Source organism: Pinus tabuliformis, chromosome 7 (assembly GCF_031772625.1).
Source record: "Pinus tabuliformis cultivar Carrire ecotype Pingquan chromosome 7, CPIR1, whole genome shotgun sequence".
NCBI lineage: Eukaryota > Viridiplantae > Streptophyta > Pinopsida > Pinales > Pinaceae > Pinus > Pinus tabuliformis.
Genome location: NC_142293.1, coordinates 110,863,881 through 111,008,059, shown reverse-complemented (window position 1 = coordinate 111,008,059; position 144,179 = coordinate 110,863,881). Strand labels below are relative to the sequence as shown.

Here is a 144,179-nt window from a genome sequence, read left to right as displayed (position 1 = left end):
AAAGAAGAGGATATTTCCAAAACTGCTTTTCGAACTCATTTTGGTCATTATGAGTTCGTGGTTGTTCCTTTTGGGTTATCTAATGCCCTAGGAGTGTTTATGAGTCTGATGAATGGTGTATTTAGGAATTACTTGGACAAATTTGTATAAGTGTTCCTCGATGACATCCTAATCTATTCAAAGTCCCCAGAAGAGCATGAGCAACACCTGAGATTGGTGTTACAATGCTTAAGAGAAAATAAACTTTATGCAAAAATGTCCAAATGTTCTTTTTTCCAACAAAAAATCATTATCTTGGACACATTATCTCGAGTGAAGGCATTGTTGTTGACTCAGCAAAGATCGATGCAATTTCAGAATGGCCAACACCCTCTAATGTGCATGAAGTGCATAGCTTCATGGGTATGGCAGGATACTATTGGAGATTTGTGGAGGGGTTTTCAAAAATAGCCAGCCCTATCACTTCATTTCTTAAGAAGGGAGTATGATTTAATTGGACAAATGAGTGTGAGCAAGCATTTTCCAAGCTCAAACAATGTTTGATTACAACTCCGATACTTAAGGTTCCAGATATGGATAAACCATTCATAGCATGTACTAATGCATCAAAAGATGGATTGGGTGCGTTATTATCGCAAGATCGTAGGGTGATTGCATATGCCTCTAGGAAGTTAAGGACGCATGAGGAAAACTATGCAACCCATGATCTAGAACTAGCAACTATAGTTCATGCCTTACGACTTTGGCAACATTATTTGGTGGGAAAGAAATTTGAATTGAGAACAGATCACAGAGGTTTGCAACATATATTTACTCAAAGTGATCTAAACGCTAGGCAAAGAAGGTGGTCAGAACTCCTAAGTGAATATGATTTTGACACAACTTACATCAAGGGTACATTGAACAAAGTAGCTAATGCACTCAGTCGCAGACCACGAATATTTTCAGTAATTCCATTGAAGATTGATTTACAGGGGTGCATCTTAAGGGCACAAGATGTAGATGAATGGTGCAAGGAAGTTAAAGTTTCTCTTTATGGGGAGGGGGCTAAGAAAAACAAGGTAGAAGGGTATTCTTGTGATGACAACGGTATGGTGAGATTCATGCAAAAGATTGTAGTTCTAGATCAAGATGGGCTTCGTGAGTTCATTTTGAAAGAAGCTCACCATGCAACATATATGGCTCACCCGGGAGTCCAAAAGATGTATGCTTATTTAAAGCAAATTTTCTTTTGGGTAGGCATGAAGAAGGATGTAGCAAATTTTGTGGCAAAATGTTTGGAATGTCAGCTAGTTAAAGCAGAACATGGTCATCCAGCAGGATTGTTGCAGCCGCATAACATTCCTAAGTCCAAATGGGAAGAAATATCTATGGACTTTATTGTTGAATTACCTGAAACAACCAAAAGGCATAACTCCATTTTGGTGGTGGTAGATAAAATTACTAAGAGTGCCCATTTTATACCTGTTAAAGATACTTACAAAGCATCTGAAATAGCACAAGTATTTATCAAGGAGGTGGTTAGACTTCATGGTTTTCCTAAGAAAATCATATCAGATAGGGTCTCTATATTTACAGGAAAATTTTGGACCAGTTTTCAGGGAGCCCTTCAGACACAATTAAATTTCAGTACAACTTATCATCTGGAGACTGATGGCCAAACTAAAAGAGTAAATCAAGTGTTAGAGGACATGCTTAGAATGTATGTAATGGATCAACAATATAAGTGGGAAGATTATCTTCCTCTAGTGGAGTTTGCTTACAATAACAGTTATCACCGCTCCCTTGGTATGGAACCTTATGAGTTATTGTATGGAAGACCATGCAGAACACCTTTAAGTTGGGATAGATTAGAGGACAGAATCTCAGTAGGTCCTGAAATTCTTCAAGAAATGGAAGAACAAGTGTGTCGTATAAGGCAAAGATTAAAGCAGGCACAAGATAGACAGAAGAGCTATGTTGATATGAATAGAGTGGATCGTAGTTTTAAAGAAGGGGAATTTGTTTTTCTTCGAGTAAAACCTCAGAAAATCTCTATTAGGTTTGGGAAAGGATCTAAGCTCTCTCCTTGATTTGTTGGGCCTTTTGAGATCATCGAAAGGGTTGGACCTGTGGCATATCGTCTTGCTTTACCACTAGTTTTTCATCGTATGCATGATGTATTTCATATTTTGGTACTACGTAAGTATGTTCATGATCCTTCTCACATTTTAGATTGGCATCAATTACAGGTAACGGACGAAGGAACTCTTAAGGCAGAGCTAGTTTGCATTTTGGACCATCACACTCGACAACTCAGATGTCACATGGTGGACCAAGTAAAGGTCCAATGGGACCCGTACAGTCCTAGTTCCGCCACTTGGGAAGATGCATCTTCTATGCGTCTTGAGTTTCCTTTTTTGTTTAGTTAAACTTCGGGCCAAGTTTACTCCAAGAGGGGGAGTATGTAGTGTCCTATTTTTCTAGTATAGTTTTGTCACTCCTATCAAGGGTTATATATATATGATAGGTTGATCACTTGATTGAGGAATAATGTTTTACATACATAGTTATATTTCCTTTTATGTTTATGTATGACATATTGATCACTGGATTGGGGAACAATGTTTTATATAGTTATATTTCCTCTTATATGTGGCATCATTGATTATCTATATTAGATGGTTTTGGTTAAGTAAAATGTTATACATATGTTTTTCTGTTTGTATTTGATTTATGAAGCAGGTGTATGACATGGATGGTGATCCAAGATTGAGACACATATACCCATGGATTCTCATGGTTATGAGGAATATATGGTTAATTATGATTTATGGATGATACATGATTTTTGTGATTATATATGTCTAATATTGTACTAAGCAGGATGTGGTAGGGTACCTGGTCATTTTCCAACAAGGATGTTCAATTATGAATGACTGTGGAAGTTATTTTTTCAAAACCAAAATGACTATTGAAGCCATGCACCATTCTGGGTAAAATGTGACTAAGTTGATTTCATTATGAAATTCATTTGATTCCTTTGATCTATGAGATTGTAATGTGTGCAGGCCTTTGAACAAGGCCTTACCAGTGAACCATCAGATGGGTAAAAGCTCACAATCAGTACCATAAGGAGAAACACAAAGTTTCAAAACACAGTAGATGAGAGGGCATGGAAATTAGGGCGTGGAGTCCTAAATCAAAGAAAGATAAAGACGTGGAGACTTGTATATTTAGGGTGCAGAGTCTTGAATATTCAAAAAGATCAAGTTGTGGAATCTTGTATCTTTGGAGTAGATCAGGGCGTGAAGTCCTAAATCTACTAAGGCACAGAGATGCATGAAATAGGGGTGCGGAATCCCTATTCTCCAGAATAAAAATACCACTCATGGATGGAATTCCTTAAATAAAATTTCATTCTCACAATTCTGGAATGACTTTCTAAAAATAGAAAGTCATGTCCAGCATCTCAAGCACAACTTTCCAAAAATAGTAAATCACTTTACATAAATTGGTAATCAAGCAGAGTTGAAGAAAAACAAATTAACTTATCATTAATCAATCCTAATAGTTCAATTTTGATTGAATCCTCAATATTATTAATATTATTATTTTCTTTTACGAGACTATGATATTATTATAAAAAGGAATTACAAGTCAATTTTATCTCCTCAATCAATTCACACATCTCCTTCATGACTCTCTCTCTCTCTCTCTCTCTTTTAAATAATTCATTATACTCTATTTTATGCACTCATCAAAGAATGGAAATTCCTTTTCACTCATTAAAAATATGTCATAAAATATTCCTCTTACGCTCTCTTTAATGCATATGTTACAATCTCCTTAACTAACGCATGCATACCTCCCCTTAATGGCATAAGTTATACTCCTCTAAATGGAATCCAATGCATGCACATTACTCCTTCTTTGTGACAAGAATTCGTTGCTCCTCCTATATATGAGTCTCATGTATTCTCACTTGGGGATTATGAGGCCAAGAGTGGAAGAGACTTGAGGAAAATAGTGAGAGGGAGAGATATGGAGAGTAGCCATTTGCTTCCATTAGAAATATGAAATTATTGTTAAAATCCTAAGATCTCTAGCTATTGAGGTTGGCCATGAGTGGTATTGAGAGGAAGTGAAAATTTGCTTCCTTAGTTTGCCTTGCAAATCTCTCTACTATTGTCTTTTGGTACTGCTTGTGAGCTTTTGCAGCTCGGGGGTTCCAGGGGGAGAAGTTCTTCCTAGATATGGTTGGGAGGAAAACTGGGTGGTTCACAATGAGTTGGTAAGGATATTGGAGCTGGAGCATACTCCCATTTCTTGAGTTGTATAAATTCACTGCTGGGTATGTTGACAACATTATATTGTGTTTCATTTTGTAGTTCATTACATGGTTTTGCTTATTTGGTTGTTGACTGAAACTTAGATGTATATCAAATGTTGCACACTAAATGTTGAAGGAATTTTGCAATAACTATAGTTTATTTTATGTAAGTTTTTTTTGTACAGTTTCATTGCAAGTTGATTTACACCATGTCTTAATGGTTGAAGCATTCAGGCTGCATGAGTTTTATGAAAACATGTTAATAGCATAAATTTGGTTTTTCCTTCTCTTTTTACAGTTGTAGATAAGTTTGCACAATATATGTTTGACAAAAGGGATAAATGAGATAGTATGAATTTGTTTTTGGTTGTGGTTTTAAATAATCACATTTCTGGGTGTTTCTATTTTGATTTATTTTTACTTCAGGGGGTATCTGTGCCTTATGGCCATGTCACCCCAACTTTAATTTCAAAAAGCAGAGTTTCAAAATCCGGTTCTGTAATCTTCTATATTTTACAGATTTGTTGTTGTTGCCTCGTGGTTTGTCTTGCTGCTTTTTTTTTGTAGCTGTGATTTACCTGGTAATCTCTTTTTATGAAACCAGTCTGTTATATAAACTTGGAATTATTATTTTAAAGTATCAATGGTTAATACATTGATAGTTTAATAAACTTGTGACTGCTTGTTTGATAGTTTAATAGTTAGCAGCTTGTTTTGTGACTGCTAACCGTTGTTCAAAATTCCCAATGGCTGTAGCTACATCGCTGCGAGCTATTTGTAAAAATTCTTAAATATTTATAGTCATTATGTGCCTAAATTTTTGTATATGCAGCAATCAAGATGGATGACAGTTCTACTTATGTATTAGGTTCACTTCTTGGCATTACTGATAAAGAAAAAGAAATCATATAATCTTAGATTCATGTTAGTTAATTTTGGTAAAATCGCCTTAAAGTGTTATGGTTGTAAGTGTTGGACAAAATGCCTCAATGGCTGTACATTTCATGCTTGAAAACTGTTTGACATAATGCTTCAATGGTTGTAGCTAATTACATCTATGAATTGCCTATAAAAATGCCTAAGTAAATTTAGGATTTGCAACCAAGGTGTTTCTGGAAATATCTCAAAGAATAAGCATGATGATTCCAATGAAGTAAAAATCCATGGAAAGCAAATTGGTTAGGTGAAATGTTGTAATTGTTAGCTCACATATGAATTCATAATAATTGGAAACCACTCCTCTAGAAGTTGAATTATCTTGTTTTTATTCCCTTTGTTTTACCAAAGAATTCATAGGCATATTATCTCGAACAAAATCAAATTAGTCACTCTTAATTGCAATAGAATGAACAATTAGCTTATTGGAAATTGTGGTTTGTAAATATTGATATTATTTATCCCACTAAAGACTCTATCATTTAAATGTGATTTTAAGACTTATGGTTGTAAGTTTTGGATCTTGAGGAACCATGACCTTGTAGCCTTAATGAGAAGTTTAATATTACCATGGGTTAGTTAGTTAGTAGAAATTAGTATGTAGTGTAAAGAATACCAATAAAAATAAAAATAAAAATATAGATATATAACCTTGCATTAACTTTTACGTCTTAAAAACTTAAACTTAAATCGCATTTTGAGTCAACCTTAGTATAATACTGATGGTTGGTAAGGTGGGACCTTACAATGCACAGGTGGTGTTGTGTGCATGTTGAACATGTGGCGCTATGTACATATGTTGTTGTGTGCATGATTGTACAAGTGGTGTTGTGTGCATGTGGTGTTGTGTACATGTTGTACAAGTGGCGTTGTGTGTAGGTGGTGTTGTTTACATGTTGTACAAATGGCGTACTGTGCAGGTGGTGTTGTGTACATGTCGTGCATGTGGCGTCGTGTACATGTGGTGTCGCGTACCTGACATACGCGTGGCACTGTGTACATGTGGTTTTATGTACACTTTGTGCAGTGGCGCAGTGTACATGTGGCGTTTTGTACACGTTGTGCAGGTGGTGTCGTGTACATGTGATGTTGTGCACACATTGTGCATGTGGCACTTTGTACATGTGGTACTGGTGTACATGTGGGATTGAGTGCATGTCGTACATGTTGTGTTGCGAGCATGCGATACTATGTATGTGCATTGTGTAGTTATGGTATCGTGACATATGAATTCATTGTGTTGCACTCTATATATGTATTTGCGTTGTGTTGTACACCGGGTGTAGGTGTCTGTGTTGCATGTCAGGTGTAGGTGCATGTATTGCGTGGCGATTGTATGTAGTGTGTGATTGTATGTGTATGATGCACACTATGTGTACGTGCACATGGTTTAGAAGAAGGCATTGGGTATTTGTCTGGTGTGGCAATTGATCTGGAGTGCGTACGGAATAAAGACAAAGGTAGAAATTAAGGAGTGATGAAAGGATAAGTATCAACATTTTATTTAGTTTTGTTATGCATGTGATTTATGATTATGGTATATGATGATTATATGTGGTCTATGATTCTGGTTTATGATGGTTACATGTGATTTATGATGTTGATCTATGATGGTTTTGTTTGAGCTAACCTAATGTGATATGTTTATACATGATGATTTGGTCAAAGATGATAGTTTGACTTGTTGTGACAAGAAGTAAACAAGATTGCAAGTATACCTTATTGACAAACTACCAATTAGGTATGATTTGAAGTTATTTCAATTTATTTTGAATCGAATGGAAGTTATGTGCTTGGTATAGGAAGCATGGAAATGCTTAGTTGTATGGTTGAAATCGACTGCAAGAATTAGCAGCAACAGTGAAAGGAATTGGAACATGCAACAATATGTTGGTAAAGCACTTCAGGAACAGGGCTATTGTGGGACAGTGGTACCCAATAGTGTCCACTGGTTTCCATGAGCATGCTATGACCAGTATGATGGTTTTTTAGGTAGGTATATGTCTTGGTTTTGTATTTTCCAATGCGAGGAATCCTTGCCAAGGGATAGATCGCCCAGGATAGGGGATGTCGAGGAACTTGGAAGGTGAGTGACTGCACGAAAGGGGTGACTGGATTTCCCGAGGGACTATGTAGCAGAGAAGGGAAAGTCGGGGATGTTGATTAGTGGTTGTCATTGATGTCAACCCAAGCAGCACCAGGGGCTACCCCGATCTTGCATGGGAATTTTGACCTAACAAATCATTATGTATTGAGTCAAGGATCTTCTAGATGAATTATACTCGTCGAGATGTTTCCACTCATATATGGCATGCCATGTAGTTCTTCACGTTTTGGGAGTTATTCGTGTTTGAAGTTAGTAACCCCAGTTAGTGGGCTAAAACCCCATCAGGTTGTGGCATGGCACTCATCATTGGTTGTGGTCATTTAATAGTAAATAATTAATAATGTTTTATGCTCCTAAAATCCCTCCAATGTTCACTTGTTCAGGACTCTCTCAACTCAAGACATTTCTATAAATAGTGACCCTCATATCCTCCTCTAGCAAGCACTTTTCAACGAACTATCTTGTGAGAAGACCTCTGTAATTTTTTGGCCCTCATGAGCTTCTAATGTAGGATATGTTGCAGGGAGTTTAAGGTTTCATCGAGGTCTGGTTATGGCACAAATTATGGTCAAGTTTTAAGGTCTGTTTTGAAGCAAGTTTAGAGCCATGGATTCTAGGATTTCGTTGCTTCAAACAGGTCATTGTGACATTTTCGCTATAACTTTTTTTCTACGAAGATTCAGAAGCCGAAATTAAAACCCATTTGCAATTAAATCTTGATGAACCTTGTGTCTAAATTTAAGATCTTTGTTCGCTATAGTTTCAAAGATATGATCTAAGAAAGTTAGATTTTTGTTTGCTCCTGAATTCCATGTCAAACAGGTGACCTCAGGAAAATCATCATAACTTTCTCTCTGAGCATTGGATTCAAATTTCATAAATAGTGATAGAAAGAGGACGGACTGTGGTTTGTTGGGTAGTTTTCAAGGCCAAAGGTATAAATAGTGACACGTGGCACTTCATACAAGCTCGTTCTACTGAACTAGTCTATAATCAGGTCATCGTGGGAGATTGGGCATAACTCCTCCTTGAAGAATCCAATCTCGATCAGACCTGTGGGGTTGGAAAGAGTACTCAAAGGGCTACCATAGGATGAAATTTCAAACCTTGGAGATCCTAAATTACATATATACAACATGTTCAATATCGAACTCCTAGAAGGCAAGAAAAAGTATGTATTCAAGGATCACTACAACAAGGACCACACATCAACAGTTAAGGGTAAGTCTGCTACAACAAGGTATGTATAATTAGTGTTTGCATTTGAATTTTGAATATCATCTCTGACATGTGTTTTTGCAGGACAACGTAAGTATATTGTTTTGTAGTTGTTTGGGTCTTTCTTGTTAATGCATGTGCAAGAAGGAGAACACTTTAGGACAACTCGAACACATACTAGAAGGACGTGTAGTGCCAAAGTACCATTACTTGAAGAAAGCAAGATAGTACCTTAGAAACTGCAAGTGATCCAAGAAGATGTGTCAAGTCAAGTGTCAGTTCTTGTCAAGATTCAGTCTTGTAAAAGATCATCATTGTAAAATTGTAAAAGAGTTATTATTGTAAAAGAGTCAATCTACCTAGAGTTGAAGAGGCATTGTTGGGAGGTATAGGAGTCATTGTTGGGATGATGTCATGGTTAGGTTGCAGGTCATAGTGTGATTGGGTGTTCAGTCAAGTACAAGAAAATCATTGTAAATCATATTGTATCATGGATCATTGTCCCTGGTACGGGAGTCCACACTCTTGTCTCATTTATAATCATTATAGGGTGGCAGGGAGGTACTAGGCAAGGGCATGAAGTCGCCTACAAGTTGGAGCCTGCGAACACTTCAAGGTGGTAGGTTGGTCTAGGATGTTGGGGCATCCATTTAGTTGATTATTGAAGAAACCAGGGCATTGGGGTGTCCTTCCAATGGGAGCTAGAGAAGAATGCTTTTCTAGAATTCTAGGAAGTTGTAACTTTGATTTCAGTTCGAGCTGAAGATTAAAGAATTTATTAGAAAAGCGTTCGGTGGTTTTTGACCCGGAGCGGGTTTTCCACCTAAAATTGTTGTGCCTACTGTGTTTTATTGTTTACTTTTGTTACTGGATAAACATTAATAATAATTGAAGATTAACTAATGCTCTGAAAAGATTTAAAAGTGTTAATTACTAAGGAATATGGATTCACCCCCCCTCTTAGTAATTCAAACAAGGGATATATATATATATTTTTTTGTCATGAGCATTGCCATATGGAATCAGATGCACATTGGGAGTGCGCCCCAAAAGAATGAGCAGGTAACTATTCGCTGAGAGGACAAGTGGCGCAAGATTGCAGCATTGGACATTGGATGCAGCTTTGACTGTGACAGTGGATTATGGACTTCCAAGGAAGGAGGTGAATCCTGGTATTACTTTGCCGGTGAAAGTGTGAGCCTCTAGGTTCCCTTATTGCGGACGCAAACATCATATCCTTTTATTTGTTGGTTGAGAATGTGCACATGTGTAGATGTGTGAGGAGGGTGTTACACAATATATGTTTTTATTATTGTATATACTGTAATGAGTTGTTATAAAGCTCTAGTATGTGGTATATTGTCATGTCATCTTGATGTTTTGCTTTTGAGTAGGTCATTCATTGTAAATATTGCATAGAGCTATGTTATAAAGCTCCATGGGCAGTATGTTTGATTTTCAACAGTTTTATTGAGGTGTTGGTGTGGTTTAACACCGACGACAGTGTTCCCCCAAGCGGGAGGGTTCTATAACAACCTTAGTAAAAATTCCATGTAAAAATATATAAGACCACGGTTTATGGGACACTTATTGCAAGCTGAATGTTGGGCAAGACATCCTTGGGGGTGTTCATTTGGTTGTTTATGGCTAAGGAAATTGGAAAAGGCAATGACAAAGGCTTTGGAAAGGCATGAGGCATTTATTTATAAAAATAATGGAAAATAAGAGAAAAGGAAGGTGAAAGGTCACAGGTTACATGTGAGGAGGAAAATACAGGAATAATGGGAAATGAAGAAAATAGAGACCTCATTGATAAAAAGGCTTAAGAGGATCGATTGGCAAGTTCTTAGTCAGTGTAAGATCTTGGCTCAAGATTTTTCTATGGCTATGCATGGGATAAATAAAGGCAAATAAGGTAAGAAGAAGGAAGGAGTACGCAAGGAAGAGCATGATTAAGCAGCTACAACATGGTTCTCTGCAGGTATCGATTTACATGTGTATTTTCCTTGCTAGATTTCGCATGCATGGTATTGCATGTGGTTCTTTTTCTGTTGTGGCATGGGTTTTTCCAGGTGTAACAGTGTCTTTAGCCTAGCCTTGCCATTTTTCGATAGCCATGGTGTGATGGGGTTCTCATGTCTTGGTTAAGCTAGATTGTCAGATGGATTCGAAGCTGAGTGGGGTGGATCTCCGAATGATAGAGCACATAGCTTAGTGGTCCCTGAATTGGACTATGGATCACGGTAAAACCATTGGCCTAGTGACCCTTGAGCCAGATTGTGGGTTGTGATAAATCCAGGATTGTGTTGCCTCGGTGGGCCTAGGAATCCTTATCGGTGAATGACAAGATATACATTAAAGCCAAGAGGTGGTTTTCTCTCCATTGGGTCTAGTAATCCCAGGTTTGGGATATGCGGTAAACACTGGAGAGTGGGTCTTGGTTTAGGGCCTAGTGATCTGGGTTTGCCAATTACGGTAAAGCCTGAGAGACTAGGAGACAAAAAAATTCCTCATGGTGTAGGTGGAGAAATCCAATGGAATCCATGCTTGTTTGGTCTAGTGGTCGGGTGGAGATCATGGTAAAGCCTGTTATTATGTGTTTATTGTGTTGGCCTAGTGATCTGGGAAGGATTACGGTAAAACCTGATTTCTATTGATGAGAGTGAGGTGGTTTAGCCTTGGTATGCCCTGGTTGGTTCTTTTGGTTTGAGTCCCACATTCATGCTAGGAATATGGCACAAGGGTGAATCGCTGAAGAGATATTTGGCTCAGCCATTTTATGGTCGGGTGGAATGTGGAAGTCCCATCCCTGGTTTGGTTTTTGCATCATTAATGAAAGGTTATTTCTCCTTGTATTTATATGAGCATTTTGATGGATTATATGTGGTCTATATGGTTGTACTTTCATCAGTATTTTTGTTGTTATTATGTTGATTATATGTGATGTTTTATGACAACAATTATGTATGGCTCTCAACATGTTTTTACTTGTAAAGGAATGGATAATGTATCTATGGCCTAATACATGGTAATGTAGCAAATGACATGAGGGAACAATGGTTCTTAGCGATTCTCAAATAAGTACAAGATCCCTATGTTTAATTATGTTGGTTACACCTATAGATTACATGCTTGCGACATGTTTGACGAAATGTTCGTCATGGCTAGTATGGGTCTTATTTAACTTATTGATTTTGCATCATTGTTTCCGTGTTCTTTTACTGCTCCTAAGTTATCATTCCATTCTAGGCAGTGACTTGGGCTCTGGGCCTGAAAAAGTGTCTCAAATACTGGAGACGTTGGCATAACACACGTAAATTGCATCTTTGGACGCTGGCTAGCAAACCTGTGAGAGTGACTTTGGGTTTCTGGATGTTTTCATGCCTATAGCATGAGAGCAACTGAGGCTTAATATGTCTACAACATCAGTGGGACCCAGGGACAAGATGTCTGAGTGGCTAACATGTCTCCTGAGAGTTCTGTCGTTGATGTGGATAGGTTGGTTGATGTGTTTCGTCGATTCCACTTCCTAAAGGTTACATAGTAGGTCAAATCCAATCATAGTAGCCTCTTGTCGAATGTTTACCCTGGTTGGATGGTTACTTGGGTAGATTTGTGAGGAGGGTGTTACACTCACTATAACTATGAGGTTTCATGTAGGATTTGATCCCATTGGTTGGAGGAAGCACCAAGTTAGAGGAAATTGAGAGAGTTTTTTCCCCATTCCTCCAATGTTAAAGGAGTTGGGCACGTCACATAGTGGTATCAGAGCATCCAAGTTCAATACTTGGACTAGATGGGCTTTGTCATAGGCAAGTGATGATTTTTTGAAAAAAAATATATATAATACTAATAATTCTTACAGAGTGAATGTTTAGGTGTTAAAAGTTAGTCTGAACTATTGATTGTTGCTTGCTAATAAACTTGTGCTAATGTGAGTTGTCTAGTGGATAACAGCTCGATGAGAGCAGGATTATGGTTGTGACTAAGTATTTATTATTAATTATGTACTCATTGCGAATGACCGATGCATGTGATTGGTAAATGGGCTTGCACATTAACATGGTTGTTTTGTTACAACAGGAATCCCCATGGAAAATCCATGAATGCAAGTTCATGATCCTGATTTTGTGTTTATTTATTATTTTGAAATGCCTAACAATGTGTGTGATTGACAAAACATCACAAGTAGCATAGGACAAAGAAGTTATAGTTTTGAGGATCGAAATGGTTGAATACAGTTCCGACCAGTCACAACATGGAAGTGATGGGGTCAGAGCTAGTGAAGAGGAGAGGTCAGTTGGCCAAGGGGGAGGGAATCACTCCCCACACTGGATTGACACTTTGAGAAGCCTAAGAGATGAGGTGAGGAATTGTAGTATACCTAGGGGGGATATTATGGGGTACAGAGGGAGGTACCCAAGGGAATAATGTAATAATGTGATGGGCCATAGTTAATAAATAAAGTGGTTAACCTGCATCATGTAAGGGACCACAAGTAGTTAGGAATAATGTGATAAGCCCATGGTAATGTATGTATGGTGTTGAGAGACCCATGGTATTGCATGTATGAAGCCTATATAGAGGCTAGAGACTCCCCATTGAGGATGTCAAGGATTATTGTATTGGAAAGCATATGACTTGTGGAGTGTTCTTCTTCTTTAAGGAGTGATTGTATGGTGTTACCCTACCTCAAGGGTTTTGATTAATAAAGAGAAGCATTTTTATATTTCGATCTTGTTATTTTTGGGCATATTTTCTATTTTCATATATTTGCAGGTCAGATCTACTACAAGCATTACCATGGGTCTCTCAACACCATACATACATTACCACGGGCTTATCATATTATTCCTAACTACTTGTGGTCCCTCACATGATGCGCGTTAACCACTTTATTTATTAAATATGGCCCATCACATTATTACTTTATTCCATTGGGTGCCTCCCTTTGTACCCCATAATATCCCCCTAGGTATACTACAGAAGCTTTAAGGCCGACAATGAGAGGATGGTAAGAGCCCAAGAAAGGAAATCTAAGATCAATGTAGTCATTCTGCAAAGTCTCTCGGATTGGCAAAGGCAAAGGCAATTGGAAAGGAGGGCTAGACATATATATAGGAAAAGCCTTCATGAACCAAAGGAGAACACTAATAGAGTAGATGGTGGCAAATCCAGAAAGAGTCATAGGTAGAGAAGTTAGGACATTGTGCTAGGAAGTGAACCTTTGAGCACTCCAAGAAGAGGAACTAGCACGCAGATGCATTGTTCAATCAAACCATCTAGTTCTGTTGCCCGAAGATATTACCATTCTTGCCATCACCATCAATCAGAAAACAAAGAAAATGAGAATATGCCTGAAGAATTTAAGAAGGAAAAGCCACCTACATTTGATGGGGATATGAAGAAAGCAAAGGACGCAGAAGCATGGCTGCTAGGGATGAAGAAAATTTTCAAAATACATGACTATTATGAGAATATGAAGGGTAGAGTTGCCTCTTATAGCTTAAAAGGAAAATTTGACATATCGTGGGAGGACTTCAAGAATGTTAGAACCATTAATGAGAAAGAGGTGACCTGGGAGGAGTTTGATAAGCTCTTCGGAGAGTAATACATGTCTGAACGCTACTATGATAATAAAGAAAAAGAGTTTTATGAAATCAAAATGGGTCAGTTAACCAGTGATGAGTATGTCACCAAGTTTTTGGAACTGTTGAGGTATGTACCATATCTCAAGGATGAGAAAGCCAAAATTCAGAGGTTCATCAGCGGGCTGCCTATGGCATTCAGAGATAAAATCGAATTGTTGGAACCCCAAACCCTGAAGGATGCTATCAAGAAATTAGAACACTGATATGAGAAAGAAAATCACATGCCTAATATTAAAAGTAATTGGCATGCCAAAAGCAACACTGGACATAAGAGGAATTGGCCCAAGAAAAACCCAGAAAGGAAAGAGGGGAAACACCTAACTCAAACAAGTCATTTTCAACAAAGAACCAATGTTGTTGTTAAGAAAATTTTGCAGCAACTAGCATCAACGCAACCCAAGTTTGAAGGTCAAGAACCACTCAAGTGTTGGACATGTGGTGGGAACCATAGGAGGAGAGACTGTCCACATCATCAAGATGTCGAACCAAAAGTTTACAGCACCCAGGTCGTGAGCACGGTGGGTGAAGTAGCTTGGAGTATGCCAATAATTTACGCAGCAATGGACAACCACCAAGCCGATCACCATGCATCCATAATTGAGATGGAAGGTAAGCTATAAGAGAAATTCATTTCTATTTTAATTGATCTAGGTTCTGATGATAGCTACTTCAGCCCAAATCTTGTTAAGAAGTGCGGATTAGGTAAGGAATTGCATCAAGAACCTTGGTTGGTTCAATTAGCAATGTGGTCAAGGAGGAGAATCAACCATTGGGTAAAGTCATGTGCATTTGAACTCACTGCCATGCCCACAAAAACCCACTTGAATGCGTTATCATTGGGTGGGTATGGCATATTATTGTGGATGGACTAGTTGTACTTACACCAGACTAAGGAAGATTGCTATGAGAAAGCAATAGAATGCTTGGATGAGTAGGGAACAAAAAGAGTGTTGAAAGGAAGGAAGAAGCCCATATCAGTGAGGCCGATCAATGCTATGCAAGCCAAACAAAGTAGTAACAAAAAAGGATGCATGTTGTTGCAGTACAAGTTTCCAAGAATGAGGAGCCTGATGAAGAAATAAAAGATAAGGAAAATGAATTGCTTCAAAAATAACTTGTTTTGCAACAGTATGCAGATGTCTTTCCAGTGGAAGTTCTTGGATTGCCTCCTCATAAAGAGAGATTTTTCTATCGAGTTGGTACTTGGAGCAACACCAACATCTAAGGCTCCATATAGGATGAGCACCCCATAATTGATTGAGTTAAAACTGTAGCTGAAGGAAATGCTTGACGAGGGTTACATAAGGCCAAATGTGTACCCCTAGGGAGCATCGATATTATTCGTAAAGAAGAATGATGCAACCCTTAGATTATGCATTGATTACAGATAGCTAAATAAAGTAACCATCAAGAACAGGTACCCATTACCAAGGATTGATGATCTCTTTGACCAGTTAAGGGGAGCAACAATTTTCTCCAAAATTCACTTGAGGTTAGGCTACCATCAAGTAATAATCAAGGAGGAAGACATTCATAAAATTGCTTTCAGAACAAGATATGGGCACTATGAATTCGTAGTGGTACCCTTTGGGCTTACTAACGCCCCTACCACGTTCATGTGCCTAATGAATGGAGTGTTACGTCCTTACTTGGACAAGTTCATCATTGTGTTTGTTGATGACATATTGGTTTATTAAAAAACGGAAGAAGAACATGAGAATCATTTGGCTGTGGTGTTACAATTTTTGAGTCAACATAAGATTTATGAAAATCTTAGTAGAAGAATCCAAGTAAATCACTTGGCAACCGAAAGTTCATACACAATAGATCTGGAAGAAAGAATCAAAAGCTTTGGACATCGGGATGAAAAATACCAACAAGTAAAAGAAAGGTTGTAGCAAAGCGGTGAGGATGAAGGATATCACCTCACTGAGGACAAATTAGTCATATTCAAAGGCAGAATTTTTGTGCCTAACAGTGATGAAATGAAAAGAATCATAATGAAAGAGTTCCATGTTAAGCCTTATTCGGGCCACCCAGGGTATCCAAATACACTTACAACCATTAAAAAGTACTATCATTGGTCGAATTTGAAGAAGCAGTGGTAGATTTTGTAGCAAAATGCATGGAATGCTAGTAGGTAAAGGACAAATGCAAACATCCGACAAGATTGTTGCAACATATCCCTATTTTGGAATGGAAGTGGGAGGCAATTTCTATGGATTTCATTATAGGATTGCCCAAAACATCTAAGCAGCATGATGCAATCATGTTAGTGGTGGGTAAGCTTAGCAAGGTATCTCATTTTGTGGCATTCAAATCCACCAATTCCGTTAGTGACATAGCTCAAATCTTCATAAAGGCTGTGAGGCTACATGGCATCCCCATGAAGATTGTGTTGGACAAGGATGCTAGGTTAATGTCCAAGTTTTGGAAGAAACTGTTTGTAGAATTGGGAAAAAAATTAGAATTTAGTATAGCTTATCATCCACAAACAGATGGGAAAGCAAAGAGGATCAATCAGATCCTTGAGGACATGTTAAGGATGTATGTGATGCATTAGCCCAAGAAATGGGGAGAATATCTTCCACTTATGGAATTTGCATATAATAATGGACACCAAGATTCCATAAAGATGAGCTCTTTTGAGGCATTGTATGGCAGGAGCTGTAATACTCCTATTAGTTGGAGTGATATAGTTAACTAGGTTTATGTAGGACCTAATATGCTTAAGGATATGCAACAACAAGTTCAGATCATAAAGCAAAATTTGAAAGTGTCATAGGATAGACATAAAATCTATGTAGATAAGCATAGGGTACACAAAGAGTTCCAAGTTGGAGAACATGTTTACCTAAGAATTAAACCCAAGAAAAGTTCCCTAAGGATGGGGACATGTGCCAAGTTGGCACCACAGTATTATGGGCCATTTGAAATCCTTGAACGGATTGGACCAATAGCATATAAGCTAGCTTTACCTCCATCAGTTAGAGTTCATGATGTTTTCCATGTTTCTTTACTTAAAAGGTATGTACAAGATTCTAATCATGTGATTGATTGGTCTGTGCTACAGGTGGAACCAGAGGGAGAGTTCCAACCAGAGCCAATGTGCCTTCTAGACCAGAGGAGTCTCATGCTCTGGAATCGAGCCATAGAGCAAGTTAAGGTGTAGTGGAAGAATTTTGGGCCAGAGGAGGCCACATGGGAAATGGATGATGCCATGAAAGTTAATTATCCCTTCTTGTTTTATGGTTAAAGCAAGTGTGTATAATTGTAAATAATGTATAGAGTTGTGTGTATAAAGCTCCACAAAACAATATGTTTGGTATTTTAATTATGGTATTGCATATGGGTAATCGAACACCGAGGGTGGAATTCCCTCAAGGTGGAGGGGACTTTCACAGCCCTACCCAAGGTCCTTGCATAATTTGTATTGTAATATTATGCAATATTTGAAATCAAGAAAAGGGGACTGAGTCGAAGGGACATGGATTCTAGAGCTGGGGAGGAGGATTGCTTGTTTGGGATGTTATGGTTTCTTGTGCAGAGAAAGAAACCTAATTTGCAGGACAACCATTAAAGGTTGGTTGTTGCATGAAATAATGAATTATCTCTTGAAAAAAAATGGCTTGTATGAGAGAGTACTCAGACCCATGCTGCTTGAGAAGCAACCAAAAGAAAAGAGGATAGATATTTATGAAGAGAGACTATGCATTGTAGAGAAAAAAGGATGCAACAGTAATTATAGTTGGAAAGAGAGCAAGGCAACGAGCACGAGGGGGGAGAACCCCTGAAAACAAGAAAGACAACAACATGGATTTATGGGGGAGAGGAAGAGGTAGAGAGGGGAGACACCCATTCGAACCTATGCAGGTTAGAGGAAAACAAAGGAGAGATTGAATCAAGCATACAACGAGAGTTTTCAGCATGCAATGTTGAAGAGAAGAGAAGTGGATCAGTTCTCTGTACCTGGAGGTTGTGGGTTGAGATGCTAGTCTCTGGAGCCTTGTAACAGCTTAGGGTCCCTAGAGCCTGTGGGTTGAGACAGAGGTCTCTGGAGCCCTGTAACAACTTGGGTCCCTAGAGGTTGTGGGTTGGGATGGAATCTCTGGATCCCTGTAACAGCTTGGGAAGACTCCATCCTGAAGCAGAAGTAGAGGAAGACCTGAAAGAAGACTTGTGGCCATTTTCCTTTTGTCACAGTGGATTCTAGACTCCCTCGAAGGGGGGTGAATCACTATGTGTGCACTTGGGGGTGAGGTGGGGCACCTCTGGACCCCTCATGTTGACAAGAAAGTATCATTCGACTGGTGGGATTGAGGAAGGAGGTCCTATCGAGTCCTTGTTTTAATTGGAAACTGGTGTTTTAATCAATTGAGCAAGCATCCCCTCCAGGCTCTGGAATTTGGCTCGAGGGTGACAATTGTGAGTAAACATGGATACAATTGTTTATGGTAGGGTGGAGAATCCTTGTCTCAAACTCATTTTCCCTGCAAGTTCAAAGATAAGTATCTACGTATGCTTGTTTACCTTTTATGAATCATGTTGCATTGTTGTTGGTAATGCCTTTGGATTCAGGGACTTCATTTGTGTTGTTAATGCTTTCATATGTGGTACATCTTCGTGAGGATATTCCACTTATATATGTGTTGATCATATTTATGTGTGTATGTTGAATCTAAAAGAAAAATGTTGTGTGATAATTGTTGATAGTAAATGCATAACATCCAATGCTTAAATGTGCAAATGAACCCCACGATAATAAATACTAAGCCATAATGTTGAGCTTAATCTTAATTTACATACATGTTTAACAGTCTGGAAGGCAACACATAAATAACTTAATAGAGAAATAATAGACCACGTTACAGGTTGTAGCCAAAGCCATGAGAGATTGGAATAGAACTTGAAAACAGTGAGTTCTGAGGCCCTTTATTAATATAAAGATTACATGGAAGATACTCTGCTTAGCAGGGTCTGTTTTCACTTACAAGTCATTCGTTTTCCAAGTTACAAGTTGTTATGCCTATGCAAAGCAATGCATTAATGTTGAGGGAAGCTTCCCCTAGGGCAAGTCGAGTCCATCATATTTACCTAAATGGCCTTCAACCTTGCATTCTCAGCAGGTTGGATGTGTGTCGTTATCATCTTAGTGTTGTTGGTGAGGCACTAGAATTCTTTGTGCGGTTCCATAGGGCTCCTTACAGGCTCAACATGGATTCGAGTGTTGTTGGCATGTGGAAGGAGAGGTGGGAACCTCTCAGGAGCCTGTGCCAAGCTCATGGTAAACAATAGATGTTGGAGCGCATACACCACCATGCGTGGAATTCCCTACCCGAGGGCAGGGAAGACCCACATACTAGGAATAAATTGAACAATCTACCATCCAAGCTTAGGAGGGGTAGCACCGCAAAATTTCTTAATCAACTCTAGTTATCGACACAGAATGTTGATGCAGATATGGAAGTCTACCAGACCTCTGAGACAAAGCCATGGTTGAGAAGGTTGACTTGAGGAATTATGCACAGTGGCAAAGCTTATCCTTGGGGTGATTGTAGAGATCCCCATTTGAGACACTACATGAGGAAGAGCCAAAGCCCCTTGACTGAGTAATGACAGAAAAATGACAAGGAAGGTTAAGCGAAGCCTGAATTTATAGGAAGGATCAGATATCCTTATCCCTTGATGATCAAAACCCTAACTGGAAAAGCTTCCTATTGGCAGAGCTGAATTTCCCCTATTCACGATTGTTCAGGAGGGTTATGACGTGGTCAAGAAGGTCGAAAGGCCCAGATCCTGCAAGTTGTTTTAATTGAGTTCCAAGGAGTCAAATTTAACAGTGTCGGGGTCGACAATTTTCAAAAGACAGTGATAGGAATTTCCTCGTTGGTCGGGATTGTTAAGTCAGAAGGTTGGAAAGTCGGAATTTTTGAAAGCGTAAGATCTCATAAGTTGTTTAAAATCAACGTCAAGAAGTCTGTCAAGTGTTGGAGTGGGAACAGTCTACTGACAGAATATCAAGACAGAGATTCAAGCAGTGGTCGAGAACCCAGAAGCTCAGAATCTCGTAAGTGTTTTTAATTACAATTCTATGGAGCCTCGAGGACTAGGGGACCAGGGATCGTCAAGAGATAATGAAGAATTGACTCTTCGTTACTTGGATTCGTCATACCAGAAGGAGTTGCCCAGAGGTGGTTTAGCCAAGAGACCAAGATAGCCCGGATCCCATAAGATATTTAAATAAAGTGTCAGGGTGCCTAGAACGTTAGTTGACAACGCACAGGTTGACATAGAATTTCTCTGTTACTCAAGACAGTTAGCTCGGAAGTATTTTAATAAAGTGTCGGGGTTGTGGGGCCCACAAGGGAGTGATCGCATGACAAGGTTTATTCGTAAAGGATATGTGTGCCATCCTAGAAGACCAAAAGGTCGTAGCTATTTCTAATTGAATTTTAAGAATAGTTGGGACCTGGGGCCGCAGGATTGGATGGAGGGCACCCACAACAGTTGCAATTGTATCCATTCATAATCCTCACTGTAATTCTGAGGTTTCTACTGGGATTTGATCCCGTTGGTTGGAGGAAGCGTTGAGTTAAAGGCAGTTGAGAGAAAAAAAATTACCCCATTCCTCTAATGTAAAAGAGGGGTTGGGCACGTCACAAACTCGAACTGTGAACTAAGGATATGGGAAAAGTTTCAAGGTCTTGTGAATAAGGAAATAAATTGTATAAGAAAGAAATGCAAATTTGTAAGTTATTGCCTTTTAGTCTTGAAATTCCCCAAAAATCTTCTTGCTTCATCAAAAGCATATGGGCATTAAACCATATAAGTAACTCCCCATTGTTTCAAAATACTACCAAATCATACTTGTATGTACAATCCAACATTCGACATTTTCCTATAAATTTTAAAAATTTCTAATTCAACCTCACGCATGTGCCTGTTTTGATGGATATGGACATATTTTCATTCATGCACCTAAAATTCATTCCCATGCCTACTCATGAACAAGATAACAAATTGTAAATGAAAAAAATGCAAAAGTAACTTTTTTGGCATGAACAACTAAAATAATTGAAACTATGCTTTTCTTGTCTATTTGTGTTAGCACTTCGTAATTCCTCCAAACTGAGGAGAGGAACCCAAAGGTAACCGCAAACCACTTTAAAACTATAATCTAACCCTTCCAACTTCAGTGAGGGCTCTCTCTATATGATTCTTCAGTCACTTAGGTCTTAGGATAGGTATTAAGATCAGAGAGGAAAAAATTTAACAACTCGATGACAAGGAAGAGAGAAAATCCATTGGGCATGGAGTCATATGGAGTTAATGATTTTCAGTGATATGATGGGGAAAATGAGGAAAGTTTAGACAGGGCCAAGGTAGGCAATCCTTCTGGTGTTTTTTTATAAAATTTTGTTGTAGAGGGGTGAGTAGAGGAATTGTGGAATTGACAATATCTAAATCATCTAGTTGAGGATGAATTCTAGATATCTCAATAGAAGAAAACATTAAAATGTTCATTAAGCCATAACAGAGCACTTTAAAAGTGAATTCTAAAACAAATTTTGCTTAATTAAACATGAATACCTAACATTCAAGCATGATTGTAACAAGATAGAAACTTACAACATAGGAGAACACATCACCATAAAAAACTGACACATGAATCCTTGAGAAAACAGACCTCAACCTTGATCATTCACTAAAAAATTTAAAATGGAAAAGTATAATGCATAATGTTTTTCTTTCTCTAACCCTGACCAACCAACCTTTTGCACATTGAAATTCATGAAATATACGAAATTGTCTCATCCTTGTACTTAGGAGGTTGAGCTCAACCATTTTCCAAAAGATAGAGTTAGTTACGTTAGATTTAGAAACTACTTGCTAGGAAATAGGGACTGAATTTCTGAAAATAGGAGTCTAAGATGAGATCATATCTCTCGAATAATGAAAATTGTTACAAAACTGAAGGAAGTTTTTGTGGATGAGCTTGTTCTTGAGAAAAATTCTCTCAGTTTTTGAAAATTCTTCCCCATCTCCTAGTAATCCACACCCAAATATCATGACTAAAACAGGAAATGATGAAATCTGAAAAATAGGTTGTAAATATTTATTTGAATCTTCCAATTTATGAAACCTATTACAAAACTGAAGGAGGTTATTATAATTTAGCTCATGTTTGACAAAAATTATTCACTTTTTCAAAATGCATCTCCATTTGGTCATAAACCGATTTTGAAGTTAATTGCTAAAACATTAATAAATGCAGCAAAAGCATAACGAGCTTCCTTTTCATATTATATGATCAATGCTTGAATGATGAACCTGCAATACACTTAAGGACACTTGTCATAATCATGAGATTCAATTACATGAGGTCTAGATACGAATTTCATGGTCAAACTATTGACTGTGTGGAAGTGCAACACATTTGTTGCGCTACTTCAGAAGCGCAACGAATTCATGATTTGCATGCTTCTGATCACCTCCTAGGCTTCTGAATGTATCACACATGTGAAAGATAGCCTGAAAAATCAGCATATACCCTTTGAATAACCTCTTTTCATATTGTAAACCCTCCATCCTTAAAAAAAATATCACCTACAACAGAAGCACAACGAATTTCATTTGTATACTTTTGATCATCCCCTGTACCTATGAATGTGCCAAATAGGTGGAAAATGACTCCTAAATCATCAAATACCTATTAAGAAACACCTAACCAAACTACAAACCTCCCTTCTTTGAAAATCATTATTTACAGCAAAAGTGCAACGAATTTCATTGGAGTGAATCTGACCAGGTGTTGAAGTTTTTCACTGAGAAAAATGGTTTATTGATGATATTTACATTCACAAATATCTCCTTGAACCTCCATACATAAGAAATAATACCAAAACCTGATCTTCTATCAAAACTTCATGCCTTTGACAGTAGTGCAACAAGAAAGCGTAATGCATTCAAGTTTATGAGGGTTGCGAGCTTTTCTGGGCGTTCTTCTCAATTACTAAAGATGAAACTAACAACATACAATGTGAATTATCTTAGAGAAGAGAAATTTGGAACCTGAGAATGATCGTGGCACAAGAAAGCCTCCAATTTGCAGAAGTGCGGTGAACCCCTGCAGACAAAGTGAAAAAACTCTCTTTGGCTTTTGAGAACATCTGAGGAGGAGGAGAAACTGTTGCGGTGAACTTTTGAGAACCAAATGCATGTTGTCACCTTCCATGCGTTCCAAGCCTCCTTTGTTTACAATTATTAGTTGCAAATTCAAATATCAAAGCGCAAGACCAACTTGTAATGATGATGATTTGACCTTGCAATTGACTTGAAAAGACACTGCTTGATTCCATTCAATGATGAAAAACCCAAATCCATTATTATTTTCTCTCAAAAGACTAATAACTTGATCTCTAAGAGATCATAACAAAACTTTTTACAAATTGACTAGAATGATGAAAAGACTAAGCCTGACTTTGATTACTATAACATAGGACACTAACACTTTGAAATGTTGCTTTTGTTCTTCTTCCTTTGACTTTTTACTACTAGTGTGGAGAATGACATGACATTCTTGAAAAAACATTAAGGTCTTTTGGCTTCAACAATAGAATGAGGTTTACTAAATACATTAGTAAAACTTCCTATCCTTCCTATCTTCTCTCCAAACCTACCCTGCATTCAAATATACCCATTCCATAATAGAACCACGCTTATTGTTTTGTTTGTTTTGACAATAATCATTTTTCTTTCCACTTAAATTTGCAAGAATGAAAAACATATGTGTCTAGCAATCTCTACGTTGCCAATATCACCTTCATTCTTGTTCATTTTATTTTCTCATAATTCTATATATTCCACGCTCTTTGCTTCAAAAAATTCTTCCTTCATGTCTTTGAAGTTTGGTATTGTAGCCCTTATCTTCAATTTTCTACCAAGTCTACTTATGTTCCTATACACTTACATTTGAAATATGCTTGTGGTTCCCCTCTTCCAACAAAAAGTCGCAATACAATGGATCCAACTTTGACTAGCAATGCACTTTTGTTGTTGATGGTTGGTTCTACCGAGATATAACCAATCCTCCAAGTCATTTCCATCGAGTTGATTTGCCTAGGTAGGGTTGCAAGCCCCCGCTACCATCTCTCTCTTTTTGATGGAACTCATAAGCATGTGGTCTTGTTGCCTTCAACACACAATGCCCTTTAAACATCTGGGGATTTTCAACTAGGCTCCATTGTGCTCCTCATAAAAAAGTGTTTGCATATCCTTCCATCGATATTTGTATGTTGCAACTTCATCTCTTACCTTCCTCACCTTCCTCTCCATTTAAGTCCCTTTTTTGCATCTATTATATTTGCTCTCTTTTCCTATTCTTCTTTCTTGCAGGTCACTTCGCGTCATTCAACTTGAAATTCTCCACTGTGCAACACCTCTAATTGGTGAGCCAACCCCTCTTGTTGTTTCCATTGAACAATTTCTCCATGTCACCTCATTCTCGACAAATTCCTCCGCATTGCCATCAAATTCCTTGATAGGGGCCCAACCTGCAAATTCCAATATGAATAACGTTGCTGCTCCAACAACTCCCCCTTTCAACGCACTCAAACCATCATAGAAATATTGCTACATACAAGGCAGGGTCCTCGTAAAGACACCCCTCCGTCAATACAACAACGCACATGGCACTGGGAAATCTCTCAGGTTTGACCTTCTAGACCATGACGGTGACGAGATCAACATATATGCCTTCAACAACTTGGCAGAATCTTTGAATGCTTTCGTACAAGTCGGTCAGATCTACACAATATCAAATGGCACCATAAAGGTTGCAAATCCTAGCTACAATCATCTTAACCACCCATTCGAAATCCCCCTTTTCTCAGCATGAGTTGTGTCTAAGTGCATACATGAGGATCAATCAATACCTCCCCATAACTTTCATTTCATCCCAATAACTTCACTCAACATTGCAACTATCAACTCAATCATTGATTTTATTGGTCTTGTTAGCACGACTTCTCCTGCCTCCATCATACGTCGGCACGATGGTTCAGAAACTCCTAGGAAAATTATCACTTTGCGTGACATATCAGGTTGCAACATCGATGTCACCTTATGAGGTGCACAGTTCCATGCTGAAGGTCGTGAACTCTCTAACCATTGTGCCTCAGAGGCCACTCTAGTCCTTGCAATCAAAGGGGGTCGTGTCGTCGAGTTCAATGGAAAGACTGTTGGAGATATCCCCACCACTTCCCTTCTAATAAACCCAGATATTACCAAAACACGACAGCTCCAACAATGGTTTCAAGAAACAGGCGTCAATGCATCGTCACCTTCACTAAGTTGGAAATACACAGGCGCCCCTAGCAGGCCCCTAAAAAACAATCTTTGAAGTTGTTGAACTACCCTGCTCTAAAAAATCTCTATGGGTTGTTGTTCGTGTTACTGCTACAACAATTGACATGGAATATTTTTACTTCCTTACATTCCCACTTAACATTAATGGCATGTAATGCATGAAGAAATTTTTCCAACAATCTGACAACATGTGGCACTGCACGAAATGCAACATGCTTTCCTTGAATGTAACTACTGTTATGTGCTTTGTCTTGAATTGCATGATCACACTTGCCATCTAGGAATTGCCATTGCATTTGATGATGTTGCAACTGAACTCTTGGGCATATCAACAAAGGACCTTAGGCTTCTTTCAAGTGATCTAGAATCTGTCAAAGACATTGCCACCAAGATCAAATGTTGGCACTTCCTATTCACACTTTCTATTAAAATAGACACTTTCAATGGCATTGAACACCTTTTCCCAACCCTTATGCACTCTGGAGAGCTCTGTTATGCCTATGCATCTACCCTTGTCCTGCATGAAATGAAATGCAATTTTGTCCCTTCCAAGAGAGTTGTTCGCCAACTTTAAACATTGTTGTTGCCCCTCCATTTTGTTGAAGTTGTGCTTTCCTTTTGCACACCCTTTCCATGAAACACTTGTGGACTCTAGTTTTTACCCCTCACCTAATCTTAGACTCATCTTTCATTTTTTAAACCCTCTCCCTATATCACCACTCCCTTTCCCTGTGGTCGACTTCTTTCTCCCTCTACACTGGCATATACACACAATACCCTTGTAAAACTTTGTTTTCCTTCTCAAAGTTATCTTCCTACACCTCTATCTCTACTACTTTTGTAAAAATCAGCCATGGAAATACTTGTTACTCTTGTAAAGTTTCCTAATAAATACATGGGCGTTAACTCACTTGCATTCCTCTAGCTTTCTTCATTCCTTCATGTGCTTTGGAACACATTAACATATTTCAAGTACACATATGGAAATGGATATGCTCTAATATGGAAAACATACATAACTATTGCTTTTATTATTGTTGTAATACAAAAGTAGCCTTTCTTAGATCCAAAACAAACTTGCATAATGATATAACTTCTAATACTATTAATGGTCATTTCAGCATCCCACCGTCCAATGTTATAATTCAAGATGTAACGATTCAACACTTATCTATATTGCGCCTACATTTGATTTTCAACGGCTTATTTATTACTCGAAATTCCCTTCAACGAAATAAACACACAAATTACTTGCTATTATACTTTGCAATAATCTTGCATTCAATTTTTTTCATGTAAAAAACGAACAAAAACACTTGCACCAAATGTTTCATATCTTCCTTCCCGTACAAAAAAATATAAAGTAAAGAAACTGGACAAACAAAGGGGAAAAGACATCCTTCTCTCTCAACATATCAAATAGTTTGTATACATGCTCGCTTTCCCCATCATACATTTTGAATATTTCTTTACAAAGGTACATGTTTCATGTTTCATTTACATTTACTATTTTTCTATTCATGTTATGTATCTTCCAAATTAGAACAAATATACGTGTCTTTTACTTCGTCACACCAACATTGTGTTTTCTATATACATTATTTTTCCCTTGACATGCATCATTTACTTGTCTTTGTTCACAATTCACTTATACTCTCGTATTTGACACTACTTTCCTTGCTTGAATAACTATGCAATCTACTCACGAGAATGGTGGAAGGAAGGAATGCTAACAAAGGCGCTACACACTTAATAAGGATAGAATAAACACACATTGTCATCTACTCTACAACAATTGACAACACAACCTTCCTTCTCAAACCAACCCCATTGGAACTTCCCTGCCTAGCCAAATCCATCTTCCTCCCCTTCCATCCACCCTCCTCTTTCGTTCTCCCCTCCATTTCCATCTGCCATCCAAACTTCTCCCAACCCTTCACTTTCCTCGCCTCCCACCTCTTGTATACAACCATCTCCCCAAGTTGCTTCCACTTCAACTCCCCAATATTGCTTGAACAACCCTCTCCAACCAATACACCTTCATTTTTGTGAAAGGATTGACGCACTTAGCCCCCTACAAGTCTGCTCCATTTGTAATGAATCTTACCCATTCATGAAAACAAAGTTCCATTGTGGTGTCATCACCTACTGTCATTGTGCTTTAGAACAATCTATCCATCACTTTTCCTTATCGAACAACATGGATCCGGGTAAACAACCATATGTCCTCTCTTGCCTGACTCAAGTTGAAGAGATGTTAATTGCACCTGTCAACCCAATTCTTCAAGTGGCCCATGCATGTGGAGGGTAATACAAATACTCTGGGCATGCCATTAGCTTCCCTCAAGATATAACTAATATTGCCAACTCTCTTCCACTCATGCTCTTAGATATAAATATCCTTTCCTTACTAAATGCAACCCTAAGCACATGGCTTATGAATTTTTCGTCAGCAAATCATGAGTTTTATTAGCGTTGCAATACACAATAGCAAATGATTCCTATTATAAGGATGTCCATCTAAACCCATGTGCACTATCTGCCTTACCTGAACTTGTTTTCGATGTCTCCCCCTTTCTACGTCATGTCACCACCACTTCCTCTGAACCCCAAGAAAGCCTTCCTGAACTTCCCGAGCTTCCCAATCCTAACCTTCTCCACCCTTGCCCATCTGACCTTCATCCATCCTCTTTTGTATCAACATTTCCAAATACCCATATTAAGGTTGATGAATTATTTGCCTACGTAGAATCTTCCAATTCCACACCCACCCATTCGCTTCAATGGCTCATTGTTGGAATCTCTCCAGTCAATGAATACAACACTAAGGGCCTCCTCTCCATGGCCTTCCCCACCCTCTTCCCCACAGGTTCTACCATTTTAACCCAACCAAGAGTCATAAAAGTTGAAATGCAAGAATACACTTTGCACCTAATGCGCTACCATGACAATAGATTTAGAAAAAATCTTCGGTTCCACTATTACGTGTACAACCTTATCATGCACCGTTGTAGCCAAACAACAACTTATGTCTTCATTAAAAGGGACCTCGCAAACACCTTGCTAGCAACCGTTGCAAACCTTTCCAACCACCTTCAACAACTTCCACCTTCGACAATTCCATACCAGATTATGCGAATCAGCGCTTCCCCTCGAGGGAGTCATTATTTTTGGACTAAGACTCAAGGGGAACTCAATGACATGATCATTCAAATAGGAAACCCTACTTTTTTCTTCACACTAAGTGAAACTGATACTAAATTGCGTGACTTGCACATGGCCATGCCTTCTGGTCCTCCATCCAATGCACATGATCATCGTCGTTGGAGAATCCAAAAAAATGTTGCAAACCCACATCGTGCATCTCATTACATCCACTATAGATTCACAATATTCTTGGAAGAGGTTATACTGAAAGGGTTCCATGTAAAGGACTATTGGTGCAAGTATTAATCTACCATTAATTGTTTTTTAGTTTCTATTTACAATGTTTTCATGTAATACTCTTACTTTCTCTCTTTTATTTCGCTCATGTATGAATGGAAGTATAAAGGATCTGCGCATATACATGGTTTCCTATGGCTGGAAAATGCACCTGATTTGGACAACCTCGATTGGACCAACTAATCCAATGTTGCTAATGCCAAGTCTTTCTTTGATGCATAAGTTACTGCTTGGAACCCTCGTTCCCTCCAACACAAAAATCCAAGAATACATTGGTTGACTCTTTGTGATTCTTGTATTCCTACAACAAATGATATCCTTGCCTCCAACAAGCTCCAAGACTACGAGGAGCTTGTCAACTATGTCCAACACCACACAAATTATAATTCCTCTACATGCCTTCACAAAAAAACACTACTACAACTTGTCGCTATGGAGTTCCTTGAGAACTACGCCAATCCTCTTCTATGCACATCGATGCTTCCAGTCGGAAAACATATAGTCCTGCTAAGAATGATGATAGGCTTAATGTCCACAACCTTCACATGCTTGCTATTTGGAGGACCAACATTGACTGCTAACTTGTCCTCTTGCGTCATGTTGTCTTAAACTACATATCCAAATATGCAACAAAAGCAGAGGCAACGTCTGAAAGCTACCACCAAATGCTCTCACGACTTGCACAAACTTCTCCTCTCGATGTCGCTACGGTTTTTGTCCTCCACAAACTCCTAAACAAAATAGTTGTTGATAGGGACATTGTTGCACAAGAAAAAGGCCACATGCTCCAAAAGCTCCCCCTAACAAAATGTAGTTGTTCTTTTGTCTCCCTTAATGTTAAGAAAATAGTTTTCAGATGTGTTGCAAATAACTTAAATGACCAACTTCCAACAACACCCTTCATAATTTCATACATGCAAAAACCTCCTTCGCTTGAATCATTATCTTTTATTAAAGTCACATGGTCCTGGTTGTTCTCCTCTTGTTGAAAAACAACATCGTGGAAATGTATCTTCCCTACCATGGTCGTACGCATCCTACCTCAGTACACTTCCATCCCATCTCAAGATGCATACTACAATGTAGAATTTTGTTGGAGTGAACTACTCTTGTACTGCCCTTTTCACAAACTGCATGATGATATTGGTGGAAGTGACGAGGAAATTATTGCACATTGGCAACAAGTTAAACACACATATCATGCATGGCATGTCCATCATGCACCTCGAGAACCACCTCTTGTTGACTCTAATGATGTCACTATTATTGAAATGCAACACCACCACTCCATGAAAATTCCTTTCTCAACTCCACCTCGGTAACAACATCCTCCTTCACGACCTTGACTTGCTTGGCCACTATCACTTTGATGCAAAACATAATTATGCCCATTCTTTTTTTCCTTCAAACTTGCAAGAGATCATCATTCACTTCATAGAATTCAACCGCTCCTCCACACAACTCTGCCATCTCCCCTCTCCAAATCCATACTCCATTACCTTCTTGTCCCCAAGCCAAAGCATGGCTTTCAATACCCACTTTTAGGCAATGCCTCCACTGCACCGTTAAAGATGATCATCCAAGGTACTGTTGGGACTAGCAAATCTTTCCTGATTAGCTGCCTCAAGGATATGTTCCTAACCATATCTACCAATAGAGAAAGCATTTTACTCTTGCTTGCTCCAATCGGCATTGCAACCTTCCACATAAATTCACTAACAATACACTCTACCCTTCACATCCCTATCTCCTTTATGCAGCCTTCAGAAGGTCAGTCTCTTCTAAATATCCAAGAACAACTTTAGTATGTCAAATACATTCTCATTTATGAGAAGAGGTTCATTGGCCTTAAAATTCTTGCTCAAATTGGTGAACGCTTGCGCGAGGCTTTCCTATCCAATAGAAACACCCCATTTGGTGGATGCTTTGTAATCCTTGTTGGTGACCTTAGGAAATTTCCACCAGTAAAAAATACATCGATGTATGTGGGCACGTCTCATGGCAATCCTCTCTGGTAAAGTTTCAATACATTGTCACACTCTTAACTGTCTTTCGCCAACAAGGCACAAGCCCTAAACAAGTTGCATTTCGCCAGCTCCTCTCCAACCTTCAAAATGCAATGCCTACAATGGACGATTGGAAACTTCTCATGACAAGTACAAAATCCATCCTTTCGTAGGACGAGAAACAAACATTTCACAATTATATGCACCTTTATGCAACAAATGAATCTGTTGTGTTGCACAATAAAAACATGCTTAAAAATTTGAACATGCCAATTGCATGTTGCTATGTCGAGTAAAGGAAACAACAGACCTCCACTATTCAAGAGGATGAACAACTTGATGCAAAAGTGCTCCTATGCATTGGACAACAAGTCATTTTAACAAGCAACTTATGGGTCCAAGCAGGCCTTGTTAATGGAGCACTTGGAAAAGTTGTTGCTATTTTCTATGCAACTAATTCTAGGCCCCCCAACCTACCATCATTTGTTGTTGTTGATTTCATTCACTATAAAGGTCCACCATGGGATGCTTTAAATCCAAAGTATGTGCCAATCACCTCTGTAACAAGGGGTTCTTGTACACAAATACCCCTTCGCATGGCATGGGGCTTAACAATCCATAAGTCACAAGGCATGACCCTACAAAAGGCAACAATCGACATTGGCAACATTGATCACCAAGGGCTAACCTTCACAGTTGTATCTAGAGTTAGGTCATTATGCGATATGTGCATCTCTCCAACTTTTACCTTCTCTCGCTACTCACGCATGTAAGAAAATCCTTATGTCATCCGTAGAAAGAACGAAGGAGCATACCTTGCCACAAGATCTATGCAACAAATTCAATGAAGACTTTCACTTACTGGTAATTCAACTACCTTTTCATTGCACTTACAAATGTTTCATATGTTCTCTTAAAAAAAAAAAAAAAAAATTACTTTGTATACTTATTGACATGCTTTTATTCTACATTACTTTTAGTTTCAATGGTTGCTACTACTTCTCTTTTATTTTTCCCATTCACTTCATCAACAAAAGGTTGCTCTTCTAGATATACAAGCAATATTTCTATGCCCTCATAATTTACTTATATATTGCATGCAACCAACTCTTTGTCTACTTGCCAGGATAAACGCTTTCATGTGTATCACCATCCATATACAAGAAAGGGATGCAGTGAGACATTTTTCGAATAGATTGGCAAACACACAATCTTAATCGTATCATACAACTAGATCTCAAATGGTGTTGTAGATGCCACTCATCACCTTGTATTTGCGATTGACTTGGGTTGCCTTGTCAAAATTTTGTACCTAAAATGCAAATGCAAACTTGCATGTCCTATTTCCCTTCATTGGACATAAAGTTGTAATTCATGGCTTTGACCCAAAAAATTGCATTCCACTACGTAGTTCGACTTTGGTAGCAATCAATATGCTTTTTCAATAACTTTCTGCTCAATTATTTATGTCTTATAAATAAAGTTGTCATATTTACATGTTCACTGCTTTTCACTTCATTTTGCTATGTTTCTTTAATTTTATGTCTTGGTATCTTATCACATTTTCTTCAAGTTGTACAATAAATGTTGTTATTCAAATGATCCACACAATCTTATCACATGGCAAACATTAAAAAGAAAGACAATCAACATCGCAACAATGTTTTAACAACAAATCAAACTGTCACTGACATAGTATACATAAAAAGTAACACATTATCATTGTGCATTCTACTTTTACAAAGCATTTGTGGGAATTATCAAAATATCTGGAATTGCACAAGTTCATCCCAAAATTTCGAATTTTAAGACAAACATTTGTTAATATCCCACATTGTAAGAACATCATTCATAAGAATGTCATGGTCCATTACTGCAACATCACCATCGATTAAGCCAACTATTGTCACGACAACAGGCACACCAACCATTGTTGAAGGAACCCAATACAATACAATAAGAGTTGTAAAGCCTTCGCAAAAAAATGTGGTTTATTGCAGCACCAGAAACATAACTCTATTGAGTAACACTAACATCTATTCTAGTAGGGAGGATTGTCAAAGCCCTCTTTAAGTAAACTCCACTAACCTATTTCATTCATTTATCCTTTACAAGCATTAAAATATCATGTTTCACTTGGCTTCTGATATTTGTCCTCGTCCTCTTCTTTTGTATATTAAGTATCAGATGTGCTTTCTAACAAGGAAGAGGTAGACAATATGACATCAACTTAGAAAACAAGTCCTCATGCTCAAGCAAAACTTTCCCTAGTACTTATAAAACAACTGTCAACAAGAAAATATCTCTAATTTTTTCATAGTTGTTCAAAATACTAGAAAAATACACGCAATTTCTCCTACACTTAGCATTATCTTCTAGTGTTCCTTATTTTGTTTTGAACTTCAAATTGCAATCTTGACAGGGACCTTGTTGAATTGAATCCCAAATAATTGCACTCCTGTACCAATGGAGACATAGATGTCCCAAGTCACAAAAGCTCTTGACTTCAGGGATAGAACTTTATTGAATTAAATTGAATTTAAAATTACCTAGAAACTCGCACTGGCGAAATGCAGTGGATTTACTATATGGTCCATTTCATACATTATCTATCCACTATTTCATAATTTTTTAAAAATTTTGTGGCCATACTAAGCTAAGGATATGCGAGGTTTCATTCATCAATTCCCTTCCAAACTTAATATTATAAGAATGTATTAGAATAATATAAAGAGATTCCCATTTTTTTCACATCAAACTCTCTCTCCCTACCATCTTTCTGCTTCTTGCTTGTATCAAATACCCAACATATCATTTAATAATGGTAACATAATTTTTCTTATTAAAAAACACTTGCTTCTAATGCTTACAATAGCAATAAGATACCAATCCTTACAATAACATTTGCATCTTGAATCTGAATGGCATGTCATTAAACTAGATGTTATCATACTTCTGAGACAATGACCATTTTTTTTGTGGGCATGATGCAGTAAATTGATCGATGTGGTTGTTCCTGGGCCCATTGATGGTCGAGCAATAAATACAAAACCAAAGCTTCATCCATAGGAAATAGATTAAATTCATACACTTTGTCTAAATTCATCAAAAGGCTATTAGATGCACAATAATAAATATTGTAACACGAGACTTAGTTAGTTGAAGGACAAGTAAGTGAAATAAGTTGTAGAGTTGTATATGGGTTGTTAAATTACATATTGGTATGTAGGACTTACTTGAATGAAGGGTAAGTTAATTAAGTTGTATAGTTATATCTATGTTGTTAAATTAGACATTTAAACACAAGATTTGGTTGAAACGGTGTCAACTGAAATTAACTATTTAGTTATGATGAATTTCAGTCTTTTGTTACTTTGTTTGATCCCTCCTTTACATATTTGCATTGCCATAGTGTATTAGCTCAATTGCAAGAGTTTACCTCTTTGACTTACTTGTTCTAATATTGAAAGACTTAGAACTACTTTAATTGGCATATATATGCTACACATCTGCCTCTCTATGTTTGGCTTTGCCTTTTACTTGATGTTTTAATGGCTTACATCATTAAACTACTTGGTTCATAACTCATAGACTAGGCGAAGTGTATTCATAATAATGCATTGTTAACTTTGAATAAAATAAGGGCTCTTTTCACCTATTTGTGGTCTCTCAATGGATGCAGTTTATAAAGATTCATTCAACTGAGGAAGTAGGCTGTGAACATTATTAATTTATGTTATTTTAGAAAGTAGGTCCACTCTGGTTATCTTTCTAAGATGGCACTCTTAAATTTGGCAGATTACCACTCCTTGCTTATCCTACTTGTTATATTTTCAAAGAGAAGGTTAAACCACATATGATTGTTGACTTGCAGATTTAACTTCTAACGATCTTCAATTTGAAGAAAACATCGATGCTTGTAGAGCTAGTTGATGACAGGAAGGTCTAGAACAACGAACTTATTATTCCTCTTTCTGCGCTATTGGTTTGCCTAATTATTATCTTATGCTATTGCTAGCTTAATGCTTTTCTACTGTTAGGCAGGGCAATAATTCTTGTAATGGTTTATTGATGTATTTAATGAATTAATCTAACAGGACATTGATAAGCTCATCAATTTACCACCTCATAAGGTTATGCTTGGATGGATGATCTTTATTCTTAAAAAAACTTTAGAAGAAAAAACGTTATCCATTTCTATTCAAACATGAAGGTAAATGAATATTTATTTTTCAAAGCTTTGTACTTGGAGTTTTTGATTTATTCCATATATTCTATTTTACGTTGCAATCAAACCTGCCTTGTTGTTATCCACAAGCTTGTTTGGTAATCAGAGTCAAGGACATGTTTCTTCTACCAACAAATTCGTAAGCTTTTTAAGATTTAACTAATTTTCAAAAGCATGTTTACATATGTTTATTTTCCTATAATTTATTTTAGGAATTCTAATCTCGACACATTGTTTCGTGGCCCTGCCAAATGTTTCTTGGGTTGCCGATTGTTTTTCAATTGTGCAACTTCTTAGCCACATTACATCCACATGTGGGACATTGTCACCAAAAAATTCACATTTGAAGAATACATCAATAGGGGATGATGGATTGAATACTTAGTCTTTTTATTACAAACCATCATTTTCTCAAAAAATTAATATTCATTCACTACATCTTGTGTCTCTGTGTGGGGATCTGACTTTGCGAGGGCTTGTTGTACTCCATAACACATCTAGCCTCGTCCATAAAGTTCACATGTTCAATTACTTGGATATATGCACACTTGTATGCTAAAAGTCAGCGCACCTCTTCTCCTGGGTTTCTACATAATTGTAGATAATTGACTTCTTTGATGCTAGTTTTTGTATGGGATGTCTATGTTAAACTTAACATTGTTGAAGGAGATTCACTGGCATTTTTCGTCCTTTCTCCAACTAATTAGTTAAATTTTCCTTGTTTTCCTTTGACATAGGATGTAGAGGCCTATGTTGTCATGTTGGGTGTCCTTGCACCAAAGTATTGTTGTTTGGACACTATGAATACAACGAACCCTATGGAAAGTGCAAAGTTGGTTCTTGCACAAGTAAAAAAAATGAATTGTATAAGATATTTCTCTCGAAAGGATATCTTGGAAGGCTCTCCAAATCTCAACTCCAAGGTGATTTAGCATCATTGTTTCGAATAACAAGCTTCCATGATGCTTAAGTGTTGTTGCTATCATTGTGAGACACAACATGATAAATGATACTCATACTCTCCCTTCACAACCTGCTCAAAAACAATTTTAGGTCAAATTTCAAAAGAAAAATGCATATGAAAATAATTTCTTATCTTATATTCTTTGCCTGAATTTTTTTCTTACATAACATGTGAAACAACCTCTATGCCATTTTCTCTTTTCATGCATGTCAATTGTGCACTACTCAATAGTCAAATTCATTTTGTGACCTGCTGAGGTTGAATTGGTTTATGGGATCACATATTTTGATATTGATATACACATATCCAACATCATAAATTCTTACTAACTCCACCGAAAACTTGTACACAGGTATTGTCAAGGAGCTTATGAACCAAAACCCTCATTTGAGCAAAATTATGGAAGTCAATTCACTCGGATTGCCAAAAGTAATGGCAACAATGCACTACTTATGCCTGCATGAAGTGGTTAGACAATTATTGTGAGAGCTTTACTAGCAAAGGATCCACAAATGCCTACTAGAACAAACAAAAAAGGGTTAGACAATATTGAACATGGCAACCAATTAAGCCATCTTCGTGGATGTGGTGAAAGAACTACTTCAGGTTGACCCAACTACAATTATCCTACCTGATAAAAATGGCAACACACCACTGCATGTAGCTACGAGGGAGAAGCATGAGGAAGTATTGTCTCTTGCTACGACCCACTAGGGTTTCCTCTAACAATAGGTCACTCTAACTACATGACCTGGTTTAGAGTTGTAACTTTTAAATTAGTATGAGAATGAAGCTGTTGCTTCAACCAAGAAACACAAAGGCACATGAAGATTATGTGGCGAGGAATATTAAGGATTATTTATGCCACACTGGGGATTTTTCCATGGGAGAAAACCCCATGAAGATATTGTAAACACTGAAAGTTCATATGTAATTTTTCCTTTTGTGTTAGTCTGCTAAAATAAAGAGCTGTTGGGAATAGTCTCTGTTTTTTCAACTCTCTTCAGTTTTTCCTAGTTTTACTGTAGTTCACATGACAATATGACTCATATGCCTTGTCTTGGGGGAGTTCACGACTATGTTTTCCAGCTTGGGACTCTATTCATTGGACACAAAGGTCCATGAATATTTTGCAAGCACTCCAACCACATATGTGATTCATGTTCAAACTATTTTACTAATTATTATGGGTTCTTTTATACAACCTTAAGGTAGCATTTACAATTTTAGTATTATTACATGCCTTTGTTATGCAAATTGTGTACAACCCCTTAATCATGGTACTCCCCCAAAATAACTTTTCAAATATTGATGGTAGTTTCATAATAATTTTACTTAGTTTTGTTGAAATATAGCTGCATAGATGTATCTGCTGTAGATGTAATTAAGGTCATTCTACTTTGTAGAAAAACCTCCTTAATAGTATAAATTTAAAAAATTGGTATTTTTCTCAACTTTTAGAGAAAACGATTCTCAATAGAATGAATTTACAAATATGGCACTTTCAAAATGATACAATTGTTCAAATATTTGAAAATATGCTTTCATATGGAAATAAACATAATATTTTTAAAAATTTGGATTGAAATTATAGAGAGAAAAAAATTACTTAGTTTACACATCTAACTTAAGAAATAAATTATAAATGGTGGCGAGCATTTATTTTATCAATATTGAAACATTTTATACATAAATATATATTTATAATATGTTATGCATTTATTTAAAAAGGAGCAGATTGTAGATGCTAACACAACTTCTTTACAAAAAAGATTGAAAAATAAAACATTTTTGCGAAATTTGGAAATGTTCAGAAATGAACAAATTCATCCCAACTTTTGGGAATTTAAGACAAAACCATTTCTTATAATGCTATTATGCCACATGCTAAAACACAACATTCAAAAGAATGACATGCTCTAAATCTACAACTCCACCATCAATTCAAACATATACAAACAAGAAAACAATGTTCACAACATCACCTTCGACAACAACATCATGCTCTTAATTATGCATTCTGCATTCTCCCGACTCTTAATATTGCCATACACATTCTCCCCACTCTTCCTATCGACGTTGCTTTGCACCTCTCTGTTAAATTGCTCGTACATTGGTAGAAGTTAATTAATGGAGCAATGAAATACGCAAAATATTACGGAAACACAAATACAAAAGTGAAACAACTAGTCCTTCCTTTTATATTATCTAGCAAGATGAAGAGATACAACTTACAGCAGATCTGCTATAATTTCCTCTTTGCTCTCACATAATCTCCTCTCTCTTTCTCGCTCAAAATAAGAATACACATCCGCAATGCAATTACCTCATATAAATCGAGGGGTTGCCTTATAGGGCAAAAAACCCTAAATTAAACCTAACTTATACCATCAAGTCATCAACCTAATGAACGTCCCAAATTGCCCACAAGATTACAATATTTTACAAGGTAAATTTTCATCTATTTTTAGCTTTGGGGGCGTTGTCCCTGAAATCCTCCTAGGGGGCTCCAAAGATGTAACCACCCCCTAGACACCCTAGGCAACAATACGGGGATTGAGATCCAAATTCGGCTGAAACAAGACCTCTAAATCAAGAAGATAATCGAGCTCCACATCCGACAATACACAATCTATCTAATAGACGAAATGATCTTTTCCAATAATTTTTTTTGACCAATTTTGTCCAAAATTCTATAAATTTTTTTAAAAACCATAAATTTAAGTGGTTTATTTTATAAAATTCAATGCCTCAATTTTTTAAGTTGCTAATTCCATTTATACATTAAAAAGAAACCAACTACAATTTTCTTTCTCCAACACATTGACCACTTAAAACCATAGCACTTATATAATGTATTTAAATTTATAAACAATAAATATATTAACATGGAGCAAAATGGTCGGGCCACGATGGGCTTTAACCTATTTTCAACGCCCACGCCACATTTTCCCCTAATCGATGCATCAACCTGGCGACCAGTGTATCCGGTGCCCAAACTGATGTTTATCAGTAATACTCGCAGTAGCCGGTTTTAAACCACCGCGAAACCGGTGACTGGTGTATCCGGTTCCTGGTCTTATGTCTCCCAGGAATACCTGCTGTAGCAAGTTTCAAACCCTAGCTCAGTAAGATAAGAACAATTAGACTAAACAATGAATGTTATTCGAAAGAGAATATACGCGAGCGCGGGCTGGGGCATTCGAATACGAAGGAACTACAGTGTGAAATCCAGGCTCGAAGACCATTTTGTTCAACCACTTACACAGTCTTCACAGACAATAACATTTCAGCTGGTTAGTCCTTTTTCTGGAATATTTTATTTTCGTAAGCTTCGCTGCATGCTTTTATTTCGATAAAGTGTTTTACCTTCCAGGGAAATCATTATTCTGAGCCAGTAGCATTTGAGGTTTAGCGGAAAATCGTTAAATTCTCGAAAGAAAAAAAGGTCCAGTAAGTTTCTCCAAAACATTGCTGTCGATTTTGATAAAAAAAGTCCCTTAGGTCGAGCAAGGAATTTTATAATTTGAGCAAGAAATGTCTGTCTTAGTAGGGCGAACATAATTTTCCCCGGACGGAAAGATTATGATAGAATTCACCGTACACTGGAGCAGTGGCATTCATTTTAAGGACTTGGCTTTCCATCGAGTCTCTTAAAGTGAAGGCTGTTAAATTTGATATGAACCAGACCAGCTTGAATCAAGCGTGACTTATCCAAATGAAGATCGTAAAACGTAATAGCCTTTGCTGTGAAGAAAATGTTAAAATATTTTATAAAACCCTTTCAATTTAGAGCATATCATCGAATTTGAGCAAAAATAACTCAAACAGGGAAGTTCGAGGAGTTGCGAAGGAGAAGAAATATGTAACAAACTAGGGAATCCTTTTGTATTTTGCATGGAAATACCGTCTTCTAATTCTAAAAATTTTATCCATCAAAGAAAAATATCTTAATTGGATAAAAGCATCAGTCGGGCTATTTTTGTTGGTAAACTTTTATCCATTTGAGTCATATATAATGTTTTAATATGATTTTGGTGATAAAAGAACGCTTGTTTTGTTGATTGTTTCAACTTTGAATATATGATGTTATAACAAAATTAGCTTAATGCTTTTTGGCGATCGAGTTAATCAGTGTTTTAAGTAAATTTTTCCTATAGGTAAAGATTATTCCTCTTCGAACTTTTTTACTAATGTGAAATTTCTCCACGAAGCTAGAAATTTAAAGTTCAATAGTGCCTGGACCGTTACAATTTCAAAAATAAATCATTGGATTCTTTCGCTGTTAATTTGCTGAAAAGAACTCGCATTTGTGCTTTTTGCTGTCTTTTGCCTTTAAGCATGAAATAATTTCACAAAAAAACTGTTTAGGTTTAGCATGAAAAAATCTGCAAGTATCTTGAAAGAAAGTTCTTCATCCTTGTTTTACTCAATGCGTTTTGCAGGTGGTTTTGGCATTATCAAAGCATTTTCATGCCTGATTGGGGGAAAGAAGGATTTGCAGGGAAACACGTGGAAAACTGTTTGTTACACGTGTTACTGGTGAGAAAGTTGAGTATAAATGTCTATTGCTATGAGGAAAGACCTTTTTTATAAGAGATGGGGTCTGTATCACAGCTTTGGATAAATTAAGGAGGATGTTTTACAGTACTGTGAATTTTCTGACAAGGAATGCAGAATCAGTAAGGTGTGCTCACAGTGATTAATCCTGAAAATAAATGGCCGAATTTCGATTTCTATCTGATCGTTGTTGATTCAATTTTTACCCCAAACCCATATTGCAAATGCAAGACTGGGTTTAATTGCTGCAAATGATTGATTCCTTGAATTGGGGAAATAGATGTGCTGGGAAAGGCCAGAAGAACAGTTTTCAAACTGGCCCATCAATAGGACTGACTAGTGGTTGGTGATCTCATAAATCCTTCAAGCTTAGAGGAGGAAGTTCCAATGCTGTTTGCTATCTTATATTCTGCCATGTTAATATATTATTGAATCCATGTAGTTTTGATAGTCACATCAGCGGGATTGTTAAGCTTCAATGATTAAGTTTTCTTGCAAATTTCAACAAACAGCGTCAGCCTTGAAAAGACAAATCTGTTGTTAGAACCTGCACAGCTTTTCCAAGAGTCTCAGGGATGGAACCCGTGAGTACCTGTTAAAGTTTTCAAAGGAGCTTCAGCTGCTTGTGTTTGGCTATTGACGACATCGCTTGGTTTTTCATCTTCTGGACTACCGTTACAGCTTAGCTTGTCAAATAGTTTTCTTTGCTATTTTCCCTATTGACCCTAGCCTTTTTGTTTTCCTGTCTGAATGTTATATTAGTTGCAGTTGCCCACTGAATTGCTCTTTTCCTTTTTGTATTCCTGATCTAGCTTAGTTGTAAGTTTTGGTGCAGACAGAGGGATGTCGGCTCCTCGGATTCGCACTCCAGGACAGCTTAAAGTACCAGAGCTGAAAGAGGAGCTGAGAAAACGAGGAATCACTCCTAAAGGGCTAAAGAAAGATCTAGTAGAGAAACTCGAAGAAGTTCTTCGAAATGAAGGGCAGGAGCATATTGACAATTCACCCAATTGTGATTTAGATCAATCGGGTCCTGTTGGTCACACCTCACCTCAGCAGGATTACACACCTCTGCCTCTTGCAGATTCTGAAACCCATGGCTATGGCGATGATTCACTGCAGTCTGATTCTGCTGACTATACGTCAAGTCAGCCGATTTCAACTAATAACAATTCACCTCCGCCTGACCTGGGCTATACGCCACAGCCAGATATGTCAGATTTACCTCCACAGGGTGCGGATACTCAGAACATGCATTTTAATTCACCTCGGCAAGTTGCAGACCTTAGGACCCATGGTGATTTTGCGAGGAAAACTGCAGAAGGCAATGCATCGGAGTGGGATTCTTCAGCAGCAAATGTGCACGGTGCTGCTTCAATGGTTATACCATCTGCTTCTGAACCAGCAAGCACGGAAGTTGTCATCCAAAAGAGAGAAATGATGCACCAATTGGACTTCACCACAAAAGGTCCTTCTGGATTGGGGCATGATTTTCCAAGTGCATACAATGATGAGAAGGAAGATGCATTTTGTGCTGATGACTCTGTGATCACAGGTACTGTTGATAAGTATAATGAGAGTGGTGTATATGAAAGTGAACCAAAAGTCCTCGGAGTTGCTGTATGTCATGTAAATCAACCTACAGATAACAAGGCAGAAGTAAGTCCAACAAAGGCATTGTTAACAGATGAAAGGAATATACCTAGTCACTTGAGTGCAAATGTTGTGGAAAAACATTCCAATATAGTGAGTTCAGTTAGTGAAGTGCTCACTGAATCTGAGGATATGCACGTTCAATGTACAACTCTGGGTCGTGTCTCTGATGGATTTGAAGTTGAAGTCAACATTAATTCTGAAACTGCAAAAGTTGTTCACATTACAGAGGATAATGCAGATCAGAGTCATCCACAGAGAATGGAGGAACAGAAATCTGAGGAACAGGAAGACAAAGGAAATTGTTTAACATCCCAGAGAGATAATATCTTTAAACTGACCAAGATTGGTCCAGCTTCTGCTGAGGAGACAAGCTGTAAAGTAATCACAGTTCCTGAAGAGCCTATGGAACATGAAGCTGTGCAGACAAACTGTAAAGTAATCAGAGTTCCTGAAGAGATTATGGAATGTGAAGTTGCAGGGACAAACTGTAAAGTAACCACAGTCCATGAAGAGCCTACAGAGCATGAAGCTGTGCAGAATCAATCTATAAATACCCATCTCAATGCCCTTGAGTTTAAATATGAGCCCAGAGACAGTTGTCGGGGCTCAGGATCTGTACACCTGGGATCAGGAGAGTGTTCAGTCACTGAAGTTCTTGCTGAATCTGAGGATGTGCATGATCAATGTAGGGCTTTGGGTCCTCTCTCTGACGGATTTGAATCTGAAGGTAAAATCGATTCTGAAAAACCAGTTGTTCACATTGCAGAGGAAAATGCAGATTACAGGCAGCCACAGAGAATGAAGGAACAAGAATTTGAGCAGGAAGACAAAGGAAATATTTTGACGACTGATAGAGAGAATATCATTAAACTGAACAAGATTGGTCCTGGTCCTGCTGAGAAGGCAAACTGTAAGGTAATCACAGACCTTGAAGAGCCTATGGAACATGAAGCAGTGCAGACAAACCTTAAACTTATCACAGTCCCTGAAGAGCCTATGGAACATGAAGCCGCGCAGACAATCTGTAAAGTAATCACAGTCCCTGAGGAGCCTATGGAACATGAAGATGTGCAGACAAACTTTAAAGCAACCACAGTGCCTGAAGAGCCTATTGAGCAGGAAGCTGTGCAGAATCAATCTATAAATACCCATCTCAATTCCCTTGAGCTTAATTACGAACCTGGAGACAGTTGTAAGGAATCAGGAGCTGCACATCAAGAACAGAATATGATGGACTATGCCCCCTCAATGAGGGCAGACAGAAAGGAATGCATAAATGATGGAAATAACAGGGATAAAGAGCCTAAAATGAGTGAGATAGACCCACAATATGATTGCGAGCAAACGTTTAATCCTAATTCAGTAAGCGAACATACAGAACCTGAGTATATGCAGAATCAGTATAGTAGTTTAAGTCGTCCAGTGAATGTTTTTGCATCTAAACCCACAGTCAATCTTGAAGAATTAGAAGCTGACCAACTCAAACATAATACAAGAACAGATTATCATGACATGGGTTCAAGTGGACAGGAGTCAGAAGAGGCAGAGATCAAAGAACATGCTCCAGCATCTCAGACTGATCAAATTTCTAAATTGAATAAGACTGATTTAAATTTAGATGACCGGCAGATGGTGAATGAATACTTTTTAGGACCTGAAAATGTGCAGAGTCAGTATATTAGTTCATGTTCTATTTCCAAAGACGTTAAATCTGAACACACAACTAATTCTGAATTATTAGAAGCTGCTCAGTGTAAACAGAATACAGCATCAGCTGATTATACCATGGGAGAGAGTGAGCCAAAATATGAAGAGCAGGAAGACAAAGGAAATGCTATGCAAATTCAACATGATGAAGGGTCTATATCAATTATGTCAAACACACCATTGGAGGAGAAACAGCAATTTACAATAATGCCAGAAACCAAGGAGCAAGTGAATCCTGTAGCCAGAAAGAGTCATGAAAGTAGTCTCAATCCAATCCCCATTAGATTTGAATTGATGCCTAGAGGTAACTGTGAAGAACAAGAAGCTGAAGGCCCCGAACAAAAAGGGGAAGAATATCATCTGCCTATCCAAATGGTGGGTGATCAGGAACCTGAGGAACAGGTTAAAGAAGGGGCCCCTTTTGCTTCCCATAGGGAGGGAGTGCTTCAATCAAGTGAGACTGATCCAAGTATTTCAGAGAAGGGAAATCATATAGTAATCTCACTTCCTGAAGTGTCCATGAAGCCTGAGGATTTGCAGAAGAAAAGCATTCTTGATAGTTCTGTCTCCTGTGATGTCAAATCCAAGCCTACAGCAAATATAGCAGACATAGAAGATGACCATGAACATACGTTGAGAATGGGAAAACAGGGAAATGAAGGGCAAAATAACAGTGCAAATGAGTCTAGAGTAGAGGGTGGAAGTTGTTCATGGGAGTCTTTTACCGATGAATGGAAACAAAAATCCCAGCTTCCCATGTCACAGTCCAAAATGGATTTGGCAAGGGAAGGATCAGTGAGGTCCAAGACTCTGAAGTTGAGTAGTCAAAAGACTGAAGAAATGGTCCCAATGGGTGTAGACTCTGAAGTACAAACCGGGAGGAAACAAAAAGATCAAGGTACCGATGCAGGTTCTGTCTCCTTGCCTTTATATTTTTTGCCTAATTGGTTTTATTCTGTTTTTATTCCAAATGGTTAAATTATTTGTTAGTGTGTGGCTTCCCATGTTACATTTTTTGTTTCCAACTGTCAGAGCCAACTAACTGAGACAAATAATGAGCTTCCAGTGAGATCTCAGCATGGTAAAGTGGTCTATATATGAAATTTGCTTCATGAACCTGTGGCTTCCACCAAAGATTGCATCTTGGAGTTAACAATAAAGTTCAGGCAGGCAAATAATTCAAATAAATCCCTTATGTCCAAAATTTATGAGTGTATACACACACACACACATACACGCGCGCGCGCACACACATACACGCGCAGATATACACACGCGCGCGCACACACACATACACGCGCAGATATACACACGCGCGCGCACACACACATATTTATGAGAGTATGTGTGTATATATTTAATGTTATACTAATGGTTAACTCTAGTGATCTGTTTGACCTTGAAGTTGTGGATACTCTTGTGTGTATAAAGTTTAAACACACACACACACACACAACATAGTCAAGTGGTCTAGATATGAAATTTGCTTCATGAACCAGTGACTTCCACCACAGATCGCATCTTAGAGTTAACAATAAAGTTTAGGGAGGAAATTATTTAAAATAAATTCCAAATGTCCAAAATTTATGAGTGTGTATATACGTACACACACACATTTATAATTATAAGTGTCTCTGTGTGCGTATATAAATTGAATGTTTTGAAAAATGTCTTCAGGATCCATCACATGAAATTATTATTTGACCTGATGGATAACTCTAGTGATCTGTTTGACCTTGAAGTTTTGAACACTCGTGTATACAGACACACACACACACACACAGATACATACATACATATATATATATATATATATATATATATATATATATATATATTTATAAATGTATGTGTGCATTTAATGCTATACTAATCGATAACTATAGTGATCTGTTTGACCTTGAAGTTGTGAATACCCATGCGTGTACACACACTCAGACACACTAGTATTCAAAGCTTCAATACACACGCACACACACACACCTGCGTGTGAGTCTGAGTATTCACAACACCAAGGTCAAACAGATCCCATATGTCCAAATGATCTGAAATGCTATCTTTTCACCACATATGATCATGCCTTTTTCTCTTTTAAGTTTTTTCGAGCATCCATACAATCAATAGCTAGCCCTATCCATTGCGATATCATAATTTCCCCTACCTATGTAGCTGAGTTATGTCATGTGGTTATCATACCTATATGGAATTCATATGTGCTTGTACAAATCACACCCATAGCTTCCAATCTCATACCCTGCTTACCTCCATTGCTTCTTCCTCCACCATCACTCCCTATACTTTTGCCTTTACTGTTGTTAGTATGTAGTTTTTTTTCCTTACATTTTAGGAAAAGATAGTATTTCACCACCATGCTAAACCCACCCACCCACCCACACCCACACACACACACACACACACAAATATATGGTTAGCATGATAGCTAGCACTATCCATTGTGATATCATTATTTCCTCTACCTATGTAGCTGAGTTATGTCTTGTGGCGATGATACCTATACGGAATTCATATGTACTTGTACGAACCACACCCATAGATTCCAATCTCATACCCTTCTTTCCTCCATTACTTCTTCCTCTGCCATCACTCCCTGTAGTTTTGCCTTTATTGTTGTTAGTATGTAGTTTTTTTTCCTTTTTAGGAAAAGATAGTATTTCACCACCATGCTAAACTTTTTAAGGAAAAGATAGCATTTCACCACCATGCTAACCATATATATATGGTTAGCATGGTGGTGAAATACACACACACACACCACCACCACCATGCTAGTGAAATACTAGCTTTTCCCCTCATATGATCGTGCCTTTTCTCTCTATCCTAGCATCCAAATGATGACCAACTAATCTCAACTGTTGTAAACTTTATAATTGAGGAATGCCTTTTTGTCCATTGTTTCTCCCAAATTCTTATCATTCACTTATGGTCTAGAACTCTTGATCATTCATAACTTGTCCTTAACCTTTGCTGAAAAAACTTTTGCTAGCTTGCCTCTTAACCATCCTAATAACAAGAGTATTTAGTTAAACATGCATCTTGCAAGTGCTTTATACATTGATATTTTTTTTCAAGGGAGGAACTTTTCCACACAAGTTGACTTATAATTTGTTGTTACTATCTGATACGGACATGATATTTTATTAGTGTAATTTGTTGTTACTATCTGATGTCTACATGATCAACTTTGTCCTTGATCACTCACACAACATATGGTTGGTCATTTTAGTGAGCAGTTGGTTTTTTGAACACTTGTAGCTTATTATATCTTCCTAGTGAAGACACCATTATACTTTTATGCAAGCTAGTTTTGGCATTGTTATACGTGTTAGAATTTGTTTTTCTCGACATTGATAGAATTTCCCCACCATGCTTTAGTTTTATACTATATAGTATAAAAATAAAAACTAAAGCATGGTGGTGAAATACTATCATTGTTGAAAAAAGTGAATTCTAAAACTTGTAACAATATGCCAAAACTAGCTTGCATAAAAGTATAATGGTGTCTTCACTGGGAAGATACAATAAGCTACAAATTACAATTGTTCAAAAAAAACAACTGTTCACTAAAATAACCAACCATGTGTTGTGCGAGTGATCAGGGATGAAATTGATCACATTTGTATCAGATGGTAATTACAAATCAACTTGTTGTGGACAAGCTCCTCCCTTGAAAAAAATCAATGCCCTCTCCTAAACAACACATCATACCCTCTATCCTCAAGTGCTGAGACGGATATCAGGTTCTTCTTCATTCCAGGCACATATAGAACATCTGACACTTTCAAGGGAGGTTTGTGTCCCCTATTAAATGTCAATGTTCCCACACCGACTGCTCTAACAATGCTGTCATCACCAAGTACTACCTCCATATCAGTATCACCCTCTGAAAGCTCTGAGAAGTACTCTCTGACTCCTGTCATGTGGCGGGAAGCGCTACTGTCAACATACCAAATGCTAGAAGATGCTCTGCTAGTAGCAGGGAAGGCACACTCCCACTGAACTTGTATGGTAGGTGATCCTGCACTCGTGGCCTCACAAGCTATGAACCCAAACTCCCGATCAAATCTCTCTGAGAAGGTCTCTATCTCTGCAGAAGTTGCCATGGGTTTGTCTTTCCCTTTCTTGTTCTTCTTCTTTGGACACACAACAACATAGTGTCCCAACTTTTGACAATTCCAACATTTGACTTTGGAATAGTCCTTCTCCTTGTTCAACTGCTTGCCTTTACCTTTGCTTTTGCCTCCACTGTTGGACGCTTGCTTCTTTGCTTTGCCCTTCTTGCCTCTTGCTAACAATGTCACATTGTCATCTTCCTCCACTTGTTTGGCTGCCCCAAGATGGTTCTTTCTTATCTCATTTTGAATGCAATCATCCCACAATCTCTTCCAATCGGGAAGGTTTTCCTGTGCAACAATGCCATCCACAAAATTCTCCCAAGTCTTGGGAAGACCATTCAAAGCAATTCTCACCAACTCAGTGGGTGCAATGATCTCACCTACGACTGCCAACTCATCTCTCACTAAAGTGATCTTTGTGAGGTATGTTGTAGCACTGTCAGTCTTAGCCATTTTAATGGCCTTCAGTTTCTCCTTTAGGACCATTTTTCTGTTTTCATTTGAGCTCTGGTAAAGACTGGTCAAGGCTGTCCACATCTCATGTGCATAAGTCTTTCCTCTCACATGAGGAATGACATGGTCTTTGATTCCTTCCAGAATCAATCTTTTTGCCTTAGCATTCTTTTTGTTAAACTTTGCCAACTGTACAAGGTCAGCAGGTACTGCTACTGGGTTCTGTGTGGTATTTACCATAATGCCCCAAACTTCTGCTTCTTCAAAGATGCTCTGGATTCTCTCCTTCCATGCACTGTAGTTGTTCTGCCCATCCAACTTGTCTTCAACTCTCAAACCCAAAGACATGTTTCACTGCCCTATCAAACTGAAATTTTCAAATCTGTGGTAAAGGTTTCTGTTTTCTGTGTAAAAATCAGCGTGCTGTAATTTTCACTTTGCTGTCCCAAACTGCACTTTTCAGCCAACCAAGCTCTGATACCATGAAGAAATTTCAACCCCCACTCCGGTTATCAGTTTTCCTTATCACTCCATGCATTTAGTTTTAAATCCAAGCATGATAAAAATTCTAAAATCTGGAAATGATAATATTTTTCTGAAAACACAAATTTAGAGATTTTACAACTGCTGAAATTGCAGAAATAAAACACAACAAAATTATGACAGCCACACATAGAAAATAACACAATGATTTTTGGTCAATGTGACCCTGGAAAAACCCCCTACAACACTTGGGGAAAACCAGTGTGAGAGCTCTTCTTTATTTCTGAAAATGCTTTTACAGAGAAACTGAAATACACATTAAAAATTTTAGCAACCACAAATTACAACTTATCTCGATTTTCGTGCTTGAACTCTGCCTCGAGAATCGTGCCAATCAACAAATAGCCAAAACATAAATTTTTACAGCAATAAAACAACATTAAATGCTGTATGGCCAGCCTCGAAAAATGTGCCCAGAACTTGCTATCCCTCTTCTTCGATTTCTGTGCCTTTCTCCTATTGTACGATTTTTCCTTGGGATGCGTGCCAATAAATGCTGCTGCCCAGATTCGCTGAAATGTCTTCTTGCTGCTCTCCTTCACTTCCTCACTGTTCAGAAATTTTCTCCTTGCTCTCTTTTCTCTTTCTCTCAAATGCTCATGAAAGAATGAATGATCTTTTCCTCTTCTCCTCCTTTTATTCTCTAAATGACCTTTTGGGTTACCTTAAGATCTAATGGCTGAGATTCATTTAAATCTAGGGATGAGAATAAATGTGCATTTAATTCTCACTTTCTATTTTTTAACTCACCCACTTAAATAAAGACCCACTTAGCCTTTTATTTCCAGTCACTTTTTCACTTTCTAATTTTTCATTCACTTTAATAAAGTCACCTTTAAATTAGAATGTAACTTTACCACTTATAAAGTCACTTTTAAATTAAAATGTAACTTTACCACTTATAAAGTCACTTTTAAATTAGAATGTAACTTTTGTAGAAAATTCTGCTTTCCCACCCCAGTTTTCAGTTTCACCTTATTTCTCCCATGTAGTTAAATGTCCTTTCCCATAACCATACATTTAACAAGTTGAAAAATAAATATTGTGGAAAACACAAATTCTGGAAATTTTACAGAATGTTGGAAATTGCAGAAATAAAAATCAGCAGTAATAAACAGCCATTAAAACACATTTAAACACTGAGATTTTTGGTCAACTTGACCCTCGAAAAACCCCATACAACTCTCGGAGAAAATCAGTTTGAGAGCTCTTCTTTATTTCTGAAAATTGTCTTTTTACAGTGAGAAATATTCAGCAAAAAATCAACAAGCAAATTTACAACTTATCTCTTTTCCCATGTCTCATAGCAAACTAGAAATTACAGCAAACAGGACAACAATAAATGTTGTACGGCCTCTTCGATTTTTGTGCCCACTTTCAGCATTAAATGCTGTTGTACGTCCAACATTAAATGCACTGTACGGACTGCAATAAATGCACTGTACGACCATCGTTTTGCGTGTAGAAAAAAATCAGCAAACTGCTCCTCGATTTTTGTGCAAACCACTCCTTGAAAATCGTGCCAAAATCTGCCTTTCACTGTGTGCTGAATCAGCTGTACAAATCTGCTCAACTGCTGCCTTGGAATGTGTGCCAAGTTGCTGTCTCCTTCTCCTCCCTGCTCAGAAATCTCTCTTGCTCTCCTTCTCCCAATCTGCTCATGAAAGAATGAATGACCTTTTCCTCCTTTAAATGCTCATTTAAATCTCACTTTTTATTTTTTAATTCACCCCACTTTAATAAAGACCCACTTAGTCATTTATTCCCAAGTCACTTTTCCTTTCTAATTTTTCATTGACTTTATAAAAGTCACTTTAAAATCAGACTTAATAACTTTATCACTTAAAGTTACTTTTAAATTAGATTTAGCTTTATAAAAATTATAAAGTTACTTTATGAGAAAAATTAAATTCTTATGGACACTTTTCCCTAGGCCAAAGATCAAAGTCTTAAGGAACCACTTGTCCTCCGGTACCAAATTTCAACACTCCCTCTTACCGAGGAAGGTGTTTCTCACCACACCCATCTTGTCTCTGAAGTAGACATGCTTGCCTCGTGGTAAGGCTTTGGTAAGAAGATCTGCAACTTGCTCATCAGTGGAAATATACTCAAGTTTCACAGCTCCCTTCTGAACATAGTCTCTGATGAAATGATATCTGATCCCGATATGCTTTGACCTGTCATGAAAAACTGGATTCTCCGTGAGTTTAATGCAACTCTGGTTATCACAGTAAATCACTGAAGGTCTCAACGGCTGACCAAATAAGCCAAACAACATCTTGCGAAGCCAGATAACCTCACAACTAGCTAGACTGGCTGCCATATACTCTGCTTTCGCTGAACTCAGTGTTATTGACTGCTGCTTCCGGCTAAACCATGACACTATTGCTGAAACCAACCCAAAACAACACCCTGAAGTGCTCTTCCTATCAGAAGCACAACCTGCCCAATCAGAATTAGTGTATCCTGCCAATCTCACTCCATCTCCCTGCCTATAGTCCAGACCATAATCCACTGTCCCCTGCAAGTATCGCAAAATGTGTTTTGCAGCCACCCAGTGAACCTTCCTAGGCTCACACATAAACTGACTCATCGTGTTGATTGCAAAACAGATATCTGGTCTAGTGTTGACCAAATACATCAAGGAACCAATCAGCTGTCTGTACAATGTGGGATCCACCAACTCGGAATCCGAAGCATGAAGCTTCTTCCAGTTGGTGATCATCGGTGTCGACATGGGTCTACAATCCTCCATGTGGAATCTGCTAAGGATGTCCACAATATACTTCCCCTGCCCCAGGAAGAAATGCCCCTCCTCTTGCCACACCTCCAAGCCCAAAAAGTAATGCATCAAGCCGATGTCCTTCATCTCAAACTCCGTCGCAAGATCTCTCTTGCAGTGCTCTATGAGTCTCTCTGCATCTCTAATGACCAAGTCATCCAGATACAACACCAGAATGAGAGGCCCCTCACCAATCACAATAAAGTAAAGGTTCGGATCTGCCTCTCTTTGTGAAACCCATCCCCTGCAAATATGTATCTATCTTGGAGTACCAAGCTGTGGGAGCTTGCTTCAGGCCATAAAGGGCCTTCTTCAGTTTGCACACATGGGACTCCTTCCCATCCACCTCAAAGCCCTGTGGCTGCTCAATGTACACCTCCTCCTGTATGAAGCCATTGAGAAATGCAGTTTTCACATCCATCTGGTGGATCTTCCAACCCATCTCTGCTGCTATCGATATAATGGAGCGGATCGAAGTATATCAAGCCACGGGAGCGAAGGTCTCCTCATAATCAACTCCCTCTACCTGGGAGAACCCTCTAGCCACAAACCTTGCTTTGAATTTCTCAATGCTGCCATCTGCAGCATGCTTTACCTTGTAAAGCCATCTGGAAGCAACCACGGATTTGCCCTCAAGCCTTGACACCACCTCCCAAGCATCATTCTTCATGATAGAAGAATACTCTTCCTGCATGGCCTCTCTCCAGACCTACTGGCTAGCTGCCTCCTCATAGCTAGAAGGCTCAGAGTCAAGGATGCTGGTAACCATCGCCATATAGCTACAAAACCTCTCAGGTGGTCTACTCTCTCTGACCGGCCTCTTCGACTCAGCAACAGATGTGGCATCTCTCAAGGTGTCCTGAAGCCACTTGGGCTTTCTCTTCCCTGAGCATGCTTCTCTCGAAGGAGAATGAAACTCCTCCTCCTCATCACCATCAGTAGCCTGAACTCCTGACTGTCTGTCTGCTGTCCTCCTGCATGCACCTGAACCTGTAGAAGCTGAGGCACCGTGTGAACTGTCCATCAGTGGACTCCCTAGTGAACTGCTTTGTGAACTGCTCTGCATGCTGCCCGGAGCACCACCCCTCTGGCTCGGCGAGCCACTGCTCACTGATGGACCTGACATCCTCATAGATGTACCTCCGGATCCTCCTGATCCCTGCCCACTGGATCCCTGCGACTGACTCAACTGCTGCTGAGGGTCTGGCTGATCCAGATATTCTAACTCCCGTGACCTCCTAAAGGCCCTGTCCTCCTCGAACTTCACATCCCGTCTGACAACAACTCTCCTCTGTGCAGGAATGTAAATCCGAAAGGCCTTTGAGGTCTCACTGTAGCCCACAAAGATACCCTTCTCTGCGGTGGGCTCTAGTTTGGTCCTTTTCTCCTTGGGTATATAGGAGTATGTAATGCATCCAAAGATATGAAGATGAACAATATTAGGCTTCTTCCCAGAGAAAGCCTCCTCCGAAGTCATGTGCCCCAAGGCACGATGCAGACTCCTGTTCTGCAAGTAAACAGCTGTGTTGCAGGCCTCTGCCCACAAGAACAATGGCAACCCTTGATCATGTAACATGGCTTTGGCAACCCCTATGATGGATCTGTTCTTCCTCTCTGCAACCCCGTTCTGCTGGGGGTTGTAAGGAACAGTGAACTCCCTCCTAATGCCTGCCTCCGCACAATAATCAACAAACTCTCCAAGGGTGTACTCTCCTCCATTGTCCGACCTCAGGGACTTGATCTTCCGACTTTTCTGTGTCTCCACAAGAGCTCTGAACTCCTGAAACCGCTTGAAGACCTCACTCTTGGTCTTCAAGAAATAAATCAAGGTCCTCCTGGAGTGATTATCAATGAATAAAACATAGTACTCATATCCACTCAAGGAAACATGAGACATCCGACCGCTCACATCAGAATGAATCAAATCAAGTATCCTAGTCACTCTGCTGTCACTGCTGGGAAAAGGGGATTTGGCAAACTTGCCCATCGCACAACCTCTGCAAGTATCAAAGTGATCAGTACTGAAATCTGACACACCTGTAGTGATCTCCCGCAATGTCCTCAAGGCTCCATGATAAATATGTCCCATCCTGCGGTGCCAAATCTCACATAGCTCAGAACTGCTAGCTCTGCTGTCGGTACTACTGCTCAATGCCAAAAGGGGCTGGAATGCAAACTTGTATACCTTTGCATGGCGTACACCTATCACTCTAGCTGAATTAGCTAGAGTGCCCCTGGGATACATCAACACTTGTCCTCCCCTGAACAATACCTCATATCCTCTGTCCTCCAAAGCTGAGACGGATATGAGGTTCTTCCTCATCCTTGGCACATAAAGAACATCTGACACTTTCAAGGGAGGTTTGGACTCCCTCTGAAATGTCAGTGTCCCCACCCCGACTGCTCTAACAACTCTGTCATCACCGAGTACTACCTCAATATCAGTGCCACTCTCTGAAAGCTCCGAGAAGTACTCACGGACTCCTGTCATATGACGTGAAGCCCCACTGTTCACATACCAGATACCTGAAGATGCTCCGCTAATCGAGGGAAAAGCATGCTCCCTCTGAACCTGTGTGGCAGGTGATCCTGCACTAGAGGACTCACACACAGTGAACGCAAACTCCCGGTCAAAACGACCTGCAAAGTCCTCAATCTCTGCTGAAGCTGCCACGTCCTGGTTCTTCCCCTTCTTCTTCTTCTTCTCCGGACACACAACTGCATAGTGTCCCATCTTTTGACAATTCCAACACTTCACCTTGGAATAGTCCTTCTGTGTGTTCCCCTGTTTACCTTTACCTTTGCCTTTGCCCCCACCACTGCTTGTGGAAGCCTGCTTCTTCCCTTTGCCTTTCTTGCTTCTTGCCACCAGTGCTACATCCTCATCCTGCTCAACTGGCTTGGCTGCCCCAAGCTGACCTTTCCTGATCTCTGTCTGAATGCAATCATCCCAAAACCTCTCCCATGTGGGAAGGGTCTCACGTGCACAAACCCCATCAACGAAGTTCAACCATGAATGGGGGAGGCCATTCACTGCAATCCGCACCAACTTAGTGGGTGGAATGGCCTCTCCAATCGCTACCAACTCATTTCTCACATTAGTAATCTTTGTGAGATATCCAACCGCACTATCATTACCCATCTTAATGTTCTTCAGCTTCTCCTTCATGACCATCTTTCGGTTCTCATTGGTACTCATGGTACTCATGGTCTAGAACCCTTGATCATTTGTAACATGCCTTCGACTTTTGCTGAAAACACTTTTGCTAGCTTGCTTCTTAAACATCCTAATAAAGAGAGTATTTAGTTAAAACATGCATCTTGCAAGTGCTTTATGTTAAAATTTGGGTACCAGAGGACAAGTGGTTCCCTAAGGCTTTGATCTTTGGCCTAGGGAAAAGTGTCCAAATTTATTTTTTACTTTTCTCCTAATATGAGCATTTTGAAATAAAATTTCTTCTCACATATACAGACAGAAATAGGAGCAGAAATAAAATCAGTCACGCAATTCAACAACACAGAATTGTCTAGGGAACCCAACTGGGAAAACCCTCTACTTGTTATTGAGAATTTTATTGATAGAAAAAATTGAGCATTTGATCTCTTACAAAATAATTGTTTCAATATGAAAACAACCTAGTTTTGCTGCCTTGAACCAGGTTTGAAACCCTTGCACTGTTGCCCCCTACTAATCTGTGCACAATCTTCTCCTGCACGTTCTTCCTCTCACAAGCTCCACGCACAAACTTGTGCTTCCTATTGCTTGGTCTCACCAACTCGTGCTCACCAAAACAATGATTTAACTTGTGCCTTCGTTCCTCCTTTTAAAGGCAATTCGAATGGTTAAAATTAGTGAGTTTCTAATTAAGGAGGATGCTTTTGTGATTAATTGAGTTAGCATGAGTTAACTGTTCATGCAACTCGTCTTATATCAAGTCAACCACTTGAAAATTAATCACTTGTGCTTTTCCTCAATCAACTCACACTAGAAAATCAAAAATTCGACTCTCAATTTCAACACATTAGTTAACTGCAACCTAACTCGTCCTAATTTTTAAGGACATTCAAGTACTCATCCTAATTTATAGGGAATCCCCTAATTTTTAGGAACTCGAGCATGCACAAGAAGGAACTTGAATTTGACTCCTTGAATTGAGGCACAAATCAAGGAATCACTTTCTTGCTACTATTTTCAACAATATTTAGTAAAGTGGTTATTTTTCTTGAAAATTTGCTACCAATATATCAATGTTGCATGAGTCTCTGGAACGTGGGAACGTTGGGCACTTGGGTACGGGTGTCAAGAACGGCTAGAGGTTTCCCCAAAATTTATAGGAAACGGCTAATCGGGAGCGGTAATATTATATAATAAAAAAATTAAAAATATATTTTTAATTTTTTAATTTATATAATAATCAAAATTAATATTAAATCAAAATATTCAAAATTTAAAATCACTTTAAATACATAATTTCCTTTATATATAAATATGTTCTCTGGGTGTCTCTCTCCCTTTCATATATAAAATATTAAAACGTCAAGTTCATTATCGGTTCTCTGACACATGACTAGTCTTTGAAACAATCTGCCTTAAAAATACAAAAGAACAATTTTACCTATGTTTCTCTAGTTATTCTTAAGAGAAAAAATAAAGTAACTCTCATGGTTAAGCATTGACTGCCACATACAATATGCAAACAATCTTCTGCGATATATATACATAAATACTCATCAACATGACATATCAGATATCGCCCTTACATTGAGGTGCCACACGCTTCCTTAACCCATCAAGAGATTGCTCCAGTTTCTCAATTAAGGATACTAGTTTTAAGGATGTCTTTGGCCTTTTTTCCTGCGAAGGTTTCAATAAAGGCTCATGTTTTGTGGGTAGTTCAACATATATGTCTACAGGCTTTGTATTCCCCAACCCCTGGGAACACTGGAACTCCAAAAAAACAGTCTTCAAAGCTCCCGGAACTTTCCCAAGCTCTAATTGCAGCTCCCACTGAAAAGGGAACGTTCCCATACAGTTCCAAAGCTTCCAGGAGTGTGGGAACCATTGGAACGGGTTTCCCACCTCTAGGGAGCGGTTCCAGTGTAACAAAGAAATATATACATTTTCAGTCAGGTTTGTAAAGCTTTGCCCAACCATTGATTTATAAACTACTACTCCTTTGAGCTACTATAGCAAAAAAACCATTCATGGAGGAGCATAGCGTATTGATTGGACTGTGATGGCTACAGTGAAATAGAGGCATTGATGGATGATGTTTTTTTTAACATAAACAAAATTCATATAATACAACCAATATTACAATGTTTAAACCATACTTGTTGGTTGATAAAGTGAAAAAACATAGCTGGCATTGTGCTTTGTCAAGTTGCATGCCTTTAGGTTCCAACCAATCCTCAGAAAACATGGAAAAACTAAAATTGGATTTGTGAGCTTGTTGAGTTTCATGGACGACACTAGAGCATGTAGTGCACTTTTTAGAAAAACTAGTTGTTAGATGCATGGGAGGTTTAGGTCTGACTTCTTCTAGACTATACTTTACTCTCTTCTTAAAGGTTGTTTTCTCTGCTTTGGAATTAGTTGGATAGTCTTCAAAATCACTGCCCTCGATGTGCGCAATGCTCTCTTGGAAATCCCTGGTTTCTTGTTCCAACTCCTTTATTGTATCATTCGCTCCTTGTGCTTCTTGACCTTCTAGTTAAGCAGGTCTACTTTATCTTTGAGAGAGGCCCTTCCTTTCTTGTATTTTTTTTGCTAATTCCAGAAGTTTCAATAGGTTAAATTAAGGTTTTCCAAGTGTATTCAAAGGTTTGCAAGGTCCTCCATGATCCTTAGGCCTTTCAAGCTTCTTTATGGGGGTATTTTGTTCGGCTCAAAGTCCTTTGCTGAGCCTTGAAAGCCTTCACTGACAAAGATGAGCTTGAAAGGAAAAATAAAGTATATCAATAAGATGAGAATCATGAAGAGTATAATGGGACAACATCATTTAAAATGATAGATGACAAAATTGCCTGCATTCAAGTAGGCTATACTTTTTGTGAATTTTCAGTTGTGTAAATTCTGCTTCGAGGTTTGAGAGAGTTAGACTCTATTTGGCTAATTGTGATTGAATTTGCACATGATTTATCATGAAAATATTGATGATGGCGTTGGAGTCACTAATAATATTTCCTTTAAGGAGTGCATGATTGTTCGAGGTTGACATGAGCACAATACCCACAGTGGTAGAAAAGATACCCAACACACAAGAAAACACAAAACGCAAGTGTGCAAGCTTGAGAGAAGATTGTCGAGACTATACACATGTTATACACTCATCTGTATTAATTTTATGTAGAGTATCAAATTGTGGGGAGAGTGATCAACATTGACCAATTCTCCAACAAAATATAATAAAGTGGGTGTGTGATACGAATAAAATCAATGGAGGGACAAAGATAAAGTTCAAAAGTATACTACATTACAAATATAAGAAATGTTTATACATTTCCTAGACTAAGTCTCATTAGTTCCTTATTGTGTAGTAGAAATTGTCCTTGATTTTTGTTGGATATGGGGAAGCACTGTGGAAATACTAACACGGACAACCTCTTGGCTTGAGTGGGCATATTGCCTTTGTGACCTACTAAGTAACTAGAGATTTAACAATGCCTAGTAGCTTTGGTGTAGACATCAAGAAAAATAATCTCAAGAAGAGGGGGAAGAAAATTTGGAATGTTTGCCTCTAGACGTGTTATTAGAATGGATCATGATGGCTCATATGGATTCAATTAGATGACAATTACCAATCATGGATGCAAAACTGAGGTGGGAGATCCAACATCAAGGCATTAGGGCCCATTTTGCTATGTGATCGTGTAAGGACCATATCAAATGGGTCTGGGCTTGTGACGTTGTTGATCTTTGAAGCATTGCTTGCTCAAATATAGCCAAAATTAGTGACCAATATGAAAATGTGGAGCAACTCTATGTTACTTGTGTAGTGCTTTTATTCACTTGTGTTTGTTGGAGGACGTCATGAACCCTACTGTGGATCTTTGCCAAGTTTTGCACAAAATAAGAAGTTTTGTCTTGCTTCATCTGTTGGTGGAATGTGGAGGGATCTAGAAAAGGAAAGAGAATCTGGTAAGGGGTAGGAGATTGGAAATCAAAATAGAGGTCCAAATGGAAGTGCTTGGTAAAGATATGTGTGGCCTTGTTGTAGCTATGCATGCATGTAAGACATGTAGGTCATGATCGTATTATTTATATATGCTAATGACATATAGAGAGAGCTAAGTCACTTAGTTCATGGTTGTGTTTGAATTTGCGAATAATGAAGTTAAAAAAAGATTCATTAATGTAAATTAATATGATAAAAGTGTTAGTATCACAAAATAAGAAGTCTTCTCTTGCTTCTTCTCTTGGTGGAATGTGGAGAGTGTTGAAAATTGTAACCAGGTTCAATCTTCATAAGGAGCTAATTGTAATCATGACATTGTATATTCTTTATAAAAAAAGAAAAAGAAAGAAAAAGGAATTATATTTTATTTTGGAGTATGGATTTCATACTCAAGTTTGAGTTAAAAGCATGTTTTTCGTGCTTTAAGGTTTTCTAGGATAAAGAATAATATTGGTCATGTATCATAGTCCCATTTTGACTCATTGTAATAAAGAAAGATATTTATTTTATCAAGAAAAAACCATTTTGTATCCCAAGACCAAGTCAGCCTAAGAGCAGATCAAGTCGGCCTAAGGGAGGGCTATTCGACCCCTCAAGAATGCATACAAGGAGCTTGACCTCATTTGGAGTACCCACTCATCACAAGTTCGCTCTGCAAAAGCGAAGAAGAAGGAGAGCTAGAAGGACGAAAGAAGCAAGGAAGAATCAAGTTTCTTGGGCTATCTCTCTCTCTCTCTGTTCACATGTATGAAGCTAGGGTTTTTATGTTGCTGTAGTTGCAGGAGGCCGAAATTGCAGGGCTGAAATTTTGAGGAGCAGTTGCAGGGCCAAAATTTTGGTATGAAGTTGCAGTAGGTCGAAGTTTGGAAGCTGTTTTAAAGAAGATCTTGTTGGGGCTAACTTGGTGCTTGGTAGGGTTGTTGGCTTTGGTCTTTGGGTCTTGGAACTTTCTTTGTAAGCAGATTCTATATAAGAAGAGAAGCATATTTTTGCGTTTTTTCCTTGGAGGGGTTTTGCCCTGGCTTGGAGCTTATATCTTGTGTACTGTTTTGTTCTGATCTTCATTGTTTTGGTAATTGCTTGATGAACAAGATCTAATAAAGTAATAAAAGGCCAACACATATCATAAGTAATTATCAAGTTAAGGAAAATCATTTATAATACATAAGTCCCCTAATATTCCATCAAAGGGATATGGAAAAGGAATGAAAATCTTGTAAGGGGTAGGAGACTTGAAATCAAAATAGAGCTCAAAAAAAGGTTAAGGAAAATCATTTATAATACATAAGTCCCCTGATATTCCATCAAAGGGATATGGAAAAGGAATGAAAATCTTGTAAGGGGTAGGAGACTTGAAATCAAAATAGAGTTCAAAAAGGGAAGTGCTTGGTAAAGATATGTGTGGCCGTGTTATAACTATGCTGTAAGACATGTAGGTCATGATCCTATTCTTTATATATGCTAATGGCATATAGAGAGAGCTAAGTTCATGGTTGTGTTTGAATTTGCGAATACTGAAGTTCAAAAAAAGGTTCGTTAATATAAATTAATATGATAAAAGTCAATTTCAAGTTCGATAAAGAGAATCAAGTAAATTTTGTTATAAGTAAATTAATATGATAAAATTTGCCATCAAGTTTAGCATAGAGAATTAAATAATTTTTATTGTAACTTTGAAACAACTTTTCTTGAATTTTAAACTCCAAAGTTGACTTAAAATTATGTCAAAATTAAATGTCAAGGGTGAAGAAATGTTAAAAGATCTAATATTTTTCAAAAGCATGCTATATATGTGTTTTTGCTTTGGCTAGACCAAAGGAAGATGTTGGTTGGGGCTTGAAGAATATTCATCTATTTGGATTAGCTTTTGGAGCTTCAATTTGTTAGATTCGTGTGGATTTGGGTGAGTGGCGTAGCCCTTCTCCCTAGAGACATCTACATTGCAAGTTGCTACTACCTTTTAGCATCATCCACTTTGGCATATTCATTTTGATTTGAATAGGTATTCTTACTTGGGTTCGTATGTTGACATCATTCAATACTTAATGATGGGTAAGGTCATCCTCGCAAGTGATTTCAATGCTTAGACCTAAGCTTGCGAGATCCCTCTCCACGATTGGTCCAAGGACGTGCTATGTATCTAGGAGATTGAACTAGATTCCGAAGGACTATATTTGTTTTTTTCAATTTTGACATTGCTTTGGAGTTTCTTCTAGGCAAGGATTTTAGGGTAATTTTTGACGAGTTTGCTAAGTACATGTGGATTCAAGTGAGCGGCCTAGCCCCTCTCCCTAGAGACATCTAGATTGCAAGTTGCAACTACATTTTAGCATCATCTCGCTTTGACATTAATTGTGATTCAAATAGGTAGCCTTACTTGGATTTGTATGTTGACATAATTTAGTACCCAATGATATGCAAGGTTGTCCTCTTAGGTGATTTCAATGCTTAGACCTAAGCTTGCTATATTTATTTCTACAACTGCTCTGAGGACATTCTATTGCCAAGAGATTTATTCATATTCCATAGGACATAATTGGACTTTTGACAATTCTTTGGGGTTTCTTCTAGGATAGCTTTTGAGATGCTTGCTAGGTTCATGTGGATTTGAATGAGTGGCCTAGCTCTTCTCCTTAGAGACATCTACGTTGCAATTTGCCACTACCTTTTAGCATCATCCTTTTTGACATTTATTGTGATTCGAATAGATATCCTTATTTGCATTTGCATGTTGGCATTATTCAATACTCAATGATGGGCAAGGTCATCCTACCAGGTGATTTCAATGCTTAGACTTAAGCTTGCTAGATCCCTCTCCACAATTGGTTCGAGGACATGCTATATATCTAGGGGATTGATCCAGATTCCATAAGACTTCATTGGGCTTTAGACAATGCTTTGGGGTTTCTCGTAGTGTTGTAGACACCTTCTTTTGATTCTAAATGACCTCCCTTGCTTCTGGGACACTAGCCACTTCAAATGCCTTCTCCATGGTGGATTTGTCACTGTAGTGGGTTATGTCATGACTAGTCATGACTTCCTTCTCTTTATATGCCACTCACTGGTTATCCCCATCATAGTTTAAAAAATCAGAACCAAGTTTCGAACCAGTTGCCTATATAACCAGGATTTGAACCATAACTAGATCAAACCGGATTTAATAAACCCATAATTAAAAAAAATACAAACATTAATTATTTTTTATTGTAAAAGGTTATTTTTAAGATTACAAACCATGATTCCAAACCACAAGAGACAAAACATGGTAAGTCTTCTCATCTATATACTATGTGAGGGTGCACATATCAAAATGGCATTAAGTGTAATACATATTGATGATATCATCAACTTAATACATAACCAATGAGGCTCTAAATGGTATCTAGAGTTCAAAAACAATGCTACACGGTTACAAATAAAGCTACTAGGCCACTAGAGTTCTACGAATCACTGATCAACATGATCACTCATCAAAAGCATAACCACTACCACACATGTGACCATCACCAGGAGCTACATAAACATCATCAACTTCCTCTCTAGCATCAATAGCAATAGCAGGAGCAACAACACTAGGCCTAACATAACTAGAAGAATGAGTTCGTCGCGCTGCACAACTATCGCCCCCCTCACCATGTGCCATGGTTGGTCTTGGTGGTTCACTTCCTTAAGCTCTTGGTTCAACTACCAAATTTGTAGTGGGATCAACACCCCAACACCATGGCATCAATATTAAAACCAGGATCAAACTCAGCTGGTTGAGTCTCCTCCACCCATTCTGAAGTTGTATCAATATCATCGAATACAATGGGATCTGTATCGAGTCTTCTGTTCAACCACTGGTTGCACCTTAGTTGAAGGTTGTACTGCATGAAGACAAGATATTTGACAATTTTTGTTCTAAACAAATTCTCTTCTTCATGGGAATTTGTTCAAAAACAGACCATTTGCGCTCACACCCAAAAGAACTGCAAGTTTGGCTAAGAACTCTAATTTTGAAACTTTTGCAATTAAGGACATTGGTTGCCAAATGTATCCCACCAATGTGCTACAAAGACAAAGACTATAGTTAGTTCATTATTCAACAATTTAGATGGTAAGTTTGAACAATTTACAACTTGAATTTTAAACAATTGAACTTAAAAAAAAAACAAAAAAAATGGATTTGCTTACTTGGTTGATCCATATCTCTTGCAATCTTTGCTATATTTTTGCCAAATGTGCCTATGGCCCTAGTGAAACTAGTGGGTTGTCCATGTATTTCCAACTGTTGCAACTCTTCAGATACCATGCGCTCCAAGCACTCGTACAAGTCGTCTTTGATTCCCCTACTTTGATCTTCTCCTAGCTGAGCTTTCTAAAGATACTTTGGGTTCAAGAAATACCCAATTGCATGTATAGGACAATGGAGTTGATTGTTCCATCTGTTATTAATAATCTCCCAAATAGGCTCATATTTACCTACTCTATCTTTGTAGGTTGTCTGTATTTGCTCCTTTGCTTGATCCATAGCCTCATAGATATAGCCCATGGGCAATTTTTCCCCATCCACCAACCATAACACCTTAACAAGTGACCCACCAATGTTATCAAGCTCTATTGCTTTTTCCAAAAAATGTTTTCGAAAACTCTTTTTGGTGTCTTTTCCACTTGCTCTACGAGTCCATCGAGATGAGTTCCTTGCTTGAAAAGATTTTTTGCAAGTTTTGTTATTGGGAAGTGAGGGATTGCAACACGAGGAAGTGAGTTGGAAATCTCGTGATGGTAGGCCTAACAAGTTCCTTGCCCTAAGTGTTTTTCCTCACTAGGCTCAATACACATGAGTGGTTGTAAATGTATTTTGTGATACATTTGACATGCTTTATAGTGTTCTTTACCCACTCAATTTTTCCTATGTTGTAAAGCATGAGATCTATGCAATGTACAACACATGGGGTCCAAAATATGGTCTTATATTTGGAATCTAGCTTCTTTCGAGCAAGAACATAGTTTGAGGCATTATCTATGATGACCCACACAACTTTATGCTCCCCCATTGTCATAACCATCTCATTCAAAAGCTCAAAGAATAGGTTGGCATCTTTCACCCTATTAGATGTATCAACCGATCTCAAAAACATCATTCCTTGAGGGTAAGAGACAAGGAAATTTATGATAGTGTGTTTTTTTTTCCATCAGTCCATCCATCTAACATGATGGAACAACCTATTTTGGTCCACGACTCTTTAAACTCAATCAAATATTCTCCAATGGATGAAACCTCTCTTTGTAGCCCCCCTCAAGTCATGCATAGTGAGGCCTTTGAAGCCCATTCCTGCAACAGAAGTAACATCCCACATAGCTTGGTAATTAGGTGAGCGGGAAACATTAAAGGGGATATCTGCATCATACCACTATCTGGCAATGTGTTCAAAAGCAACATGTTTGCATTGCTTTTTCCAGTGAGCATCCAAGGTGGGTTGACTTGGTTGGGAGGTAGTGGCACTAACAAAGGCAAGGTTTAAGGAAGGTGTGAAATATCAAATAACTCTTAATGCTCATCCTCTTTTTACCTTTGGCTTAAGAGTGAGATCCAAGAGGGGGAGGAACATAACATAAGGGGTCATGAAGATTGGTCGAAGGGATAGAGGATGAGTCTTCAAGGTCAAAATCATCAACCCCACTTGCTTCTTTTCTAGCCATAACTTCTCCAAGTTTCTTCCTTATTTCAATTTCTTCTTGTATAGCCTTTTCCCTAGCCTTTGCCTCTTGAAACTTCTCAAACTTTTCAAGGTATCCTGCCCTAATAGGCCCTATCACTTTATCTAGTGTTATCACAAGGGGTTACTTGGTGTCATATGCCAACAAAGTATTGTTTCAACCTAAAAATACCTACTCCTTCCATTGGGTGTTTGTAATTTTTGCACCCATTCTACATCTTTAGCTTTTGGGGCCATGGTGGATGATGAAATATCAAATTTGAAAGGAAAGAGATCTGCAAATAAAAAATAAAAATGCAAAACCTGTGATTAATTACTAGTCTACTACATGGGTTGTTTTTTTACTTGAAAGTGGGGGGAAAATTAAAAATAGGGACAACAATGAAATTTGGAAAATTTTAAGAGAAAAATCATATTGGGGAATGAAACAAGTTGATAAAGCCTCCTCCCAAAGATGCCAACTCCTCTAGACAACTCCAATGAACCTCTAAACTTACTGTTGTTGCTCCAAAACTCAATGTTGTTGCAAAACTGTCCGAGCTCTCATATGCTCACAAACACTAGAATCAAATGTTTGAGGCAAATAGTAGCTTAGGCATACTTTTATAGCCTAGGGTGAGATATTTAGGAGAAAACCTGCCCATGGTTTGCAAAAAACCACCCCTAAGAACCACTTGCATGCTATGTCACAGGGTTCGCCGAATTTGAAACTTGAGGTTCGAAATTTGGCGAACTAAAAAAAACTCAAATTCGTTCAGGTTCGGCAAACCTGATAGTCGAACCTCAAATTCAAACCTCAACGAATTCGAACCTGAAGGCGAACATAAAGACGAACCTGAAGTCGAATTTTTTAATTTTTTTTGGGGTTCGAGGTTAGAGTTCGGGCGGTTTTTGTCAGTTGTTTTAAGATTTATGAGAAAATCCATGGGAAACACATGGTTTTCTCTTGTTTCGCTTCCCGCCAGTTAGTTTCCCGCGGTGGCCACTGGTTTGGCTTTATTTACCATGGTTGTCGATAGATTTTCACATGCCAACTTCAGTCTGAGTGTACTCGCTCTAGTGTGCTTTCGTGAATTCAAGTTCCAAATGTTTCTTGTCCCCACTGCCCAGAGCATGAAGTGAATAGTGGTCGTGATTTGTGGCTCGTGGTTGCTCATTGCTACTCATATAGCTTTATTGATTGATTTTTATTTTTTATTATTTTGTCATATATATATATATATATATATATATTGAAAAATATGTATATTAAAACTTACTGCTGAACCTCATTGAAAAATTCGAATTCGAATCGAACTTAATTGTTTCCGAACTTGAATTCGAACCCGAACCGTGTGACATAGCCTGCATGTCCCATCAACACAACCAACCACACGACATCTAAACTAGCTGGTTTTTGATGGACTCGATTGATCAGGACTAATTAGGTACCAAACTGACTAGTGAATCAGATTCGTTGGGCCGGTTTGATAGCCCAGGCAACTAACTGGTCCGTTTGGCCGATTTTCGGTTCCACCCGGCCAATTTTTAAAACTATGACTCCCATATCTTTAGTGGATCCTGCCCTATTTTCTTCCTCTATGCCACCCCACCCTCCAACCTATCCTTCCTTAATTGAGCCCACCTCAGATCATTGTTCTCTTTTGAGGGGGACTCTCAAGTTTTCTCATGCCACCTTTGATAGATGCTCCCTCTCCATTGCTAGTTTTCATCCTTTGAGTTAGCATCCACCAAATGTGTGTTTTTCCCAACCATTTGGGAAGTAGCTTTGAAAACCTAGCCTCACCTCATCTAGCTCCCTCCCCCCTCTTGGGAACTCGGTTCCTGCCTTATGAACCAATGGTTCAATGATGATTATAAGGTCCTTCATAGCTACAATATGTACTCATGATCACTCTTCTTGCCTCAATCTCAAGAATTATTGTTGTAGTCTCTTTAGCCACAAGAAACACCAATTTTTGTGAAATAGATGTGAATTGTATTCTTCACTTCACTATTCTCCCAAATCCTCTTGGCACACCATCTTTCCTAGCCTTTCGTCCCCCTGTCCTTGATCCTAGTTCCATGTTCTCCATACTTCTGCTCACTTTGATATGTTTGGCTAGCCCTTGATCCAAGTCACATCTCCTGCCACCTCCCTCACTACTTAATTCTCACATTGGGATATTTGGGAGGCAATTAGAATGTAGTGTTTGAGAAAACTTTGCAATACCAGTTAGAACTTTACAATGATTCCCATGCCATACTTATTGTCATATTGGGATATTTGGGAGGCAATTAGAATGTAGTGTTTGAAAAAACTTTGTAATACTAGTTATAACTTTACAATGATTCCCATGCCATACAATAATATGTTAGTCTTGTAGTTGCAAAGGACATGGATCGAACTCCTCAAAATCAACTAAGAATGCTTCTCAATATTAACACACGAAGTTTTATAAAAATGTTTAGGGTTCAAAAAGTTCTTTTCTCTTGACTTCTTTCAAAATTATACTAGTGATTGTTTCTTGAAATCTTAGTTTATTTAGTTATTTAAACCTAATTTCTTGAACTCCCTATGTCCATTGAGGTACTTGGGTCAAATTCCCCCTTTTTCTTTTCATTATTACTTTCTCAAGATTTGAATAGATTTTTTGTACAAAGATCAGCTTGATAGACGATATGCGACTCTAGGGGGATTGTTAAAAATGATAAGCTTAAAGTTTTTTTTTATCAATATTTTAATCTAACTTTGGAGAAATTGTTTGAATTTGAGTAATGCATTTGGTTTTATTTGTAATATAAAGCCTCATGTGAGCTTTTGTGACACTTGGGATGCTCTAAATGGTGTGGATGACTTGTAGAAGTGAGTCTTCCATTGTTTTGTGTCACTTGAGTTGGATCATGGAAGTTACTTGGTGGTTTGAGAGATGGTAGATGGCACACTAATATTTTTTTTAAAGAAGGTATAGATTTAAAACATTCCACTTATGTTTTTTTCCTAGAGCTTTTGAGCCTATTTATTCTAATAAAAGAGTCTTTGCTTAATGTCTATGGTTCCGGGAATTTAGGAGGATTCTGACCAATTAATTCTCGATATATCTCACTAATTCATATTATAGATTTATTTGTTCTTGAGTGATTTTCCAAGCTTCAATTTCATTCTGCAATTGTAATAGCTTTATAGTTGAACTCTACAATTGTGGAGCCTTTTAAAATTCTCTTTATAATGTGCTAACTTCATTCTGTACTTCTAGAGCATATGCAATACAATTGGATATCAATCCTTGTAGATTTATCCTTGTATTCTTTCATGCCCGTTTTGGTATCTTCAACTTTGTTTATGGTTTCTTGGGATATGACCAAGTTTGTTAAAACCATGGCTATGAGTCCAACCTATTTAGTTTTCAACACCTCAACCTATGTGGTACAAGCAATTTCATTATCCACCTCAACCTTCATTCTTTTATGAATTTGTTGAACTATTTGCTTCTCCTTTTTATTAAATGTAATCAATGCTAAGCGTGCTACTTATCTATAGGCAAGAGCATTAGTATATCTCCTTAAGCCATTGTCTTAGCAAATTTGTTGGGAGTCCACATTTCCTCCTCTTGTTTCTTTTGGTTTCCCTAGTCAATTTTCTTAGTGCTTGCATCTTTTTTCAGGGTTTCTAGCCCTGGTATAGTTGGTTGCTCATTTTTCTGTGTTAATGCAAGTTGCCTCATTTTCCATGAGTCTTAGTTTCCTTTCTTCTTCTAGCTCCCTTGTTTCCCTTTACCTTTGGCTTTGAGTTCAACCTCCTTCTTTTCTTGTGCTTTTTTTAATGGCTAGTGCTTCTTCTTCCTTCGGCATCTTTGTTCTTTCTTCCTAATTTTCCTTTCTTCCTCTTCTTTTCTCCTTGCTTCCTCGTTTGTCTTAGCTTCTTCTTGGGTCCTCTCTTTTTCTACTACTTTATGCTTTTATATTAACTTATCATTGGTCTTCTTCTCATTTTCAAGTTTCATCTTCTCTTCCCCTTCTTTTTCCTTCTAGCTTTCGATTTTTGACTTTTCATATTAACTTATCACTGGTTTTCTTCTCATTTTCAAGTTTCATCTTCTCTTCCCCTTCCCTTTTCCTTCTAGCTTTCGATTTTTGACTTTTCTCGAGCCTTTGCTTTTTGTTTTGTCTTATTTTTTATTTTTATAACTTGACTTTGATTTTTTGTTCATTCTCTACCAATATCCTTTCTTCTTCCTCTCTTTCCTTGTCTTCAAGTTCATGTTTTTGTTGATATGTTAATAGTTGATCACGTTGCTTAACCCTCACTTGGACTTTTTCCCTTGATATAACCCTTCGACTTATCTTCTCTCATTGGTCATGAGTGGATGGTCATGTGAGGCCCTCCTGTTCAACATGTATTGGTGCTAGGTCCTTTGGGTCATGCCTTTTGAACCTTTTGTCATAAATGTGTACTCTTTGTTGTTTTTCCACGATATTGGTGTCTAGGGTAGAATCTTAGATCACTGACACTACCAAACCAAGTATCACAAGTCTACTTTGCACAATGAAATATAAACAATAGTAAACCTACTAGTGCACAAAATATACACAACTTTTTACACAATATGTACAATAACCCAACCTTTGTTATATTAATCCAACTGATATGGTACAACAGTCTAAGGCTCCCGTACTAGGGATAATGGCCCTCAAACATCCACTAGTACAAGAATACAAAATACAAGATACATTGACGGTCTAACTGATGTAGTTGATGATCACAACTTCTTTGTCGTAGCTTGTACACTACGGGTCCTTCGCTTTTGTTTTACAGCACTGCCTCTATCAATGCACCAACTCCTTTAGGCCATTGAACTCGGTCTCCACAATCTGCCCTCTAGCTGATCATAATTCCATCAATCATCAATACGCAGGGTCTTCACGCTCACTAGATGCTCCTTTTTTCCTTTGAGGCAGCAACACTTTGAGACGTATGCCCACTGCTGCTCCTAAGCTCTTTTGGGACTTGTCTTCCCACTATAGTCTTCCTGCGCTGCTCCAATGAAGACTAACATAGGGCAGGAGGGTTGCCACCTATCATCATCGAATGTCGCTTCTCCAACAATGAACATGGGCTACCAAACTGCTCCTCTAGCTGGCCAAACCTTGAGCTACAACAATTGCCACTCCTAGCAGCCCTTAGAGTCCATCCTAAGGTCTGCACTTAGGGCTGCAACTTGGGCACTTTCACGCTGCCCTCCAATAGTCCTCAAATGCCCAATCCAACACCAAACAACTTGTCCTCTCCTAGAATCTCATCCACTTAGCAACAAAAAACAACTTAACACATCATCACATACCTCTTTCTTCCATTCATGAATTGGTACACTACTATAGCTATTGACTGCTTGGTTAGGGATGTTAACAATCCTTAGTAGCCTCCTCCAAATGATTCCATAGTTCTCCTACAACTGAGGTTGCACTTCATTAATGAGTTGCTCCCATATGCTGAGGTGTAGGGCTGTTTCTAGCCCACTGTTTAAGATTACAACCCTCCTTCTTCCTGAAGTAAGATGTTGACCCTCCTCCTAACACTTGTACGGGACTGCGACAACATCTAATGAAGTCTGTCCACCCACAAACATCATCAAAACCAGCACATAAAATCACTTGATGTTGCGACCTTCTCTTGCAATGGTTTGAATTTGTAATGAGACAAGAAACAATGCCAAAACAACTCTTTGCTCCCATGCCTTGTACTCCAAGCTCGTGGCCAGCTTCAGATGAAGTATTCTATGTTTTTGTTGCGCTTGAGCTCTCACACATCTTCTATTTATACAAATTGATGTGGCTTCAAGTGGTGTGCTCTAATTGTCTTGTGGCACACAAAATCACAAAGTTGACTTGCTCTAGGTGCCACAAAACCCAACAACTACAATAAAAAATTAATATCTCCACTTCTAGACCTCAGATTTGAGTGATTTTTGATGCCTCTGGTTGCTCTTGAAGTCCTCTATCATCTCAAATCATCACATGTCCAAAACTCCTTACGGATTCACATCCACATGCTTGGGTGCAAAGCACACACCTTGGGTTCCAAGCCCACAAAGTGATTTTGTGGCGCTCCAACCTCCATACCGCAAACCCTAGTGCTTGGAGTACCTCCCAAGCTACCAAATCTCAACACTGCAATATTTATGGCTTCCATTCTAGTAAAGACAAAATTATTGAGTTCATAGATACTTAGTACATAAACCAAGTTATAAATAACTTTAGCTTTTGCTTGGCAATGATAGTTTATTAGGCCACATGCAACAAATTGTTTCATACAAATGTAGCAAATCTGGAGCTATAGTTGTTCCATAGATTGGTATGTATGCTCAATATCAAGTCTCCGATTTTATCCAATAATTGCATTGCATCTTTATATATCTCAAGTGCTAGTTTACAGAAGATTAATTCAAACAACTGGGCAAATAAATTATCATGGATTCTAGAGTATTGCTTCATATATTTGTTTTTTGATAGATCTTGGCAATACACGTGAATGGATATATCAACAATGTTGCAGGCCCATCCTAGACTTGGAAATGGGTTGCTTGCACTGACTATGTCAACATGATAGGGTGTCATATAAAATCGAAGAGGAGACTTAGAGTTGGGATCTTTTTCCTTAGTCAGTACCTCGTGCAGAGTATGAGAGAGAATTGCAACCTAGTTGAAGATAGATTCCTTTTTAAACACAATGTACGATTAGGGAATCAAAGATTCTTGAAAATCCTAAGTATCCTTTTCTTTGAATTGTTGATTGATTAAATCAATTACACACATGTAAGGAGTTCTTAAGTTGGTAAAAGGGTTTACACCATTATCTTAGCCCTGGAATTTTTTACCCTCAACCTATCAATTTGCTCAACATACTCTGATGATCTTTGGTTTAGCATACTCGTCAACTCATAGTGTTGTCATGTAAACCTCAGGGTTTTGAAACTTGTAAATTTTTTCGAGCTCATTAGGTTTGAATGACATGATATATCTCCCTTGATCATTAAAAACAATCCCTTTATACATGTCTACATGATCTACAATCCATCTAGTCACTTTTGAACATGGGAGAGCAATTGATCACGCAACAATTTTATGCAAATGAGACCCTTTGATATTTGGATATATATGCTCATCAATTCCCTTTAGTTCTACTGTGTTTGCAAGTTTGGTTATCTTAGGATAGTTTTTATCTCTAAATATTCTAAACATATCTCCCTAATTTAGTAAATGTATCGACCTTGAAGCAGAGAAAGTATCTGTGTAGGTTTGGTAGGTTATTTTTGCATTGCTTTCCTAGGTGATTCTTCCATAGCTTGCCTTTTTTGAGGTGACTTTTCCATAGGTTGTTCTTCTTAGATTTCAAACCATTTCCTGTTGGTGCCATCTAATACTTGTGCATCATCCAAGCAAACAATGACATTTTGTCAATTAATACAAATGTCTAAGAGCATATTTGAATTGAGTGGAGTTTGTTTGTTATAACTTATAAAGGATTTCGACCAAGTTTATTAGTAAGTTCGAAAAGGATTTTTGAGAAATTTGCTTAGAGACAAAAATTGGTCCAAAGAACTCCTAGATAACATTACTTGAGTTGCAAAGTCCATTATAGGGGATAATTTGTTCAATATGAACTCTAGTTCTTAGAATTTTGCATAGGGTGAAAGTATAGACAAATATTGAGGCTTAGAATATTTGCATATATGTCTTTGTAATTCCAAGAATTTGTTTTTTTTTTTTTCGTTTTTTTTTTTTTTAATAATAATTATAATTTTTTAGGAAATTTACATTAAGTTCATGTTTTGTTTGAATATAAGGTAGGGAATATGGTTTAAATGGCAACCAAATTTGTCTTCGAAAGCTTTTTCAAGATTCTAGAACTAATAGTTTAGAGACTAAATTTTGCTTAATTTGATTAGAAGAACGAAATTTGAATAAGGTTTAGAGCTTAGAACATGAATTTATGCAAAGAACAAGAACCTTAGTGAAGTGATGGTTAAATACTTGTTAATAGCTTGACCAAATATTGGTTCGGAATTTGTGGAAAATTCATCATCAGATACTTGTTAAAGCATTAACGAGCTCCAAAATGTGTTGGTGTTGAATTTTTTTAGTGCTTTGGTGATCACTTGTAGTAATGATATGATAATGTTAACCTTGGCTATTCATTCAAATATTTAAATTGAAAGTTAAGTTTGTTAATAGTTTCAAAATCTAGTCTTGATATCATGAATGATTTGGTCGATTGTTGAATGTGTGGAAGATTTCGATAACAGTAGCCATAAATGCAAAAGTAGTGCTCCTTGGGTCAATTTTGAAACTAATTGTTTGTAAACTTTGAAGAGCATCTGAGACAGTATTGAAGGTATCTCAAAATGTAGCATGCATGTGAAGTGTACTTGGATGCAAGTTAGGTGTATATCGTAGAGAAATTCAAGAAGACTATTTTGAATGAGTGTTCTGTCATGTGAACAATGAAAAATGAATTCAATTAGTTATAAAAAGGATTTTGGGGCACTAATGGATGATTTCAAAAACTTGAACATGTACAAGTAAAAGACAAAAGAGGAGGTCCCCAAGTTATTCTAACTTAGGGTTTGTTGAGATTTATCAATTCCTTATCACAACTTTGTGGTACTACCTTCCATTTGAAGTTTCTTGAGGAGCTTAAGCAAAGACATCTTTGAGCTAGAGGATAGGTTGGTTTTTGACTTGCTTATTAGAGCGTTGATCACATCCTTATGCATTGAGCCATCTCAGAGGAGGTGAGACATCTTTCTTTGAAAGGCTATTGATGCTTTGTAGGCTTGTGTTTGACTTGATCCCATAAGAGGCCCTATTTCAAAGGCTTAGAAATTTATGAGACTTTCTTGGTAGCCATCGTGCGCTTGTAGAAATCTGACTTGGGGCATCTTTGCACAACAAACAAAATGTCATAGTTTATCAACAATAGTATTAGGGTCAAACAAAATGCCCACTATCTCCCACTTTGTTTGGGATTTTGCATTGATGAGTTTTAGTGTTTCCTTAATGAGCATATCAAGTTGGAGATGGGTGCCTTCTCCATGAGGTTTTGATTTGTATTCTTCTTTCGCTGATGATGATATGATCCTTTTAGCCTTCTTACCCTAGGGGTTTGCAGAGACAGTTAAACACATAACTCCTTTTGTCTGATATAACGGTAATTGACGCTCATCCTAGGTAAAGTCAATGTTATGATGTTCAACAGGTCGAAAAAGGACTTCTTGGATTACCATTTAATGATATCGCACTAGTTCATGTGCGTACTTGGGGGTTCAATGCTTAGGTCCTTGTTTCAATTTGAGGTATGCTCTTCAACGTTGGGTCAACAATGGCTATTGTTCCTTAGCCTTGCTCGAGAGAATGTATTTTTAACATCATTTCTAGGACATCTCATCTAATGTCTCGTGGATTATTTGATTGATAGTTCTCTATGGTTCAGAGGTTTGGAAACACTGTTTGTTGGAGTTTGATTAGGTCATGTCTAAGAGGGTGTAGACCTTTCTTCTTCAATGCTTCATTAAATGCAAATAAATAGTCTAGTTTTATTATCCTTGTGGAGTTTGATGCTCACACTATTCACTTTGAGGTTGATGTTAGCTTGGTTTCAGTCCTACATCTTGTTGGGGGCTATGTTGAATTAATGGCAGGTCGGGATTGGTACTTGTACTTGTGCTACTATTCTTCAGAATCCTTTGCTTTAGACAACCCCACCAGACAAGCTTGTGGTTGGTTTGCAGAGGTCTCAAATATTTTGGAGTTTGGATATTTTGATAGATCACCTCCCTCCATTTTGATACACTCACTTGATGCACTTGGCTACCTCTTACCTACTAGGAAGTAGTTGAACAAGGTCACTTGGATAGATCCACTTGGTAGGTTTGCGCAAAGATGGCCTTTTATGCAAAGCACTTAATGGCATTAAGGGATGGACTCATTGTTTGACCTCTCATACATATGCTATCATTGGATGATTTCTCTCTACATACCCCCAGTGTAGTTCAACTTGGGTTCACTTAGATTTTGGGTGGAGGTAGATCACCAATTTGGTTGACCACATAGGTTATGCTAGATGTGCAATCTTTGGGAGGTTGAGATTTAGGAGCATTTCACTTTCTCGTGGCCCCATATAATACAAAATTTGAGGGTGTTCCATTGTTTCTTGAAGGAATCATAGACTTCTTGGTTTCTTCCAATATTTCAACTAGAACTTCTTGGCTCTCTAAATGTACACTTGAGAGGTTACACCTGTGTCTTATAGACCACATCTGGGTAGCAACATAACACATATTCTAGATTAGCGTCCAACTCCTCCTTTAAAAATACTCTATTTGAAGTTTCCTCCTTTTGACATTAGATGTTGGTGAATTGAGTGCTAGTTGATCTTGATATACTTGTATTATTTGTATTCTAGATTCTTGGCCTGTTTCTCCCAAATTTGCTTTCACAATGCTTAGGTTGTCTTAGCTTAGAGTAGTACTTTATTTTGCTTTCTACATCTTGCTTTATTTAGGAGATGTTTTCCATGTTTGCATTATGATTTAATACTATTGTTCTTAACAATCCCATTGACCTCCTTTTGTGGTCATTTGTTGGACACTGATAAAATTATCTTATCTTCTTAGCTAGTTATTGAAATGATATGAGCCCAGGATCATGAAATACCTTGTAAAGAGATCTAGGAATGTCTTTTAATGGCCCATAGTTTAGATGTAAGGCTATAATGAATTGACTCCTACTATATTTGGGCACAATAAAGAAAGAGACAGATAATTAAGAGGAATACTCCATAGAACATAAAATTCCGAGACTATTTTCAGACCAAATGTAGCATAAATAATGTTGAGTCCTCATCTTTATGCTATCTACATGATACGAGCTTGCAACGCAAAATAAATTACAAAGCCTCTATAGATTCTAGGGTGTTGTATATTAAGGGCTTATAAACATAATAATAAAGTTATTTTCTTTTTATTCTATCTCTAGTTATCGATATGATACAAGCTCACATTACAAAATAAATTGCCTTTCAAAGCTTTATATATCATGCAGGCTTGATAGGCTACCCTTGCTTCCTATAGACCTCAATGTTATTGCTATTCGTATTCCATACTCTAGCACTCAAGTGAGGTCACCTAGGCCTCAACAATGGGTGCCCACATCTAGGTAGCAACATATTGCGTATTCTAGATTACCCTGCCAACTCCTTTAGACATACTCTATTTGAAGTTTCTTGCCTTTGACCTTAGATGTTGGTGATTGAGTGCTAGTGGATCTTGATATACTTGTATTTTTTGTATTCCATATTCTTGGTTCGTTTCTCCCAAATTTGCGTTCCCAATGCTTAGGTTGTCTACATCTTGCCTTATGTATCAGTGTTCTCCATACTTCCATTATGATTTAATACTATTGTACTTACCAATCTCGTTGACCTCCTTTTGTGGTCAATTGTTAGACATTGATAAAATTATCTTCTCTTCTTAGCTATTTATCGAAATGATAGAAGCTCAGTACGATGAAGTAAGAATAAAGTGCCTTATAAAGAGATCTAGGAATGTCTTTTAATGACCCATAGTTTAGATGTAAGGTTATAATGTATTGACTCCTACTATGCTCATACACAATAAAAAAGGGAGATAGACAATAAGAGGAATAACTCCATAAACCATAAAATTAGAGACTATTTTAAGACCAAATGTAGCAGAAATAATGTTTTCTTCATCTTTATGCTATCTACATGATACGAGCTTGCAAAGCAAAATAAAGTACAAAGCTTCTATATATTCTAGGATGTTGTATATTAAGAGCTTACAAACATAATAATTGAGTTATTTTCTCTTTATTCTATCTCTAGTTATTGACATGATACAAGCTCACGTGGAAAATAAAGCGCCTTTCAAAGTCTTTATATATCATGGGGCATCATATTATTAGGGATTGTAAGAAAGACCAAATTATGGAGTTGCTTATTCTCTTCGGCTTTATACTATCTATAACTAATGACATGGCACAAACTAGTGAGCTAATGTAAATTGCCTTCAAATAGGTTTGTTGTATCAAGAGCCCACCTAAAGGCCTTGGAGATTCAAATTGGTTTGAATTAGTTGTCTTGAACTAGTCAAAACAAGTTATTTTCATTGGTTTTGTACTATTGCATCCTCTTTTGCCCAAAACTCCCACCATAAAAAAAACCAAAGTCAAAATCCATAAAAATACCTTAATACCTAGTTTTCATCTATTTAATGATACCCCCCTTTAGCATGGATGGACTTATCCTAGATGAGTTGTAGCCATTTTCACCACCACAAGGTACCCACATTGGTGTTGGACATTGTTGGAATGCACACACATAATGAAAGAATGGGAGTAAAATCCACTTTCATTAAAAATATTATACATATAAATGCAACATCTAAATCTTTGGATTCAACTTCCAAGGCTTCTTGGACATGCAGTAATTGTTCATCATAACCCTAATGGATTAGGTGTCCAACATTCCCCCCCTTAATCCAAAGGGGTGTATATGAGTCCAAGAACAGAGCTAAAGTGCAAACCAAAATGGCTGAATATGCTCTCTGAAATGGTGGTTTAAGGAAGACCACAAACCAAAATTAGGTAGAACACAAGGTCTCTATCGGTGGTGGTTTAAGGCCAACCACCAACTTTGGAACTAAAGCTCGGAGCAATTCCAAAGCTGGCTAGAAGCTGAAGTCTTCTGCTAGTGGAAGTGCTCCTTGATAATGGTTTGAAGATAACCACAAACTGATGTCGGTCTGAAGATGATTGCAAACTGATGTAGCATAAATCAATGTTTTCTACAGGTGGTGGTTTAAGGTAGGCCTCCAACATAAAACATGCTCATGGAGAATAAATCTTTCTTTGGCTACAATTTTGAAACTAGATATGGCTGACCCTGGTTTTAGTAGTTTAGGCTATGGCTCAGGCTCACTTGATGAATCTTCGAAGCTGGTAATTGACCATCAATGGCCCCTGTTAAAATTGGCAACTAGGGCCAAGTTCCACGTTGGGACAACTTATTTGATAGAGATGATGATTGCATTGGATTCCTCTTTTCGAGAGGTCCAAGATTGATAAAAAGATCATCTCATTTGGATAAGCAAAAGTGTGATTTTGAATTTATTACCACACGTGCAAATTGTTCAGGTTGGCCTCGACTTAATGTAGGCTCAAGAAGCCCAATGGATGTGTCTCTTCACCCACAACAAAGTGTATAAATAAAAGATACCTCACACCTTGTTTGGACATCCATCACTCGCATTTTCTTCTCTCTCTCTCTTCATCAGATTGGTTTGTACAACTTGGGCAACCTTTCTCTCTCTCACACATGTGGCAAGGAGGACGATTTTCTAGGCAGAAAATTACAGGCCGAAATTTCAGACTTCGGGACCAACATTGACCAACATTGACCAAGGAGATTTTGACCTGTTTTGACTGTGATTTTGAGGGCAAAATTTTGGTTTCTTTGGGCTGCATTAATTGGCACATAAATCGAGGATTTTGGAGCTGTTTGACTTGTGTCAATTGTAGTCCTGTTTGACCGCTGAGCTAGCTGCAGGTTTACCAAGTTTGACTAGAGTTTTTTTTGATTGTTTTGGGTTGATTTTGACCACTGCAAAATTCAGACTTCAGGACCAGCATTGACCAATGTTGACCAAGGAGATTTTGACTTGTTTCACTGTGATTTTGAGGGCAAAATTTTGGTTTCTTTAGGCTGCATTGATTGGCACAAAAATCGAGGATTTTGGAGATGTTTTACTTGCATTGACTGAAGATCTGGTCGTAGGTTGACTTTGACCACTGTTGGAGGCTAAGTTTGATTGCCTTTTACCGAGCTTCAAAGGAGGTGTTTTACTGTTGTTTTGACTAAAGTTGACTTTTTGGTTAGCGCTGAAGTTTGACTGCAATTGATTACAGAATTTGACGGGGCTGATTTGACTTTGTATTGGGCTAGTCTATTTGACTTTTGTACTCTCTCTCTCTGTTGAACTATTGAATAATAATAAGAAGATTTGATCAAAGGGTTTTCCCCACATTGGGGTTTTTCCTTGGCATCCTGCCAAATTTGGTGTTCTCTTGTCTTGGCTTGTCTTCTGCATTTGTTTTATGTTCTATCTACATTTGCTGTCAATGTGATTGCTACTGGAAATAATTGGAAATTGTTATTGCACTGCTAAAGGAACATTGAAGTAAATTGTGCTAAGCATAGAACATACCATTGTTATCTAAAATTAATTGTTCACCATAACCTTAATGGATCCAACGTCCCCCGCTAATCCAAAGGGGTGTATATCAGTCCAAGAACATAGCTAAAGTGCAAAAATGCATGGTAGCCAATGGCTGAATATGCTCTCTGAAATGGTGGTTTAAGGAAGACCACGAACCAAAATGAGGTAGAACACAAGGTCTACCAGTGGTGGTTTAACACTGACCACCAACTTTGGAACTAAAGCTCGAAGCAATTCCAATTCCGCTGGCTTGAAGCTGAAGTCTTCTGCTAGTGGACATGCTCCCTGGCAATGGTTTGAAAATGACCACAAACTAATGTCGGTCTGAAGATGACTACAAACTGACGTAGCAGAAACCGATGTTTTCTACAGGTGGTGGTTTACGGTAGGCCACCAACCAAAAACATGCTCATGGAGAATAAATATTTCTCTGGATACAATTTTGAAACTAGCTTATGGCCATAGTTTTAAAAACTGGAACTGGTGATTGGATCGGTCCACCTAATAAATCGGGTTTCAAATCGGGGCCGGTCAAATTGGGACTGGTTAGATCTCAATGAACTGGTTTTAAAAAAACACATGAAATAATTATTTTTTAATGAAAACAACTATTTTTAAGATTTAAAACCACGATTCCAAACCAATAGACACAAAATATGCAAAGTTCGCTCATATATATACCATGTAAAGGTGAATATATCAAAATAGCACCAAGTGCAATATATATCAGCAACAAAATATATAATCAATGAGGCTCTAAATGGCCTCTAGAGTGCAAAAACAAAGCCTACAAACTATGGGCCACTGGCCTACTACAAGTCTACATATATGATAATAATGATCAACATTATCAATTGAAACTTATCACGAATCATCATGATGAAACTCAGTTGGTTGAGTCTCGACTCCCAAACTTTGTAACTGCTTGAGTCACAAACTTCTCTATTGGTTTAGTGACTTGAGTCTCAAACTTCTGTAGGTATTCTGTGCTAATATGCCCTATTACTTTATTTGGTGCTCCACATGGCTTTACATTGCCTCCTATCCTAGCTAAGTGTTGCTTGAACCTCTTAATACCCCCTCCTTCAATAGATTTTTGGCAATATTTGCAAATCATTTTGTCATCAATCATATCACAATGAACCCATGCAGTATCCTTGGCTTTTGGAGGCATGATGACTACTACTTACCTCAAACTCTTTGCTGTTCCACTACTCCAACAAAAACTCAACACTCTCCAAGCTCCCAATGAAACTCACAAAAATCCAAATGAGATGTGTGAGGCAAATGAGGGAGGTGAGCTCCTTTTAAAGGCTTGGAGAGGGTGTTTTGGAGGGAAAAAACACTTATTTTCCCTCCAAAACACCCTGGAACATTCCTAAACTGCATTGTGTGGGTCCTTCGCGGGCTTGGTAGTGAACCGACTGGTTTGACCCGGTTCCGTCCTAACCGAATGGTTTATGTGATTTTTGGGCGAAGAGGTGGGTTAAACCTAGTTTTTCTACCGGTTTGACCCGGTCTGATAATGAACTAGCCGGTTTAACTGGTTTCCAGTTCAAACCGGCCAATTTTTAAAACACTTTCTATGGCTGACTTTGGATTTAGTAGTTCAGGCTATGGCTCAGGCTCAATCAATGCCCCCCCCCCCGTCAGATACAAGGTGAGAAGATGAAGAAATCTTTATTGCAAGACTAGTTAATACTCGAGAAAAAAATCTGTGGTATGACCAATATATCTTCTTGGCTGTTGAAGACTATTGCTAAGAAGCGATCCATCCAAGGTGAATCTTCATTCTTGCAGGAGTCTTGTTTCTAGAGCATTTATTTGAATGATGAGTGTGTTTACCACAATGCTCAGATGGGTGAAGATTAAAACACTGATTGTTTACATGGCCAACTCAATCACAATGTTGGCATTTGCAAATCTGCTGTGGCTATAAAACAAGAGTAGGTGAAGATGAATCAACCTGAAGAAATCCAACACTAAGAAACCCAACACTATGAAACTGGATGATCTTGAAATAGTTCGGAATATGAAAGGACACATCCTTGTCATATCCAATACCGGTTCTGTTCCTTTTGATAACAACTTCCCAAGGTTTGATGATGGGCTTGGGAAGTGTAGGTTGAATCTCTGCATCTTTATGCAAATCTAGTCCTGAAATGGTCTCACAAATCTGATTTTTCACTGCTGATGGGAGTCAGACTCAAAAAGGTAATCGTTTTGAACAAGAACCAGTTCAGAATCACGACTCTTGTTGTAGTTCATCTTGTTGTAGTTGAGATTCGAGTTGCAAAAACTCTATCTTGTCTTGTGCATTTTGTAAATATGTTCGAATGTCAGAGTGTCCTTTCTTATTTTGACTATGCTATGAACAATAGAGAGTATTAGAGTGTTCAGTAAGTCTAATATATTAGTAATTCAAGCCATTTTTTAATAACTCAAGCTCAAAAAAATTAAGGTTGTCGGCTTCAACTGAAAATGCACCCACTTACAACACATCTCATTACATCATTTTAAAAATGAGGTACAACAAGCATGCAAAATGCTTCTCTAATTCACAATGTGACCATTACTTCATGATACTACTCAACAAATTACAAAATCATTACATATGCTCATTTACATCTCATGACCATACACACCTCACCTCTTTGCTTTAACTCTTCAGTATTCAAATGAAGTCTTCAATTACATTTGAAGTGAATAATCTCATGATCATACATGCCTCTTTGCTTTAACTCTTTAAATGAAGTCTTTCTTGAGGTGAATAATCTAAACTTTCATAAATTCTTAATTCATGCACATTAAATATGCAAAACCTTAAAAGGTCCATTAGCCTTGGAATTTTACCATCACATTTAATTCCAGGCTTAAATAAATTCACAATTAACCACTTTACTTTTACTTTCTCATTTCACTGATCTTTCACCATTTTTTTATGTCAATAAAATAACATTTCAATCTCTTCTTGTTTTTTTTTTAAGAAATGAGAAATATTTTCTTTACCAATATAGTTCTTTAAATACCTTTCACATTCAACCATAATTTGATGCAATTTCCATTCACATGATGCATACCAACTTCTTGCACGTTCTTCCTCTTGGAAATTTGTGACCAGGGTTCCTCTTATTAGCTTTGACGCATCTTTGTTGCTCTTCCTTCTCTTCACATTTCACCTTTCTCTTTGTTTCTCGCTGTACTTATTCCCACACACAAAGCTGCTGCTTGTGGAAGTGTAATATAAAAAATCAAGGAAATATACTGACCTTGTTTGTCAACATACTATATTCTTGTGGAAGTAATATAAAAAATCAAGGAAATAGACTGACCTTGTTTGTCAACATACTATATTCTTGAAAATGTCTTTACTCTCCATTTTCACTTAAATTTTACTAAACCTTGTACAGAGTTAAAAAAACCCTTCGACTTTTTTTTACTATTCTCACTGTCATCTACCTTGCAGCATTCTTTAGTTGCCAATAATATATGGATTAAACTTAAATACCAAAATACGAAAAATATATTCCACTTGAAAAGATAATTAATAATTTACTCCACAAAAATACTTCAAAACCTTACTAATACTCCATACTCAATGTTTTGCCACACTTATTCCAATAAACCAATAATAAATAATAAAATATATTTATGCTCTTTCACCTTTAAGATTGTGCCAACTATGAGAGTTAAATCCTGGGCAATCTTGGCTGCTTTTAATGTTCGAACCAATAATCTCTTGCTGAATTAGCATTCTTTGTAATTGTTCTTACTGTAATATTTTTCATCCCACATTAAGATACCGTTGCAATAGGCTTTAATTTTTTTTTTTAACAGTTTTCAACATGTTTCAGTCAATGCCCAAACTTACGTACCTCAAAAGGCTCCATTCTCGTGACAGGAGGTTGCATTGCGATTGGTCAAAAAAAGCTCTTTCGACGAGCAAAGTTTTCATGTGCATATTCTTCTTCGCTAAGGAGCATCCATGAGCAATCGAGGTTCAAAAATGTTCTCAGCCAAGAAAAAAACTCCCCACTTGCAGAACTTCGATAGGCATCTTCTTGAATCTTCAATCTCAAGATATAAGTACAACATCAGAACCATTGGATTTACCTTCCAAGGTTTCTTGGACATGCACAGTAACTTTCTACATAACCTTAATGGATTAGGTGTCTAACAAACCCTTTGGGGTCATTGAGGCAAAGCTGGTGAGGATATTGGTGCAGAGGATGTGGATGACCTAAATTTAGAGGATCAAGTAGTTTGCTTTAATTCTAGACTCTTTAATGATGCCTCCCTTCTATCATAGATGGACTTATCCTAGATGACTTGAAGCCATTTTCAGCACCACAAGGTACCCACATTGGTGTTGGACCCTTTGGGGTCACTGAGTCAAGCAGGTGAGAATATCTGTGCAGAGGATGTGGATGACCTAAATTTAGAGGATCGAGTAAGTTTGCTTTGATTGTAGACTCTAAAATCTAGTCATCCGAGATACATATGTCATTGCAATCATCCGGGTAATATCTTGAATCTTTTATGTGAGGGTGGGTAGATAATTGAAATTAGCGTTTTTATGTTAAGTGTGAGGTGTTGAAGTATTAACACTGCAATACTGTATTTTAATGTAACATCCCCACATTATACATTACGTTAAGTGACTTTAGTAGTGTTATTTCACATAAAGTGCCATTAGTTAAGAATAGTTAGTCGAGGTAGGCTTTCAGGGCATTAAAAAAACCTTTCTTCAATAAAACTAAAGACTTTAATTTAAAATACTCTTGCATTTTGAATCTCCTGTCCATGACTTCCAATCATCACTAACTTTAAACAACTTGATTTCTGATCATCGCAAAATACAATCAAAATTTCGGTTCCAGTGATCTGGTCAAGGCCTTTCTGTGTTGATACCATGTTCATAAATAAATACAATATACATGGGAGATGTGGAATATATCAACTTTAATATTAAGTGAGTTGATAGATAATGAGGGAGATTCCCTCGTGGTTTTTAACGAAGTGTTTTTTTTCGCCTAGGTAATACATCCCTAGGGGAAATCACATTAATGAATAGATAATTTTAAATTTATAGCTCATCAACAATTGGATCACCAAGAGCAAACATGTCATAAAGCGGGACTTGAACCTGGGTGGGGAGTTTAACAACCCTTTTCACAACCACTCGAGCTATACCTAATTGACAAGAGGTGGTTTATAGTACCTACTTTCACATTCTTAACTAATGGCACTTAATGACTAATTAGTAATTAATAATGAGTTAATAACACTTCACTAAATGTACTTTAACATATGTTACCTTATTCCATTAAATTACAGTATTGGAGTGTTTAACACTCCAACATATTGAATATGCTAAATTTCCTTTTTTCCCTTTCGTCTGAATAGTCTCATATATAGGCCATGTCAATTTTGCTTTTACCTAAGACTTGAATAAGATGGAGTTTTCTCAAAGACTCAGACTGCATTGTCAGGGAATCTGGGATGATGAATGAATTTTGAGATTCTTTTATGCCATAGTTTTATTTGCTGAGGGTTTGGGTATATTAGTTTAGGGCTAGGTGATTGTAATCTAGCACTTCTACTGATTTTGAATATATACTTTTGCTGCTAAATCTCGTGAGCACTAATTCATTCCTTCATATTTCCACACAACCTCTGATCTCATGCTTTGATGGAGTTAGTGACAGTTTATTGACTGCTTTAAATTTTCCCATACAGATGCCGAGGCAAGACAAGAACCTGCAAAGAGACAACGGCGGTGGAATTCTGGGAAGAATTTATTATCAGAGGCTAGTAACACCAAGCCATTGACAACTGACACCCTGAAGGATATTATTCCAGAAAAGGCTATTGAAATACCCCTTGGATCTTCATCTCTGGAATCTCCAGTTTCACCTCTAGCGACTAAAGCAATTCATTCTTTGTCGAAGGCCACAAGGACATCATTCTCAAGACCAGCTCCGCCGCCTCTGAAATCTGATTCTAACGCTAATGGAGAGAACAAAAAACCCCGAATTGGTATGATTTTCATATATACCTGTGTTTAAGCGTGGATGTGCTTTTCCATTCTTGTAGGCTTAATAGCAAATTTTATGAAATTTTTAATGCATGCCTGGTTATTTTGTAGTGATCAAGGGTAAATTGAAAACTATGGTTCTCTTAGATACTTCCATGCAAATTACTGTCAAGTAGAAGGATGAGATAGAATAATGCAGTGAAACAGGAGATTTTTGTTTTACTAATGTTGTTGTTACTTTCAGTTCCACCTCCTGTCACATCTCCAACAGTCTCTTTAAAAATCGAAAGGTTTCTTCGACCTTTCACAATTAAGGCATTGAAAGAGCTTCTTTCAGAGTCGGGAACAATCAGATACTTTTGGATTGACCAAATAAAGACACATTGCTATGTGACAGTATGCTACCAACCTCCTAAAACTTGGATATTCTAGATTTACTTGCTTGATTGTGTTTTTGTTATTTAACTCTTTTGCCTAGAGTCATTGAAGCCTTCAATGGAATATCTACTGTGTCAAGCGTCTGTCATGCAAGACTCTGTTCACTGTTGCATTACCTAATTTTTTTGTTGATTCTCTTTGAAGTATTCTTCTGTGGAGGAGGCTACTGCAACACGAAATGCTGTGTACAATCTCAAATGGCCCATAATCGGAGGGCGCTTACTGATTGCTGAATTTGTTGACCCAGAAGAAGTGAAGTTAGTCTGTGAAGGCCAGTCTGCCAATGTAATAAATGCTCCCAATCCTATGCCACCCAAAAATATCACTCAGGGTTCATCCTCATTGGCTCTACAAGGTTCTTCTGCTCAGGCACTTCCTTCACCTCCGGAATCTGCTGCAAAGACTAAGCAAACTTTGGCATTAGAAAGAGGTAATTATTATTTTTGCATTAAGTTAATTTTAGTTTTATTTTGTTTTGTAGTGTCCTTCCTGAATTTGCAGGAAAGTGTGAATTCAACATCAATGACAGGGAGAAAGGTAAGTGTAGGGGAATGGGCCGGCAGGTGCAGGCGAATGGCTGCAATTTTTGTTTCTTACTAGATGGAAACTGACCTCTTATATTTGCATGTGCGTTTAATTTTTATTCATACAAGTAAAACATGTGACGTCAATATGTGCAGTAGTATTTTCTAAGATTTTTCCGTTGAAACTCGTTTTAGAAAATTATCAAAATGGCGACTCTTCAATGATTATACTGCACAGTATGGAAACTTTATTCAGTGAGCATGATTTATGCCAGTAGGCTTATTGAGCTGCTTAATGTGTATATTTTATTCGAGTGGAGGCTTATTTTATGTCTGCAATTTTTGTTTCTTACTAGATGGAAACTGACCTCTTTTTATATTTGCATGTGCGTTTAATTTTTATTCATACAAGTAAAACATGTGACTTCAATATTTGCAGTAGTATTTTCTAATGTTTTTCCGTTGAAACTCATGTTGTAGAAAATTATCAAAATGGTGACTCTTCAATGGATAAACTGCACAGTATGGAAACTTTATTCAGTGAGCATGATTTATGCCAGTAGGCTTATTGAGCTGCTTAATGAGTATATTTTATACAAGTTGAATCATTGTGTGTTTTGTGCAGAACCTGAACCTGCAATTTACACTCTCGATGACTTGTTCAAGAAAACTCGAGCAAAGCCACATATTTATTATTTACCATTGAGTGAAGAACAAGTTATCTCTAAGCTGGCTTCCAAGGGCCGAGATCAACAAAATCAGAAAGTAAGTCATCTGTGAAAAGGCTAAAGCATGAGCACAGCTAGGATTGCATGTTTAACTCCTAACAAACCTTGCAAAATGTGATTCTGTCTCTGGCTTTATATTGAAGAAGCCAGAGGCTACATTAAAGAAAGTACGATTATTAGATACAGATATTGTTGATTGTTAGGGAGCAAAGACTCTACAGAATAGAGATTCTTATTACACGGACAGCTGCATAGCTGTTGTCCAATAGGCATTACAATATTCACAATTTTGTAAATATTCAATATTATTTTACTTGTAACTGAAAAATATAAGTGTTCTCGTGAAGTGGAGAATAAAACTATGATAAGCCCTTACATTATTGAATTGATTAAAACAAGCTATTCTGTCATGGATAAATCCTGCAATATATTTGAAAGAACTTCATTCATGCATCTTCTCCTCGATGTTATGCTTACGAGAATGTGTGTTTAGACTCATCCTGACATACATTACCCCTAGGCTTTACGTGCCTCTTGCATGTGACGTTTTGGTTCGTTGGGGAGATGATGTATTTGTTTGTCTGGGAGATGATGCTTACCTGTCATTGCTATCATCTCATTCTCTCTTGGTATTGGTCCTGTCTTGAGCCATATATTCCTGTAGATTGATTTGCTTTATATTTTGGATTCTTGGGAAGAAAATTTCCTGGTTTTTTCTGAGTGCCATTGCGAGTTTTAATAGACTTTTGACATAATTGTGAAGGGTATCTTGTGGCAATGTATTCTATGCAGTGAGAATAAATGTTCTACAATGCTCTCAATGTTATTGCAGCTGGTCCGAGTGGATTCAGAAAAACAGAGCAGAATGCTTATCTTTTCGACGAGTTTACATACCCAACGCATTATTTGCTTTTAATCTCTTTGAAATGTGCGTCAACTAACGGTTGAATAAACATTGTGGTACAGAGCATATTATAAAAAGTAAGGAAGCGAGGGCATGACTCTTTAATCAACAAAATATCCCGAGCATTAATGTCACTGCACCGGGTTTTCAAGTCCAGAATCACAAAAAATATAACAAAGTTGGTCGTGCACCACATGACCCAAAAAAAAAACATTTTGAGAGTTTTGATCCCCATTAACATTTTGATAGTTTTGAAAAATTCCTGGGTCTTTTCTGAGTGCCATTGCGAGTTTTAATAGACCTTTGACATAATTGTGAAGGGTAATGTATTCTATGCAGTGATACTAAATGTTCTACAATGCTCCCAATGTTAGTGCAGCTGGCCTGAGTGGCTTCAGAAAACAAAGCAGAATGCTGGTCTTGCAAGAAGAGTGCATTCGAGGAGTTTGCATGCCCAATGCATTATTTGCTTTTAATATCTTTTGAAACGTGCCTCAACTAGCGGTTGAATAAACATTGTGGTACAGAGCATATTATAAAAAGTTAAGGCAGCAAGGGCATGGCATCTTTAATCAACGAAACGAAATATCCCGAGCATTAATTTCACTGCACCGGGGTTCCAAGTCCATAATAACAAAGTTGGTCGTGCACCGCATGGTCCAAAAAAACCATTTTAAGAGTTTTGATGCCAATTAATATAGGGTGTACCAACCCTAGCCATGGCAACTAAATACATTTATGAAAATTAACAACTCCCTTGAGATACCTAATTGGTGAGAGACTACTAAATATTATATTTTTAAGAAACATGGTTTTTTTTTTTTTTTTTTTTGCCTCCCAAGCGAAAAAGAACACGTTTTATTTCATATTTTTGAATAGTTTTTTTTGGTTTTCTTATAATAAAAACACATTTGAATAAAATAGAATGAAAGAACCATTCTGAAAGTGCACCTGTCACATCACAAAATAGGGAGGGAGGGAGAGAGTTAACATGCATATCGACGAAATCACATATTCATCATCGTCATTTACTGCACACTATCTCCGACGGTTGCTACTTCAAACACTATCTCACCAAAGACTTGAAAAGTATTACGAACTTTACCAGCTTTAAAATAAATAATTTTTAATATATTATTAGTCACCCATAAAACTGTTTTACATGCTAATTTTAAAAATTAGTCTACTATTATCACAGAATAAAATAAAGTGTTAAGTAAAAATTAAAGAGTAAACCCTTAAATCAGTCGAGCTTCTCTTGAACCCCTTCCATCAGATTAACCTGTCCGGCAATAATTTGTAATCCCCCTTTGTTTGATAATGCATAATCCAGTGTTTAATCCCTGTTTGATGCTGCATAAGCCAGTGTTCAGTCGTCTACATACACTGGAGAGTTTGATTAAGCCAGTGTTCAATCCCTGTTTGATACTGCATAATCCAGTGTTCAGCCCTCTACATACACTGGAGAATTTGATTAGTAAAGAGCTTGGAGCGTTTTTTTTGTAATAGCCCTTTGATAATGCATAAGCCAGAGTGTTCAATCCCCGTTTGATACTGCATAAGCCAGAGTGTTCGGTCCTCGACACACACTGGAGAATTTGATGAGACTAAAGAGCTTGGAGTTTTTTTTCTAAGTTGAGCTGCCAAAGCTTGTAGTTCTAACCTATGAATATGATGTTTATTCTTCAAATATAACCCATTGAGCATCTCTAAAATCATACGCTGTGAAATGCCTTGATCGAATGTCAACTTCATAAGAGTTTTGATGGACACCAATTCAAGAAAGTTATTAATTCCAGGTGTCAAGTTAACTTCAAATTTAATATTAAAATTGTCTCTAAAATCAGCCTAGATCTATCTTAACTCTGAATCTATTAAGTGTCGAGGGGAATTAAATTTCTTGAGGTGTAAATCTCTTTTTTGAGTGCAAAACAGTTGGAATGGTTTGCACCACTAATGATTTGATCCCTTTTGGTGCTTGATAGATCCCGGTAAAGATGGATCTAGGTTGGTTTAAGTTGTGGACCCCCACAAAAAATATGTTGAACATATAATTAATGTGCTCATTTAATTAATATGCATATCTGAAATATATTAAATACATTTGATAATTTTAATGCAAACATTTAGTACAAATGTTGAATACGAAGTTAGAATGTTGAATGATAGAAAATGCAAATAATAATAATATAGTTAATTAGAAAATAATTTACATTGTGATTGATCTCAATCTATCTTCTGCTTTTCTTGCAGTCACATGTTATTTTTGTTCATATTTGCATATTGATCAAATGAAAAGGGAGGTTGAAATTGTAGACCATTATATATTTAACTTGAGATATTGCACGAAACATCATACCTTGTTTTTCTTGCTTTCCAATATTAATAGTAGCTTTTTTCAAAGTCAATCCTTGTGACTCATGGATTGTTAAGCCCCCAAGCAAGTTTCAAAGAAGGAAGTTTTCTATTACCTCTCTCAATAGGTGTAATAGGTGTTGTTTGAGGGGATGATTCAACTCATGGTACTGCGATTTAATTAGCAAATCTTTATTAAAACATGTGGGTGGTACTTGGGGTGAAATTCTAGGTTTATACACAATTTATTATACAATTCCAAGAACACCATTTAAGAGTCTTGTTTCAGTCCATATTTTTGATGTAAGCATCACTCAAGCTCCAACTTCAATATGTAACTCAAGTTCTATTTCTTCCTTGTCTAATTCCGTGTAGTTTTTTTACTATTGTAGCAACGCTGACTACAATGGGACAATTTAGGTTTCTTACACAAAGTTTATTATGATTTTGTACATTATCATTTATCGCAAACAAATGTATTTCTTTATCAAAGGACTCTTTTGTGGAAGGATCCAAGCATGTATTGGTACGAGTCATAAGTGCTTTCCAGTGTTCCATAGTTGGTATTGCATCCCTTACATTCATTAACAAATGACAAAAATATTTTTATTGATTGCTTTGTCCATTTTGTCGAAACACAGTATCAAGGGTCACCATATTTGTGAATGAATTCCATAATTTTTTTGCAAGACCTTCATATTCATATATAGGTTTATCCAAAACAGGTGGTAATTGTCCCAAATAACTGACCAATATAATCGACCTCCCACCAAAAGGAATCTCCAACATATTGTGGGAGAGCTTATTGAAGTCTCTTATCAATGTTTTTTAATAGATTTCTTGCATTGAAACTAATTTCGTCTATCAAGATGTACTTACATGGCTCATCTCTTCCTATAAGATAATTAAATATGGTCCTTTTAGAAGTGATATGTTTTTTATTGGAAGTGCAAAATGAATTGTTCTTGTAGATGCTGACAGCTACAACCCCTATAGGAACTAAAAGAAGTAATGTATTCTTCTCAAGAAAGAGCTCGGTTTCAAGGGTGTTTTTAATAGCTCCAATCAAATAAGACTTTCCCGTACTTGTAGTTCCTTGGATTATTATATGCAGTGGATCAACCCATGACCTATAATGGCCAAGGTTAATATCAAATGTTATTCTTTGCTTACCCCATAAATTTTTGAAGGAATCAGACTTTTCATGTTGGTTAGTATGAATGGAATTCAACTTTCACTTTTTAGATATGAAATGAATAGCATGATTGTGTTGACGGTGCTAGACCCGCCAACATTCAGGGGATCTAGCCAGTATGAAGTCCCAACTAGACCTCACACCGTTTGGTGTAGGAGTCCCATCCGGTACGATGGCCCCACTGCCATTATCTTAAAGATATGCCTTAGCTCTTTCTTGTCAGCACATGAGAGTGGTTTACTTTGTTTTCAAACAACGAGGTTCGTGTGCTTGGTGAGTGCTTACCGTTGCTTGTGTCAAAGTTCTTTCACTGCAAAGGGAGAGTGTGGAAGCGAGTCTCAGGGTGAGAGGGAATAGTCCCAACTCTGCTAGAGACACACCACACAACATGACATACACAACTTTCCGCAGAGTAGTCCACACGGAATGTGGCAGTCACAAACATAAGATGAACAGATATCATGTACAACACCCAACGGAATAGTCCACACGAGTGCGACATGCGTTATAACAAGAGTGTTCGGCGAGATAGCCCACAAGGGCAAGACAACGTTAACAACTGATACAACACATTTCCAATAACATATGTACTAAAAAAACTGAAATAGTTCAACTGTCTTAATATAGGTTAAAGTAACATGCATTACAAGCGTCCAAAGAATAGTCTTATAAATGAATACAATACATGTGTGAAAAGTGATGGCCGAAGAATCTTCTAAAAAAAAGGTGCTGGCCTGTTAACAGGCTTCTGAATTAAGCGAAAGTTCCAAGACACATCTGTACACCATTACATCACTAATCTTGATAATGGGGTGTTGGAGCCACTGCTCGCTCCTCAAAGAAAAGATTACAAACTCTTAAGGCTATGTGGGAGGAGCCAAGGTGAAAATTCTTTTGCATGTACAAATGAGGGGTATTTATAACCAAGGCTAAAACTGACCCTTGTGATTGTTCGACTGCCCTCATCACTGTTTGACTTACATGACTCTTCAGATTTACATATGGGTCTTTTGGACTTCCACATTACATTACATTGATTACAACAGTATGGCCCACAGTAGTGATGTGGCCGAGATGACTCATAACACGACTCGACACGATGGAGCTAGTATGTTCATGCTGGTGGTGTTGTCCATGTCGAGCTGCAATGTTGTTGAGTAATGTATGTGTTCTTGGTGTATCATAGCTTCACCTCTGCGTGACAAGGTGTGCGGAGTTTTCGATGGTCTTGGTGTTCGCTTGATGTTGCACGTGCATGTCTCTCTTTCACTTGTACTTTGGCATGCTCCATGTGTTCGTCCGTTCGTGAACAAGTCTCTTTGCATGCGCTCTTTGTTCATCCCGTTCATCGTTGCGCCATGTCTCATCCATGTACTTGTGTTTGCAATCACTCGTGACGAGACGACATCGAATCCAGAAATCTCCTAGTCTACCATGATCCATTGTTTTTTCGCTTTCGAATGCAGGTGGTTGGGATAGAGGACAAGGCTTTGAAATAACGCAGAGGTCATTGGGAGGCTGAAATGGGCAATCCGGATTAGTAGTGACTGTTTGCAAGGTCTGGCTCGGTTGGAGGGAAAACTCTGCGCAATTTTTTCAAGGGGACAATGTAGGCAACATAGGGAGACTGGCAGTGAAAATTGCGTAATTTCTCTAGGGAGTTGGCATCAGGTTGCGAGAGGTTGTTGGCAAAAACTGCGCAATTTCTTTGGGGAGTCAGCTGTGGGCTGCGAGAAAAAAATGTGCATAGCTGGGAGGCTGGCCAGCTGGACATCGTTGCACAGTTTTTGAGCTGAACGGGATGTTGGGTAGTTGGGACACTGCTCATGAAAACTACACAGTTTTCAGGAGGAGCAGCAGGCCAGTTGACAGGGTGGTTGGCTAGAAAATTGCGCAATTTTTGAGGGTAGTGCAGTGACAGGCACAAGGTGTCTGTCAGTCATGTCTGCGCAATTTCTTCAGTCAATGGAAGCGGGCATGCTTGGCAGCTTTTGCGCAATTTTTTAGAGGAGCGAGGCCCGAGGTCATTGTCTGGTCAAACTCTCCGGTTGACCAACTGGAGGCTTGGTTGATGTTGCTTGCAGGCAATGAAAATTGAGATGGCTTGTTGAGAACTGCGCTATTCTGGGTGACAGTGAGTGGAATCAACTCAGGATTGCACAATGCAGACTGCCTGGGAAGCAACCTCAAGCTCTGCGCAATTCTGGGCAGCAATACATGTTCACTAAGCGCTGAAACTGCGGAGTGCAACTCAGCGGAGGTCCGGTTGTTGAGGTTGGTCCAGTCGACATAGCTTTAGCAAAATGACTAAGTGTGTGAATGAGTGACTTCGTACATGCATGACCCTGCGAACACACACTCAACATGACTTGACGACAAGATGCCTCGAACCATTAAGACAACATACACTCACTGTGGCTGACCGACGGTGCGAGTGACAAGCGCAACACTTGTGATAGATCGTAGAACGATTGCGACGACACTTGCGCGTTAGTGCATACAACTTTGTGTGTGAGTGCGACGAATGTTTACATAGCGAATAAAGCTTGTACACACGAAGACGGACCTTGTGCATAGCCAGAGGAGGGTGCAAAGAATTAACACGAGCTCACAGGATGAGCCCGAGTGCTTGCAAACATCAAGGAAAAACCTAAGGAAGGCTCCGAAATTGGATGCAGGCCAAAATTTTGGAGGGTGTTGTAGCCGCTACAACACTTGGCGACACACTGGTTGAACTCCAACTTCTCTGTTTTGGTCCATTGACAGCACGAGGCCTTGGTCTTTCAGGGAGTATTAAATCACTGTGCGAGTTACTTCGGCTTCCCCACTTACCCGATGGACAAACATGGTTCACCTTTCGCTAACTTAGTCAAACACAACAAGAAGTTTCAACACGATCACAATGTTTCAAAATCAGGAAGGGTAGTTTGGCTTGCGAGTTAAAAATTTTCAGAGTATGAATTTTCATCTTTGGTGTTGGTCCGCTGCCAGTAGGCCTCGATAGTACCCCGACGGAGTCACGCAGGAACACATGTATCACTCCACTGTGAGAAAGCCTAGTTAGTACCCCGATGGAGTTGCATGCTTCACCTCTCTGCGCAGGAAACCTTTCTCTTCTTTTGCCTTTGTATTTTTAAAGAGGATTATGCATAGGCACTTATTTATTTTTGGGGCAGAAGAGGGATCCCGACTTATTGAAAGCAGAAGAGGTTGTTCCTTCAGAGAAGCATATAAGACCTCTGACATAGGTTTGCTCGTTTAGATTTTCCCCTTCTCCGTTTCTACTAGTTGGATGAACTTGAACACAGAGAATAACACTGAGTATAGGCATGGGGTTTTCCAGTGTGGACAAATGTTCGTGGTTGGACCAGAGCTTCCCTTGCAGACAGCTCGTATTTTCCATCAAGGCTTCATCGACCGAAGGTTACAACCAAACACAGAGAAGACAGACACAGAATTGGCCAAGTGCTGCAGTGTCACAAGACTCCTTGGATCTTAGTGACATACCCATTCAAAAGCCAGAACTCAGTAAAGGGCAACACTTATTGGAAAAAAAAAAAATAGCATGATATTAAGCAAACAAAACAAAGAGAAGCAAAAATAGTAAAGTAAAGAAAAAGACAACAAGCAAGCAAAGCGAGCAAGAAAACAAACCAAACCAAGTCAACAAGCAAACAAACATGCAAACCAGAAAGAAAAGACAAGCAAGAAAACAAACACTACTACTCCTACGCTAAACAATCAGGGTTATGTGAAATGAAATTTCCAGTGAAGCCACCGTAGGCGTACCTAACCTGCAACCACAAAGATACAAGCGATTAAAACAGATAAAAAATAGTGTGCAACAGAAAATACAAAAACTTGACAAAATTGCACACGAGAGAGAAGGTCTCGCCTCTGGGCAGAAAGATGTGTCACAACCACCCAACACACATGCTTACCTCTTCGGTGACTACCATTTTTCAACAAACCTCGGAGGCCTCTTGCGAGTGTGTGTTCTTCTGCACCAAGTTTCTTAGCAAGCGCGAGGAAGCACTGAATCTTGTTACCCGCAACATAACTTGCCAAGAAAGATTGTTCCAACCATTTAGCGATTGGATCATAAAATTCACGATGACTACTTTGAAAGACTCGTGATCTTTGCGAAGATGGGTTTCTAATTCGAGAGAGGGGATCATGATGGGAATCTGGTACTGATAGATAGATTTGATCATTCTCATTGGTCATGCCAAGACACTGAGGACCTACCATCGCCATCAGCGCAGGCCGGAGTGCCTCACCTGTTTGACAGAAGTTTGAGGGGAAAGATGTTACACGATGAAGATCATAGTGCACGAAGTGACTGTCATTGGATGTAATGTTGGGAAAATGATAAAATGCATGACAGTCACGCAAGATAGAAGAAAGATCGGTCAAGTTGGTCGAGATTCCAGATTCCCAGTTTGACATGAACAAAGAATATTTTTGAACAATCTTGTGAACGCTCTAAATGATGGAACCGAGTTCATTGTGCGTTAGATATGATAGAACACCCACCTGCAATTGGTGAAAAATTGCGCAGACATCATGGTCATCACATGAATGTAGGAAGGATGCCAATACTGTCACTGTGTGAAGCCAATTGGGGTGTGGTGAAATGAGAGGAACTTGATTCGCGTGATAGCTTATGCGCTCGTCATCACACAGGGAGATTGCTGGTGTGATTAGTGGGCATATTTGAAGTGAAATATTCGCAAGAAGACCAAGGAGCTGATCACAAGAGAGCATGTGATAAGTATGATTCCAAACAAAGATAGTCTTTGAGATGATCAACTTCACAGTTCCATGATTGCATGAGAGACAGACACTCCCCACCCCAAATTGGATGTAAGAGAAGTGCATGAAGACGGACACACTGTAACAGACTCGTGGGTTCGATCATTAGTGAAAATTTGAAATTTTGAAATATCACACCCGGAATTTTTACACGGGGATCCACGTCGAGTGCAACCATGCAGATAGACAGATTGTGCGTGAGAAACCAGATTTGATTCGATTCAGGGTGCCTACCAGAGTCGTGAGGCCTTGGCATAACCATCAATGGATGGTGAAGTGCCTCGACTCCCTGGGACATCTTGGATCTTTCCAGAATTAAAAATTTGCATTTTGAGATGTGAAACAGTTCATGCATGGCTTGAGGATGGACGTTGTTGCTGATTTCAAAACTGCTCTTAGGATGGCAACCATCTTTGTCACAACTCTCATCAAATTTTCCATTTTCAACAAGCTGATCTGACGATTTGTCTTCATGCAACACACAAGATGATGACGAGTGGGAAGAGTTCAACATGTTGAGATTGTTCTCATCATGGACGACCTCACTGCCTGGTATCGATCGAGGAGATAACTCATTAAATGAAGAAGTAAGAGAACATGGAGTATCTCCGTCGCATGTAGATGCATTGTGAATGGTAGGACATACATGCAAGTGAGGTGGAAAGGAAGTTTCGATATGGACGTCTGCTTTGACCGGTGCACATTCCATATCTGAGTTAGAGTGTACATGAGAGAAAAACAAATCACATGATGTGCTTGGGCGTTCATCACAACATACGGAAGCATGGGAGTGATGACAACCCAAGGCTGGAGGTTGATTGAAAGAATTAATTGTGCATGATGTTTCACCAATATTAGCGGATTGAGAATCGATCAAGAATGGAAGCTCAATGTCTTGATGTGAACCATTTTGAAAAATAGAAGAGGAATTGATTGTGTCTTCACCTTTCTACTCCTCTTCTTGTGTAATGAGACTGCCTTGCACATGACCGCAATTTGAGCCAACAACTTGAGAATCAAGTGAATGCACACAACTGGCTGGTGAAGCGGATTGATCAAGTGAGTCATGGTACAAGGAGTCATGGCTTGTAGATGATGGAGGACGATAGAGATGCAGATCAGACTTGAGACTTGGGTTATGAACAGTGAGGTCCTCTTGTGGAATGGAGGAATGGGTCTTCGCCATAGGCTTTCTGAGCCATTCTGGAATTTCCTCCATTGGAGCGGGAGATAACTGAGAAGACAAGTTGGGAACATGCTGCGCATATTTCTCAGCTTTGTGACTGCTGCGCAGATTTCTTAGCTTCGTGGTTGCTGCGAGGGGGCACCCTCCAAAAAGGGAGGAGGACAAGGAAGAAATGGGGCGTTGGGTTCCTCCTCTGCAAAATGAGGGGTCTCATGATCCACAAGAGTCGAGGAAGAAGGGAAGTTAGGAGGTTCACCGTTTTGGGAGACATGAACAGAGCGTTTTAACTCTTGGCTCACGAAGTCAAGGTCCAAAAATTGTTCAGGAATTTCGTGACAAAGGTGAAGGAAGCGGGTAGCAAAGTCCTCAACTGATTCGCTAGGCTTCATTCTCAAACGAGAGATTCTTTCATGGACATCTTGGTGGTTATACTTGTCGAAGGCTTGATGGAGCTCCTTGAGGAGAGTGAGAAGGGAATGGACAGAAGTAGGTGGCAGGGTATGACACCACCGATTAGCACGACCTTCAAGGGTGAGGAAGAAAAGTATGCAAACAATCTCTTCACTATCGATTTCATGAGATTCGCAGAACTGAAGAAAATCAGAAAATTTCTTGGTTACGGACGTTCTATCCTCATCGTCAAACTTTAACAAGGACAAGTGATCGAGCAACTCATCGAGGATTGATAGTTGATTAAGGGAGAAATGAGAGAAACACCTCGGGAGCATGAATTGTGTATGATCGATTTGGTAAGATATTTAAACCGGATGTAACAGGCTCATCTTGTCATCTGGCCCTCCTTCTAGCGCCATAAACGTTGACGGTGTTGGACCTGCCAACATTCAGGGGATCTCCCCGGTATGAAGTCCCAATTAGACCTCACACCGTTTGGTGTAGGAGTCCCATCTGGTATGATGGCCCGACTGCCATTATCTTAAAGATATTCCTTAGCTCTTGCTTGTCAGCACATGAGAGTGGTTTACTTTGTCTTCAAACAATGAGGCTCGTGTGCTTGGTGAGTGCTTAGCGTCGCTTGTGTCAAATTTCTCTCACTGTAGAGGGAGAGGGTGGAAGTGAGTCTTAGGTTGAGAGGGAATAGTCCTAACTCTGCTAGAGACATACAACACAACATGACATACACAAATTTCGACGAAGTAGTCCACATGGATGCGGCAGTCACAAACACAAGGTGAACAAATATCACGTACAACACCCAACAAAATAGTCCACACGAGTGCAATAGGGGTTATAATAAGTTTACAAGAATGAATCTGTCAAGTGTTCGACGGGATAGCCCACACGGGCGAGACAATGTTAACAAATGATACAACACATTTCCAATAACATATATACTAAAATAACCGAAATAGTTCATCTGTCTTAATATAGGTTAAAGCAACATGCATTACAAGCATCCAAAGGCTAGTCTTACAAACGAATACAATACATGTGTGAAAATGTGCTGGCTTGTTAACAAGCTTTTGAATTAAGTGAAAGTTCCAAGACACATCCGTACACCATTACATCACTAGCCCCGATAGCAGGGCATTGGAGACATTGCCCGCTCCTCAAAGAAAAGATTATAGACTCTCAAGGCTATGTGGGAGGCGCCAAGGTGAAAAGTCTTTTGCATGTACAAATGAGGGGTATTTATAGCCAAGGGTAAAACTAGCTCTTGTCACTGTTCAACTGCCCTCATGAATGCTTGACTTACATGACTCTTCAGATTTACATGTGGGTCTCTTGGACTTCTATGTTACATTACATTGATTACAACAATATGCCCCACAGTAGTGATGTGGCCGAGATGACTCATGACACGACTCGATACGACAGGACTGGTATGTTCATGCTGTTGGTGGTGTCCATGTCGAGTTGCAATGTTGTTGAGTGATGGATGTGCTCTTGGTGTATCATAGCTTCACCTCCTTATGACAAGGTGTGCATAGTCTTCGATGGTCTTGGTGTTCGCTTGATGTTTCACATGCATGTCTCTCCTTCAGTTGATGTTTCACATGCATGCGCTCCTTGTTCATCCTGTTCGTCGTCATGTCATGTCTCATCCATGTATCTGTGTCTGAAATCACTCATGACGAGACGACAACAAATCTAGAAATCTCCTAGTCTACCATGATGCATTGTTTTTTCGCTTTCGGATGCAGGTGACCGGGATAGAGGACAAGGTTTTGAAACTGTGTAGAGCGCATTTCAAGTTGGGATGTGGGCTTTGGGCATTGTCCATGAAAATTGCGTAGAGGTCATTGGGAGGCTGAGATGGGCAATCCGGATCAGAAGTGACTATTTGCAGGATTTGGCTCAGCTGGAGGGAAAATCTGTGCAATTTTTTCGGGGAGACAGTGCAGGTAGCAGAGGGAGACTGGCAGTGAAAATTGTGCAATTTCCCTGGGGATCTAGCATCGGGCTATGGGAGGCTACTAGCAAAAACTACGCAATTTATCTGGGGAGATGGCAACGGGCCGTAGGAGGCTGCTGGCAAAAACTGCGCAGAGTTGGGAGGCTGGCCTGCTGGACATCCTTGCACAGTTTCTGAGCTAAACGGGACGCTGGGTAGCTGGGAGATTGCTCATGAAAACTACGCAGTTTTTAGGAGGAGCAACAAGCCAGCTAATAGGGTGACTCGTTGGAAAAATTACGTAATTATTTTAGGGCAATGCAGTGACAGGCACAGGGTGTCTGTCCGACATGTTTGCGCAATCTCTTCAGTCAACGGAAGTGGGCATGCTTGGAAGCTTCTGCGCAATTTTTTAGAGGAGTGAGGCCTGGGGTCACTGCCTGGTCAAACTCTCCGGTTGAACAGCTGGAGGCTTGGTTGGTGTTGCTTGCGGGCAACGTAGATTGAGATGGCTTGCTGTGAACTTCTGTGCTGTTCTGGGTGACAGTCAGTCGAGTCAACTCAGGGTTGTGCAGTGCAGACTGCCTGGGAAGCAGCCTCAAGCTTTGCGCAATTCTGGGTAGTAGTACATGTTCACTGAGGGTTGAAACTGCGCAGTGCAGCTCAACGGAGGTCCGACTGTTGAGGTTGGTCCGGTCGACATAGGTTCAACAAAATAACTAAGTGTGTGAACGAGTGATTTCGTACATGCATGACCTTGCGAACACACACTCAACATGATTTGACGACAAGATCCCTCGAACCATCAAGACAACATACACTAAGTGTGACTGACCGATGGTGCGAGCGACATGTGCGAGACTTGTGATAGATTGTTGAACAATCACGACAACACTTGCATGATAGTACATACACCTTCGTTTGTGAGTGCGACAAATGTTTACATACCGAATACAACTTGTACACACAAAGACATGCCTTGTGCATAGCTAGAACATGGATGCAAGCATGACATTATGACCAACATGCAAAAAGATGTCTGATGAACGTTCAAGTGAGGAGGGTGCAAAGACTCAACACGAGCTCACAGAATGAGCCTGAGTGCTTGCAAACATCAAGGAAAAACCCAAGGAAGGATTTGAAATTGGATGCAGGCCAAAATTTTGGAGGGTGTTGCGGTCGCTACAACAGAAGCTTTAACGCAAAATATGTTTGTAATCCATCAAATGCATCATCAATCCCTCTAACCTCTTCCAACATTGCAAATTCAGTGTCATTATCTATCTCTAGCAAAGTAACATCATTAATCATGTGATACATTTGTCGCAATTTCAAGTAATTCTTGAAGTGCATCATTATCAACTTGAATTCAATGATAATATGGATTATTCTCAATATATATATATATATATATATATATATATATATATATATATATATATATATATATATATATTCTGACATTAAAATCATAACTTGATTCTTTTGTGCCTTTTTCCCGCACAACAATTATTAAATCTAAGTCCTTAATATGTCACATTAATTTCATGGCAAAATTGGCAACCCCTTGTGAAAAACTAGTGGTGTGTCCTCTATGTTTCTGTTGTCGACGTGCATGCATAACTTACAAAATTGGACTTGCATATGCTATCAACATCTCTTCAACTTGTGTGAGCATTGCTAGAACTTTAGGTTGTTCTCCTACATTCATATGGTTATCAATTGAAAATCTATTATGGATTCTCTTTTATATATCATGCACATTGGACCTATATTTGTCTTAAGTACTTTAATTCCAACATATGACTCTTCATACACATGACACATTTGAACTTTAGCCAATCGATCAATCCTATCATGGAACTTTCAATGTGCAATGGTGATATCAGTGAGAGTTTTGTTGATTTTTAAGACATTCTAATCAGATAATTACTTTTAACGATTTCTTAATTTAATCCTTCTTGTGTTCACATTTATCATTAATCAATTATACAAAATATCTAAAAAATAGAAACAATAATGACAGTAGAATCATCAAGAAACAACCAAACACAAGAGACACATTTTTACCTTGGGAAAACCCGCTTTTAGGGAAAATTCCAAAAACCTTTTCTTAGAGAAATTGTCCAATTCAACAAGAGATACAATTTGATTATTTTTCAGTGAAATAAAGTCAATTTTCATAGCAAACAAGCCCACGTCAAACTTGGTTATACTAAGAGATTTTGGCCTCCTGCAATTTTGGCTTCTTTAACTTTCCACAGAATTTGGATTTTTTCCTAGAAAAATGCGCAAAAAACTGCGAAGTCAAATAGAGATGAAATGCTTGGTCAATGCTTGGACTAGTCTGGTCAAACTACGAGTTATTTCTTTCCTTTCTCCTTCGCATAGATGAACATAAGATATAATACTCGAGTGATCCAATTTTTTATGTTTAATGGAAGAGGTCGAATGGCCTTTATATAGTCACCAAATGAGCTCGAATTGGTGTGTCTACATGTTGGGCCTGTTGGAATTTGTAACTAGATTCGGTCTTCATAATGACCTAATTGTAATCTTGACATTGTATACTTTGTATAAAGAAAGAAAAAGAAAAAAAAAAGGAAAAATATTATTTTATGTAGTGCATGGGTTTCATTCTCAAATTTAGGTCAACAACATGTTCTTCTTGCTTACAGGTCTTTCTAGGACAAAGAAGAAATTATGTGATGTATTATAGTCCCATTTGGAATCATTGTAATAAAAAATATTTATTTTGTCAAGAAAAAACCATTTATTCCTCCAAGAACAAGTCGGCCCTAGTGAGGGACAAGTCGACCTAAGGGAGGGCTATTCGACCCCTCATGAAGGCTATAAATACAAGGAGATCGACCTCATTTGAGACATACATATCACACAAGTTTGATATGCAATAATGAAGGAGAAAAAGAGTTGTAAAGGACAAAGAAAAGAATTCAAAGTGTCTTGCGATCATCTCTCTCTCCACACATGCGAAGTTAGATTTTTGTTGCTGCCAGTTGCAGGAGGCCGAAATTGCAAGGTCGAAATTCTGAGGTGCAGTTGTAGGGCCAAAAATCTGGGATGAAGTTGTGGTAGGTCGAAGTTTGAAAGCTGCCTTGAAGAAGACTTTGCTGGGGGGATGACTTGGTGCTTGAGAGTTTCTTGGGCTTTGATATTTGGGTCTTAGAAGTCTCATTGTAAGAAGATTCTATAAGAAGAGAAGGATTCTTTATGGGTTTTCACCTTGGAGGGGTTTTTCCCTGGCTTGGAGCATATATCCTATGTACTTTGTCTTGTTGTGATCTTCATTGTTTTGATAATTGCTTGATGAACAAGAACTAATAAAGTAATCAAAGGCTAACACATATCACAAGTAATTATAGAGTTGAGGAAAATCATCTATAATTCATAAGTATCATGGTTTTCCAACAGAGGCGACTTGGCCTTTTGAAGGAGCCAGCGTGATTTTTGGAGGAAAAAAAAATCAATTTTAAATTTTAAATTTTCTTCTTTTCATTTTCATTTTAGAGTTGACTTGAATACTTATAGTAGCTACAAAACTCAACAAGTATTAGGTTGAGCTTGGGCATAAACATTTTTTAAATATTTTTTTTTCATAGGATTTTATTTTGCATCTTGTAACATGTTTGAGTTGGTTAGATATTGTTCTCTTTGTCATTATGCTATTCGTTGTTCATTTTTTCGTTTCCTCTATTCCTAATGCTCTTCAATTGTCATTTCCTTTGTTTTTTGTTTGTTGATTTCCTCTTTACAACATTTTCTTCTATTATTTGTTGTGCTTTTCTTTGTCGATATGTGATAAGCCCTAGTATTGCAACAAGAATGTTGCAACTCCTGAGGTTATCGACTTAAATTATCAACCCGAGGTTCGTACAAACTTAAGATGGGCCAACATTGTTTGTGCAAGAAATACCTTCCTCTTCCTAGTCTGACTCCCTTTGATGTAAGAAAAAGAAGGAAATGAAACAACTTCAAATGAGCAAAGATCTAAGCCGTCAATCCTAAGCTGCAAAAGGTAAATAATAATAAGAAAACCTTCTCTACTTTTGCTGGAAAGCAAATGACAGAAAGGAAATCTATTCTATTTGCAAAAATGTAAAGCATAATGAAAAATAAGCAAATCCAATCTCTCTCGATGGAAATGAAATGACATTAAAGGAAATACAATCTATTTTGCAGGAAAGGAAAGTCCTAGATTACTCTTGCAAGAAGGAAATCGCACTTTGCATAAAGTAAATTGTGGAAAGTAAATCGAAACTAATTGCAAAAATCAACATTTAATAAGAAAGCCTCATTTCAACCAAATTGGCCTCAGAGCATTCATAGGCAATAAATACACTTCTACCATAATTTTGGAGTGAATTTGGGGAAGGAAGATCTCAAAAACACATTGCTACATGATTGCTACTTCTCGAGATAACGTGTCGAATTCCCAAGAAAATCAAATGAAAATGAGATTGGAAAACTTTCTTTATTAAGTAGGATGTCCTAGGACTCCATTCCAAGTGGAATCACTCAAAAATACCCCTGTTAACATGTGATAAAAATAACATTAAATTACTACTCTAAAAACCGAAAATTCAAAAATTAGTGAGCTAGTTAACCCATCAAATGCCTAACCTGATCAAGTGAAAATTTTATGGGGTGAATTTTTTTATTAACTTAAATGTTTTCATGACTCAATACAAGAGGAATCAACTCGAAAGGAGCTCATTAACATGTTCTAAAAATTAGCAGAAAATTATTACAATGGTGCTGCAAGAGACTTTTAGAAATTCTAGATTTGTGAACTAGTAAATGAATCCAAGTAGCTCATGATGAATATGATTTTTCAAAGTTGTTCTAAGGATGCATCATGCTTGTGACTCTGTAAATAACTTATAAAACAACTTGCTTCAATCATTTAACCAATATAACCTACAACATTGAAAACACAAATACTAAATGCAGAAATAGGAAAAACAAGAATAAGAGATGCACGTGAATAGAAGTGAAAAGAAGAAAAATAAATTGTACAACAGGGCTCTGAGGCTCCTAGGATGGTCAAGCCCAAGGATATTCAGATTCCTATGAAGGAAACCAATACTTAGAAGCTTAAAATGACACTAACTCCCTATCATTGTAAAGATTTTGAATTTTGAATTTTGATGATGAAAAATGTTAAAATCAGAAAAATTGGTGAGCCGACTTATGTAGGCTTGACATGCTGCTCCACAAGTCACGTCTTTTCATTGTGGAAAAACACTATAAATATAAACCTAAATTCGTCCATTCTAGCTTATAAAATTCATATCACAGAAGTCTAAGCACATGATAAGAAGAGAATACACTTTGAGGTAGCCACATGAGTAGAAGACAAAGACGTGGGATTAAGGGACTATTTTAGGCCTGTTTGCATCTCCATTTCAGGTTTGAACTGTAGCAGAGGAAGGTTGTATAACTTGAGAGCATTTTGGGTTTGTTTTTTGTGTGGGAAGGCTTTGTTTTGTATAGTGCAGGGGTATGGTCTATTACAGAAGGCGTGAGGAATGTTTGGAGTAGAAAACAAGGGTGCCACAACCTATACCTTGTCTTGGAGAAAGTTAAGCCCTGTATCACTATTTGGAAGGGTGCCATAAGGCCTAGGGAAGGCTGGAAACCCTCCTAGAAAGTAACATTAAGGAGCATACATTTCAGAGGATTTTTGACAGTCATTTGTGGTCATATCCTTGCACCTGTGGCAGACTTATACACAAAAGATATTGCAGACCTCTTAACAGTGAAATCCCTCTTGTAGATCCTTGTTGGAGGCACATATTTTGAAACTTTGGAAGCACAAATATTGGCATTATATTACAAACCTTGGAGCACATGTATTTAAGAAACTAACAAAGATTTTGTAGAAGCCTTCTTGCAGAAATTTGTTGAAGCAGTTTGGTGTTTGGGAAGAATTGAATAAGCTTTGAAGCAAGAAGTCTTGGAATCATTTTGAAGTATTTCAAAGAATCAGGCTTGAATATTTCTTGAGTCACTATTGGAGACACTTTGAAAGACCTTGAAGAAGCATATTGAAGAACCATTGTAGGTAGTTCTGAATTGTCTAAAGACATTCTTAATTGGGCTGATTTATTACAAGTTAGGCAACCTTGTTAGGCTTGGATAAAAATAACTTGTTGGAGTCTCCTCTTGTGAACATAATAGGGCCAAGTTGAATTGCTCTCTAATGTTACTTTGAAGAGTTTTAAGACTTGTCTGGAGAGTACCTTAAAGACCTTGTTGAGAAACCCATTGGAGTAGTCATTGAAGGACCCTTGAAGCAACATTGTTGAAGCCATAATTAAGTAGTCTTTGAAGAAGCTTTCTTGTGAAAATATGAAGAGTTTTGGAGATACCTTTTGTAGAACATAAAGTTATCATTGATGAATAAATGGATACTGAAGATTGATTGAGGGCATTTTTGTAAAAGACTATGGGGGTTTGTTGCAGAAGACATAAGAAGCCTTGAAGAACCATTGTACTTGTATTGAAGAATTGAAGCATAGGGTTGGAGTGCTAGAGGATAGGAGTTCTAAAGAATATTAGGTTGGAGCATGTGCCAATGGATATGGTTGGAGCCTTAGAGGTTGGAGCCTCATAAAGGCAAGGTTGGATCCTTGTGGAAGATAAGATATGAGCCCTAAAGGTTGGGGCCTCATAAAAATAAGGTTGGATCCTTATGGAAGATAGGGTAGGAGCCCTAGTGGTTGGAGCCTCGTGAAATCGAAGTTGGTGCTTGACAAAGTACAAGTCGGAGCTTGGTGGATTGGAGATTGGTCATCATATAGGGTTGGAGCCCTAAACATTATTTCATTTGATTTATTGTAAAAAGAGGATTGGAGTCCTCAATATTTCTCATTAATAAAATTATTATTCAGTATTGTTCATTTTGTGTTTTGTTTATAACTGATCTAAAACTGGTAAAGTAACAATTGTAAAAGAAATACTGATTCACCCCCTCTTAGTATTTCCAACAATCGGTATGAAAGCTAGTCCCTTCACTCAGATCCTAACAAGCTTGAAGGTAGATCCTTAGAACACAAATGGAAAGATCAAGGAAGAAAGGCTCCAAACCTTTTGAAGATGTCTCTTCCTTAGTAAAAAATTCAGATGAAAATCAAGTAGTCAAAGTCCCCATGTTGAATGGAACAAATTTTGAAGTATGGAAGGGTAGAATGAAATTCTTTTTTATGACTCAAGCTTTTGAAGTCTAGGATTCAATGATTTCTGGAAGTACAATAGAAGATGAAGAATCCAAGAAACATAGTACAATAGAAATAAAGGAAATCTTGAGTGGGCTACTAGATCCTATAAAGGTCAAAGTGAAAAAATGTTCATTAACAAAAGATATGTGGGAAAAAATTTAATATATTCACTCAAAAGGAGCATTTACCATGGCCTTTAATCAAGAATATGATGAAAGGCAAGAAGGAAATCCATAACCCATAAAGAAGCTGAAAACAAGAGTGAAGACATCAAGACCAAGGAAGACCTAGAAAATGAGAATAATGAAGAAGACCTGAAAGAAGATCTCAAGGAAAAACTTAAAGTTGCGCTAGAAGATATAAGCAGATTGAATAAGGAAAATGAGGATCTCAAGAATCAAGCACAAGATGGTGACTATGATCTTGACAAGAAAAGGAATGAAGTTGATCTCTTAAAGAGATAAGGAGGTCACCAAGCTTAAGGAGGAATTTCATCAAAACAAGGAAAGGCATAATGAAGAAGTCATATCCATGACGAACCAATTAGATAAAGCAAAGAAAAGGGAAGAAATTTTGTAAATAAAAGGAAGAGGCCTTCTCCCTTAAATAGCAATTGGAAGAAGCAAAGAAACAAGCACAAGGAGCTGAAAAGGTGATGGAGGTTTTAGCCCTCCTGGAAGGACAAGTTGATGAAGTAGAAAATGAAAGAAATATCATGACATGCCAATTAGAAGAAAAGGATGAATATATCTGCAAATTAAAATTATATGTCACCTCACTTAAGGCCCAATCATGTGAAGCAACAAGAATGAAGGAATAAGCGGAGAACCATCTAGCAAAGAAGGATGACAAATGCAAGACAATGAAAGAAGAAATTGATTTCCTAATGAAAGAAGTTGATCATATGAACAAGAGTCTAAAGAGCTCTCAAACCCTAGATTACATCCTATTAAGTCATCAAAGGTCTCCCCTTGATAAATCAGGTCTTGGTTATGTAGGTGAACCATCAAGTAAAAATGATGCAAGTCTAATGCATCATGCAACAAGAATGTGGAGACGATTTAAAGAGATGTTGATGCTCCCAGTTCCAACAAAACCAAGGAGATTAATCAAGATAACTTTGGAAGAAACCTTACTCCTAGAAGGTCTACAGAAGGTATCGAGGATGCAAGAGGCAATGGATATCATCAAAGGATCCCAAGACAAAATAACTTCAAAAGTACATCAAGACAATCTCTATCTCCCAGTTACCAAAGTATATTTTTTGGCTATTGCTATTCTTGTACAAATTTTGGGCACATGGCAAAATATTGTAGGGAATACAATAAGGTCAAGTATAACGGTCCACATAAGCTCCCTAGAAGCAATTTATTAAGAAGAAAATCATGCCTCCCCATTTAAGGAATGCTCAAATGTCATAATATTGGTCATATGACTCGTAATTGTAATTTGAATATGGTTCCTAAATAAGATAAAACCATAACTACCAAGCAAGAAAAGAAGGTTACACAAGTTTGGAGAAGGAAGCAAACTGAATCACAAGGAGACCAAGTGGGGAATGTCTTGGACACTAAAGGCATCAACTGATGTTGATCTTATGAGTACATCTTTGGAAGATATGATATTTCAACTTTTGATGATGGGATTCTTCCAAGACCATGCATATTGTTAGGGGGAGTAGTTTCATTCAAGAAAATCATGATATTGTACATATTCATTGTTGAATATGCCTTCCATTTTATCACAAGTCAACAATATTTCTTATCTTGGGTTCCATAAGAAAAAATGAGAGCAAGAGGAGTTTATGCAGGCAAGGAAGCTGATTGATCACATGAAGAAATGAAAAGTAAGATCTCTCTTGTACCACATTGCCAAAAGACGGAAATCACGATGAAAGAGGGAGAAACATGACAAACATGATAGGGGAGTACTTGATGGAAACAAAAACTATTGTCAGGACACCCCATTTTCCATTGATCTCAACAGGGGAGAGAATGTTGAAAAGGTAATAATATTTCCATCAATGACAAAGTGGGAGATTGTTGGATAAATTTGTCATTGATATCAATATGGCATTGTTGGTGATGGAAAGCCATTGATAACTAGCCCTTGTATGCATTACTCGAGCTTTGTTGAAGATGCCCTAAGAAAGAAGTTACCTTGCTGAAGATGCCCTAAGAAAGTAGACTTATTGAAGAGGTGCATAGCCCTAAATCTATTTGATGAAACCTTAGATCTATGCCCTAGCATGGTTCATTTCTCATGTTGACCTAAAATCCCTAGCATCCTAGTCCTTGAATATTAAGAAGCCCTAGCTCCCTAGTCCTATTGAAGCCCTAATCCTTATTCCTAGCCCTTGTTCCTTATTAATAAATCAATCCCTATACCCTTATACATAATCCTAATACTATAATATCCATAATAATTACACTGTAGCATAAATAAATGAAGTCCTATCCACTACCCTAAAGCCCTATCCACATTCCAAATGTCCATAACCTAAAGGCTGTCATAATCCTTAAATTTTTTGAATCTATCCCTAATATCTGAAAAGGAAAATTATTTTTTGACAATTAGACACATTATCTTGAAATACCTCTTACACTAACTTGTAGAGGGCTTCAAACCCTTTCCAACAAGCTCTTACTCTCTTTCTAACTCCCTATCATTGTAAAGATTTTGAATTTTGATGATGAAAAATGTTAAAATCAGAAAAATTGGCAAGCCGATTTATGTAGGCTTGACATGCTGCTCTAACAGGAATATATTTTCATTGTGGCAAACCACTATAAATATAAACCTAAATTCATCCATTCTAGCTCAGAAAATTCAGATTACAAAAGTCTAAGCAGATGATAAGAAGAGAACACACCTTGAGGTAGCCGCATGAGTAGAAGACACAAACATGGGACTAATGAACTACTTTAGGTTTGTTTTCATCTCCATTCAAGTCTGAGGTGCAGTAGAGGAAGGCCGCATAACTTGAGATCATTCTAGGTCTATTTTATGGTGTGTTTTTTGTGTGTGGGAAGACTTTGTTTTGTACAGTGCAGGGGTTTGGTCTATTATAGAAGGTGTGAGGGTTGTTTGGAGCAATAAACAAGGGTGCCACAACCTGTACCTTGTCTTGGAGAAGGGTTGAGCCCTGTATCACTGTTTGGAAGGGTGCCATAAGGCCTAGGGAAGGCTGGAAACTCTCCTAGAAAGCAACATTAAGGAGCATACATTTCAAAGGATCTTTGACAGTCATTTGTGGTCATATCCTTGCACCTATGGCACACTTATACACGAAAAATATTGCAGAACTCTTAATAGGGAAATCCCTCTTGTAGATCCTTGTTGGAGGCACAAATTTTTCAACTTTGGAAGCACAAATATTGGCATTATATTGCAAACCTTGGAGCACATGTTTTTAAGCAAGTAATGCAGATTTTGTAGAAGCCTTCTTGTAGAAATTTGTTGAAGCAGATTTGGTGTTGGGGAAGAATTGAATAGGCTTTGAAGCAAGAAGTCTTGGAGTCATTTTGAAGTATTTTGAAGAAGTAGGCTTGAATATTTCTTGTGTCATTACTATTGGAGACACTTTGAAAGACCTTGAAGCAATCTATTGAAGAACCATTGTAGGCAGTAATGAATTGTCTAAAGACATTCTTGATTGGGAAAATTTGTTGGACTTGATTGGGCATATTTATTGCAAGTTGGGCAACCTTGTTAGGCTTGGATAGACAAAACTTGCTGGAGTCTCCTCTTGTGAACATAATAGGTCCAAGTTGAATTACTCTCTGAAGTTAATTTAAAGAGTTTGAAAACTTGTTTGGAGAGTACCTTGAAGACATTGTTGAGAAACCCATTGGAGAAGTTACTGAAGAAACCTTGAAGCAACATTGTTGAAGCCATAATGAAGTAGTCTTTGAAGAAGATTTCTTGTACAAATATGAAGAGTTGTGGAGATACCTTTTGTAGAACATAAAGTTGTCATTGATGAATAAATGGCTACTGAAGATTGATTGAGGGCATTGTCGTAAAAGACTATCAGGGCTTGTTGCAGAAGACATAGGAAGCCTTGAAGAACCACTGTACTTGTCTTGAATACTTGAAGCATAGGGTTGGATCCCTAGAGGATAGGAGTCCTTAAGAAGATCAGGTTGGAGCATGTGCCAATGGAGAGGGTTGGAGCCTTGTGGAAGATAGGGTAGGATCCCTAGAGGTTGGAGCCTCATGAAGTCCAAGTTAGTGCTTGGCAAAGTATAGGGGTGATCCTAGTGGATTGGAGATTGGTGTATTCATTTAGGGTTGGAGCCCGAAACATTATTGCATTTGTATTATAAAAAGAGGATTGAAGTCCTTGATATTTCTCATTAGTAAAATTATTATTCTGTATTGTTCATTTTGTTGTCTATTTATAAGTGATCTAAAACTGATAAAGTAACAATTGTAAAAGAAACACTGATTCACCCCCTCTAAGTATTTCCAACAAGTGCAATCAATCAAATAACATTATAAATTGATCTCTATATTGAAATCAATTCTTTAGTGCAATCAATTAAATTATATAAATATTAACAGTTACACTGAAATCAATAGATTTAATGCAATCAATTGAATAACATTAAATATTAACATTTACATTGAAATCTTTAATTTTATTATTATTATTATATTTAAAATATTCTGGTTTTAATATTATCAACATCTTACTAAAACCAATTCATTTCATAACTAATACCATCTCTTAATAAAGTTTTGCACTCAAACTTTATATTATCTTAATATCGAGCCATTGAAATGTAAACCTATATAGAAACAAATCTATGCTGCCATCGAGGTAATATAAATTCATTATTAGTCCCTGCCTGGGACTCTTAGCAATCGATTGTGCGTTGACTGCGTATTAATCTCTTGTTTGACCAAAAAATATTGCTGTACATCACAACTTTAACCAAAGTTTTCATATTACAAAATAATATAAAATTTATTATGTAATTTTTGATTGGACAATAAAGTTGGGGGTCTTATTGCGCGCTTCGCAGATTTCAAGACATTATGTTCGGGGTAAATATAAGATATCCAAAGTTTTCACAGATGAAAAGTTTTTGTTATACAAAGTTTTACATACATTGTGCTTCATGCTATGAAAATCATATACGGGTACAGACTTATTGAGGCAATGCACAATGTACATCAGAGCCATATTGGTGGACCGAATACCCGGTGGAATGTGAAAATTGGAGTCTGGGTCGCGGAAATTTGACGTTTTGTGGAACAATTTTTTATTCTCAAACGTATTTGAGGGTGAACAAAATTTACTTTAAATTTGAGGTCCAATTATTTAGGGTGCGTGTCATAAATGAGTAGTTTACCAATAAGTAATTTACAGATAAAGATGGAGTAATTTATATAAGTAGTTTGCTAATAAGTAATTTATAGACGAAGATAATGGAAGTTATATAAATGTAAGAAAATTCGTAGTGTCAGGTTCTAGTTTTACATTGTTGTTATATATTTGTTAAACTATGTCTTTAATAATTATAAAATTTTGAAAATGTGTTTTATTCATTTTTATTAAAAATGAAAATTTATTGTATATAATTTTGAAAATGTGTTTTATTCATTTTTATTAAAAATGAAAATTTATTGTATATAAGTATATTTGATGATAATAGTTGAATTTTTCTTATTCATTATTTCTTTAGTAATAAACTTTTCCATTTTTCCTTATTTAATATTAATGTGTATATGTGAAATAAACAATTATAAATATTAATGTGTATATGTGAAATAAACAATTATAAATAACCAAACATGCTTTAAATGGCATGTAAAGATACAAAAATTAAATTCTATAATTACATATATTTTAAGATAGTGTGATTTAACATATATGCCATGTTATTCTATAGTGTTTAATTGCAAATCAAGTCTTGAAGTAAATTAAAATACTATTCATTATTATTTTATTTTTAGGTGTTGTCCTTCTCTAATTGACATAACTTTATGTTTGGAGCATCACTTTTATAAATTGTGGTGATTTTCAAGAATCACTTAAATCTCAATATATTTTTGGTGCTATAGGACTAAACTAATATATCTCTCAGTTATTATGCAAAATGAGAATTTATTGTATATGTATACATTTGATAATAATAGTTGATCTTTTTCTATCCATTATTTTTACCATTAGTAAGCGGAAGAAATTTGGTTGATCCTCAAGGTTTAGGAAATTTATTTCCTATTTTAACATCAATGTGAATATGTGAAATAAATAATTATAAATAACCAAGCATATTTTAAATGGCATACAAGGATGCAAAAATTAAATTTCATAATTACATATATTTTAAGATAGCGTAGTTTAACATATATGTCATGTTTCTTATATAATGTTTAATTGCAAATCAAGTCTTAAAATAAATTAAAATATCATTCATTATTAGTTTATCCTAAGTTTTTGCTACCTGTTCTCCGTGTCATGCATGTAGTGTCCTGCATCCTGCAAGTGCCAGCTGTTTGCATATGCAGAGGCGTCCACGGTGCTCTACAAATGCCTTGTCCGGAGTGCGGAGTAAGTTCAGAGCAGAGAGTGTCGAGTAGCTAATTCTCCAGAGTAGGTTCAGAGCAGAGAGTGTGGAGCAGCTAGTTTGAGGAGCAGAGAGCGTCGAGGAGCTTCACCTTTACAACTTGTAAGTTCCCAGACCGAACGAAGCATTCGCCATTTAATGTAATATTCACCATAAAAAAATGTTGAATTTCTACAAACGTTTAACATGGTTATTTGATGGCATGTAACTCTTTGCACTGTTCTCTTTGTCTATTCATGGTAATAGTGTTGCTTCTATCACTCAAGCTTTCACTATATAAAGTGTTTTCTTAATTCATCAGGATTTAATTTCATTCTCATTTCATTATTATTTCTTCGCTATGTGCTTCGGAGGTGGTTTTTCTGATTTCATATTTAAGGTTTGTCCATATACTTCTGTTTCTAACCTTCTATCATAGCAGACAATGTATCAAACATTTAAAAATCCCGAGCCTTTTGCAGTAAATAGTATCATCTTTCTATTTCGAAAAGAGTTATTATTGAAAATATGCATTATTAACCTTTGCAAGCCTGACTATGAATGGAAAATCTCTTTTATTCTGAAATTTGGTGGTAAACCACTAAATAGGCAAAGATCCCTGTACAACCTGCATTTATAGATTTCTAGATTCACAGAGAAAATATCAGGCAATTTAAATAGAATTATGAATGTTTGGTAAAGATGCAAACATTTCTACTGCAGAATGAATTTACAGATGTCTAGCTTCAAAATCTCGCCTTTTTATCTTAAGGAAACGAATACAATCAGGCGAATTCTGTAAATTTGTTATATTTATCTCAAAATAAACCTCGTTTTCGATAAGAATGCAAGTATTCTTTCCAGCGGCTTCCTGGATATGGAGATTTCAGTTTGAAGATTTCATGGATTTAGCTTGAAAGAAATATTATATTTAGGCAATTGCAATAAGTTTACGAACTTTATTTTAAAATGACCAAATGCATAACAAAATTCGCCACAAGTTGTAGTAATCCTTGAACCAACTAAAACTCAATCTTATATTACACAAAGATAAACATATGAATAATAATTAGTTACCCTGAGTATTCCATGGAAAAGTGGTGAGCAGAGTCTGGAAGAGTAGTGTGCGTTTGAGTTCTTTAACTACCCCTGGATCGTTGTCTCAATTTTCATATGTCATTTATTTACCTGAATTCAAAATATGCAATATTGGCAACTAACATAACCCTAACTAACTATAACTCACACTAACCAATCAACATTCACATTAGGCGGTTAATAATATTTCAATTGTCTACCACACAAGATTGAAGGTCCCAAAAGGTGCAGAGTGGAAGCTGAGCGTACTAAGATGTGGATTTCTTGTGATTTTAATCGCTTTCTCAGCATGTCTCCTCTTCTTCTGCACCTGTCTGCTAAGCCCATAACATTTCCAGTTTTGTAAAGTCGATATACCTGTTTTCATTTGTCGTTTCAGTCGGTGTTAGAGTTTACTTCTTGAATTAATTTGTGAATCTGGATGGGTAGCCCAAGTGATTGAATCTCTGTCAGGTTTTTGGCCCTGAGGGTGTGCATGGATTCAATTTTCCCTAGCTCCATAGGGTCGCAAAGGTGCAGGTTCAATTCTGCTTGAGTGCATCAGATTCAGGATCGGCTAAGCGTGAGGCCCCTTAGGGTGGGCCCGCATAGGGGTTATTACAAGAAAACCAAAGAAAACGTGTTGCGGTTTTAATCAACCTCTTCAAAAATCCAAATAAGATATTCAAAGTTTTTAGAGATAAAAAGTTTTTGTTATCCAAAGTTTTCATAGACGAATATTTTATCAAAAGTGTTTGTCCTAAGTTTTTGCTACCTGTTCTCCGTGTCATGCATGCAGTGTCCTGCATCCTGCAAGTGCCAGCTTTTCGCATATGCAGAGGCATCCACGGTGGTCTACAAATGCCTTGTTCGGAGTCCCGAGTAAGTTCAGAGCAGAATTCCGGAGAAAGTTCAGAGCAGAGAGTGTGGAGCAGCTAGTTTGAGGAGCAGAGGAGCAGAGAGCGTCGAGGGGAGCTTCACCTTCACAACCTGTAAGTTCCCAGACCGAACTAAGCATTCCCCATCTAATGTAATATTCACCATAAAAAAATGTTGAATTTCTACAAACGTATTCACCATAAAAAAATGTTGAATTTCTACAAACGTTTAACATGGTTATTTGATGGCATGTAAATCTTTGCACTCTTCCCTTCGTCTATTCATGGTAATAGTTTTGCTTATATCACTCAAGCTTTCACTATATAAAGTGTTTTCTTAATTCATCAGGAATTAATTTCACTCTCATTTCATTATTATTTCTTTGCTATGTGCTTCGGAGGTGGTTTTTCTTATTTCATATTTAAGGTTTGTCCATATGCTTCTGTTTCTAACCTTCTATCATAGCAGACAACCAGAAGAAAAAGATGAGGCACTAATGAAATCACTAATGAAATCAGTACTTAACAGAGGTGAAATGCAGCCATTACAATTTTATGCATTTGAAACTGGACCAGTTGCAGAGATTTTGTCATAACGCTGGATTGCGAGAAACATAAAGAAGGAAAGATTTTTTGTTATTTTCAAAATGGTCTTAATATTTCTGTTTAGGAACTGACATTTTTTATTTTTTCACTTGCTGCACGTGGTGCATGCCTGGCAAAGAATGCTACCAAATGTTCTTTAACTTTTTTTTGCTGCAAGTGGTGCATGCCTGGCAAAGAATGCTACCAAATGTTCTTTAACTTTTTTTTACACAAAATACTATTTAACCTTTTTTCAATGTTATTTCAAATATTATTTATATGGTTATACATTTATTGTTTTATTTAAATAAATAAATAATTGAAATAAAAATCAACGTAAATTTATATAAAAATAATATACATAAACAAATAATTGAAAATGATGCATGCCAACTCATTGCATGCAAGGCAGGTGTCGATGCCATTATCCGTCCAGGTATATGCAAAATGTCAACTTTGTATTTTCATCTTTGCCATATCTCTGAGTGCTTAAACAATGTAAGCCCTTTGTCCATTTCCACGATTATGTAATCGTTGATTATCCTTCAATGTATCCGCACAATGTCAAGTTTGTATTTGCGTCTTTGCCATATTTCTGAGTGATTAAACAATGTAAGCTCTCTGCACCAGGAGGTAACATTAAATGTCAAATTTATGATTTCTCTTTTTATTTAATTTGATCCTCGATTCATGAGCCAGTTCGATATTTCTGACATTAAACGCTGGCATTAAATGCTTGGCAGGGATCCCCGGATGAGAAATTCACGCAACTGCACGACGAGCGCAATCCTGAATTCGTTTCTGAAGTGGTCTCACTTTTCTTTGAAGACGCCGAGAAACTTCTAGCCGATTTATCCAAAACGTTGTATGTTTTAATTCCCGATTAATTTTCCTGTTTTCTATTAGACCTCTATTAATTTTCCTGTTTTCTATTAGACCTCTATTAATTTTCCTGTTTTCTATTAGACCTCTATGGAGTTTTGGGTATGGAGATTTCATTTGTATTTATTTCTAATGATTTTTTTCATATTTGTTTTGTTAAATAAATAGATATATGAGAATTGTTTGTATGTGTTACAGAGCTCAACAACCGATTGTGTACAAGAAAGTAGATGCCCATCTCAACCAGTTCAAGGGTAGCAGTTCCAGGTGATTTCCATAACATGGTGGTTGTGTTGGCACTGCTAATTTTTATGTTGATATATGAGTTCCAGGTTAATCTCACATGAATTAGAAGTGAATGAGGGGAGAATTATTTTTTCACATTGTTACTTTGTTATATCGATTAATTGTAACATCACATCATATGAGATACTTGGGTGTTGTTACTCAGATTTTGTTTGGACTTCGTAGTTTCAGACTTTCAGTTATTTGGGTGTCTAAGAAATTTTCAAGTTCGTTTTGCTGAATGATGAGGAACAGAGCGATCAGACTCTGCACACTTTTCATTATTTTACCATTTTTATTTAGTTCAGGGTTAAAACATAACTCCATTCTTCTGAGAAATGGGTGTTTCCATAGTGGCCTGGGATGCCATCTTCTAACATCATGGTCTCTTTTCTTATAGTTTTCATCTGTTTTGGGGACATTTTAACTAATTATTTGTTACACAGATCACAAAATCTAGCAAATCCAGCAACATGGCAACTATTGGAATCCAATAGCTTGTTCAATGTGATTGACTGCCTTCACGTACACAGCAAATGCAAAAGTGATAGGAATATGTTTCTTCAGATTATGGTCTTACTGTAATACAACTATTTAACTTGCAATTTCCACTCATTTACCAAGAAAATGTACTTTCAATATTTTAAATTCCATTGCTACTTCAAACCGCGAAGAGAAGATTCAGGAAAGAAGGCTGGAAAGTCTTTATGCATGTGTGTTTGTACTGTTTCTGTTTCTGTCCTGTATTTAATTTAATTCAGAATAAATTAGTATTGGATGATTGGAAGATGATAGCAATCAATTTTAGCAAAATATTTTTACATTTTAACATGTTCTTTGTGTTTTTTTACATGGCATATTACTGTAATACAACAATTTACATGACAATAGATAAACAATTTACATGACAGTATTACTGTAATACAACAATTTACATGAATGAGATTCATAACCAACATTGTATATCATGTGAAATTAATTAATACTGTATTACAACAATTTACATGAATGAGATTCATAACCAACGTTGTATATCATGTGAAATTAATTAATATTTTTACAGGGTTGTATATCATGTGAAATTAATTAATATTTTTACAAATACATCAATTTTTATAGGGTTGTATATCATATGAAATTAATTAATATTTTTACAAATACATTATTAATTAATACTGTATTACAACAATTTACATCAATGAGATTCATAACCAGCGTTGTATATCATCTGAAATTAATTAATATTTTTACAGGGTTGTATATCATGTGAAATTAATTAATATTTTTACAAATACATCTTTTACAATTTACATGAATGAGATTCATAACTAGCATTGTATATCATGTGAAATTAATTAATAGGACAGTATACAATCCATTTGTGTTGTCCTTGCAGACCCCGGCAGGGACTACCGCCACGGCAGTGGCTCCTTGTTAACCTAATGTGTTAAAACAATGAAATATTCACTATAACTGAAGTGAACCCATTGAAATTCACTGAATTGTATTTATCTATGTTTTAAATTTATTAAAACATATTAAATATGGTATACATGAAATTAACATAGTGTTTTAATATATGAAATTTCATTGTGACATAATCTCGTATAATGAAATTTAGTAATAATTATCACTATATTATAAGTGAACATTCGTATAGTGAAATACAATATATATATAGTGAAACCATTGAAATTTACTAAACATTTATATATCGTATTTCTGTAAATGGCCCTAATTGTTAAATATTAAGGTTTACAATGCTTAGGGTTTTAAAGATGTTTGAGCCTCTTCGATAAGAAATTTCGTTAGAATGAAATATGGTTTAATATTAAAAATAAATATATTAAATTATTGATATAACATATTTTTGTAATATTTGTTGGAAATATTGAGAGGGGTGAATCAATATTTCTTTTCAATTGTTATTTTTCTCAGTTAGATCATTTATATTTAGAACACAAAATGAACAACATGAATAAATGATTTTATTAATATCATCTTTACAATAAAACAATATAATATATATAAGGCTCGAACTAGTTTCCAAGCACCAACTTGGACTTTTTGTGAGGCTCCAACCTCTAGGACACCAACCCTGTCTTGTCAAGGCACCAACCTTGGATTTAGGAGCACCAACTCCAAGGACACCAATCCTTCCAATTTTGAGGCACCAACTCCAAGGACACCAATCCTTCCAATTTTGAGGCACCAACCCCAAGGGCTCCAACCCTTTGCTATATATTGTCTAGATATGTTTGGTAGTTATTCTCTACTCCCAAATTTTTTTTCACTGAATTCTGTCTATCTACACCTTCACTGCTACATCAATGACAACCTGTCTTCATATGAAGGAGTCTTCACAACTCTTCATATTTCCCTAACAGAGTCTGCAAAGTTACCTCATGATGATTTCAAATAGGCATCATGATCTCCAATAATGTTTCCAAGATTTGTTGAAGCTTTCCAACAAGATATCTGCGCTAAGCCTCAATGTATGCACAAAAGCAATTCTTTGTTTTCAAGCCTCTGTTCTTTACTGTTGTGGTAATTGTTTCAAGCGTGACTGCTTCTCATTGTTCTTGCTATCGCGATCTCTTACTTCCCAGAGCCAGACTCACAAATGCTTCAATGCTGGTGCTGGCTATTGCTCCCTTCAAACGATGTCAGATGAAACTTTATTTTTCCCCTTCGCATAATTTTTCTTCAGGTTGCGTTATGTACTTGATTAATTCATCACAGGTCTGAGCCTTTCAAAGATTAACCTAATCAATAGAATTTCTTCGTCCTTTGGCTTCCTCCTGTCCTGCTGGACCTTCGGCTTCCTTCTGTCCTACTGGACCTTCGACTTCCTTCTGTCCTGCTGGACCTTTGACTTCCTTCTGTCTTACTAGACCTACGACTTACTTCTGTTCTTCTGCTTACTCCTCTCTCACTTGATCTTCGGCTTCTTTTGTACCTTCATCGTCTACCAGACCTTTGGCTTCTCGACCTTTCGACTTCTTCTTTCGTTCGCTTGACCTTCCGGCTTCCTCTGTTCCTTCAAGTTCACGAGTTGTGAACTGTTACCTCTTCTCTGTGATAGATGCCTGAGATACGTTACCCATATGGAGGTCCCACATGCCACGTCATCACCTTTAATCGCAATCGCAACTTTCGGAGGTCTTCTCATAACATAGTCGATCCCCTACGGCTGACGGAGCGGATGTGATATGATCTTAAGCAGTTGTTAATAAACTCGTCGCAATCGACAGTTTTACATCCCTTAGAAACTAGTGATACTGCGGATGGGAAAGTGTGAAAGTCATGTTATAGTGTTGCAGCGAGTCCGCAATATGATATCGCAATCAGAGGTTTTACCATCGTTACATCTCTTCAAGACTTGCGATATGCGATAGATGCGATATTTCTTTAGGACGTATTATAATGGTGCAGCGGGTCCACAATGTTATCGCAATCGGAGGATTTGGATATACATCCCTTTATGACATGCGATATGATCATTCCGATAGGCGGATGTGATATTACATTAGGATTGTTTTCATAAACAGATCGGATCCGCAACTCAAATCACAATCGGGGGTTTCAACATGACAAGGCTTTAAAGAGACTTGTGATGTGGCAGACGCGATATCATATTAAGGCGTATGTAATGGAACTATCGGGTCCATATTCGCAATCAGAGGTTTTGAGTGGTGGCATAAAATAGAATTGCTAATATGATTTCTGCGGATATTATGTATTGTCGAAAGGGTTCCCATGGTTTATTACTTCCTCCGTATTACATATCACAATCGGAGGATGTCAGTGTAACAACAAGGCTTCAAGACCCGTGATGTGGTGGATGCGATATTTCAATAAACAGTTGTTAATAAATTCGTCGCGTCCACAGCCTTATCGCAATCGGCGGTTTGTAGGACTTCGGCTGGCACATGGATTAAAAATGGCCTTAACCCCTACAGTTGACCGTGATCTAAGGGTTGACTATGAGATCGACGGCTAGGATTGAGTGCGGGACTTCAGCCACGATCAAGGAAGTCCATACTTTCCTACCCCCGCTCTTCTGATAGCTATTGCTCTTGTAACTTCTTTTCACTCTTCCGCTCTTCTGATAGTTTTCTTCTTTACTCCTTTGTTATTGCTGTTGCTCTTTGTTCTTTCGATAACACTTACCCTTGGGCATATGCGATAACTTGCTTCTCTTGCTCCAATGACTTGTTTGTTTGATGGATTTTGATAAACTCTTCATCTTACTCTTTGGATTCTTGCTCTTGTTGCTTTACTGGATCTACTACGTCATTTGCTGTTCAATTGACCTCCTGCATTGTTTGTTGTTCAATTGACTTGTGTCTTCCATCTCATCATATCATCATATACCAAACTTTCATCACTATGAGCATTATGATCAATGGGCATCAATGGACAATCATATATCAAAGAAAAAACTGCTATATTGACATCAACGAAAACCTAGATTAATAATCTCCCCCTTTGTCATTGATGGAAATATTCTTCTTCTTTCCCCCTTTGAAATTAATGGCAAAGGAGTGCACAAGGACTCCCCCTGTCGAACTACTTTTGTTCTTTATGAATAGTATATTTTTATGAGTATGTTACTCCCCCTGTCGTGGTGCTCTTCTTTTTACTCAAGATAGAAGGATTGCTACCTCATCATCAACTAGCACATTATCCCCTCTTCATGTCTAAGAACTTCTTCATAATTCTTTCAAAAATGCTTAAATATGCTCCATTTCAGTGCTTCCAAATAGGCTCCAAATAGCCATACACCAAATGTTCAAGTCCAAGTTTTTATGCTTCTGCAATCCGAATTTTGTTGTCTTCACAGTCAGAATTAACGAGTCTTTATAGTCCGAATCAGGAGAAGATGCCACTGAAATTGTCATTCTCGCTATCTTTCTTCAAATCAAGATTCCTTTGTATCTCTGTGCTTCTCCTTAAGTTACTGAGCTATATTCGATCGCACAACATTCTCCTTTCTATAGTCCTTTTGATGAGCCTTATTTTCCTTTTGTTCTTGTAAAATTCTCTGCAAGTTATCTCCACTAGCATGTTTTAATATCCAATCTGTGACTGTCTTTTAAATTCTTTTACTGGTTGACAACTTTTTGCAATGCTTCAATTATGCTAGATTCTTCCAACTGCTCTTGCTTCAAGCTCCATTCCCAGATGTGTTTGTTTGTTTGAAGGTTGCCTCTATTACTGTCCTTGATTTACATGTTCTCACATTATATCCCTAAGTCGAGACATTCAACTTCTGTAATACCAACAACATAGTTATTTGCCCTATTTCTCTAGCATTGGATGGCCTTCTTTGCTGCTCCAATTTCTGCTTAGTGATCAAGTGGGAAACATCTTCAACAACAGTGCAAAGAATGGTTACAAGATCATGTTCTTCAATGTAGTGCTCCTGAGAAATGATCTTTATCAAAGGATGATTGTTAATATAGCTCAACAAGGATTTCATAAGGACACTTTCATGAACAGCTTTTGCAATAGTGATCAAGAATCACAAACTCCCCCTAACTGTATGCATGGTATCTTTTTGGCAGAATCCCATCATCAAACACTCGAAATATCAAGAATATCTTCATCAAGTCAACAACATGTGTTATTGGTTGGAGGGTTCAAGAGATTTTTAGATTATATTTGCTTTCTTCTCCATACTTGTGTAACTTTCTTTTCTGGGAAGGTTCCCAAATTAAGTTACAATTACGTGCCATATGACCAATGTTATGACACTTGAAGCATTCTATGTTGTTCATGAATAAGAATTCATGACTTCTTCTTGCGAAATTTCTTCTCAAAGATTGATGAGGATCATTATAAGCCCTACAATCTTTTGCCATGTGTCCAAAGTTTGTACAAGAATAACAATAACCAAGAAATAAACTTTGATACTTGGGAGATGGAGATTTCCTTGATGTACTTCTGAAGCCATTCTGCCTTGAGATCCTTTGATGATAATTATTGCTTCTTGCATCCTTGACAACATTTGCATTTCTTCTTGGAATAGGAATTCCTTCATTATCGCCTTGATTCTTATCTTTACCTGTGTTGAAACTGGGAGCATCAACATTTCTTTCTGACTTCCTCATATCCTTGTTGTCTGAAGCATTATCATTCTTGCTTGAGGATTCACCTGCATAGCCAAGACCTGATTTATAAAATGGACATATTTGATGGTTGAGCATGTCATCCAAGGCTTGAGAGCTCTTCAAGGTTTTGTCCATCCCTTCAACCTTTTTCTTGAGGGAGACAATCTCTTCTTCCAATTTTTCACAATCATTATTCTTCTTAGCAAGTTGTTTCTCAATCTCTTCCTTAATACATATTGCTTCATTTGCTTCTAATTTATGGGAGATTATATCTGACTTCATTTTGAATATTTCTTCATTTTCCTTTTCTAGACTGCTCTCCATTTATTCCTTGATCCTTGTAGCTTTACATGTTTCGGCCTTGAGAAGGTTGATGTTAGATTTTAATTTGAAGATTTCTCCATCCTTTTCTTTTAGTAGACATATCATGGTGTTTCGCTCCTTTTCTACTTCATCAACCTGTCCTTCTATGATTGCCAATGCTTCCATTGTCTTCTCAACTCCTTGTGCTAAATTTTTTGCTTCTTGTAGTTGAGATTTGAGAGAGGAGACCTCTACCTTGTACTGACCAATCTCTTCTTCAAGTTTGTTCAAGCTGTTGTGCCTTTTTTCAAGTTGACTTCACAAGGTATCTTCCCATTTATTTGCTTTATCCAATTGATTTGTCATAGATATGACTTCTTCATGATGCTTTCTTTTGCTTTGATGAAATTCCTTCTTAAGCTTGGCAAGCTCTTCATCTCTTTCTTGTATTTGAAGCTTGACAAGGTCAACTTTTTTCCTTGTTTGGTCTTGGTCACTAGCTAGTGCTTTCTTATTAAGTTCCTCATTTTCCTTTTTCAAATTGATAATCTCTTCCATGGTAGCCATAAGTTTAGTGAGGAGATTTTCTACAAAGTCTTTTTCATTCTCTTCATTTTCTAGGTATTCTTTAGCCTTGATGTCATCAATCTTATCTTCAGCTTCCTTGACGGGCTCTGGATTTTCTTCTTGTTTTCCATCATTTTCTTGACTATAGATCATTGTCAGTGCTCCTTTTTGAGTGAAGATCATGAAGTTTGTCCCATATACCCTTCGATGATGAACATTTTCATAAATTATTCTTTATAGAATCTAGTAGCCCATTCAAGATTGCCTTCATCTCTTTTGCATTGTACTCCTTGGATTCTCGATTCATCATGTTATTAGTAATTACTGATTCCCATACTTCAATGCCTTGAGTCTTTAAGAAATTCCTCATTCTTGCTTCCCATATATCAAAGTTTTCATTGAACCATGGAGCCTTCACAAATTGATTGACTTCTATTTCAGTGGTAGAGGGAGACACATCTTTAGGAGGATTGGATGCTTTTTTCCTTGGCTTCTCCATTTGTGTTCTAATGATCAACCTTCAAGCTGTTAGGCTTTTGAGTGAAGGTACTAGCTCTGATACCAATTGTTGGAAATACTGAGAGGGGGGGTGAATCAATATTTCTTTTCAATTGTTATTTTTGTTAGTTAAATAATTTATATTTAGAACACAAAATGAACAATAAGAATAAATGATTTTATAAATATAATCTTTACAATAAAACAAGTACAATGTATATAGTGCTCCAACCAGTTGCCAAGCACCAACTTGGACTTTTTGTGAGGCACCAACCCCAAGGGCTCCAACCCTCTGCTATATATTGTCTAGATATGTTTGGTAGTTATTCTCTGCTCCCAACATCTTCTTCACTGAATTCTGTCTATCTACACCTTCACTGCTACATCAATGACAACCTGTCTTCATATGAAGGAGTCTTCACAACTCTTCATATTGCCCTAACAGAGTCTGCAAAGTTACCTCATGATGATTTCAAATAGGCATCATGATCTCCAATAATGTTTCCAAGATTTGTTGAAGCTTTCCAACAAGATATCTGCGCTAAGCCTCAATGTATGCACAAAAGCAATTCTCTGTTTTCAAGCCTCTGTTCTTTACTGTTGTGGTAACTGTTTCAAGCGTGACTGCTTCTCACTGTTCTTGCTATTGCGATCTCTTACTTCCCAGAACCAGACTCACAAATGCTTCAATGCTGGTGCTGGCTACTGCTCCCTTCAAACGATGTCAGATGAAACTTTATTTTTCCCCTTCACAGAATTGTTCTTCAGGTTGTGTTATGTACTTGATTAATTCATCACAGGTCTGAGCCTTTCAAAGATTAACCCAATCAATAGAATTGCTTCATCCTTCGGCTTCCTCCTGTCCTGCTGGACCTTTGGCTTCCTTCTGTCCTGTTGGACCTTCGGCTTCCTTCTGTCCTGCTGGATCTTCGACTTCCTTTTGTCTTGCTGGACCTACGACTTACTTCTCTCTCACTCGATCTTCGGCTTCTTTTGTAGCTTCATCGTCTGCCAGACCTTTGGCTTCTTGACCTTTCGACTTCTTCTTTCATTTGCTTGACCTTCCGGCTTCTTCTATTCCTTCAAGTTCATGAGTTGTGAACTGTTACCTATTCTATGTGATAGATGCCCGAGATACGTTACCCATATGGAGGTCCCACATGCCACGTCATCACCTTTAATCGCAATCGCAACTTCCAGAGGTCTTCTCATAACATAGTCGATCCCCTATGGCCGACGGAGCGGATGTGATATGATCTTAAGCAGTTAATAAACCCGTCGCAATCGGTAGTTTGACATCCCTTAGAAACTAGCGATACTGCGGATGCGAAATTGTATAAATTCATGTTATAGTGGTGCAGCGGGTCCACAATATGATATTGCAATCGAAGGTTTTACCATCGTTACATCTCTTCAAGACTTGCGATATGCGACATATGTGATATTTCTTTAGGACGTATTATAATGGTGCAGCAGGTCCACAATGTTATTGCAATCAGAGGATTTGGATATACATCCCTTTATGACATGCGATATGATCGTTCTGATAAGCGGATGTGATATTACATTAGGATTATTTTCATAAACAGATCGGGTCTGCAGCTCAAATCGAAATCGTGGTTTCAACATGACAAGGCTTTAAAGAGACTTGCGATGTGGCGGACGCGATATCATATTAAGGCGTATGTAATGGAACTATCGGGTCCGTATTACATATCGCAATCAGAGGTTTTTAGTGGTGGCATAAAATAGAACTGCTGATATGATTTCTCCCAATATTATATACTGTCGAAAGGGTTCCCATGGTTTATTACTTCCTCCATATTACATATTGTAATTGGAGGATTTCAGTGTAACAACAAGGCTTCAAGACTCGTGATGCAGTGGATGCGATATTTCAATAAACAGTTGTTAATAAATTCATCGGGTCCACAACCTTATCGCAATTGACGGTTTGCGGGACTTCAACTGGCACATGGATTAAAAACGGCCTTAACCCCCGCAGTTGACCGTGATCTAAGGGTTGACTATGAGATCGATGGCTAGGATTGAGTGCGAGACTTCAGCCACGATCAAGGAAGTTCGTACTTTCCTACCCCCGCTCTTCCGATAGCTGTTGCTCCTGTGACTTCTCTTCACTCTTCCGCTCTTCCGATAGTTTTCTTCTTTACTCCTCTGTTATCGTTGTTGCTCTTTGTTCTTTCGATAACACTTACCCTTGGGCATATGCGATAACCTGCTTCTCTTGCTCCGATGACTTGTTTCTTTGATGGCTTTCGATAAACTCTTCATATTACTCTTTGGCTTCTTGCTCCTGTTGCTTTACTGGATCTACTGCGTCATTTGCTATTTAGTTGCTGTTCAATTGACCTCCTGCATCAATTGCTGTTCAATTGACCTCCTATGTCATTTGCTGTTCAATTGACTTGGGTCCTCCATCTCATCATATCATCATATATCAAACTTTCATCACTATGAGCATTATGATCAATGGGCATCAATGGACAATCATGTATCAAAGAAAAAACTGCTATATTGACATCAATGACAACCTGAATTAACAATATTCACTTATATAGTGAAACCATTGAAATTCACTTAATATTTATATACCATAATTCCTATAAACCCTGATTGTTAAATATTAGGGGTTTAAAGACAACGCTCATGTTTTTAAAGAGGCCGCAAGGAGTTAAGGAGTTAATAGGAAATATGATTAAAATCTAATTACACAACTCCTTCCTTAAGTATGGTAATATTACAAATAATTATTTAAATATATTAAACCATTTAAATCTCTTGTGAATGGTTTAATAGGTTCACTTCATAATATTTTGTAATTTTACGTTCACTTCTTTATCATATTATTGTAATTTCGTACAAACAATGATGTAATTTAAGTTATATAATATTATAAACATTTATTGTAATTTAACTCATTTGTTTAGTGGAATTTAAGTTATAGTGAGATTTCGTGTATTGGATTGGAATGAAACAATTATATTGTGTGTTACATCTAGATGAGATTGAAGAAACCATGTTAAATTAGTGTAAGTCAAGGGATTAGACAATTAAATTTCAATATTTTCCAATCTTTGTGAAAATCAACTCTCTCTAAACCTTTTTTTTTGAAGATTGATTTACAATGTTTCAAGATTTTGATTTATAGGAACACACATAATCAAATAAAAAAAATGAATTTATGTAATTCCAATATCGTAACCATATGTAAACTAATTTATGTAATCTTGTAAAATGTTACAAATATCATATGGATTTACAATTTAATATTAATATGCATCAAGTTTAATATTCTTCTTCTTCTTCGTTTTTTTTGTTTTGTTTTGTTTTTTTTCCAATTCTAGAAATCCCTGGACAAAAGACACTATAAATAAGATATAATGAATAACCACAAGCATGTCTCTATTTATTATCTTGTGCACATATAGATGTTGCACAAGATGAATCGTAAAATAAAAAATAAAAAATAGTAAGTAGAAAAAACCTGTATCAACTCCTCTTGCTTCTACCTACTCGTGTCCACCACAAATTCAACCAATGAACAATTGCAATGAGTGAGTGAGTGATTTAATATAATGGTGTTTGGTTATAAGTGTGAAAAAATTGAGTATCACTTCTTCCAATTCAAATCGTTTGATCCTTATTTGACAATCTACTTCATGATCATGGAATAGTTTTCTTTCTAAGTTAAAGATCTCCAATGCTTATGAATTCCCTGTTAGTAAAGGCCCTACTTATATTGTCAGTAAACAATACTTTAATTTCTTTCTTTTTTTATTTATTTAAGAAGTCTACCTCTTCTTTTGTATCTTTCAATAAAATATGCTACAACCTTATCTTTTACATATTTTAATGCTTCAACGAGTTGTTCACTAGCAGATTTTGTCAAGGATTCTTCATATTTTTAAAGTTATATTTGACTAGTTCAATGAATGATTCCCTTTAAAGTAATACATGGGTAAATTTAATAGCCTTTAATGGCTTATTTTGCTATACTCCAACTTCATGAAAGTGGGACTATACTCTAAGATATCCCCTTCCACAATCCAAGACCTATATCTATCTTCACTTTGTATCAAATTAAGAAAACTAATCCTATGAGAGCCATTGTGATAATTCCTCCAAGTTAGCCCCAATGAAATGGGTTTTACATCAACCAACTCTACTACCTCCATTTCATGCGAAAATAAATTTTCAAGTCTATCAACCTCGAAAATGTCATCCTAAACTTCTCTTTTGCTAGTAGTAAAATTCAAGTCTTTCCTAATTACCAATTTGCCTTTCCCAACAACTAGTAGGAAAGTATTTCTATCCCAAAATTGTTGCTTCTCTTCATAAGAATTGTACACATTCAACAAACTGATGGGCATGCCCAAACTTTCACTATGAAATTCCATGAATAGGTCTAAAATTGTTGTTAAATAATTTGTTAGGCATAAACTTCACCTGCAAGTTGAAATCAAACCCCTCGAGAGACCAATAGAATCAATATAAAAAAAAATCCCAATCTTTTGCATACTTGTTAGGACTATTAGTTAACAAATCCCATCTTCCCATAATTTCATTTAATAATTTAATGTTTTGGTTTTTTGTTTCCACAAGTCTTGACAAAGGCAGTAAATTAGATTCATTAACTAGTCCTATTATGTTCTATGATAGCCCCTAGCTAATTCCCCCTATTGTAAATATTTAAAATTATTTTGTAAAGTAAAAACTGGCTGAGATATTGGGGATACAGATTTAGGTTTGCAGGAGGAGCACAATTTATTGTAAGCTACAATTTGCATTTAAAACTGGCACCTAATTTCATGTTGGAGGGGACAACCACGCTGATGGAAATTAACGAAGAAATGGGCTCCTTGGTTGGAGGAATGAATTAAGGAAATGGGCTCTCCTAAAGGAGAGGACAATTTGGCAGACGCTTGGTAGAGGCTTTGATAAAGTCAACACGCAAGGCACAAAGAGAGATCTTGGAGACTAATATGCAAGGGGAAGGGTATTCAGATGAAGACAAGATGGAGGAAAAGAAGAGAGAATTCAACGGAGATGAGAGACTTTAATTACAGCTAACTGAGAAACCCACAAGGCTTGTTGTATTAGAATCAAAAAGTAGTGGCTGTGTTCCTGGGGTTGATAAAACCACTGGAGACTATGTTGGTTGAGAAATTCTAAGAGGTTGAGGCACTCAGAACTAGTGGGATGATAACACCTGATGGTAGCCTTGAGGGGTAGGATGAAAACACATTTGAAAGAACTATTGAGAAGTTGCTGGTGAATGTGCTCTTATTCCTAAAAGAGTAACGCATCTGATAAACCTCCTTATTAGTTATCTCTCTCTCTCTCTACAAGTCTAAATTGAGACTATGTTTTAAAATCCCTTAATATGCTTACATATTGCATTAAAATCTATTGAAGTGCCATGGTCGGAGTTGCTGAGAAAACAACCTCCTCAGACCCTGAATCCGGATCAGGGGTGGTCGATTGTAAGAAAGAGTGAAGTGCAATATTCCTAAAGTTGGGTGGAGAATTAGCTCCACAATCTTAGTTGCTAGACTTCCTTATTAGATAAGTATTCACACAAGTTCCTTTGCAATTGAATGTGACTATGTGCATGTTTGTTGTACTGTTAAAATGTTGATATTAATATTGAGGAATGTGATTTCCTGTATAGATGTGGAATGATGAATTCTGTACAAATTCCGTGGAATGGTTTAATTCCTGTGTTTAATTTCTGAGCCTAAATTTAACTCAAAATGTTGAGAATAATATATATATATATATATATATATATATATATATATATATATATATATATATATATATACTCTGTGTTGTTGCAGGCTTAAAAACCAGACTAAGTTGCCTGAGTATCAGAAGATGGGTATATCTCTGCAATTTGCGTTGTTTTGTTGAAAGAATATCCATCAGACCTTGTTTTAGAAATTATAAAGCCTGAGTAACATATGCATAATTTACAGTTAATATATGAGTAATGTTGAGCTCGGTCGAGTCCTTATTCAAAGCTCAAAAGAGATAGCGCAACACACACACACACACACACATACACATATATAGTCAATTGTTAGCCAAGAATTTACAATTTCTGGAGGGATGGGCTCTTGAGTCTTATTACGCCCATATGGGCAAGTGCTACGGCTAGGTGTTGGAAGTGGTGAAAACACACACACACAGACAATGTGAATTGATGGTAGAGGCCACTTACATGATGGATGGTGGGAATGCGATATTAGAACCCCCCCTTTCCATGTCAACAGGGGGAGGGGGGTTTCCATGTCAAATTTTTTTAATGGAGTCGAGTTGTTGATTGGAGGTGCCAGAACCTCAATTAGGAACCATGATAGCAGACCCCTCCACCCCCTTTTCCATGTTAGCGGGGGGGGGGTGGGTTCCACAATTAGATTCGTGTCGTTGCTTTTCCTAAAGTATTACAACCGTCAGATGGACCCTAGGGCTTGGGGCCCTAGAGGATTTTATGTATTTTACCAAAAATTTTGGTTGGGAATAAAAGTCTAGGACGTGTGTCATGATCAGGTTCATATAAGCCATCATTCCCTTACAACCATGGGACGAAGTCTAAGGTTGAAATGACAAAATTGTTGAGTTTTAATTATAATGTGAAAACTCAATTTTACAAAGGGGTGGAGACCTTGGTGGGACCCATGCCAAGGTGGAAGAATACATGGCCTAAGAGTTATGTGACGCTCTACAAAGAGACCATGTAGAGGGTGTGGCGTAAAAATGATGCGTGTGTGACATCACCTTGAGTTAATGTCACCTCGATGATTTTCAAAGGGGGAAAAAGTGAAAAGTCTCAGGATTTTGGGCCTGGGGATTATGTGGCACTTGGGTTAATATGGACCATCAATTTTTTGTGGCTCTCATGGCCATTCGTTTTCACATGCACATAAGGAGTTTGGCCCGAGGAGATAAGTTTGGGATAGAAGAGAGTCCAATAAATGACAAAAATGACGCTGTTTAGGCCTCAAGGCCAATAAAACTATAAAAGTGCCAAAATTTTATATAACGGAGAAGATTGGTTTTGCGAGGGATGAGGGCTTGGTGGGACCCTTGGCTAGCATTTCAAGTGATGTGGAAAAGAGGGTGACATGAGATCCTAGTGGTGTGACATGTGTCACCTATAAATGACCGTTTGGCAGGTCTAAGTGGGCCAAAAATGAGTGACACATGGTACTCCCAAAGGAGGTCACATGGAGGGCTTGACGTCAGTGGATGTGGATGTGAAATCGTATCTTCTTTTTCATATGATTTATTTATAGAATATTCACAATCTTTGAACTCTTATGTCTTCTTTGAATCTTTGGAATCTACTTCTTGTTGAGCTAGCTTTTCTTTCTTCATTTCATATGCAATGAAATTTTCATCTCCCTGATAGATGCTTTGCGGCTTACCCAACATTTCTTTTGATGTTTCACAGTGCATCACCTTATCATACTTTGATTTTGATAGGCCAATCAAGATGGAATTCATGGATTTTGCATTATGCTTACCATCATTCCTTCGTTCCACTATAGATTTCCAAGTATCAAAGTCAATAGCCATTAGATTAGTTCTCATCCTTACCTTTCAAAAGGCATAATTTGTTCCATAAAACAAAGGAGCTTTGACTAAACCTTCATGAATAGCCATGGCCCCTCTAAGATGTTCCTTTTAGTGGCTAGACTGCTTATGAAGGAACCTGCTCTAACACCAATTGTTCGATTCACACTTATATTGATAAGGGTGGGGTGGGAGGAGGGTGAATCAATATAATACAATATATTTATTGTTTAAAAATTTATGAATCATAAGACAATCATATCATAAGAATTTTATGAACCACTAGATATGTATGGGAATCCGTTTAGTAGAATATCACAAAACTTTTATATAATAGTTCCTGTGTATGAACCAACCTAATGTTACACCAATTTATAGGAACCAAACTACAAGAGACACCCATATTCTTAGCTACTTTGTAGGAACCAACCTACAGGGGAAACCAATCCCTTTCTTTTCTTTGTAGGCACCAACCTCTAGGAGATACCAATCCCCTTATTTACTTTGTAGAAACCAACCTACATGGGACACCAATGCCCTCTGTAATTTGTTTTGAAGATTCGTTTGAAATGGTCCAATCTAGTTCCCTGACTTCTGCTTCATTCTCTATCTCTGTGAATTTACTTTTATAGTGTGACTTTGATCTAGGAGATCCCTTAAAACCACATATTCAAATTTACACTTTCCCAGTGTTATCAATTCATAGTACTTTTATAGAACAAGGCACTTCCTTCAATCCAATATTTTGAACATGCATTGTATTATAACCATGTAATGCCCCCTAATAATAATAAACATAAAAATAATAAATAAAATAAGATAATATTAAAATATAATTAAATAAAGGATAAACAATAAACAAAAGTAATAATGGTAAATAAATAATAAGAAATTAATAAAAAGATAATAATAGTAAATAAATAATAAATAATGAAGATAATATAATAATAAAATAGTAAATAATAATACTGGAGTTCTAAATAAATAAATATAAAAGTAAACTATAAAAATAGTAAAAATAAGCAAAGTTAACAAAAAATAAAATAAAATAAGAAAGAGTTAAATTAAGATAACTATAAAATAGTAAAAATAAATAAAGTTAACAAAAAGTAAAAATGAATAAAATAAGAAATAATTAAATTAAGATAAATATTAAATTAAGTAAAACTTAAAATAAAGAAATAAAAGTTGCATGTTGACACATGAAATGTGTGCATGCGGACCCCTTTCCATTTTTTGGTCTATTTAATGGACGATGAGGAAGATGGAATTTATCATTCCTTCATCCATTCTATTGGGAGAAAAGTGTTGTGAGGCAAATGATTTCTTGGCAGCGGTACGTTGATTGAGGGCTCATGGGTGGACAACTATAGAAAGTTTATGTGGAGTTGAGCCTACGGTTGGGTGGAGAGTCGTCCCCAAAACTTTCTTGTGGTTAGTGAGATTCAAATAGCGTTTAACTCTGAAATCACAAGTAAGAAATATCGTCGATACAGGTAAGTCATCTCTACTTGCGTTTTTCAAAATTCTATGCTAATTAGTTGAATAGTTGTGTGTTGATTATAAACCACATAATTGACCTAACTAGTTTTATATTTAAATTGTGGGTTGTTACATATGTTATCAGAGCTAGCTTGCAACTCTTGTGACCTATGAGTCCCCATGCTTCACTACAACCCTTGAGGCTTATGAACCATCATACAATGATTTGTAACCAATAATATCATGCACAATTACACATATTTAAATTATTAGTCTTAACCTATACATTTTATAAATAACACATATATATTTTATGATATCATCAAACATCAATATAGATGAATTATATTTATATATAAGATATACAAAAAAATTAATATTTAAAAATATTGTTTAAAAATATCTATTTTTTTAATTGTTTAAGAACTGTGATTTAACATGAGTGCATATGAATAAACCACTAAGAATTATAATTTTTCATGAAATATCAATTTTTTTTTTGGTATCCACTATTTAAGAAATAATATTATAGTTAAAATTGAGTCTTTTGTTTTTTTTTTTTTCTGATCTGACAGAATATGTAACTCTTCTGCCTCCCTAAGATTTCTCTAAGGAAGAAGACTACACTAAGAAGAGGGAATTGTGCTCTGGCGATTATGGCGGGAACCTAGTTCGAATCTATGTAAACTCTCCAAATGGATGCTACAAAGGGGGCTTCCCCTCGTCCCCCTCACGATGTCGAATCTGCTTTCCACTCATTGGTGGCCTCTCTTTCGAAGCGTCCTTGTCCAGTTGCGACTGTGACTTCGAAGTTTGTTAAGAGAAACATTGAGGTCAAGGACATCTCTCTTCTGGATAGAGCCCGACGCACCACTTTGGCATATTCGCAGAGAGCGTTAATTGGAAAATTTATAGGTGTGTGGCCCTCTCCTAGATCTATGGAGATATGGATTAAGAAAACCTGGACTCCCATGATGAAAGGTGATATTTCTCTTTCCATTGTTGGTAATGGATTCTTCATCTTTTTATTTGAAAACAAAGAGGATAAGGAGGTCATTTTTCGTAATTAACCATATTTCTTTGCCTCCAAAGGGATGTGTTTAAATAAATGGATCATGTATTTTAATCTTGATGAGGACATCCCTACTTCCATTCCAGTCTCGGTCAATCTCACTTGTCTCCCTATCTCCTGTTGGAGCGACAATTGCCTTCGGGCAATTGGTAATGGAGTAGGGAAATACCTGGATAAGTTTGAGCCATGATCCTAATTTGCCTGTGCTAAAATTTGTGTGGATGTGGATCTGGAAAAGGGACTTCCAACTAAATCAATCTAAACTTGGGAGAATGGAAGCATATGTTGTGTGTGGAGCATGATTGTTCAGAGGTCTTTGTTTCAGTCGGATGTATACCCCAGGAAGTTTTGTACCCCCTCCACGCGGGGGGGGGGGGGACCTGTCCCCCCCGTGGGGGTCCGGGGGGGCTCATCCCCCCTGGCTGGGGGGTCCGGGGGCCAGCGGTCCCCCGGCGGGGGCTCGGGGACAGCGCCCCCGAAGCCAAAAATAAATGTAAAATTGCCTTGTAAAAGTATAGTAATTTCTAGTCAATCTGGGCCGTTCATTAGGCGGATGATCTGACGGTAGAACTTATGTTTAGTTTAGGGTTTTTTTCCCTAGAAGGCAACCCCTCTCTTTGTATGAGGGCATTGTATTTGAGGCTGTGTGATAGATGTGTACTCTGTGAGCGAGAAATAGAGAGCTGAGACTGTGAGAGAAAACATAGGATATTATAGCGGATTTGCTGTAGGTTGTATCTCTTCATTTTGCTGGATAATAGAAAGGAAGGACTGGCTGTTCGGGGTGGACGTAGCCCAAACTGGGTGAACCACGTATATCTGTGTCTCTCTTGTTTTGTGCATTTTTAGTGTTTATATTTCTGCAATATTTTATGTGTTCCATTGCTCCGTAATATATAATTTTCTAACAACTGGTATCAGAGCCGAAGGTCTATTTGGCTGATAAAATCGCAGAAAGAAGGGTTCCTGGTTCGAGTGGGAGCAATGGCAGAAGATGGTAAGTTTAGGGTCGAGAAATTTAACGACCAAAACTTCTCGCTGTGGAAGATGCAGATGGAAGATTATCTGTATCAGAAAGATCTATACCTACCATTGGGCGGAAAAACAAAGATGCCGACGGGTATGAAAGACGAAGAATGGAACCTTCTCGATAGAAAGGCACTCAGAACAATACGGTTGTGCCTTGCTGCGTCAGTCGCCTTCAACATTTCGAAGGAAACCACGACAGAGGGTTTGATGCAGGCGTTGTCGAAACTATATGAAAAACCCTCGGCCTCAAATAAGGTATTTCTTATGAAACGGTTATTTAATATGAATATGTCGGAAGGTGGATCTGTTGCAAACCATTTAAATGATTTTAATACAGTTACAAGTCAGTTAAGTTCTGTAGGGGTAAACTTTGATGATGAAGTTAGAGCTCTGTTATTCTTGTGCTCATTACCAAAAAGTTGGAATGGTTTGGTAATGGCCATTAGTAACTCCGTTTCTGGATCTAGTACTTTAAAGTTTGATGATGTTGTTGGTGCTATCCTTATCGAGGAAATGCGACGGAAAAGCTCCGGTGAGACATCGGGAAATGCTTTGAGTGCAGAGTCTAGAGGAAGAAAAATGGAAAGAGGAAAGAGCTCAGGATATCGCAGTAAATCAAGGAAAGGCAGATCCAAGTCCAGATCAGGAATAGTGTGCTGGAAATGTGGAAAGAAAGGACACCTAAAGAAAGACTGTAGATATCGGAAGGGAAAAGAAGGAGATGCACAACAAGAAAACAATCATGAAGCAAATGTGACAGGTGAGGTGTTACAAGATGCTTTGATTCTTTCTTTCGAAAATATTATTGATTCCTGGGTGGTAGATTCAGGGGCTTCATTCCATGCCACACCTGATAAGAAATACTTTCATGACTACGTTCAAGGAGATTTTGGACAAGTTCGTCTGGGTGATGATAAACCCTGTAAAATCGTTGGAATGGGTAAGGTTCTTGTAAAACAACAGAATGGAAACCAATGGCTATTAAAGGAGGTAAGGCATGTTCCAGATCTAAAGAAAAATTTGATTTCGACAGGGCAGTTAGGCGGTGAAGGTTGTGTGACAACTTTCACAGATAAAGCTTGGAAGGTCACTAAAGGAGCCCTGGTAATAGCAAAAGGCGAAAAGGTTGGTACATTGTATTTATGCAATGGTATTTTTAACTCTGTTAATGCTTTAACTTCCAAAGGAGCAGATGCAGCATTATGGCATCATAGGCTCGGACACATGAGTGAAAAGGGGATGAAGATTCTTCACTCAAGGAATTTGTTGCCGGGTTTGAAGAATGTTGATTTGGACTTCTGTGAGAACTCATTAATGGAAAACAGAAGAGAGTCAGATTTCTCAGAGTTGGGAAAGAAAAGAAGAACGAAAAATTAGAGCTTGTGCATACAGATGTATGGGGACCTGCTCAGGTATCATCTCTCGGTGGCTCTCGTTATTATGTTACTTTTATTGATGATGCAACTAGAAAAACTTGGATTTATTGTATCAAGAACAAATCTGATGTATTTGATACTTTCAAAAAATGGAAAGCTTTGGTTGAGATTGAGACAGGGAAGAAATTGAAGTGTCTTAGATCAGACAATGAAGGTGAATATTGCAGCAAATAGTTTGATAGGTACTGTTCAGAGCATGGAATTCGCAGAGAGAAGACAATTCCAAGAACACCACAAGAAAATGGTGTGTCAGAAAGGATGAACAGAACAATCATGGAGCGTGCAAGGTGCATGAGATTGCATGCAGGATTGCCTTTACAGTTTTGGGCAGATGTTGTAGATACTGCTGTTTATCTAATAAACAGAGGGCCTTCAAGTTCCTTGGATGGTGGTGTTCCGGAGGAAGCATGGACAGGTAAAAAGGTAAACTACTCTTTTTTAAAGCCTTTTGGTTGTGAGGCCTTTGTCCATATTGATAAAGAAAATAGAACAAAGCTTGAGGCAAAGTCAAAGAAATGTACCTTTATTGGATATGGTGTTAATGATTTTGGTTATCGCTTATATGATTATGAAAATCACAAAATCATTAGGAGCAAAGATGTAATATTCAATGAAAAGGTCTTGTATAAGAATCAGTTGCAGGAAAAGAAGCAAGAAAAAGAAAACAAGGAATACGCAGTTCTTGACGAAATCACTGAAAAAGTGAAGGTGCCTGAAAATAATAATAATCAACAACCACAACAACAACAACCACCACAACAACAACAGGCACCCCAAACACCCGAAAGTGGTGTTAGAAGATCTACCAGGATAAGTAGACCCCCTGAACGTTACTCTCCTTCATTATATTATTTATTGTTGACTGATTCTGGTGAACCCGAATGTTATGAAGAAGCAGTGCAGGTAGAAACCAGGAAGAAGTGGGAGCAAGCCATGAAAGAAGAGATGGACTCCTTAGCACATAACCAGACTTGGGACTTAGTCAGGTTGCCTGCAGGTAAAACAACATTGCAGAATAAATGGGTTTACAGGCTGAAGGAAGAAGATGGAGGAAAACAGAGGTATAAAGCTAGACTTGTGGTGAAGGGGTTTGCACAGAAGAAAGGTATTGATTTTGATGAAATATTTTCTCCTGTTGTTAAAATGACTTCAATCAGAACTATTTTAAGTCTTGTAGTAGCTGAATATTTGCATCTTGAGTAGTTAGATGTAAAGACAACCTTTCTCCATGGGGATTTGGAGGAAGAGATATATATGCAGCAGCCACAAGGATATGAGGTGAAAGGGAAGGAGAAACTAGTGTGCAGGTTGAAGAAGAGCTTGTATGGCTTAAAACAGGCTCCAAGGCAGTGGTATCTAAAATTTGACAAGTTTATGTCTGAACAAGGTTATACTAGATGTCACTTTGATCATTGTGTTTATTTGAAAAAGCAAAATGATGGCAGCTATATTAGATTGTTATTGTATGTAGATGACATGCTTGTTGCAGGATCTAACATGCAGGAAATAAATGTGCTCAAAAGAAAATTGGCAAATTCATTTGCAATGAAGGATTTGGGAGCTGCAAAACAAATCCTTGGTATGAGAATAACTAGAGACAAGAAAAATCGTAAATTAACATTGTCTCAGAATGAGTACATACAAAAGGTGTTGAAAAGATTTAACATGCACAATGCAAAACCAGTTAGTACACCTTTTGCTAGCCATTTCAAACTTAGCAAGGAAATGTGCCCAAAGACCCAAGAAGACATGGATTATATGTCTAAAGTTCCATATGCATCAGCAGTTGGAAGCTTAATGTATGCAATGGTCTGCACAAGGCCTGATATTGCACATGCAGTGGGAGTTGTAAACAGGTACATGAACAATCCAGGAAAGGAACATTGGATGGCAGTGAAATGGATTCTCAGATATTTGAAAGGTACCACAAATCAAGCATTATGCTTTGGTGGTTCAAACATCTGCCTACAAGGATATGTTGATGCAGATATGGCAGGTGACAAAGATAACAGGAGGAGCACTACAGGATATGTATTTACTGTTGGAGGAACAACTGTCAGTTGGGTTTCAAAAATCCAAAGTGTTGTTGCACTTTCAACAACAGAAGCAGAGTATGTTGCTGCTACAAAGGCTAGTAAAGAAATGATTTGGTTACAAAGGTTTATGGGTGAATTGGGTAAGGAGCATGATATGAGCAGATTATACAGTCATAGCCAAAGTGCCATTCATCTTGCAAAGAACTCAGCATTTCATTCCAGGACTAAACACATACAGCTCAAGTACCATTTCATACGATCAGTGTTGGAAGATGGAGAGTTGAAGCTGAAAAAGATAAACACTAGCCAGAATCCTGCAGATATGCTAACAAAAGTTGTAACCAGGGAGAAACTGAGAACATGCTCAGTTTCAATTGGTCTTCAAGGATGACGATGAAGATGAGAAACAACCAGGTCCAAAGAGGAGTCATTTTACAGCAAATGAAGCAGCGGTGGAGTTGCTACAATGATTCTCCAAGTGGGAGATTGTTGTGTGTGGAGCATGATTGTTCAGAGGTCTTTGTTTCAGTCGGATGTATACCCCAGGAAGTTTTGTACCCCCCTCCACGCGGGGGGGGGTGCGGGGGGGACTTGTCCCCCCTGCGGGGGGTCCGGGGGAGCCCATCCCCCCCGGATGGGGGGTTCGGGGCCAGCAGTCCCCCGGCAGGGGCTCGGGGGCAGCGCCCCCGAAGCCAAAAATAAATGTAAAATTGCCTTGTAAAAGTATAGTAATTTCTAGTCAATCTGGGCCGTTCATTAGGCGGATGATCTGACGGTAGAACTTATGTTTAGTTTAGGGTTTTTGCCCTAGAAGGCAACGCCTCTCTTTGTATGAGGGAATTGTATTTGAGGCTGTGTGATAGATGTGTATTCTGTGAGCGAGAAACAGAGAGCTGAGACTGTGAGAGAAAACAGAGGATATTACAGCGGATTTGCTTTAGGTTGTATCTCTTCATTTTGCTGGATAATAGAAAGGAAGGACTGGCTGTTCGGGGTCGACGTAGCCCAAACTTGGTGAACCACGTATATCTGTGTCTCTCTTGTTTTGTGCATTTTTAGTGTTTATATTTCTGCAATATTTTATGTGTTCCATTGCTCCGTAATATATGATTTTCTAACAGCATAGACAAGTCTTAGACTATGAGCAAATTCCATTCAAATGTAGACATTGTCATGACTATGGCCACTTTGCCAGAGACTGCACCAAAATAGGGATTGATAAAAGTCTCGATGTTCCGGTTGCACGTGAATAGCAATGGAAAAAACCTAATAAAGCCTCGAAAGGTAAAGCCTCGATGTTAAAACCTCAAAGCAATCTGGTGACCAATATGGCTCTGTCCTCCTTGAACCTGTTCAAAGTGTTGAGTGATGGAGATATGGAGATGGAGGAGCCACCTTAGACAATCACGGAGGAGGCACAGGAAAGAGAAGAAGGAGAACTAGCAGCGGAAAATAGTATGAAGGGAGGTGGGGGTGAAGTTGCCCCGCCAAAGTCTGCACCTGTCAATGAAGCACCTCCGAGTAGCCTACACAAACGTCTGGACCATGTTTTCACTCAGAATTTATCCCCAACTCTATCCTAGGATGAAGAGTACAACAGTTAGGAAACTGATTCTAACAAGAAAGCTGGAGGGGGGGTGAAGTTGCCTCGCCAAATTCTGCACCTGTCACTGAAGCACCTCCGAGTAGCCTACACAAATGTCTAGACCATGTTTTCACTCAGAATTTATCCCCAACTCTATCCTAGGATGAAGAGTACAACAGTTAGGAAACTGATTCTAACAAGAAAGCTGGAAAACAAAATAAAAGGAAACAGAGAGAAAGGGAAGCAGAACTAAACAAAAAGTCGGGGAATCAATCAATCATTTTAGAAATTCTGAAAGGAAAAAGGCCAAACAAAGAATCGAACAAAGAAGGAAAGGATGGTGGTCGCTCCCCCTCCAACCACAAATAATGAAAGTAATATGTTGGAACATAAGGGGGCTAGGAAACTTTGCTAAAATCCTAGAATCCATAGACATAATAAAACAAGAATCCCCATCAGTAGTATTTCTTCAAGAAACAAGGTTAGAAGAAGTGGAAATTATGAAAGAAACTGGGAAATTCTGGAGAGACAACATGAGGTCAAATTAGTCCTCAAGGGGAGCCTCAGGAGGACTAGGCATATTTTGGTTGAACAAGGAATTTACTCTGGTTTTTGAAATTAAGACAAACTTCTAGATAATGGCTCTTTTGGAAGATAAGGAGTCAGGGGAAAGAATACCCTTCATAAATATCTATGGTCCAGTGCTATACAGTGACAAGGCAGGCTTTTGGGCCTCATTAGAGGCGTTAAAGGAAGAGAATTATCACATAAACAATATAATGAGAGGGGACTTCAATACAATGTTAAATGCTACAGAAAAAAGAGGAGGGATTGTGATTAGGGATCCATTTAGAGATAAAATGGAGGAAATTATGGAACGATGGGATCTAATTTATATCAAACCTAAGACGTAGAAGGGTTGGTGATCATTATATTGCTGCTCACTTAGACAGGTTCCTTTTGCATAACAACTGGCTCCTCAATGGATTGGATTGCTCCTTGTCTATCGAATCTTAGGGAGATTAAGATCATCACCCCATCATGATCTCTATGGAAAAGGTAGAAAACCTTGGGCCGTTTCATTTAAATTTAATGCCAATTGGTGCCAAGATGAAAAAGTTGGGAATATGATAAAACAAACTTGGACTCACCAAATTCAAGGATCACCCAACTTTGTCTGGGAAACGAAGTTAAAAAATTGCAAGAATGAATTGAGGAAGTGGCTCAAAGAAAACTATCAGCCTCTAGGGAAAAAAAGAAAAGAGAAAGTCTAAGAATTAGAAGAACATTATGATATGATGGAGAAAAGTCATATCGAATATTAACATATTCAAAAAGAAAAACATCTCTCCACTCAGATATCGAGTCTAATTAGGCAAAAGGAAAATTTGTGGAGGCTCAAATCTCACAGTCTTTGGTTGAAAGCTGGGGACTCTAATACTTCCTACTTACACAAACAAACAATGGCTCAAGAGACCAGGAATAAAATCAAGGAAATAAAGGTGGTGGGTGGGAAGACAATCAACACCTCATCAGAAATTAAAAAGGAGGCAAATAATCACTTCAAAGCACTCCTCAATCTGGATTACAATTCTTTAGATGATGCTCCTGAATTCCTTCAAGAATTACCCCAGGTTGTCTCTCCACTCTCTGATGTGTCTCTTTCTAGAGTAATTTTAGAAGATGAAGTTCAAAGTGAAATATGGCATTTGGAACCTGAAAAGGCTCCAGGACCATATGGGTTTTATCGTTTATTTTGGAATGTTATTAAAAAAGACCTCATTAAAATGTTGAACTATTGTAGAATCAAGAAGAAACTGGGGGGTAACACTAATTCTGCATTTCTCGCCCTGATTCTAAAAGAAGTCAATCCCACCTCTTTTTCCATATTTTTTCCTATCTCGCTTTGCAACTCCTCCTATAAAACCTTGACGAAAATCATTGCCAATATAATAAAACCCTTTATATCTCTGAGAACCAAGGAGGGTTTATGCAACATTGAAATATTCTGGATAAAATCATCGTGGGACATGAAGCAATGCACTCAAGCAAAGAAGAGGGAGAAGCTGGAATGATTATCAAATTAGATATGGTAAACATGTTTGATCGGGTAAATCACTCCTTCCTCTTCCTTGTCATGGAAAAATTGGTTTTAGTAATGATTTCATCTCTTGGATCAAAGCTTGTATCAGTTTTCCCTGGATCGCCCCTCTTATCAATGGGTGACCTGCCCCCTTCTTTGCTGCTTCAAGTGGGTTAGGCCAAGGATGCCCCCTCTCACCTCTTCTCTACATAATCATGGATGAATCTCAAAGTAGCAAGTTAGAAGTTGGGTGGATGGATGGCTCCTTCCCAGGACTTAATATTGCAAGAAATGTTAGAGGAATTAATCACTCCTAGTTTGCAGGTGACACTGTTTTGATTGGAGGAGCCTATTTAGAGATAACATCAAGGTTCAAAAAATTCTAGATGGGTTTTTGTCTCTTTCTGGGGGACTAATCAACAATTTGAAATGTCAATTAATTGGCTGGAATTGCCAAAGGGATTCATTGATTGCAATTGGCAGGCTTCTGGGCATTCCTGTGGATCTCCATCGTTCCTCCTTCAAATATCTTGGGATTCCTATCTCTCTAAAACAAGCATCAACAGATGAATGGGAAACTGTACTTCAAAAAATCAGGAACAAAGTGCAATCATGGGGAGTTAGTGTTGGCATTATGACACAGATTTGGCACTATGACACAAGTGTTGTCCTTGATGGAAACTCACTCAGATGACAGATCATAGTTCATACTCATAGAATGAAGAAAGAGAGGTATACGCAGGTTCCCCATTGACCAAGCCGCGTGTACACGTGGGCTCGCAGACCAAAAGGCGCGTATAGCGTACACATGCACTTTCACGGAAGGAAAGGCGCGTACATGTTGGAAAACTTAGTTTTGGTCTGTGGTATTTGGTCCATGGTATTTTGATCCATGGTATTGGTCCAAGGTATCTTGTTCGAAGTGTTGACCCCAGGTATTTGGTCCAAGGTATTGGTTCTAAGTGGTTTTGGTCCATGGTATTGAGTAAGGCCTAATACTATAAAAGGAGGAGAAGATCATTAGGCAAGGGTACTCAAGTATTGAATATCTAATGAAGAGCAAGATCTAGAATACAGGTTATTGGGTGATGGTGCATAGCTGGATCTAAATCAAGG

At 37.7% G+C, this 144,179-nt stretch overlaps 1 protein-coding gene across 4 annotated transcripts; it reads left to right on the top strand.

Annotated features, from left to right (window-relative positions):
- Window positions 1-39,374: 39,374 nt before the first annotated feature.
- Window positions 39,375-87,155, top strand: LOC149245536 (uncharacterized). 4 transcript variants are annotated; one of them, XM_089457799.1, is made up of 7 exons: window positions 39,375-39,529; window positions 40,679-40,920; window positions 41,629-45,066; window positions 84,957-85,256; window positions 85,499-85,650; window positions 85,837-86,122; window positions 86,842-87,155. In XM_089457799.1, the coding sequence occupies exons 3-7, from the start codon at window positions 41,637-41,639 to the stop codon at window positions 86,994-86,996; spliced, it is 4,323 nt and encodes a 1,440-aa protein (XP_089313925.1). In that variant the 5' UTR covers window positions 39,375-39,529; window positions 40,679-40,920; window positions 41,629-41,636; the 3' UTR covers window positions 86,997-87,155. The 4 variants fall into 4 exon arrangements, with proteins under 4 accessions (XP_089313925.1, XP_089313924.1, XP_089313923.1 ...); XM_089457798.1 differs by having other exon boundaries at window positions 40,679-41,377; XM_089457797.1 differs by having other exon boundaries at window positions 40,679-41,377; window positions 41,618-45,066.
- The last annotated feature ends 57,024 nt before the right edge of the window (window positions 87,156-144,179 follow it).

What these genes read in the sequence shown, in the direction of transcription:
- LOC149245536 (XM_089457799.1), top strand. Translation starts at nt 41,637, where the DNA reads ATGTCGGCTCCTCGGATTCGCACTCCAGGACAGCTTAAAGTACCAGAG. An exon ending in GAACAAAAAACCCCGAATTG is followed by an intron (nt 85,257 to 85,498) that starts GTATGATTTTCA and finishes TGTTACTTTCAG; the next exon opens with TTCCACCTCCTGTCACATCT. An exon ending in AGACACATTGCTATGTGACA is followed by an intron (nt 85,651 to 85,836) that starts GTATGCTACCAA and finishes TTCTCTTTGAAG; the next exon opens with TATTCTTCTGTGGAGGAGGC.